General features: G+C 50.5%; 3 protein-coding genes across 23 annotated transcripts in view; all 3 read right to left on the bottom strand.

Annotated features, from left to right (window-relative positions):
• Positions 1-320: 320 nt before the first annotated feature.
• CUEDC1 (CUE domain containing 1) lies at positions 321-78405 on the bottom strand. 3 transcript variants are annotated; one of them, XM_084862593.1, is made up of 11 exons: positions 78281-78405; positions 20630-21332; positions 16090-16217; positions 11125-11251; positions 10273-10465; positions 9031-9114; positions 7588-7659; positions 6648-6741; positions 5802-5860; positions 5012-5082; positions 321-1839 (listed from the first exon to the last, which is right to left on the bottom strand). In XM_084862593.1, exons 2-10 carry the CDS (start codon positions 21008-21010, stop codon positions 5015-5017), a joined length of 1206 nt encoding a protein of 401 aa, XP_084718719.1. In that variant the 5' UTR covers positions 21011-21332; positions 78281-78405; the 3' UTR covers positions 321-1839; positions 5012-5014. The 3 variants fall into 3 exon arrangements, with proteins under 3 accessions (XP_084718719.1, XP_084718720.1, XP_084718718.1); XM_084862594.1 differs by having other exon boundaries at positions 321-1814; XM_084862592.1 differs by having other exon boundaries at positions 321-1749.
• An 8839-nt stretch (positions 78406-87244) lies between these two features.
• On the bottom strand, positions 87245-103192 carry VEZF1 (vascular endothelial zinc finger 1). 18 transcript variants are annotated; one of them, XM_084862582.1, is made up of 8 exons: positions 102615-102967; positions 100423-100582; positions 99714-99934; positions 97161-97855; positions 96352-96415; positions 95097-95298; positions 93665-93805; positions 87245-90605 (listed from the first exon to the last, which is right to left on the bottom strand). In XM_084862582.1, exons 3-8 carry the CDS (start codon positions 99717-99719, stop codon positions 90178-90180), a joined length of 1536 nt encoding a protein of 511 aa, XP_084718708.1. In that variant the 5' UTR covers positions 99720-99934; positions 100423-100582; positions 102615-102967; the 3' UTR covers positions 87245-90177. The 18 variants fall into 18 exon arrangements, with proteins under 18 accessions (XP_084718708.1, XP_084718707.1, XP_084718705.1 ...); XM_084862581.1 differs by lacking the exon at positions 102615-102967 and adding an exon at positions 101117-102553; XM_084862579.1 differs by lacking the exons at positions 100423-100582; positions 102615-102967 and adding an exon at positions 103172-103192.
• A 15433-nt stretch (positions 103193-118625) lies between these two features.
• The window catches only part of SRSF1 (serine and arginine rich splicing factor 1), a 3785-nt gene continuing 514 nt past the window's right edge, over positions 118626-121896 (bottom strand). The window contains exons 2-5 of one of the 2 annotated variants that reach the window (XR_014793043.1): positions 121459-121643; positions 120951-121123; positions 120070-120751; positions 118626-119144 (exon numbers count right to left, since the gene is read on the bottom strand). Coding sequence is in view for 1 of the 2 variants with exons in the window: in XM_084862617.1 (XP_084718743.1) it covers positions 120557-120751; positions 120951-121123; positions 121459-121643 (553 nt within the window). In the remaining variant the exon portion in view is untranslated. Of the gene's footprint in view, positions 120752-120950; positions 121124-121458; positions 121644-121896 lie in introns of both variants that reach the window. The other variant, XM_084862617.1, reaches the window with a different exon arrangement.

Raw genomic sequence — 121896 nt, 5'->3', positions numbered from 1 at the left:
GCCGGAACCTCCCGCAGCCTTTTCTCCCGCTTTCTGTTTGTCCAAGGAGGTGACAAGCTGGCGCTCTGGCCTCCCTGCCGGTTCCCTTGGCCTCGCAGCCAGCGGCCTGCTTTCCCCGGGGTAACGGGCCGCTCTGAGCAAAGCCAGCTCCATGGGCGGCGAGGAGGCACCTGGTGAGGGCGGTGCAGAGCTCTCAGCCTCCCGGCCCTACAGACGCTTATTGGGGGGCTTCCTGGGGGCCTCGGGCCAAACTCTGCGCGCCGGGGAGGGGGAGGGGAGAGAGGGCTCAGCCCACGCCGCCCGCCGGCCACATCGGAGCACCAAGAGAACACCGAGTCTTTATTACAGGAATCCCTAAGAAACAGCCCCACAAGAAAACCCACACGTAGGAAAAAAGAAAAGAAAAACCAAAACACGAATAAAGCCACACACAGATGAGGGGCCGGCGCTCCCCCGCGGCGCGCAGGGGGGCGGCCCGGAGCGCAGCCAGGAGCCCCGCCAGGGGCGCTCCTCGGCCCCTGGGGTCAAATCCGAAGGGAGCTCGGGCTTCGGGGTCATGGGGGGCCCCTGTCTGGCCGGAGGGGTTGCCCCCCCACCCCCGCACTTCCTGAGCACCCACCTCGCCCTCCTCCTCTCGGGGTGACTGGGGGCCACCTGGCCCACAAAAGCTTGGCTCGCACCCCCAGCCCCCGCGCGGCTGGGCTGCTTCCACACCCCGGGGTGGGGTGGGGTGGGGAGAGGAGGTGACGCAAACCTCGGGCTGCCCGGGATCCGTCTCCCCGGAGAGGTCAGCACGGTCTCCTCCCGACCCTGGGGCCGGACACCCTCCCTTTGGCAGTGGTTGAGCCGGTTAAGGTTCGCAGAACCCGAGTTCCCCTTCCTCCTGGGGTCATTCACCTGGATCTTGGGCTCTTGGCAAGGCAGGGACACCCAGCAAGCCCTTCTGGCCCAGGCGCTCCCACCCGGGCTGACAGCCCCTTCCCCTGGCCCCACACTACTCCTGCCGAACCAGAGTCCTCCAGCTCCGGGGCGGCCACCCTCCCCATCCCTGCTGGGGGACATGCCAGCCCCTAAGGGGGGCAGCCTGAGGGGCCCAGGCAGGGTAGTCGGCAGATGCCTCTCTTTCCTGGCCCATCACCCCTCAGAGGGGGGCCCTGTGACTGCCCAGGGCTCTCCCTCCCCGCGCTCTGTGCCAGAGAAGACTGGGAATAAAGGGTATTCAGAGGGAGCAGGGGATAGGGGAGGGGGTCAGGCAGTGTCTGTGGCCCAGCAGGGGTGATGGGAAAGGCTGGGAAGCAGGGGCTCTACCATCAGGCCCAGGAGCCTCCAGTAGGGTCATCCTGCCCTTTGTGGCACTCCAGCCTTTGCCCGTTTCTGCGTGTTTTTGTTTCGTTTTTTGTTTTGAAGAAGGGGGTTGGATCCTGCATTTCCACTCATTGCCCATAGAACAGCCAGGCTACAAAAGGGGCCCTGGTTGGCCAATCACCGCCCTCCGCCCTCCCCCCTCCCCCTCTTCCAGGTCCTTCCTCCAATCACAGCATGCAACTCCCAAGTTCTAAGTCCCATTGAAAGTGGCAGTGGCTCGGCTGGACTGTGGCTGGAGAATCGCTGGGCCTTGGTACTCAAGCACCATCTGTCCATCTGTCCATCTGTCCGGCTGCAGCGAGGCTCTCCAACTGGGGGCCGGGATTGCTCTCCGGCTGCCTCCACCAGGTCAGGTCATCTCCAGCGAGGAGGAACTGCTGTCATCTGGGAAGGAGAAGGATGGGAGAAGGCTTTTCCAGTGAAGCCCCGGGGTCCTTCACCACTGGCTCCTGGAGAGATGGTTTGGGGCAGAAGCTACCAAAGACACAAACCATCGTCTCCTTCCTCTGAGGACTGTGTCAGCCTTGGAACCCTGCCTGGACACACACACACACACACACACACAAACACACACACACACACATATACACATACACACACAAACACACACATATACATACAAACACACACACACACATACACAGAAGCACACACACACACACACACACACATGCTCCTAGAAATGTTCCAACTTGCAGAACACCAGGGACTCTGGCAGCTAAAGATGAACTGTGGGACTAGCATTCGGTGGAAGCCGCTGAATGGGAGGGCTGAGAGGAGGGGAGGTGCCCAGCCCTCTGTGACACAGTGGTAGCTCAGATGAGCCAGGCTAGAAGTCTCTGTAGCAGCAGAAAAGTAAATGGGAGTCAGAATTCAGTAGGCCCGCCGAAACCGGTTTGGCTCAGTGGATAAAGCATCTACCTGCGGACTGAAAGGTCAAGGGCATGTACCTTGGTTGCGGGCACATCCCCAGTGGGGGGTGTACAGGAGGCAGCTAATAGATGTTTCTAACTCTCTATCCCTCTCCCTTCCTCTCTGTAAAAAAAAAAAAATCAATAAAATATATATTTTAAAAAAACAAAAAAAGAATTCAGTAGGCCCCGCGCACCAGCCTGAGGAGTTCATAAACCTTTAGTGCTCAGACGAGCAAGGGTAAATGGAAGGAACGTGTTCTGGTGATGGAGTGAACAGAGTAGGGGTGGGGAAGAGACCAGTGGCTGTTAACCAGGTGATGAGAAGGAAAAGGTAAGAGAAATGACATGGGGAAGTCAGGGGGAGAGATGGGCCTTCAGCGAGTTGACATCTAGAGCCAGAGAGATAACCGGGGGCATAGCTGGGGTTATGGAACTGAGATGGAGATTCAGATTTTGGAGCCAAATGCACAACAGGATTACTGATACTGTAACAGAGGGTGGTGGCCAGGCCATGGTGAGTGAAAAGCTTTCTCTCTCTCTCTCTCTCTCTCTCTCTCTCCCTCTCTCTCTCTCTCTCTCTCTCTCTCTCTCTCTCCCATTAACCCTCACCAGAGTATATTTTTCCCATTGACTTTTAGAGAGAGTATAAAGGAGGGAGGGGGAGAGAAACATGGATATAAGAGACACAATTGGTTGCCTTCTGCTCGCATTCCAACCAGGGCCAGGAATCGAACCCACAACCCAGGTATGTGCCCTTGATGGGGAATCAAATCCAGAACCCTTTGGTGTGTGAGGTCAATGCTCTAACTACAGTGCAACACTGGCCAGGGCAGGAGTGAGAAGATTTCAAAGAGGGGTAAGGACAGAGCTACCAGGAGAGGTAGGACTGAGGGAGTAGGAGGAGGAATGAGAGACAGAAAGGGACCCTGAGAATGGGAACCAAGGGAGAGCAGTTTCAAGAAAGACAATGGGCAGAGCGTGCAGAAGAACGCACCAGAGGACACAGCACAGGAGAAGGCCTGGCCCTGGCAGGTGTCAATCTGGGGAGGGGAGGGCCTGCCAGCCTGCCGTGGGTGAAGGAGGAGGCCCCTTTTTTATAAGCTGGGTGATGTTTAAGATGGGGAAGGGGAGCCAAAACCGGTTTGGCTCGGTGGATGGAGCATCGGTCTGCAGACTGGGGGGTCCCGGGTTCTATTCCAGTCAAGGGCATGTACCTTGGTTGCGGGCACATCCCCAGTAGGGGCTGTGCAAGAGGCAGCTGATCGATGATTCTCTCTCATTGATGTTTCTAACTCTCTATCCCTCTCTCTCTTCCTCTCTGTAAAAAAATCAATAAAATATATATATTTTTTAAAAAGATGGGGAAGCCGAAACCGGTTTGGCTCAGTGGATAGAGCGTCGGCCTGCGGACTGAAAGGTCCCAGGTTCGATTCCGGTCAAGGGCATGTATCTTGGTTGCGGGCTCATCCCCAGTGGGGGGTGTGCAAGAGGCAGCTGATCGATGATCCTCTCTCATCGATGTTTCTAACTCTCTATCTCTCTCTCTTCCTCTCTGTGAAAAATTAATAAAATATATTTAAAAAATAAAAAAAAAAGATGGGGAAGAGGAGAGTGCAGACTTGAGGAAGGAGCTGGAAAGGGAAATGCTGGAAGACTCGGGAGAGAAATGATAGACAAGGCCTGTGCGGGAGTGGCTTTGGACTGTCCGTGTTTTCCCTGGGGACCCATGGGAAGGAGGCGGCAGCACTGAGGGGCGTGGGGGCCTCTCCCGGGACTTTATGGGAGCCTTCTGGAGCAGTGAGACGTGTGGGTGCAGCCACGTGGATGAGGAGAGCCTGAGGGGACAAACGGTTGGGAAGTGCCTGGTGAAGAGTCACAGAGGTGATGTGGAGGCCAGGTGCCCCGGCTGCAGGGACAGGCCCTGGGAGCTGTTCCTGGCTGTGTCCTCTGCACGCTGGTTTGCCTCAGCCGCCTCCACAACTACCCTGAGGGCAGCAGGTATTCCTGCATCATCTGAAACAGCCACACCGTCAGCTCAAGAAGAGGGGACACACACACACACACACACACACACGGACAGGACAGCAGCTGGGGGAGGGCTGGAAGAGGGGCAGGTGCTGCTGAGGCCTGGAGGAAGTGACAGTCCCCGTTTTCTCCCCCAGGGACACTCAGGGAGAGAGGAGGGACGGCAGCCTGGGGCCAGGGCTCCTGCCAGCATCAGAGCTGACCTGAGAGGGGCCATTTCCTCATCTGCTTGTGGCAAACGCTACCCACCCCACCCCTAACCCTACCCCCACCCAGCAGCCACTGGGAGAGGTGTGTGTGTGTGTGTGTGTGTGTGTGTGTGTGTGTGGGCGCGCGCGCGCGCGCTCGGCCAGGGTGGGGCCATCCCTGTCTTTTCTACCTATTCCTCTCAGGGTGCTGCGTGTGTCCTGGACTGTTTCTCACTCATTGCCTGTAATTATTTGAGACTAAAGCTGATTATTTTTTTTCCTGTCTGCAGCATCTGGCATTGGCAGGAATGGTTATCCTTCATCAACTAAATAACCAAGTAAAAGAAATGCAAAAGTCTAGTTTCCAACAGAAGCTCGTGTCCCCTGCCACCATGAGGCCAATGAGGAGGGCAGACGCTCGGGGCTGCACCATCTAGCTTCCTGATGCCTCTGGACTCCCGAAAAGACACCCAGGGTGCGGGGCAGGCAGCCCCGGGCGGCTGTGGCTCCGGGCCTTACCTCCTACTGTCCTTCCCGTAGGGCCTCCTCCACCTTGGGCACCTCCTGCCGCCGGCCCCGGAAGTCTTCGTCTGAAAAGCAGAGGGGAGCTGCCTCACCCTCCACCCGCAGGTCCCTGCTCAGGCCTGTCCCCAAGCTGAGCAAGAGCACCCACTTGTTGGCAGGGACACACGCTGACCCCTAGGGTGGGGGGTGGGGGTCAGGTGAGAAGGCAGCAGGGCTCAGTACAGATTAGGACACCTGTCTGCCGGCCTGGCTCCATCACTGAGCTCCACAGCCCCGAACAAGACTCTTCCTCCGTTTCCTCACCTATAAAGTGGGACTCTCCGGATGGCCCCCAAGGCCCCTCAAGCCCTTGTTTCTGGATGTCTCCTGGCCACCGAAGGTCCCTCTCTCAGAGGCTCAGTGGGCTCTGAGGCAGTGGCTGCTGTCCACATGGCCTCTGGGAGGGACCGGAAGAATGCTAAAGGCCTTGGGCCCACAGACTGAGCCTGCCTGGAGCTTGGTTCTCAAGTTGAAGCCTGTCTGCCCGCCATACTCCAGAGACCATTGCCTGGCAACCACCCCTGGCTCTCCGTGCTCCCGGCAGAGATCTAGGCTGGGGTGTGGCCGGAGCTCCCCTTCGGGGGTGGAAGGAAGGGAGAGGCAACATGGTCCCAGGGGGAGGACCCGTTTCTTTGGGTCACCTGCCCCCCAAAACCCTTGAGGTGTCACCCACGAAACACCCAAGAAAAGGGCCACTGACTACAGGCAACTTAAGAGATCCAACCACCCCGCCCTCATGCCTCACCATAGGCGTGGCCCTCCACGTCGTCCAGGAGGTTGGCTGTGGACGCAGCAGCCCCCAGCCTGCCCGGCCATTCAGGAAAACTGTCCCAGGGATGGGTGGGCACTGCCCTAGGACTCCAACTCCCTGCCCTCATCCTCTACCCGCCCCCCCCCCCCCCCCGCGCTCCAAGCTCAGGAAGCTCCCACCACACCAGCCTTATCCCCCAACAACCCCACCCACCCACACACACACACACACACAAGGTCTCCTCCAGACTCTGTTCCTTTCAGCTGGGCAGCCTGGCCCTGACCCGCCCCGACCTCCCATCCGGTAACAGGGCAGCGATCAGCTCCCCCCGACCCGTTCCCCTTTGGCTGCTCAGCTTCTAATACCCTGGGCCCTTTTTGACCATCAGGGATGGGAGCCTGGGGAAAGATGTGGAAATCCTCATCTTTTCTCGAGGAAGTAAAAGAGAGAAGGCCTTGAAATGAGGCGCAGAGATCTGAGGATCCGTTCAACCGGAGAAACTAGGGAAAGGTTTGCTGGTTTCGGTAAAACAATCGTGCTGTTTGCTCCAGGCAAAGAGCACAAACGCTGCAGGACAATCCTGAGCCTCCAGGAGGAAGAGAGGGAGGGGGATGCTGGCCCTCTCCCCAGGCCTGGTCATGGTGGTGGAGGTGGGCACAGAGAGAAGGGGCAGCAGGCTGGCGGCAGGGAGAGGGGTGAGGGGTGAAGGGAGGGCCGCAGAGCCCGGGCCTAGGGCTGGGGGAATGTGCAACCTCGGGGAACCCAGCCCAGGGTCTCGGTGCCCTTAGGACACACCACTTTCCCCCGGCCCCCTCCCCAGGGCCAGGCCAGAAAGGATATGACTGATGCTTCAACAAGTGTTTCCTCTTTGACTTGCGCATCTTGGTCTTCTCCGAGAAGGCCCTGGCCAGTTCAAACAGCTTCCTCCGGGTGGCTGCGGGCAGAGAGACAGACCTGTGAGCCAGCAGCGGAGCACCAGGGAGCTACCCACCAGGGCTCGGGGCGGATGCACGCAGGATGGCCAGGGAGCTGGGGGCGGGGGGATGGGGGGGACGCCCGGCTGGTGCCCCAGGGGAGCGAGGCTGCCGTCCTGGGGTGGCCTGCAGGGCAGCACGGGCTCCAGGGAGCTGGATCAGGGACAGCTGGCAGCCCAAGACCTAGGTATTCCTTCTCAGCTTCACCAACGGCAAAGCCTCTGGGCTTTCTTTCCTGCCGCCTCCTCCCCTCCCCGCGCCATTTCCAGAGCTGGTTCTGGGATTTCCGTGACTAATCCCAGATTTTCCTTGAAATGGAGCCTGAGAGGACGGCAGCCTGGTGCACGCACGGGTGTGTGCAGTGGGAGGAGCGGGGCCGGGCGGGGCAGGGGCAGGCGAGCCCTGGCTGGCAGGACTTTGTGGGAAGAGGTCACGGACCCACAGGCCTCTCGCCGGCAGGAAGTGGGCTTAGCAGAGCCCTCCCCACTCAGGCCCGGCTAAGCTCCCTCAAGCCACAGCGAATAGTAAAACTTGGGGGGGAGAGTTTATAATGCCGCACATTATTTTTCTGCAGACAGACAGCTCAAGAGGATTTAAAACTTAATTTGTCTCCAGACTCAGCTGCAGGGGGAAATGAGGCAAGAAGGCTGAGGCAGCCAGCCTGCGATTAAAATGTCACTTGGGTTCACCCAGAGTCCGCTGCATTAAAAATGCCGGTGGCTCCCCGCCACCACCACCCCCCAACCCCCGTGAGGCCACAGGGCCCATCTGAGGAGATCTGAGAGGGGGACGTGGGCTGGACTCACATTTGCCCATGTGCTTCAACTTGTCCCTGAATAAGGCATCTTCAGACACAGCGTGGTTGGCATCGTTGGTTCCTGGAAGTGGGGGAGACACCGCTGAGGGCCAGTGAGGGAGAGGAGGGACGGCCCCTGCCCTGCGCCCTGCAGCTCAGCTAATCCGAGCCACGTTGTTTGATAAGTCCCCCGTGAGTCCTTCTGATCCATCTCAGAGGCCCCGGTGTCGATAGTTAATTCGGGATCAAGGGCAGAGGCTGCTGTGGAAACCGGTGGATGCACATCTGGCGGGGCCTGAGCTCCAGCCTGTTGCTTGTGAATTGGTCCTGCAGGATTTTCTCCTGGGAGCCAGGATCGGCTGCGCTCCCCGCCCCCTGCTCCCCGCCCCCACTCCACCGCACCGTGTAAGGTCCGTGGATTCTGTCTCTGAGGCGGGCAGCCTGTGTGTGTGTGTGTGTGTGGAGGGCTCTGGTTGGCAAAGGGCCACCAGGCACATATGCAGGCAAAGCCCAGGTGTTGAGTGTGGAACAGGGATCTCTGGGTCTCTCGGTCCCATGTTCCCAGCTCGACCTCGTTTGTGCATCCCAACAGGCTACTGCCCGCCCCTGGCCCTCCTCAGCCACTGAGGGCTCCGGGAGGCATCTGGCCCGCTCTCGAGGCAATTCCTGCTTCTCACCATCTTACACATGAAGCTCAAAATCCCCTTCTCCCAGTACTACGGCAGGATCTGGCGCCTAGTGCAGTGGTCAGCAAACTCATTAGTCAACAGAGCCAAATATCAACAGGACAACGATTGAAATTTCTTTTGAGAGCCACATTTTTTAAACTTCTTCTAACGCCACTTCTTCAAAATAGACTCACCCAGGCTGTGGTATTTTGTGGAAGAGACACACTCAAGGGGCCAAAGAGGCACATGTGGCTCGCGAGCTGCAGTTTGCCGACCACGGGTCTAGTAGATATCCCCCAACTACCAGACGAACGAATGAATGAGTGAATGAGTGAGCGACCCCTTCCCAGACTGCTCCTGCCCTTTTCCTCCCGGTGCATTTGCTATAATCAATGGTGTGTCCTTAGCTTGGCTGGTAGCTCTACCCGTTTCTTAGATGTATCTCCATAAGCTTCCCCTGGGCGGAGACCGAGGCTTGGAAGTCTCTTGAGTCCTTCCTGTCCCTCCTCCCAGATGGACATTATGTGGTGTGGCTTGTCCCATTCTTGCCCTTGTTTCCAGACACCTCTGAGGAGTTCAGCCCGCGTGTTAGCCAACTCCAGCTGTGAGCTCCAGCAGCTGCTGGGTTATAAGAACCCAGGGCTGCTAAGCAGAGGGGCCATCTAGTTCCACACTGAGTGCACTGCGGGGTCAGAACCCTCCTGCCAGCCCATTTGGTCACCCTTCCCCCAACTCCAAATATGCAAAGCACAGCTGGGGCTTCTCTCCCGGGAAGGCAGGGTTACCTGGGGCAGGAGAGGGAAAGCCAAGGTCATTTCCCACAGCCACGCTGCTGGACTTGGATTTCTGGGACTCGTATTTCAATCGATCTGGAAAAGGACCACATTCAGGCCAGGGAAGTTAGCGCCTGGGCTGAGACCAAGGCCAAACCCCTAGACTCACACACAAGCACACACACACACACAATACGTGCACACACGTCTGCTGGCTATCAGGGAACCAATGCTATCATAGACACTTCTGCGCTGACAAGCACTGGCATGGTAGAATGTCAGAATCAGAGGACTCTGAAGATCGTATAGTCTAACCCAGGGGTCTTCAAACTACGGCCCGCGGGCCACATGCGGCCCGCAGAGGAGTCTGATCCGGCCCGCCAGGTTTTTTGGGCAGTGAGCGCAGCCGAGGTGTTACAGTAGGAATTAGTAGTTCCTATAGTCCGGCCCTCCAGCTCTCTGAGGGACCGTGATCTGGCCCCCACTTTAAAAAGTTTGAGGACCCCTGGTAACCCTTTTCTTTAAAAGGAAATGCCCAAAGACCCCCAGCACTTTTGCTACAGAACTGGGGCCGTCCTTCAGCCTCTGTCTCAGCCTACCCTCCCCTCTGCACACCTTGTTCCTCCCCTTTGACATGTTATCAATCACACACACACACACACACACACACACACACCACCGTGACCTGTAAGACAGACCTCTTGCTGCGCTCCATCCCAAACACACTCTCTCCCTGAAGGGAAAAGGCAGCCAGGCTGGACAGCAGGGTCCCTGGGCCAAAGACAACCCAAACACCCCCAAAACTCAGAGCCCCTGCTCTGACATCCTCCACTTGGGGAGGCTCCCACTCTGGCACCCACAGACCGGTCACTTTTCCCGGAGCTCCAGACACATCATGCCAAGGCCAGTGCCTGGCACAGAGCAGATGTGAAGGGGAAGAAGAGGGCATAAGAGGGCACATCTCTCTTCCTCTGAATATGGGGGTGGGAGAGGGGATAGCTAGTGATGCTGGTTCCCATTTGGCAGGGTTCTGGGGCTCCCCCAGGGATCATGGGGTGTGGGCAGTGTCTCAGCCCTTGGCCTCCAGCCCCCTGCCTCCCTGAGCCCCAAGGCTCCAGCGAACGTCAGCCACTTCTTCCACCACGGAGAAGGGACACAGCCCCCTCCCGCCTCCCCTGTGCTCCACCTCTCTCCAGGGCCCTCTGCCCGCCTCCCCCCTCCCCCCCCCCCCCCCCCCCCCCCCCGGTGCTCCACCTCTCTCCAGGGCCAGGAGGAAGTCTCTGTTGCGCTGCAGCTCCTTCATGAACTCCTCGTTCTGCAGGAAGAGCGCGATCCTCTCGTCCTCCAGGTACTGCTTCCAGCGGCTCTCCTGGTCCCGGGTCCCGGGCCCGGCCGCGGGGGGCAGGCCGCCCTCTCTGTTCACGGGCTTGGGGCCCCTGGGGTTGCCCTGAGGAGGGGAGCGAGCATGCTGAATGCCCAGTCACAAGGGCACACGAGCATAGACAGCCGTGCACATCTGGGTGGACACCTGTCCGCTCCCAGGACCTTCCAGCCGCACCCTGGGACCCGCACCTCCTCTCGGGACCCAGTCACAGGCCCACACCCCCTGCAGGGCCACATTCCCCTCTGCTCAGGAAGCGGCGAGGGCTCAGCAATGACGTGTCCTCCCCTGGACCGCCCCATGCCTGGCTCTACACCCTGAAAAGTGATCTGCAAACTGCTCAATAGCCTCCACACGGTCCCCAAACCAAACCTCTCCCCGCACCAGTGGCCTCAGGGTGCCACCCCCTCTGCAAGAGCCCTTGGGACATGCCAACCTCCGGGGAGAGGCGGCCTTGGCCCTTTCCCAGGGAAGGGCAGGAAGGTGCTCTGGCTCCCTGCCCCTGGCTATCCCCACGCCACCTCCCTCAAGCCTGGGGTGATGGCGGCAGCCAGTGTCCTCAGGGCTGTCACCTTCCCGGGTGGAACAGGAAATGAGGCTTTCCCTTCAGCATCCTTTCCCTGCAAACCCAGGACAAGAGCAATCGCTCCCCCCGGGCTTACATATCGGAAAGCGAATGGGCGAGCAGAGCGGCGGCCAGGCAGGCGGGCGGGGGTCCCCCGTACCTGCCCGCGGTCCAGCTGCTGCGGCAGGATGCGGAGGAAGTCATCGGGGAGGTTGCCCAGCAGCGGCGGGTTCCAGTTCCGGTAGCGCCTCTGGCCGGAAGCGGGTGCGGAGTCCAGCACGTCGATGCTGGAGGGCGAGAGGGGACCGTGAGGAGGGGGCGGTCAGGCCCGAGCACGGGCGTCCCGGCCCGTCACTCCGGGATCCTGCTCCGAAGGGCGCACGCCCGCTTCCCGCGGCCCCCGCTGCTTCCGTTCACAGCGGTGCAGCCCGAGGCCTCAGGTCTCTGAGCCTGAGAGCTCTCTGTTCGTGGCTCTTGCGCTGGACCGGGTGGATTCAGAAGGAGATGTTTATAAACATCCTCTAACGACAGCAGGGATCCTTTTGTACTTCCACCCCTCGCACCCCGCACAGCATGAGCTTGTGGCTGCTGAGTAACAGGTGTGCTCTGAACAGGCCAACAGCCCAGCCCAGCCCACCCCCCTCGCCTTTATGGGTGTCATTACACCGGGTTGGGGGGGGGGGGCATGGGACACCAGGACCCCTAGAGAGTAGAGCAAATCCCGGCTCCAGTTCTGGCACAGCCACATGCCAGCGGGGTGGTCTCGGGTGAGACCTGCTCCCCTCTGAGTCTTTCTCATCTAGAAACTGCTGCCTCCCTGCCTATGCGGTACAGCCCCTTGAACCCTTGATCGGAGCTCTGAAAGCCAGGGGGTGCTCAGGGGCTGCTCTTCCTAGGCTCAGGGCCTGGCAGCTTGGCAGGAGGTCTGTGCCGGGCAGAGGCCCGCAGCCAGGAGGGGAGGAGAGGGAGAAAGGCAGCAGGAGCCGGTGCCCTCCCCGCCCCGGGCTCCCGCCTGCCGCCCTAGGCCCCGAGGGCAGCCTGGGGCCCCGCCAGGCGCTCCCCACAGCTCCGCGGTGGCCTGCAGCGTGGCAACCACAGGACACGTGTTCGCTGAATCAGGGAGTGACACACGCCGAAGGCAGCCGGGGGCGGCGGGGGCCACTCTGGCTCCAGGGCCTGGCTTTGATTTGGTCTCCAGCTCCAGGAATCCCGCGGCCCCCTCGCTGGAGGGGAGCTTTTCCGGCCGGGCTGCCGCTGCCCTGCAGCTGCCCGTGGAAATAACTTCCTCTCCCTTTCTATTTTGGGCGGGTGGCCTGGCGGGGGCCAGGAGGAGGGGAGGGGGCGGCGGCGGGAGACGGGATAACAAGCTGCTAAGTGCGCGGTGGGAGCGGCGCAGGCGGACGGGAGCCAAAGAAGCCCCAGCCTGCCTCCTCACCCCCTCGCTGCTCGCCTGGAGGAGGGGATGGTCCGCGGAGGAGCCTGGCTGATTCCTAGGCAGTTTTGTGTCTCCATCACTCTGCCTTCTGTCACTGCTGGAGGCTTCGTGGGGTTTTTTTGTGTTTCTTTTTTTTCTCTTTTCTCTCTAAGGGCCTGAGAAGCAAGGGAGCAGGCACCCCGTTGCTCAGGGCCTTGAAGACCAGCTTCAATGAATCTCAGCACAGAGACATCCTCTCCAGGGTCAGCTCCCTTCCTGGGGCTTCAGGGTCTTTATCTGGGACATGGGTGGCCACCCAGGAAAGCTGCGGAGGGAGGGCCCTGGAGTCCCATCTGGACTCCTCTAGACATTTTACTGGAAAGCCCTGGTGGGGGGAGGCAGTGGTGAGGAGGGATAGTCTTGTCCTTAGCTGGTTCCCTCACTGCTGGGCCCCAGGTCCTGGAGGAAGGGCCGGCCCAGCCCCCTCCGGGCCCTGGCACCCGCAGAGATGAGGTCAGCCCGTAGCTGGAGAGACAGGGGGGCCCTGAGCCCAGGCAACTCCACTGCGGTGGGAAAGGAATGCCAGAAATGAGCTGGGAGGCAAATAAAAAACTTCCAAGGCTGTAATTTCAAGGGGAAACAGCAGGTGGCCTGCGCAGAGGGTCCTCTGGGTTTCAGAGCCCGTCTTTTATTCAGAAGACAGGGAAGGACGGGCTGGGGGGATAGGGGAAGGGGGAGGGAGAAGGATGGGGAGGCTCTCCTGCCCTGAGCCTGCCCCTGGACCCCAACATTAGAACGCCACTCCCAATCAGACCTCCCGGGTTACCCATAGAACAGACCCCAGAAGGCTTTCAGAGCCAAACCTTCCAGGCAGGGTTTTGGTAAAAGCAGGGACACTGAGGCCCAGTTGGGTCAGGCCCTCTTCCCAGGGCACCCAGGTCATTCAGGAAAAGCCTGGACGCAGGATCCAGGCCTTCCAGGCACACTCCCCTGGGATCCCCCTGCCTGTCTGTGCCCCAGCAGGACATGCTCCCAAACCCCTCCCCATCTGCAGGCTCACAGGCACCCCAGTTCCGGGAGGTGACAGAAAGGTGCCAGGCCATTCCTCCCCCAACTTCCTACTCAAATCCGATCTCCAGCAGCAGCCAGAGGGAGATGCTAAAGCACTAACCACACTCTCACTGCATGCACTCTCCAGTGTGAACATCCCGGCTGCAGGACAAGGCCCAGCCATGACCTGCCTGCCTCTCCAGCCATTCCACACACCCTGCAGGTCCCCCGGTGAAGTTTTTTATTTGCCTCCCAGCTCAAGGCCTCCAGGCCTTGGCACATGCCCTTTCCTTTGCCTGGAATGCCCTCCTGTCCTCTGCTTCACCAGCTTGCAGCTTGGGCATCAGCTCCTCTAGGCAGCCTTTGCTGTCCCCTGCCCCCCAGGCCTATGCCTCCCCCAGACTCTAACCTCCGTGCAGGGGGCAGGGGGATCTGTCAAGGCAGCGCTGTGTTCATCGCTGCATCACACACATGGTTCAGCACCTATATACTGCAGGTGGCTCGACCGGTGCTGGGTGGAGAGACTTGGGCTTAGCAGGGCCATCCTGGAGCAAAGGGGCACCTGTGTGGAGGCTGGCACTGCCCCCCTGACACTGGCCTCTGAGGGAAGCCTCCCCATGGCCTCAGTGTTCAGTGTTAGAGCTCAGAGGCAGGCAGGCAGCAGGGGCTGGGAGGAGCAGTGAGCCACCGATGGCAGTAGGCCTGACACACGCCTGGCCCTCTGCTGAGTGCCCTCCCCCCCAAACACACACACACACACACAGCTCTCATGCAATCCTTCCAACAATTCTGTGGCAGGGATTAGCATTTCCCAGATGAGGCAAACGAGGCTCTGAGACATTAAGTAGTGAGCCAAGGGCCACAGAGCAAAGGCACCTAAAAGATCAGAAGTTAGGCAGCTGAAGGGAGGGGGTGTGGGGGAGAGCATTCTGCTCTAGCTGATTCTACAACTCAAGTTCTCTTCTCTGTATCCACCCCCAGCCTAGCAAAGCCTTCATTTCTGGGTCAGAGACTTTTCAAAGTCACAGGGTCTGAACGGGGCCTCCTAAGCTTTGGTCTAATGCTAAGGTCACCTTGCCCCCTGCTTCCAGCCCTACCCCACCCACTGCAGCCGAACACCCAGCCAGAGCAGGGGCAGGAGGATGTGGCCCGGAAACCCACACCTGCCTGTTTTCCCTTCTGAAAAATGGGCAGAACCACTCTGCCTAACAGAAATTAAAGCATTTGCAAAAACATCTTGGGATAAATTTTTTTAAGTCAAAGGGAAATCATTTAGCCCCAATCCAGGCTGGAAGTCCTGCCAAGGCCTCACCCCAATCCACCTACTTACTCCCTGCCTCCCGCCCCTTTGCAGCCTCCTACTCCCACTTGGGATAAAAGGAGCCCAGCTTTCTCCTGTCCCTGCCTCCAAACACAGCTCCCCCCCCCCCCTCCCGTAATCTGCTCGGCCTCTCTCGGCTCCCTAAGATTCAATCACAGAGGATTTTCTCATTGGGGAGGCAACTGGACACAGCAATTAAGAGCCCTGGGTTTGGAGTCAAAAGGACCTGGATTCAAATCCTAGCTGTGTAGTCTCAGGTGAGATTATGAAACCTCTCCTGGGCTCGGTCTCCTCATCTGTAAAACGGGGGTGCCAGCTGTGCCCACCTCAGAAGTTGTCAGAGGATTTGAATGGGATGGCTCGCCAGGGCTTCGTCAATAAATGGTAGCTGTTAGTACTGTCCATGCCTGTATGATAGCAGTTCTCCACAACCACTGTCTGAGGCTCCCAAGATGCCCAGAAGAGAAGATCCACTAGAACAAGTCAAGTCTCCTGCCCCATCATTTCCGCCACCTCTAACCACCCCAGGCCTGACTCACTCTAAGGAACAGCAGCTCTAGGACGAAGAGACACCTGGACTCCAGCAAGCTCCACTCCAGAGATGAGGCCCAGAAAAGCAAGCACCTCAGCCACCCAGGGGACCCAGCGGACAGCCAGTTTCACGTTCAATTTCCAAATCACAGAGCCCCCCACCTGGAAGAAGTCCCCAAGGACCTCACCTCCAACCATTGCAACCCAGCCAGAGCAATGGCTGGAGGCAGGGACAGAGGTAGAGAAGAAGTCTACTCCCCTGCCTCCAGCTATTGAACTAGCCTAGAAAAAGAGACTTACTTGTTCCCCTTACTTTTAAGATTCCCCACAACATCCCTAGACCAGGGATGGCAAATACATGTCATCCCATCAATTACTGGTGACCGTCTGGGAGCACTGCACTGAGGAGGATCCTGAGGTTCTGTCTCCAGCGAGCGGGAACGAGCACAGTGATCTATCCGGAGGATTTGTCACCGGCGGGAGAGGGGGAATGTCAGTGCACACGTGCCACCTGTTTGTCATTCCCGCTCTGCATCTCCACTGACTACCGGCTCTCAGAAAGCAGAGGCTGAGCCGGGACTCTGTCCCGTACGGTGTTCGGCACAGCACCTAGCCCCGAGCAGGAATCCAGTGAATGTTTGCTCATGGAAGTTCTCCTTGGTATCTAGCTAAAACGGGCCTTGCTGCAGTACAAGCCTGTCTTTGCTGAGGGGGTCCAGCCAAGATTCCCAGTGTGTTTGTACTCAGTCCCAGCCCCGGGTCCCTTCCCCACCGCCCTGCGCTCCGACAGAAGCCGGGTTCTTTCTCACCGGGGAGGCGGGGTGGGCGGGGCCGGGAGGTAAGGCCTGTCGAACATGTGCATGTGGTAAGCCGGCGGGGAGTACACGGGCGGGGGCTCCTCATCGGAGCTGTCAGGTTCCAAAGTCCTTTCCAAGATCTGTATCAGAGGGAAGAAAGGAAGAAATATTAGCAGCTCTTCCTTGAACTTGAATAACACTGACACACAATCAGGTGTGGGCGAGGATGTGTAGTCAGAGAACTCTGGGTTGCTGATGGATATGCAAATCATTACAACCGGCACTTGGCAAAAACCAGTCTGGCTTTGTGTACTGAAGCTACTACACGCATGGCTGCCCCTGACCCCACAATTCCAACACACTCAACAGACAAGAAGGCGCATGTCCCCAGAAGAATGTTCAGAGCGGCATTATCCGCCCAAGTGCGGTTCAGAAACAAGCAAAGCAAATCGCCGGGAGAGAAGTCAGAGCAGTGTGACCCCCGGGAGGGTGAGGAAGGCCAGAAAGGGGCGCGAGGGGGCTTCCGGGTTCCTCGGATGTTTCCTGATCCGGCTGCTGGTGAGACTTCCCTGAGCCGCACACGTACGCTTCATGGACTCTTCCAGACGTGTGTTATGGTTGATAACCAACGTTAACATCATCCACACCCGCTCTCAAAGTACTTCCATGTGCATTATGTCCCCTCAGCCTCAAACAGCTTGGCAGGATCGATGTGGATTGCTACCCCATTTTACAGATGAGGAAACTGAGACCCAGGCTGACAAGTGACATGGCAAAAGCCACGCCAGTGTTTTTAGAACTGAACCTCAACTTGAGCATGGGTCTCCGCAGCAAAGGTCCCTCCTTCCGTCACGATGCCTGCATTCCCAGGGTGGATTCCCAGGGAGGACAGTGGCAGGGCGTGTGCCCAGATGCCTCTCCCTCTTAGACTCTTGTTTTCATGCAGGAGCCAGAAAAAAGGGTAAGGAGAGGCCAGGGGGCGAGCAAAAGCTGGGGTTCCTGCTACATGGCCTGACCTGGACCCTTCCTCACAGGCCCACAGAGGAGTCTGGGCAGGAGGCAGCTATCAGCCAGGAGAGCCCAGGTCACACCGCCCAACTGACCTGTATCTTCGCCTCCTGCTCCCGTGGCCTCTCCTCCCAGCTCTGTCCCATCTCCTCTGAGACAAAGAATGTGGGAAGGGCTCAGGGCCTGTCAGTCAGCCCCAGAGTCCCCAGGCTCCACAACTTAATCTCAAGTGAGTTTGCAGAAGTCACTGCTAAACTGACTCTGAGTATTGGCCTGTGGACTGAAGGGTCCTGGGTTTGATTCTGGTCAAGGGCACATGCCTGGGTTGCATGCTCGATCCCCAGTAGGAGGTGAGCAGGAGGCAGCCAATCAATGATTCTCTCTCATCATTGATGTTTCTATTTCCTTCTGTCTCCCTTCCTCTCTGAAATCAATTAAAAATATATATATAAAAGGAATAGGATAAACTGCCTCTGCCCTGCCTCTGCAAGCCTGGGCCGGGCCGGGCTGCAGAGTCTCACAGGGACACCTGGCAGATGGGCAGGTGGTGAGTGAGCACGCACACATGAGTACACACACACACACATACACACACACACACGCACACGCTCTGTGCATACACAGCCAGCCTGACCCAAGGAGACCTCCCGCCCTGGAATGCACTGACGTTCTTTCCTTTGAGGCGGAAAGTATTTAAACAGATGCTTTTGCAGAAAAGGAGAATGTAGCTGCGTTTCATGCTGCTACCCCAAATTTCCACAAGAAGGGAGAGAGAACACTGTGAGCTCCATTCCTGTGCATGGGCGGGCCCCCGGGACCTGGCAGGGGGCAGCGGGGGCCCCCGGGATCTGGCACATCCAGAGTGCATGCTGCCGCCGTACCCCGGCCCCCGGCACCTGTTCCCCACACCTCGCTGCTTGGAGGGACAGGGCTCCAGGCTGAGCCGCTCCTCCCTCGGTGGCCGGTCTGGTCTGTCCCCCCTGAGGCTGGTCTGAGTGAGAGAGGGATGAGGAAGGGAGAGCTCAGTGGGAATCGTTCCCTGAGGGAAGCTACTTGGGGTTTCCCATAACTGGTGTAGGAGTTGGCCCCCCAGATTCAGGGAGATCAGGCATCCACAACGGCACCAGGAGGACCCCCCCATTTCTCAGCCTCTCCCGCACCCCGGTACAGCCTCCTGGGGCTGCGAGAACCAGACATTTTATCAGAGGCTCCTGGAGCAGAACGAGGAAACGCCAAGGAGGCAGGCAGTGGGCCAGGCACGCTCCGGAAAGGCTGATCCCCCGTCTCTGGGGAGAGTAACCCCAGCCATGTTCCTACCCCTTACCCTCCTCCCCGCTCCCCCCCTCCGTCTCCCCCCCTGCCCCGCCGGCCTCCCTCCCCCAGCCTCCCCAGCCACAATGAGATTGTTCTGACTCTGAAGGTGTGGAAGCTTTCGGCTCTGCGGCCTCCTGACCGAATTCAGGGTGGGTGATGGATGCCTGCCAGGTGCTCTAAGGGTCAGGGTCTGGCCATTCATCTGACAGAAGATGTTTCTCTGCGGCAAGGGTCCCCCTCCGGCCAGCCCACCATCCATCAGCCCTCAGGGAGGGGGCTTTTTCCAGTCAGCGGTTATTGTCATTCCAGCTGCTGCTCATAAATTTTCCGAAGCGCTTTCCGCTGGCTCAGGAACGGCCCGCCCGCCGGTGCGCCTCGGCCGAGCTCCAGACGTGGGGGGTTGGGGAAACAGCCCAGGAGGGGTGCTGAGAAGGGGCCCAATCCAGAAAGCACGATTCTTAGAAAAACAGAAGCACACGCGGTGCAGGCCTCTGTAGGGGACGCTGAAGCCGTGCAGAGGCTCTCGGGGCTGTGGGTGAACAAAGGAGGAAACAGCATCCCACATGCCAGGCCGTCAGAGCAAACAAGACTACAGAGTCAGAGTTCACAGAGGACCTTCCTTCCAGCTCACACTTAAAGGATGTATCTGTAAACACATGTGCACATGCACACACACACACACACACTCATACATGCACTCACCCCTCTTTTGCACAAAGAAAATCTCTATTTTCTAATCCTCCTCTTCTTGCTAATCCAGGCAGGTCAAAGGAGGGGCCTCCAGGGGAAAAGAGACTAAAAAAAAAACTGGGTACAGACAGCAGCACCATTTTTTCACTCAACAACATTCCCTCAGTGCCTGCTCTGTGCCAGGACTATCCTGGGAGCGAGAGGAAACACCAGGATGAGCCAGATGTCATTGCCACAGCTTGTCCTCTGCCCGGGGAGAGAAAGCCCAGGCAGCAGCCGTGAGGGAGGCAGGGCTAGAGGGCTTGGCCCTGCAGGGTGACTGATGGATGGATAGCCGCTGCCTGCAGGGCTGTGTTGAGTTGGACTCTGAGGCCATATCTGGGTCTAGGTTTTCTCGCTGAAAACAAGGGCAATAATAAAGCCCCCTCACAAAGCGTGCGAAGACTAGGAGAGAAGAGACATCAAAGCACAAGGATGGTGCCTGGCACAGGCTGCGACTCAAGGAAGAGCAGTGTTAAGTCCCATCCGCTGGGTCCTTCCGCCTGTGGCTGCGTGTCCCACCTGCCCCTGCTGGCAGAGACCCTCTCTCTGAAAGACTCTGTGCCCGTTCTGCACCCAGCACTGAAGGTCTCGTGGGGACTGGGGGACCAAAGGTACACGGAGCTCTTGGAGGGGCCAGGGAGACTGGCCACGCCCAGCACGTGGGTTGGTGGCATCTCTCCCGTCCAAAGTGTGAAGAGTGAGGAGAGAAGGGTTTGGGTACCTGTCGCTCACCACTGCCTCCATCGTGTCTGATGTCACCCCTCTTCCGTGGGTCCCTGTGCTCTAGGGACACAGCCCCACTTTCTCCAGGTAAGGCCTCCTCACCTCCTGGTCTCCACACATTCAAGGATCCTGACAGATGGCCCGGCTGTCAGTTCCCCAGAGATTCATGCTCTGTTTCACCTCGGAGCTTTTGTCCCAGCTGCTCCCTCTGCCCTCATTCCTGACTCTTCTTTTGGGGCTCAGCTTCGCCATCCCCTCCTCCGGGAAACCATACCCTCCCGTCCTGCTTCTGTTTCTCCCACCACAGCTCTCATCACCCTGAGCGGCCCTTGCCTGATCCTTGCCCCTGTTTTCCCCTGGGCCGTGAACCCTATGAGGGCAGAATCTTAGACCTGATCAAGGCGGAGACCCAAAGGTTCAAGAGTAGAATTTCCTGGGGGGGAAAATACAGACTAGAGGGCTCCCGCCTTGGATTGGCATTCCCTGTGTTGGATGGGGCCTAGGTGTCTGCATTTTTAAGCTCCTTGATTCTGATGACCCCTAGTCTAGTGCCATGCTTGGCATACCACTGAGTAGGTGCTCGGAGCTTGTTGAATGACTGCAGGATTTCTGCCCATCAAACAAGGCCGCTGACCGACTTGGGCACCGTTTCCCTAGGAAAAACTAAGGCTGCTCGGCAGGGGTATAACTCAAGTCTTCTAAGGTTCGAACAGCGCTGGAGCTCCTGGTGCAGTACCAGGCCCCGCGCCCCTACCTCCGGGGGGTGCACCCCTACCTCCGGGGGAATGCTGTCCTCCGAGTCCGAGCTGTCCTCATCGCCGCCGCCGGGGCCGCCCTCCAGGTTCATCTGCAGCAGCTGGTCGATGGTGGCGTCCACGGCGCCGCTGTTGGCGCGCAGCACGCACTCGATGATGTCGTAGTCCATGTTGGGGAACATGGTCTTGAAGTCGTCCATGGCCTGGTTGAACTCCAGGCGGCGCACCTGGCGGGGGGGCCGGCTGTTGTTGAGCTCCTGGGAGGTGGGCGCGGCGCTGCCCCCGGCCCCGCGCGCCCCGGCGGAGCCGCCCCCTCCGCTGCCACCTCCGCCTGCGCCACCGCCTCCTCCGCCGCCGCCGCCGCCACCGCCGCTGCTGCTCCGGCGGAACAGGCTGGTCATCTTGCCGAGCCTTTGGGCAAAGGTGCTGCCCGCCGGCGCCAAGCCCTTCTCCCCAGGTCCCTGCGCCGTCTCGCGCGCTGGGCGGGCTCGGGGAGCTGCTCCCGCGCCTTGGCCTTGGCCTTGCCCAGCCGCTGGGCCACCAGGTGGGGGCCGGACGGGCGGGGTCCCCGTGTCAGGAAGCTAGGGCACGGAGCCACCGGTGGCCCTCGGGGAGTGGTCTTCGTGGGGCGGCGGCATCCGGGCCTGGGCCGTGGGAAGCGGCTCGACAGCTGGTCATCCACACCCCCAGAGCATCCTGGGCCGGCTCCACGGACCGTCCCACCTGGAAAGGAGGAAGGCAGAGTCAAGGGCAGAATGCAACAAACTGATGGCGAGGGGGTTAGGGCGACCCTGCCATGCCCATGGGAGAACTGCTTCCTTCTGCTTTCTCCAGCTGCAATAGTGAAGCAGCCCCAGCTCTTCACTGACACGGAGGGCTGTCCTAGTGAGCAAGGGCTTACTCTGCACCCCGCACCATCCTGTGTTCTGTGTGGCCCAACTCAAGACACCACTGAGGCAGGCGCTGGTATCCCCATTTTGGAGACGGGAAAGCTGAGGCATAGACACTGAGAAGGTAGAGGGGCTTCAATGAGAATTCAATAAGGCAATCCTCAGGCCGGTGCCTGCAGCACAGTTAGCTCTGTGACTGCTGCCGCCACTGCCCCAGAAGGCTAAGGAAGAAGCAGGATCAGTCCGCACACTGGCCACGCTGCCACCCAGAGTAGCTGGGGCGGGGGGATTCTAAGGGATCCTTCCCCACTATTTGGATGTCAACTCCTGGAATTCCCTCTAGAAGGAGATACTGGTCCTCAGAGGGCCAGGGGATGTCTGGCTGGTCTGGGCAGCTGGAGAAACGACAGGTCAAGAAGCTTCTTCATGAAACCAGTTTGGCTCAGTGGATAGATCGTCAGTCTCTGGACTGAAAGGTCCCAGGTTCGATTCCAGTCAAGGGCATGTACATTGGTTGCAGGCACATCCCCAGTATGGGTGTACAGGAGGCAGCTGGTCGATGTTTCTCTCTCATCGATGTTTCTAGCTCTCTATCCCTCTCCCTTCCTCTCTGTAAAAATCAATAAAACATATTAAAAATAAATAAATAAAAAGAAGCCTCTTCCTTTAACCCAGGTGCAAAGCCTTGAAAAAGTATTATGTGTGTGTGTGTGTGTGTGTGTGTGCCGTGCCATATAAAAGGCTGACAGGTCTAAGCCAGCCCCACACCCTGCTTTATCGCACAGATGGAGAGATGAGGTCCAAGACTAGGAGGGAGGTGCCCAAGGACACAGAGCCAGTCGTGGCAAAGCCCAGACTTTCCCATCAAAGGGTGCTCTGCGCATGAGGAGAGAGGGGCTCAGAAACGGTCCTGGGAAATGCAGGGGGAAGGAGCTGATGCACAGAAATGCCATTTTCACAGGACTCTGCAGGGACTCCCAAGCCAGGCTGCCTATCGTTAGCACCGGTCAGGCCGAAGGCCCCCGTCTCTCAGAGGACTGTCCCCCGCCCCCTCTCACTACACTCAGTGCGGCCTGAGGCCGGGCTGAGGTGTGGCTATCATGACTGGGAGCAGAGAGAAGGACGGCCCTCAGGGTCACACTCATCGATCTGTCCCAAGCTGCCTTTGCAACCAGCACGGCTGAAATGAAAAGCAATTTAAAACACATAAGAGAATTAAGGCAGATTGAGGTGTATGAGCTGTGCCAGGCACTTTCACATTTAATCTTTTTAAAGAAAAACATATTTTTATTGATTTCAAAGAGGAGAGGGGGAGAGAGAGAGATAGCAGCATCAAATGATGAGAGAGAAGACATTGATGGGCTGCCTCCTGATTACCTCACATTGGGGATTGAGCCCACAATCGGACATGTGCCCTGACCGGAAGTGAACCGTGACCTCCTGGTTGAGAGGCCGACGCTCAATCGCTGAGCCAGGCCAGCCTGGCTTCACAGTTCATCTAGATTACAACGCCAGAGACAGATGTTATCACCTCTCCTTTTGATAGCTGTGGAAACCAGTTCAGAGAGGTTCAGTGACAGGGGCAGAGTCACACAGCCAGCACACGGAGGGGCCAACAGTAGGAACCTACTGCCTAAGGACCAAAACTACCACCTCAGACTCGCAGGGCCGAGCGCCAAGGAGCCTCGGCAATGCAGCCATGTGTGCCCCGGGCTCAGGGACTGGGCACAGCCCAGCTGACATTCCAGCGGAGGAAACGTGACCCAGACGGCAATGGGGACGGGAGGGCAGGAGGGGCGTCTGCTGGCTGTGCCCCAAAGCTGGCTCTGTGACCTTGGGGAAACCACCTCACCGCCCTGAACCCCAGCTTCTGGGCACAGGCAGGGCAGCAGACAGCCCTGCCGGCCTTCTGAAGGAGGAAGCGAACCAAACCCGCTGAGCCCGTTAGACGCCTTGAAGGCTGGCCCTGAATCGTCGCTGTCGGCGACCTGGGGATCGGAAAGCAGACATCACACACCTGTCGTCCCCCAGGTCCCAGGGAGCCAGGCCTTTCACTTCCCAGTGAAGGAATCCAGGCCTGCCAGGGGGTGGCAAACGGCCAGCCTTCCCTCCAAGCCTGAGCAGACAGCCAAGCCTGAGTCACTCCCTCCTGGCCCAGAGACGCAGGCAAGCTGCCCCAGTGTTGTTCTCTTGACCTTGCCCAGCATCATCCCAGACAGTCCCCTGGAAGGCCAGGGGGGGTCCACAGAGGGGCGTGGGAGAGCCCAGGAGCCAGGGTCCGAGGGTCCCGTTCTAGGATTAATAAGATTATGTCAAAAATAGGGATAATTACCCACTGAGCCGGGGTGTTGTGATAGAACTCATAAGGGGCCTGGAGCATAGTCAGCACCCAATGGGACAGGTTGGCGTAGACTCAGTCTCAGGCCTGAGCCCTTTTCCTGGACTACACTCACACCCTGAGTGATCTTATCCAGTCCGTGGCTTTACATTCCATCCTCATGCTGGTAGATACTGGCCCCTAAATTCCCTCGCCCTGAGGTCTCCTGGAACACACCCTTCACTCCACCCTTGCCCACCCACCTACTGCCTCCATGTGGATGTCCAACAGCAGCTCCAACCTAACAGGCCTTTGTGGTTTCTCCCAACCGCAGCCTGCTGCTCCTCACCTTCTCCATCTCTGTTAATGGCAACTCCATGTGGCTCAGGCCAAATGCTTGGGAATTGTTCTTAAGTGCTCATGTTCTCTTCTACCCCACGCCAACTGCAGCAAATTCAGTGTTCCCTGTGTTCAGAATGATCCCAGCATCCACCCCACCCCACCCCCAGCACCTCCACTGCTACCATCCCTGGTTTGTCTCCCTACCTCCCCTCATGTCATTCCTCTGCCTCAAACCCAGTGGGTCCTCCTGTTCTCAGATGGGCCTTATCGTGGCCCATGGGGGTGCACATGCCTGCATCACCTCTCCAACTTCTCATTAAACCATACACACACACACACACACACACACACACAGCCTCACTTCCTCCCTTCTCCTCCCTCACTCTGGCCGCCAATATCTCCCATCCAGGAGCCTCTGCACTTTCTCTTCTCACCGTCTGCTACGTCCTTCTCACAGGTATCTACATGGCTGCGTCCCTCCCTCCCCTCTGGCCCGCACTCAAGCATCACCTTGTCAGCGAGGCAGTACTACCCCATCTGCCAGTGCTCCCTAACCCTTCATCCCCCATGAAGCAGATCCCCGGAGAGATTTTCTACTTAAGTGTCACTGACCATCTTCCCCCGTGAATGGCAAGGTCATTGCTTTATTCGCTGCGGCATCCCCAGTGATGTGCCTGGCCCTGCCCGCCCGTGGGCATTTGTTTGGTGGACAAGAAGGGAAGGAGAGACTCAGGAGCACAACAACTGGACCGTCCTCCCTTCCCTTCCTCCTGGGGCTCATGGCTATGGTGGGTGGAGGCTTTTTCACTTCCAAAGCCCTTTCCCCTGTGTGTTCTCCTTCAGTCCTCACAAGAAACCATTCACACAGGGGCCTGCCAGACTATCCATCTCCCCTCTTCCCCCTCCTCCTCCCCTCCCGGTCACAGACCAAGCCACTGAAGCCAGGCAGTCCAGTGACATGGCTAAGGTGCCATGAGCCTTCGTCGCCTGGCCTGAGGGTGGCAGCCAGGCTGGTGTCAAGCTGGGCCCTCTTCTAACCCAGCGTTGGCTCCAGGGGGCAGGAGGTCGACTCCCTTCAAGGTTTGACTTGACATTCCACTGCCCCCCCACTAAGGACCAGCACTCTGAAAGGTGGGGGCGGGGGCTATAGGGGGTGGGGCTGGAAGGCCAGGGGTCTCCATTGACAGCACTTCCCTGCCCAACCCTTTCTCTTCTGAAGGTGGGTGGGACTGCCCCAGGCCAGCTCTGTCCTACACACCCGCGGCCTCCCTCTCTGAAAACCCCCCAGGGATAGGGGCAAGGGACAGATAGGATCGGGTGATCCATCTGTGACTGCTTTGATCACAGCCTGGAGAGGGACTCGTCGGCTCTGGTCCAAGATCCGGGCCCAGCCCCGGTGCCACCACGCCTGGCCACTAGGTGGTGTCCCAGGGCTCAGACCATGGCAAGAAGAGCGGCTTCTCTCAGAACCCAAGAATCTGCCCCGCCCCCACCCTTGGACTGACTGAAAGGAAAAGGAACCACCCAACCGCCCCAGGGAGCTTAGAATCCAACATCTGAGAGCTTCATAATAATGTATTCCCCAAGGTGGGACTTACGAGGTACACACGCCACCAGTTTGTTTCCTGTGTCCCTGGCAGGCATCACTAATCCATCCAAGTGTTATTGTCCTCAGAACTGCTAATTTTTTTTTTTTTTTTTTAACAAAGCACGCTGGGCAGGCCCCTACCAAGCGATTAGAACTGGCACGCAAGACACAACCTGCTTGCCAGCAGCCCTTTCATTTCCCGGACGAGAAGAGTCGGCCGGGGCTAACTTTGGCCCATCAGGAATCCAGGCCGAAAAAGCCGGCAGGGCCGGATTGAGGTCATATGACCCCTGGGATGCTTGTGTAACCGTGGCTGAGTTCTGGGGAAACCTCAAGTGGGTAATGGCAGTGTTAATGGAGAGGCTGCTGGGCCGGGCCAGCTGCATCCCTGTCCAATTGTCACCTCAGAGGGGGTGGGGGTGGGGGTGGGGGTGGGGGTGGGGCGTGGGGCAGTCTGCCCAGCTTCTTGGCCTCTGAGCTGGAGAGGCCCCCAAAGGGGGAGACACGAAGGGAGAGTGGGACAGGAGACGGGGAGGCTCTCAGGGTGTGTGTGTGTGTGTGTGTGTGTGTTTGTGGGTACGCGTGTGAGCTTCCAGAGGGAGGAGCAGGGCGCAGCCCTGACAGAGGCGTCTTGTCCTCCTGCCCCTGCACAGGCCTGTTTTCTTCCCGAGCTATTAATGTCGCTGCAGCTTCAAAAGCCGGGTGACCTTTAAATGCCGAGCCTCCTGCTCCTGCCCGAGGCTCGGAAATGGCTTAATGGAAACTCGAACGGCCACAGCTGCTGAGGCGGCAGCAGAGCCAGCCTCCTTCCCTAGGTGCCCGGAGCTCCTGGGCGGCCACACGGTGCCCACCTCCGGGGTGGGGGGCGGGAGTCGGGGAGGGCAGACAGGACCCTTGGGCAAAGCCATTGGGGAAAGGAGGCCTGGGTGGACCTGAGAGGAGGAGGAGGAGGAAGACAGGGAGAGACAGACTCAGCTCTGCCACGCCCTGCTGTGTGATCTTGGGTGAGCCATCTACCTCTCTGGACCACTCCCCATCATCTAGTCTAATCTAAGGGCAGAGCGGGGAAAAAAAAATCTTCCCCCCCTGAGGAAGATTAAAATCTGTAGAATATTTTTTTTAAAGGGGAGGCAGGAGAGAACACACTTCTCTTAATTTTTTTCTCTCTCTCTCTTACCCCAACTCCCATGGCCAAGTCTGTAGCCATGGGGGTTGTCGGACAAGGGCGAGGACACGAGGTGTCAAATGAAGGTACCAAGGTCCTTCCCTGCGGCCTCAGTCCTCAGGACACCCTCATTCATGTCTGCTCCTGAGGCCCAACTAGGAGGCGTGGCTGCCAGAAGAGGCACAATCAAGAAGCGAAGCCTGCCTGCCTTCCCGTTCAAAAGATGCAAGACGAAGATCCTCAGGCACAACTACATGGCATCTGTCTGGCTCAATGGCAAGAACAGCAATAATGATCACAGAGCACCAGCCCTGCTTCCTGGCGCGCCAACCACTAGTCCAAGCGCGTTGTGCATGTTAACACTTTGCATCCTCTCTGCCGCCCCAGGAGGTGTGCAGTACCACTGCTGGTTCCCCTTTACAGACAGAAACAGGAGGCACAGTCAAGTCACTTGTGTAAGGCCACACAGCTAAATGGCCACGCTGGCATTTGAGCCGAGACAGTCGGATTCCAGAGTCTTAATCCCTGGGCTTGCCCTCCCGTCCGTATTCCCTGGAGCTGAGCCCAGAGCTGGGCTCACAGCAACAACTCAGCAGCTGGGACCCAAAGTCCTCCTCGCGGGGCACAGAGGCTGGGGGCACGGGGTGGCGTGTGCAGGCAAAGCCTCGCCAGGAAGGCAAGAACCCTGGCAGCTTCCTTACAAAAACCTTTTTCCCCCCACCCAAGTTATCAAGTTGCCCTGGCAACCAATTCTTTTCTATTGTACCTCTACTTGAGATGGGTGGGACTCTTGTCATAACAATCCCTCTCTCCACCAACAAACATCACCCCCTCAGCCAAGACGCTCAACCCAGGCACCTGCAAGGAGATCAGACCTCACTGCCCCACCTGGGAGCCCGAGGTCTGAGCACGCCCGCTGGGCTGGCAGAAATGTGTGCGTGGGATGCAGTGCAATGGCCCAAACTGGGAGAAGGGAGCCCCTGGCCGCTCAGGTGCATGGCGGTGAGCTCACACTGGCCCGGGTCCAGCCCCTGGGAAAGAAGAGCCAGCTGCCCCTCCCCGGGCCTCTCCTCCAGGCAGTGAGGGTGAGGGCCCCTCCACAGGTGGGCCTGCGTGGTCTGGTGCACCCCCTCCTCTTGCTGCACCTCATCCCTTGTGGCCAGAGACCCGCCACTTCCCGGTGGCCTTACCAGGGAGAGCAAGGCCCAGTGGGCAAGTGGTTGGCTGGGCCCCAGCCCCCGGCGGAGGGCCCACTGGGGCAGAGCAGGGCCGGGGCTGGCCAGGGAGCCCCTCGAGGAGGGGTTGGTTTTCCTGGGGCTGAGTCGGGGGGTAAGAGGCCACAGAGCACAGCAAGCAGTTCAGGTGGGGCCCGAGCTCAGCGTTCACCCTTACCCCCGGTCCATGGTGGAGAGGGAGCGGACTTCCAGGAGCGAGTTTCCTCCTCTGAAGAACGGAATCCCTGCCCCTCCTGGGATGGGCTCCTGCGGGGAATTCATGTGACGGGCACACGTCTTGTAGGCCCCACCTGGATGCAAGCCCTAAGGCACCTGGTTCTCAGGGGCTGAGTGGAGGAGTTAGGCCTGGGATTGTGATAAGGTGACCAGACATCCCGCTTTTGGAGGTACAGTCCCAATTTTTAACAATTTGTCCCGCGTCCCGCGGCATTTTTTAAAAAGTCCCGATTTTGCCGAAACCGGTTTGGCTCAATGGATAGAGCATCGGCTTGGAAACTGAAAGGTCCTGGGTACGATTCCGGTCAAGGGCATGTACCTTGGTTGTGGGCATATCCCCAGTAGGGGGTGTGCAAGAGGCAGCTGATCGATGACTCTCTCTCATCGATGTTTCTATCTCTCTCCCTTCCTCTCTGTACAAAATCAATAAAATATATTTTAAAAAATAAAATAAAATAAAAATAAATAAAAAGTCCCGATTTTTTTAATCACAAAATCGGGAATTTTTAAAAACGCCGCGGGACGCGGGACTCAGGACAAATTGTTGAAAATCGGGACTGTCCCGCCAAAAGCAGGACTTCTGGTCACCTTAGATTATGATCTTCCCTCCAGACCTAAAGGGGGAGCATGTGCACACAAAGGCCCTCCCTCAGGGGCCTCCAGGACCTCAGGCTGGGGGCTCTGAGGCTCCTGAGTGGAGCAGGGAGCTGGTCCCCCCCCCCCCTCCACGCCTGCCTGACTCTGCCCCCAGAGAAACTTCCTAGGGAAAGAGAAGTGGCTGGGACCCCCCAGGGGCCCTGGGTTGCCCAGGCCTCCCACGCCTGCTGGGCTGCAGGATGAGGGGTGTCATAGGTGAGAGGCCCCCTGGACGAGGCACAGGAGCCTGGCCCCAGGCAGAGTGGCCTCCTCAGGAGTGCTGCCTGTGGCCGCTGAGGAATGCAAGCCCAGGGCTGGGAGCAGAGGGGCGGCAGGCCCTGAGTTTCAAAAGTGCAGGCGGCAGCTGTGGCTGGGAGGGCCGCGGCCCCCTCGGTGGACATCATCAGAAAATTCCACCCCAGGGAGACAGCAGATGAGATTGTTTGGAGCCACTTACCGGGCCAGCTTCTCCCGCCAACCGCAGGCTGCTCCCTCCTCCTCGCCTCCGCCCCTTCTCCGCCTGTGTAGCAGTCCCCAGAGCCAGCTGCCAGACCTCCTCCCCTGCATCCCTCGGAGCCCTCCCCCGTCCCCAGGGCCTCGCCTCCACATACCTACGTGCCCACACATGCCCTCTGCAGAGGCCATGGTTAGGAAGAAAGCTCATGTTCTCACTTCCTCTGGTGCCTGTTGCCAAAGGTCAGAGAACTCAGCTGGGATCTGAACCCTGATCTCGAAACTCCCGGGCCAGTGCTCTCTCCCTGCGCTGGCACACGCACTAGCACACTCCAAGCCAGCTCATGTGTCTGGGTGTGCCCGAGCACCAGCTCACTCACACATTTCACACCCTCCCAGTGCCACGTGCTCCTCTCAGGCCCGCAGCCACAGGACACAGGCACCTGCGTTAGATTTTCCCCGAACTCTCCCACCCAGCCCACCTCTCCCCCCACCCAACCCTGACGCTGTGTTTTTAAACTTGCAGCCGGTCTCCTAAACCCTCACGAGTGGGCACTACCAGCACCCTCCTCCTCCCCACGGCACCCCCTGCCAGCCACTCCCTTCTCTCTGCTGCCTGCGGGGCCAGGATGGTTTTCACAACGTCTGGTGCAGCCAGGATGAGGTCAGGGCAACCTGACTCGCAGCAAAACTGGCCAGAACTGGGAAGTGGGACACCTTAGCCAAGGCACCGGCTTCCTGCTTGCCTGCAGGGCCAGCTCCTGGGAGGGGGTGAAGGGAAGGGAGTGAAGGGAAGCCAGCCGAGGCTGGCAGGCCTACCCCTAACACCTGACAGTCAGCGGGAGCAGGCAGGAGCCCCTCCGGGTGCCACAACCTGCCTCTTTGCCTCCGGGGGGCCTCAGTCTCCACCTCTAGAAAATGGGGAGAAATGGTCCCTACTCAGTCTGACCTTTCCCATCCCTGAAACCTCCCCGAGACGCAAGGACCTGCGTGGGGCGGGAGGATGGTCAGGGTTGGAGAAAGACACCGTTGTCCCGGACACAAACCACGAGGACGCCTCGGCAGAGGGAGGAGGCTGCACCCCAGCACCCCCGGGGCAGGAAGGCCCGGTGCCCTTTCTTCAGCTACAGAACCAAGACCCCTTTCCTGAAACAAACACCTTGGCAGAAGCCAGTTCTACCAAGACGCGAAGCAGAAGCCTGCCCTCACCCCTTCCTCCAGCCATTATGAGTAATCAGAGAGCCTGCCATTAACGCAGCGCTCCTGGGCATGATGTCAGCTAATCCTCAGGGTAACCCAGGCTGCAGATTAACGCCTTCTATCTTTATCAGAGCCGTCTTGCAGGTAGGGACACTGAGTGACGTGCGGCCCAGAGGCTGCCCAGGACCGCGCCACGTCCAAACTGACGCAGCAGCTCCTTGCAAGTGTTTAAAAAACCTGGACTGAACCCCACCTGCTCTCATCTCCCCAAGCTGCTCGGCCCCCATCCTTCCCCCCCCCCCCCCCGGCCTGTTTCCCCACTGCTCCTGGCACCAGAGCCTCGTGTCTCACAGAGTGCAGAGACGTCATCAGCGCCCCTGAGGGGTCTGCTAAAAAGCACGTATTCTCCATCCCGCTATTCAATCAGGACCTCGGGGGTGTGGCCTAGGAATATGCATGCTGACAAGCTCCTAAGGTTACTCTGACGCCCGGGAAAGTGTGAGGACCATGACCTTACAGGGCGATGGAGTTCAGAGCCCTGGATTCTGATTATTGCTCCATCACAAACCAGCCAACTTATGCAAGTCATTTTACCTGAAGGTCCAGGTTCCCATCTGAAAAATGGGCAGGGAGGACGATACGATCTCGAAGACCCCTTTCACCCCTGCCATCCCCTGGGCCCGGCCCGAGTCCCCAGACGGTCCACAGGTGTCCGAACTGAGTTCCATGGACTATTCAGTCCCCAGAGCAGCCAGGACATGCTGAAGATTCACAATAAAAGGAGTTCCTAATAGATTTAGGGAGACCAGCAAAAACACCTTGTCTCTGGCTCCGGGCCCTAAACAACTGCTGTTTGGATTATCCAGGATACTTACCCTCCCCCTCCCTTTCCCCTGGGCCCCATGAATACCCATTTTCTTCATTCCAGTCTGAGCCGGCCAGATTCTGTAAACATTGGATCCCACACCTGAGCTTAGTCAACAGCCATCAAACAAAGACACTGCCAAGTCGCCCTGCAAGCCCGCACCCGCCCAGCTCGGTCCGTCCCAGGGAAGCAGCGGCCTGGGGTGTGGGGGACCCCGTCCCTTCCTTCATCACAGAACGGGTGCGAGGAGCAGGTCCCATAGAGGGTGTGGCCCCAAGGGCTCCGGCCTGCACACGGGTCACAAGGCTGTCCAGAGGGAAGGGGCAGGAGGCGAGGGAAGGGGCAGGAGGCGTTCAGCAGCTGCTGGGATCTTCCCAACGCAGCCAGACGCCCCTCCTTTCCTTGGCCCCTGGATAGCACCGTTCACACAGGAGTCCAGCGAGCGCCCAGGCATTGCTTGCTGGTGGCAAACATACGACTCACTCGCCCCTCAAGGTCTATGAATCCTTGAGCGTGGAATGTGGGGGTTATCAGACCCACCGTCCATGGACAGGGGGTGAATTCCGACTCGTGCCACCTTGGTGGGTGGCGAACCTGTGTGCGCATGGGCGTGCACGAACGAATCGAAGGGGAAGGACAGACGGTGGGAAACATCTGTGGCCTGCACCCAGGGTCTGCCGATCCCACTCATGTAAGAATCCCGAAGTAGATCCTCCTCTCACTCTCGGCGAGTGTACTGACTGCCCCAAACGATCGTGTTGAGCAGTTACCAATGCTGGGGACGTGTCCACAGGCCCTCTCCACTCAGCCAGGCTCAAGGCTGGGCGTGTGCCCCAGAGCACGGCACTCACCCTGGTATTACGCAAGGCACGTTGCCTCCGGGGAACCCTCCCAGCACAACTTTGAGGTAAGAAGTGCTACTTTGCAGCGAGGAATGGAGGCACAGAGGCCTTAGCTCGCCTGAGGCCTGACAGCCAGGAAGTGGTGAGGTCAGGATTCTACCCCGGAGCCCACACTCCCAACCACTCACCGCACTGTCACCCCACGTAACAGCGGTGAGCCTCTGCATGGGGCAAAGAGAGAAACCGAGGCTCCCGGAGGTCAGCCTGGCAATGGTCCCGCCTCCAGGCAGCCGGGACGGGAGAGAAGGGGCCGTGTAGAGTAGGCCCCGCAGCAGGGAGATGGGAAAAGCGGGTGCACCCGGCTCAGAGCCGGGCAGGCCCGTCCCGCCACGTGCCTCCCCAGCACCACAGCCTCCCCAGGCCCCCACTCTCCCCCCAGCAGGGCCTCCCGGGGGCAGTGTGGGCTCTGGTCAAGTTGTGTTTCCATCCCAACCACAACCGCAGTGGCCCGAGTGAGTCAGGCCTGGCAGGAGGAAGTGGCCTCACTTGAAAATCATTAACACGCAGGCCTGAGCTCGGGGCCTTTGTTCTTGGGCAAGGACTGTAGCGTTTCACTTTCAGGAAGGAGCGGGGAGGGTGGGGCCGGCGCGGAATTGCACAACCAGAGGCACAGGCTCAGACACACACACGGGTCCCACGTGGAAACGGGCTTCAACAGCCCGAGGGGAAGCGCAGGCAAACCCTCGCACCCGGCGGGTCCAGGGGCAGAGAGAGGGCAGGCCACCCAGCTCCAGTGCTTTTCCCAGCAGAGAGGCCGTCCCCAGGGGGCTCTGTGGCCCGTACGCTCCCAGGCAGGGAAGCCAAGCAGCGGGAGGAAGCACAAAGGCTGCGAAGGGAGAGTGGGAACTCAGGCTCCGGTACCACAATCCTGATGGGAACTCCAGGTCCCAGAGATGAAAAACGACCCCCACATCCAGCTGGGAGGGGCAACCCCAGCTCTGGGCAGACTGCCTTCCTGCACGCCCCGCCCCCAGCTCCCACCCTCTCAAAAGATGGCTCCCCTCTTCCAAGCATGCAGGTGTTGTGTGTCCCCCACAGTCTCCCAGATGCAGGGCAAGAGCAGGGAACAACCCCCACAGGCACCCCTATCCCCAAAGCTCTATGCCCAAGGCAAGGTTCTCAGGGGGAAAACCTGTTCTTAAAAATGCAATACAGCCGAAACCGGTTTGGCTCAGTGGATAGAGCGTCGGTCTGTGGACTGAAAGGTCCCAGGTTCGATTCCGGTCAAGGGCATGTACCTTGGTTGTGGGCACATTCCTGGTAGGGGGTATGCAGGAGGCAGCTGGTTGATGGTTCTCTCTCATCGACGTTTCTAGCTCTCTCTCTCTTCCTTCCTCTCTGTGGAAAATCAATAAAATATTTTTTTTTTAAATGCAATACAAATGGTAAGAATTAAACAGGCTTTAAGGAAGCCCCCCAGGCCTTTGGGTCCCAGGGACTGGGTCCTGCTCCCCTCCCCACCTCTCAGGGGTCAGTTAGAAGCTGAGGGTTCCCTCTGCTCCCCTCCTGCACCTCATTAGAGAGTAACCTCCCGTCTCTTGAGGAGAAACTGGAAAAAACGGGACTCTTGTCCTCTGTCATTTACAAAGTAAGCAGCTCTCTGGAGGACTGGAGCGTTGCCCTCTTTTTTTTTTTTTTTTTTTGGGGGGGGGGGGGCTTCTCACACTCTCAGACCCCTCCTGCCCACCTTCCCCCCGCTCCACGGTAAGGGGCGGCCTGTTCAGGGGAGCAGCCCTCCCCTCTGCTGTGGGATCTCTGCCTGGCAGGGGCAGGCCACCCACAGGTCCCGCTCACCCCCCTCAAAGCCTCTCTGTTTGCAAAGGGCTTTCGGGGACAGGAAGCAATAAACAGAGTCAGGTGGCCAGGATGCAGGGGCTGATTATGCAGTTTATGGGTTTTCCAGGCCTCTTTGTGCTCTCCCACCAGCTGCCCCGGGCTCTGTGGAGAAGCGCTGGCGAGAGACAGGCCTGAACGGCGCGGCCTTCTGGCAGGACTGAGCGGGGTCTTTCTGAGCACATGCGAGGGGCCCGCATGCCTTGGTGCTTCCACAAGCACCTTTTCACAGCCTCAGAGAGAAAACGAGAAACCCTGAACCGGAGCCCAGCCTGCTTTAATAGCTGCCTCTTTCCCCCTCCTCTCTCTTTCTCTCGCGCTCTCTCTCTCTCTCTCCACCTCTCTCCTCTCCACTCAGCTCTAAATTACTTCCGAGGAGGCTGGCTCCCAGAGGGCAGGGCGTGCCTGGCCAGGCTGCCAGCGAGCTCAGGCCAGGTGGGTGGCCCACCTTCACAAAGAAGCTCACAGCTTGGCTGAGTTCAGCTGGGAGCACAACTTGGGAAAAGCTGAGACTGTAGGGAAGGAGGTTCCGGGCTGCATGCCCCCACCGCCCATTGCCAAGCTCAGCTCACATTCCCCAAAGAGGCTGCGAGCTGGGGAACCGGCGGCCCACGTGTGCACAGCCAGGAGTGCACAGCACTGGTGCCAGCAACACAAAGGCCCGCTCCTTCCTGTCTCTCAATGCCAGTGACCGATATATAACACTGGGTACGTCCTCTACGTGGAAAGGTGCGCAGCCAACACCTTGAAGGACACGGACCACCAAGTCGCAGAGCCACATGCACATGCTTAAGCATTCCTTGTATATTTGGATATGCACAGGAAGACGAAGATGTCTGAATGGAAGCACAACACACAACAAGGGGCAGGTAACCAAGGAGAAAGGGTTGCGTGCCGTTCACTTCACCCAAACCTTCTCCTTAGATAACTGGATAAGAGGATAAGGAGGACCCATCCATCTGGTAAAAACCTCTGCATCCTTTGAAGTTTTTACAACAGCCTGCATTATTTCTGCAGCTTAAAATTAAGAATTTTGTAAAAGGGTGTATTTCTGGTGGGAATGTAAAGTGGGACAGCTGCTGTGGAAAACAGCTGGGCGGTTCCTCAAAAAGTGAAACCTAGAATTACCCTATGACCCAGCAATTCCACTCCTAAGTATATACCCGACAGAACCGAAAGCAGAGATTCACACATATATCTGGACACCCATGACCATTGCAACATCATTCACAATAGCACACGTGTCGGTCAAAGCGTGGCCTACACAGGCAATAGAATATTATCCCACCATAAAAAGGAATGAAATTCTGGCATTACCATAGAAGGGCCTTGAAAGCATATTAAGTTATATACTGTATGATTCCACTTTTATGAAGTACCCAAAGTAGGCAAATTCCTAGAGACAGACGTTAGAATAGAAGTGACCAGGGCCTGAGGGGGCCGAGGGTGGAGAATGATTGGTTAATGGGCACAGAGTTCTGCTTGGGATGATGAAGAGGTTCTGGCAATGGAGAGTGGTGACGACATTATGAATATACAAGGCCACTGAATTGCCACTTGGTTAAAATGGTAAATTTTTTGGTTATGTCTATTTTACCACAATAAAAGTACGTAAAGAGAAATCAGGCAGGATGAGGCACCGGGTTGCAGAAGAGACTGAATCCCCGGGCAGAAGGGGGCATTGCTCGGCCTGTTCAGAGAGCCGGCAGCCGCACACAGGAAATCCTGCCTGCACAGAGGAGCTCTGTCCCATCCGCGGGCGTGGGCCCGGGACAATGACAGCCCTGTTGCTGAGGACGGTGCACATGGCCTGCAGAGTCACACACGCCACGAGGCTGGGGGAGATGGTGGTGCAGGGGCACCGTCTGGGGCCTTTGGAATAGTTGGGCTATGATACAAGAGGAAAGGTTAGCGTGCCAGAAAATGGAGCATGCATAGATTCACACCAGCTTCTTTCTTCCCAAAGGGACAAGAGATGGGGAGATGGCGTGTCTATACTTCAGGGGGATAGGATCAGAGAGGGTGATGGAGAGAGAGAGAGAGAGAGAGAGAGAGAGAGAGAGAGAGAGAGAGAGAATAAGCAGAGGTCTGTCCTAGAGGGTGCGCTGGCAGGCAGAAATCTCATTCATTGATCCATCATTCAGCACACATCACAGAGCCCTCCCAGGTGCTGGGCAATGGGAACGTGGGGGTGGGGAGGGCAGGAGGCCCCATCCATCTGGTAAATCCCTTAGTGTACTTTCAGCCCCACCTCCCACCTTGCTCTAAAAAGAAATATATCTGTGTAAAAGGGAACCAAAAGCTGCCCCTGCCTCCACTTCTCGCAGAAGGTGAAGCCCCTCTGACCAAAGGCCAAGCATTTCCATCCACAATAGGAAATAAGGTCAGCCCTGCCAGCGTGGGCTGGCCTCCCCGCTGCCTGGGCCTCTTTCACACAGGCGTGCCTGCCACCAGCCACCGGGCACCAATCGATACCAGACTCTTTCTTCCCGACGGGGAAAGGTAAAGAGAGGAGCGTGCCAGGTGGGACGCCAGGCCTGGCGGCTGAGACAGGTGAATTCACAGGTACATGGCTTCCCGAGGTCTGACCCCCCCTCCCCTCCCATTGTGCACGGACAGGAGCGCTGTGCCTGGGGCGCCTCTGTGGTCAGAGGAGCTCTGCCTCCCTCGAGATAAGGATGTGTAAACAGTGCCTCTGTTGTGAAAGGACCTTGTATCCGGGGCTGCAGGGGATGTGTGTGTGTGTGTGTGTGTGTGTGTGTGTGTGCACGCGCGCATTGGAAAAGGAGGCAGGCAGCTCCAACACATCTCGACTCGGCCACTCACGGCCTTGGCAGAGACCCACTCTTAGAACCATACTGTCCAGCCGAAGCAGGTTTGGCTCAGTGGTAGAGTGTCGGACTGCAGACTGAACGGTCCCAGGTTCGATTCCGGTCAAGGGCATTCCGGAAGGGGGTGTGCAAAAGGCAGCTGGTCGATGTTTCTCTCTCATCTATGTTTCTAGCTCTCTATCCCTCTCTCTTTCTCTCTGTAAAAAATCAATAAAATATATTAAAAAAAAGAAAAGAAAAGAAAAGAAAAAAGAACCGTACTGTCCAATAAGGTAGCCACGAGTCCCGTGTGGCAATATAAATTTACATTTTAATTCATTACAGTAAAATAAAATTTAAAATTCCGGTCCTCCGTCGCATCACCACGTTTGGAGTGCTCCACAGCTGCCGAGGCTAACGGCCATCACAGTGAACAGCAGTTTCTCGCATCGCGGGAAACACTATCCGACGGTGCTCTTCTAGAACCCACAAGGAAGCCCTCCTTCTCGGCAGTGTGAAGACGGGAGGGCTTCATTGCAGCTATTTGGGGGAGACCATGGACTGTGGACAACTGACCCCCAACAGAGGAAGCGAGGGGACGTGCAAAGACCTCCTGGGGGCAGCGAGGGAGAGCGCTGGGCCCTCTTCACCAAGATCAAAGCCTCGGCCGGGCTCTGTGACACCCGGCACCCCGGCCAGAGACGCAGAAGTCCAGCCGGGAGCCCAGGTTCTGGTTTCAACATGCCCTGATTTTCCAAGATCCTCCAATTTGCTTTGCCAGGAAAAAGGGGGGGTGCTTGGCATTGTCAGGACTCATCCACTGTCCCCATTCTTGGGTGCCCCATGATGGCCCCGGCACTGCCTCCTTGGGCTTCTCCAGAGCCATGGGAAGGGGTCAGGGGGAAAGGGCAGCTGAGGCAGGGGGGCAGGGGTATGTGTATGTTGGGGGGGGGGGGACAATGCATAAGTGGGGGGGAAGGGAAGGAGGGTCAGGGACCACACCATCCTCCTAAACAAACCCTATCCAGCTTTCAGACCTAGCCTGAGTTCCCCCTTTCCACCAGGCAGCCTCTGGAAACTCCAGCCAGTATTGATCCCTCTCTGCTCCTCCAGACCATCTCGAGCGCTTGAAGTGGTCTGGTGATCTGAGCGAGGAGAGAGAGCACTTAGTGGCCAGTGTGGCACTTCATCATTCGCTGTCTCCCTCCATCACATCAGTTCTTAAAGGCAGAGGCACACGCCCGTGACCCCACATTATCCGGGCGGTGTTCTGCGTGTCCTCGGCGGACTGGATCTCTTTCATTCACAGCTTCCCCGCGCCCCCCCCCCCCAACCCCGTGACATCACACAGACTTGTAATTAATTATTCACGCATTCATTCACTGTCAATTACAAAACACTTAGTGAGCACCGACTGTATGTCAGAATGCACACGATAAAAATCTCTTTTCTTCACAGGGACTCAGGACGAATGACAACGGAAGCAGCCAAACGCCACCCCCACGCCGGCCCCAGAGACGGCTACACACACAACCTTGGCCGAGAGGCAGGTGTGGGTGCCCGCCAGCAGGCACACACGGCTGTGGTCACACCCTCGTAGCCACGGTGAAGGCTTGGCCGCCTGTCCCAGGCTTCGTTGTTCCCCAGCGAAGCCACCCTGAACTCGGGGATTTGATTTTGGGGCAGATGTTGTTAGGAGAACAGACGTCCAGGCAAGAAGGCAGAGCAGCAGGAAAATGGTTGTGACTGTGCAGGCCTGGCCCCCCTGGAGGCAGACAAGAAGACACGGGCTCTTAATGACAAGCGAGAGAAGCAGAGCCTGCCCCATTTCCTCAGACACGTGGGGCTCTGGGCACGGAGGCCTCTGCAGGACAGTGTGACCAAGCTGAGGGGACCGTGGCTTCTCCGGGGCCTCGGGCAACTCTTACTTCTCGATGCCCCAGTTTCACTATCTAATATCTTTTTTAAAAGCCATAAAGCCAGCCCAGCCGGCGTGGCTCAGTGGTAGAGCTCTGACCTATGAACCAGGAGGTCACAGTTCGATTCCAGGTCAAGGCACACGCCTGGGGTTGCGGGCTGGATCCCCAGTGTGGAACGTGCAGGAGGCAACTGATCGATGGTTCTCCCTTATCATTGAAGTTTCTATCTCTCTCTCCCTTCCTCTCTCTGAAATCAATAAAAAATATTAAAAAATAAATAAATAAAAGTAACAAAGCCAAAGAATGAGATGACGGAGATGCCCTTTGGAAGAATAGAAGGTGACAACAAAGAACGTTAATGCCAGTAAAAAACAAACAAACAAACAAAACTAATGTCAATAAAAAACAAAGAGCAAAAATGCCACTCTGCAACAGCAAAAGGACGAAGCTGCAAGGAGCAGGGCGGGCGGGGAAGACCTGTCAATGCTGGGCGGAGGAGCCTGAAATGTACACAGGCTCCAGGAGCACGGACCTCAGCTGGAGCCCTGGCAAGTGTTTGCAAGACAAAGGAAGGGCCAGAGCCCCTACTGAACCGGTACCTGCTGGTGCACACAATCATCCTCCACGCCCAAGCAAGCCAAGGAGGTTCGAGTATTCTGGGTCCCGCCTACTTAAGAGACACTACCCCAGAGGAGGGTGGCAAATCATCAGCTAAGAGGGAAGGAGGACAAGGCAGGGGCCACAGGGGCTGAAACGTGCCCAGGATGCACAGACACCAGCTGGGGAGGAGAACACCAGCCTTGACTGCTTCAGCCCGCCCTGCTCCTCCAGACCATCTAGAGCACTAGAAGTGGTCTGGTGATCTGAGAGAGGAGAGAGAGCACTTAGTGGCCATCATGATGGCCAACGTGGCACTTCATCGTCTGCTGTCTCCCTCCATCACATCAGTTCTTAAAGGCAGAAGCACACGCCGGTGACCCCACATTATCTCCAGTGTTCTGCGTGTCACCACCACATCCAGCAGCTCCCTGCTCCTGCACACGAATACCATGGCCCCAGCAGCCCTCCCTGACCCACTGTGACTCTTTGTTTCAGGAGTCAGACTTCAGACCTCCTCCTCCTCCAGGAAGTCTTGCCAGATACCCTCCTAGGCACACCCTGAGCCTCCACCTGTTAGATTCTTACTGCTCCTGCACAACCAATATGGCAGCACTGGTCATATGATATCGTCGTTACTAATGTGCCAGCTGGTGGCCCCAAAAGACAGTGCCCACCTGGAGGGCAGGGCTTGTTTTGTTTTTGTTTGTTTGTTTGTTCTCCTTCAGTTCTCTGTCCCTAATGCCTATCTTAGAACCTACCCTAGAGCAGGCAACCGATCTGCATATGTATGCTGCTCAGGAGAAAAGGAGGAGGGGAAATTTTAAACCGAACAGCTCCACCGGGCAACTTCTCCAGAACTCCAGGGAAATTACAGCGAACGTTTCTTCAGAGCACTTCCCAGGTGCCACAGAGAAACCTGGGGCACGGGGAGTGAGTGTGCCCACCGCGGCCGAGCTGGGCAAGAGGCAGGCAGTTTGGCTGAGACCAGTTTGGCTCAGTGGATAGAGTGTCGGCTTGGGGACTGAAAGGTCCCGGGTTTGATTCCAGTCAAGGGCATGTACATTGGTTGCGGGCACATCCCCAGTAGGGGGTGTGCAGGAGGCAGCTAATCGATGATTCTCTCTCATCGATGTTTCTAACTCTCTATCCCTCTCTCTTCCTCTCTGTAAAAAATCAATAAAATATATATTAAAAAAAAAAAAAAGAAGAAGTAGGCAGTTTGGCTGCACAATCCGTGCACTCAACCACTCTGCTCTGGTATCTGGTTCAAAGGGAGAACAATTTTTCTTTTTTAAATCTGGGGGGAAAAATAGCTACCTCTGAAGTCCCCGCTCTCTGTGGCTTTGGGGGCACGGCGACTCTATACCGGACCCTTCAACAAAGCACCGACCCAGTGGCTGCCACAGGAGCAAGAGCAGTTTCTCTCCGCCGCAGGCCCCCCTCGGTGAGGGACTGCAGACATGCTGCATCCCTCCGGGAGAGCCGGGAGCCCCCGGAGGTCAGTGCAGACGCAGGGACAAGGATAACGCCATCGGGGGCCTTGGCACTTCTCCCCCGCTTCCCAGTCTCCTGGTCCGCTGGTGAGGGAGCAGCGGAGGGGTGTGGCTTGCACCTGCCCCCCAGGCCTCTCTGGGCCCAGGAACAGGCCAGAGAGGAGGATGTCCCACAGCCCAGGGGGCTTTCCTCAGAAGGAGCTGTGAACCAAAGCAGGAACCCCGAGTGGCACAAAAGTAGGCGGGAAATAAAACGTATTCCGAGACGACCGGAGTAATTGAAAACAAACCATATGCCAGGCACTTGGCAAGATACCACCCTGTAGTCTTTATTTAATTTTCACACCAGCCCAACGAAGCAGCTACACTTCTCCTCGCCTTACCAACAAACAGGAAAGGCGGGCACTGTCCTGCCGAAAGCAGGAAAGGCAAGGAGGCAACCCTCACAGACTCAGGATGGAGTTAAGGGTCTCTGAGTCACGCATTAGAGATAACTGCTCCTTGTCCTCCAGCTTTCTGAAAGACAGACAAAATAAAGTGGGATTCGGATTAGACTCCAGAAGAAACTTCTTCACTGTAAAGAGACATTCCCAGGATAGATCCTCCAAAATGGCAGGCCCATCTGGTGCCCATTCTGCAGGTAGGAGACTGGACGCCTTGACCTTGACCACCACGGGAGCACTACCTACCACGCTCAGAGGTCTCCCGGGCAGCGTGGCTCCAGCCCCAGTCTCCAAGGAGGCTTTTAAACAATGCAAAATCTGAGGCTAAACACACCCTTTGCTAAGTTTAACAAGCAGACAGGTCTAGAGAATTCGGATATTACAATGAAGTGTGGGGTTTGTGCATTTACTCAATGAGGTGAACGTGACTGTGTTAAAGTCAGCACGAGTGCTAAAAGTCTCCTGTTTCCCTGTTGGGTAACGTGGCTTGTCAAGCTAGCAGGAACGGAGATGACTACAGGAAGGGCGGCCGGCAAACAGCTCAGGCAGAAAACTGCTGCGTGGCCTCTGGAAGCTCCGTCCTGCGTGGGCTGCCCTCGCCCCCTCGCTGCTGGAACACTGTCGCCCGAGGGGACACAGGCCGGTCGGGGTGGCCCCACTGCTGCTCGGGCCAACACTCCTGCTTTGGCCTGGAACGTAGAACAGCTTGGGGGGCGGGGGGACGGGAGGTTCCTGGGGGACCAGATCATTAGCAAGACACTCAGTCTAAAGAGAGGTCCGTCTTGCTGAAACCAGTTTGGCTCAGTGAATAGAACGCTGGCCTGCGGACTGAAATGTCCCAGGTTCCATTCCAGTCAAGGGCATGTACCTTGGTTGCAGGCACATCCCAGTAGGAGGTGTGCCAGAGGCAGCTGATCAATGATTCTCTCTCATCGGTGTTTCTAAATCTCTATCCCTCTCTCTTCCTCTCTGTAAAAAAAAAAAAAAAAAATCAATAAAATATATTTTTAAAAATAAAATAATTATAAAGAGAGGTTCTTCTTTCTGAATGCTTCCTATCAAACCAGGCTGCACTGGTTTGAATCCAACACAGGACTTACTATCATTCAGCACAGAACAGTCCTGTGACAATAGATTTGCAGAGCTTACCCAGTGTGGGGTTTCTTTAAGGTAAAAGGAGTCACATTACCAATTAGTTCACTCCTGCAGGAGAGACCAAGGCCCAGAAAGGTCAAAGATCTCACCCTCCGGGTCCCACTGAGGAATCAGAGCAGGTGCACCGCCCTCCAGCCAGTGTCGCCCTGCAGGTGGCCGGCAGCTGCCCTGCGGATGTGGTGGGGCCCAGGCAGGGCTGGGAGTGTCAGTAAACCGCTGCACCCTTTGCTCCATCCGATGGCCTCATGACGCACCCGGCGTGACCACATAGGGCAGGCCAGGCCACGAGGTCCCTGGCTGGACGCGACCACAGCCCCACACCCAGGGTGTTCCAGGCCACCACAGGGCCTCCCTGCCAGTCCCTGCCCCGCCCCCACCGCCCCCTTTGATCCCCGTAAGGGGAGGGGGCTGGAGAGCAAAGAAAGGCCTTCGCTGGGCATCGATTCGCCCAAAGCAAAGGCAACACAAAGGCTGCACCTGTTTCCATGGAGACGTGATTGGCTAAGCCAAGGAACAGAGGGAGAAACACAGGCCTGTCACCACCTTCCGGGCCAGCGTGATGGATGTTGGCGGGCCAGGGCCCTGACAGGAAGACAGCGGGAAGATTAAAGGTAATCAGAAGATCTCGAAGCCCTACCGGCAGCCCTTTCAGTTAGAAGACAGGGCGCCCCCCACTCTTGAGAAAGATCCCGAACAACAACAACAACAAAAACCCCAAAGAGAAATCCAGCATGAGTGATTATTCACTTTACAAAGGGATGCTTGGCTTGACAAAGGGATTCCTTGAAACACCAAAACCCCACGGTGCCTTGGAGTGCTTGTTTTGTTTCATTATTTGCTCCTAGGAGGCTGAGGGAGGACAGCGGAGTAACTTCCAATTGCAAGTCTGTAAGAACAGATGACAAAATTCCTAAGGGGAGAGGAGGAGAGGTGTGGACAAGACATCTGTTTTTGAGACGTCTGTTGGGAGTGGCTCCCAAGAAATGGAGACGGGGCAGCTTTCAAACAGAAAGAGGAGCGAGCAGAGGGCCTGTGACCGGTCACCCAGAGGCACCGGAACCCAGGTTATGCAGGGGAGGCTGGGCAGCACCAGGTCCCTGGTGGGGAAAGGCCCCCCGAAGCCATTAAGCTAAGGCTAATGTGGGGAGCAAAAGGGGCAATCCTCATGTCCCCGGGGCATCAAGAAGGCCAGAGGCTTGACCTGCTCGCGGGAGAGAACCTGAGGAAAATGCAACCTCGGGCTCAGCAGCCACGGGACGCGGGAGCAGCAATGGGAGGCTCATCAAGCGACATGCATTCAGCGCCTCTTCACCCATGTAGTCATCCTGGGAACCACGCCACACCCCCGCCCGCACAGCACTGCCCTCGGAGAGTTTGGACCAGGCCTTCGCTCCACTCAGTCGCTTCCTGACTGTAACTCCTACAGAGGACAAAAGGCAAGCATAACAACATAATATTCACTGAGCCTGGTGTATGAGCCAGACACTAAATAGCCACTGACTCCTTTATCCTCTCAGCCAGCCCAGGAGGGCCATGCGATTCTTATCGCCATTGACCGATGGGGAAGATGGGCACAGAGAGGAAGTCATTTGCCCAAAGGCAAGCAGCTAGTACTCTAGGAAGCTAGGTCTGCCCAACGGCAAAGCCTGTGAACACGAGGCTAACCGCCTGCCGCATCAGCCCACTTAACAGATAGAGATGCTGAGGATGACAGAATGCAAGCAGCTCGCACTGAGGCTGGGCCGGATTCTAAAGCCTGCTCTCCTGGCCCACACAAGACTTTTTTTTTTTTTTTTGTCTTGTGATGCCTCCCCTGGGAAGGCTTTCTTGGTGGGATTCACGCACCGCTGTGGCCGTGAAGCCACTCTCCTGATCTGGACGCTGTTTTCCTGGGACAAGGAGGCATTATTTAGGGTGAGCCTCCCCCATCTCACTGAGAGAAGAGGAGCTGGGAAGAAACATAGGCATGCATCCAAAGTGTCACCAGGGAGCACACAAGAGGAACACAAGCTCAGTCTTAGTTCTAGCAAGAGTCCCAAAGACCCACAAGCTCTGGAGGGAGACATGAGCAAAAACTCCAGGAGGCACCTGGTTCAATGGTCTTCCCACCGGGGTACCCTGGGGACACCTGGGGACTTCTGGGGGTGTCTGACATGGCTGGCTTTTAGGAAATGAATTTCCAAAACCTCCACTTCCTTACGCTGAAATGCGGGGAATCATCTGGTCTACCAGCTCCCCTTTCACAATGGCCCTCCTAAATCCTTCCAAAGGAAAGGCCCTCCCTGGCCATCCCAACGGTCCCCTCCTGCTCTGCCCTGAGTGCAAAAGCCACCAAACAAAGAGACCACTGGAGAACGCAGCCCTCCCGGGAGGAGGGGGAGGGTGGACACAGAGAAGGGGGCCTTATCTATCTTATCTTCCCATCTGTTTATTTTAGGGTTGGCATTAGGAAGCTGACACAGAGGCACCTGTTTAACACACTTACTGGCATTAAAAGAAAAAAAAAAGAGGAATTAGTTTGACTTTTTCTGACGCAAAGTATGATTTAGTGCAGTGATTCCCAAAGTGGTCTATATCGACCCCCAGGGGTCTATGACAACCTGCAAGGGGTCTACGTCAGCGGGAAAAAAATTTGGGGGTCCATGAAATGAAAATGGGGGTCCACGATAGTGGATCTCAACATACACTGATAGTACCTATTTACTTACATCATATTATCTTATAATATAAAAACATATAAATTATTTATAAAAGTACCTATGAAGTAAAAAATTTATTATATATGTTTATAAAATTGTGTAAGTTGTAGGATAAAAACCTGCACATAATGATATACCAGTATCATCTTGTTACAAGCATATGCGCAGTAAACATTCTTGCCAATTTTTGTCTCAAAGCTTCGTGAACTTGCACCGACTTGTTCAATTCGTCAGTCTATAAATATGAATGTGAGAAAAATACGTTCATTCGTTTCCTGAATCTTGAATAGGAAAGTGCTGAGAAAATATTTAAAAAAATATAAACTGGTAGTTTATCATACAAATTATAGTGAATCAGTGTTATTTTGTTTGAGAATGCCGGAGAAAAGTAGGTACATTATTTTTTATTAAATTTTAACACTAAACTTCACTACAGTTAGAAATTTACAAAAAAATAAATATCAGGTAAGTAGGGGGTCTACCCAAAACCGAAAAACATGGCAAGGGGTCTACGGCACAAACAAGTTTGGGAACCTCTGATTTAGTGGATGGCTCTAACAACAAGGCCCCGCTCTGCCAATTAGGAATTAGGGCAGGCAGTTTCCATAACTGGATTCGCCATTCAAAGGCTGGGACTAACATATATTTTAGGCAAGACTATGACCTACAGTAAGCCTGCAAATACATCCTACTTAAAGTCACAATAAAAATGTTTATATGTGAATTTTATTTTTTTATTTTTATTTTTTAAATAATTGTCTAGTTTCTTTCTTTCTTTTTTTAAATATATTTTATTGATTTTTTACAGAGAGGAAGGGAGAGAGATAGAGAGCTAGAAACGTCAATGAGAGAGAAACATTGACCAGCTGCCTCTTGCACACCCCCTACCGGGAATGTGCCCGCAACCAATGTACATGCCCTTGACCGGAATCGAACCTGGGACCTTTCAGTCCGCAGACCAACGCTCTACCACTGAGCCAAACCGGCTTCGGCTATATGTGAATTTAAAATGCGTAATAGGATACAAGTATTCGAAGTTCTTTTGACAGGTGTGGGAGCAGAAAAAATGTTTGCAACCTATTGCACCACTTCCCTGGAGCACGCTCAGAGGCTGTGGCTTCCACGCCGCCCACAAGCCCACCAGGCCACACACACGTTCTCAGGAGAAGGCAGCCGCAGTGCCTGTGACAAGCACTAGACCTGGAGCCTGGTGTACGTTTGTGTCTGCTCCTTCTTAGCTGTGTGGGTCTGGCTAAGTCACCCAAACTCCCTGAGCCTCGGTTTCCCCACAAGTAAAAGGGAATAATACCACAGAAGGCATATTAAAAACCCTGAGGATGGGGGTATTAAATGAATAATGGAGAAGTGCCTTAGCACAGATAGCCCCCAAAGAGTAGCTAACCAGCGAGTGTTTTCTGTTGGGTCTGGACCCCTTTACGGTATCTTTTTTCTAGACTCTAGAGTAGGGGTGTCGAACTCAATCAGAGAAGGGGCCAAAATCTAAAATCCAGCCTAAATCGCGGGCCGAATGATTTACTGAACAGTCATAAACTGACAATGTCATAAACTGACAGCGGAGTGCAGTGATGACAGCGCGGTGCGGGCCACATTGCAAGGCCTGGCGGGCTGGATTTGGCCCGCGGGCCTTGTGTTTGACACATGTGCTCTAGAGCAGTGTTTTCCAACCTTCTCTCATGATGAGAATCACCTGGTGGAGTTGTTAAAACACAGATTCCTGAATCCCAACTAAGAAGTGCTAAACTAGAATTTTTGAGAACATATAGGTAAAATTGCATACCTAACTTAGTGCTCTGTATATAACATCTGTGTTAGAGCACTAGTTAAGTATACAATTTTACCTATATGTTCCCAAAAATCCTAGTTTAGCACTTCTTAGTTGGGATTCAGGAATCTGTGTTTTAACAACTCCACCAGGTGATTCTCATCATGAGAGAAGGTTGGGAAACACTGCTCTAGAGGATGCTAATCACCGATATTTATTGAGCCTTCACTACGCGCCAGGCACAGTTCTAAATGCTTCACAGACCCCAGCTCATTTGTTTTCACAACAATCCTACGGGTAAGGTGTCATTCTCATCCCCGATTTACAAGGATAGAAAATGTTCATACTTGCCCCGCTCAGTCTGCTAGCAACAAAAAGCCCAGGGGTCTGTGTGATTCCAAAGCCCAGGCTCTAAATCCTCCTACTCAGGCTGTGGCCTGCAGGCAGCATCTGCCCCAACGGCGACCTTATTAGAAAGGCAGTGTCCTAGGACCCACTGCAACCTACTGAACCAGAACCTGCATCTTAGCAGCATCCCCGCGTGGTTCCTATGCACATCCAAGCTGGAGGGTCACTGCCCTAAACCACCTGTGTGGCTAGTTTACCAACCTGGTTTCATCTTGCTGAAGGTAATATTAGAATGTTTGCTTTCTGCACCACCACACACACACACACACACACACACACACACACACTCAGCTGGCAATTAAAGCAGGCAAGATGGTTGGGGATTACAATAATCCATCAGTCACACACACGGAATGCATTTTGTTAAAAGGGCTCGGAAGATTCACACCACGCTGTCACCTGCGGTTACCTCTGAAGAGCAGAGTGGGATGGAGGGGGTTGGGTGGTCAAAGGGGCTTTCTACTTGTATTATTTGAAATCTTTAATAAATACAAATAATGTCATTGGCTGTTGGTTATATAATTAAAAAGGAAAGCATGTTTTAAAATGCCAAGTACAGGTCACTGGAAATGGATTGTACTTGATGAGCTGCATCTATCCAAGGCTATGGACAAGGTCCTGCAAGGTCTAGGGAGGGAGTTAGTAGGGAAGGGTTGATGGAACAAAGAGAGTGCTGTGCTTGGAGTCAGAAGACCCAGATTAGCCCAGTCGATGTGGCTCAATTGGTTGAATGTCGACCTATGAACCAAGAGGTCACAGTTCGATTCCTGGTCAGGGCACATGCCCACGTTGTGGGCTTGATCCCCAGGAGGGGGCATGCAGGAGGCAGCCAATCAATGATTCTCTCTCATCTTTGATGTTTCTATTTCTCTCTCTCCCTCTCGCTTCCTCTCTGAAATCAATAAAAAAATATTTTTCAAAGACTCAGATTCAAGTTCAGGCTCTACCTCTAATTTCCTGAGGGACCTCAAGGCTCTCATTTAGCAGGTGTGTGCCTGTATTTCCTCTGCTATAAAAGGGGGGTAACCCCACACTCCCCTTCAGGCCCCATAGCGGTGGTGCAGGGCCTAACCATACAGTGCGGTGCATGAGAGACCCCCGTGAACCGCAAGGTGCTGTGCTACGCAAGGGCCACGAGTTTTTCTTAAAAAGAAAAGCGATGAAGAGAAAAAAGAAAAAAAAGCAGTGAAACATTCACTCTCACTCATTCCATTCCCTAAACACAGATAGTCCATGACTTTATAAGGAAGATATACAAAGCAACCTGGATTTAGATTCTGTGAGCCTCCGGCTGATTTTCAAATCCTTATTCGAACTTAGAAGTTAGGCTTGGACATGGTTCAAAACAGGAAAAGAAAGGGCTATTTCTCCGTCTGGCCCATTTTCTCTGTGCTTGTCACCGGCTTTCTCTGCAGGCTCCCAGCTCCCAAGAGGTGGTTCCAGGGCCCCATGGACTTCCTGTCGGGGCCCAGCCGCCGCACTCCGCTGCTTTCTATGACTCTGCGGCAGCCGCCCCAGCGCTGCCTCCCAGCTGCTCTTAGCACAAAAGACGTGGCGTTCCTCATTTGGCTTGCTGCTGGCCAATGCCTTAGTTTTCCCCACTTTTATCTTACAGTTCAGATCTGCAGAACCGGAAAGAGCAATCCGAGTCACCCCTTGCTCCTCTGGGGAGTGTGGAGTTTGGGTACAGAGGAATACAGTGACTTGCTCACACTCACAGAGCTAGTTCGAAATAAGCAGAGCTGGGTCAGGTCTCTCTGACCTTCGGAAAAGTGGTAGATGTCTCTACCGTTTGTTTGCAACTTGTCTGTCACTGACCTTGCTCCTCTGTCTCTTCATTCCAAGAGACATAGGAATCGAAGGACGGAAAGCCACTGTGACCCTGGTTGGGTGACTCGGTTGGAGCATCGTCCCATATACCAAGAAGGTTGTGGGTACTATTCCTGGTCAGGGCACATTCCTATTTGGGACAGGTATGGCAGGCAACCAATCCATGTCTCCCTCACTCTGTCTCTCTCTCTCTCTCTCTCTCTCTCTCTCTCTCTCTCTCTCTCCCTTCCTCCCTCTCTAAAAATCCTTCAACATATTCTTGGGTGAGGATAAAAAGTATAATAAAAGCTGCTGTCACAGGATTTCCGTCACACTGAATGATCCTAAAGCCTTGACACTGAGCCAGAAAAGGATCCCCTGCCACATTTTCCAAAGAGAACCGGACCTATTCTAAACCACCAAAGCTTCAGTTACAGTCAAGTAAAGGCAAAAGGCGCCTCAGGCCAGACAGGCCCAGCCCCGCTGCTTACATGTAAGACAAAGAGAGCCTACCACCTTTCAGGTTTGGAGAGAAGATTCTAGATAAGAATAAAGCCCTTCAGGCAGGGCAGGAGCCCAAACAGCAACTATTTAGTATTGAGGACCATCCAGCCCAAACATAAGAGTCTAAATCCAGATGCACATTACAATCACCTAGGAAAGGTTTTTTTGTTTTGTTTTGTTTTGAATACTAATGCCTAGACCTTATCCTCAGGGATCTGATTCAGTGATCTAGGGTGGGACCTAGGGAATCATTCTTTTTTTTTAAAACAGCCGTTTTTATTGAGATATAATTCACATATCATACAATTCAGTCATTTAAAAGGTATACATCAATGGTTTCTAGTATATTCAGATATGTGTAATCATTTCCACAGTCAATTTTAGAAGAGTTTCATCCCCTCGAAAAATAAGCCCATTCTTATTAGCTACCACCCACCTTACTGTGATTTTTTAAAAATCCTATAAATTCTTAGTGTAAGATTTTTTCATCATGATATCAATGTTTTCTAGTTCTACCTCTACGACATGCTTATTGTTATTTTAACCTGTAGAGATAGAAAATTACATCGGCAAATTCTTGTACTACTGGATAAACACGGTTCGGCAATGAGGTTCTATTTTATACACAGATGAATTTGCTTTTTAAAAATAAAAGGCCTGGTCAGTGTGGCTCAGTGGTTGAGCGTTAACCCATGAACCAGGAGGTCACGGCTTGATTCTTGGTCAGGGCACATGCGGGCTTGATCCCTAGTAGGGGGCATTCAGGAGGCAGCCAATGGATGATACTATCTCATCACTATTCCTCTTTCCCTCTCTCTTCCTCTCCCTGAAATCAATTTTTCAGGCCTCAGGACCATCAGTGAACAGAAGAAAGACCCCGCTCCTGCAGCTGCATTCTGGCTGCATGTTGCTTTCCTTACACTGTCCCTGCCTGGCGGTGGCGTCAAGTACACTTTCAATAGCTCTCTAGGTGATTCTACTGTGGGCCTCTGGCTGAAAGCTGTGCTCTAAACCAGGGCTTCTCAAGCTTTAACATGCATACAGGTCTCCTAAGGATCTTGCTACAATCCCAGTTCTGACTCAGTGAGCTTGGGGTGAGGCCCAAGATGCTGCATTTCCAACGAGTTCCCAGGGGAGGCCCATGCAACTGGTCCATGACCTCAGATGGCACCCAAAACTCCAGATCTTGGGCGCAGGGCTGGAAAGTTTATAAGATTCTTATGAAGACCGTCTCAAAGGCTAGCTCTGTCTAGCCAGGTTCCTGGAAGCAGGCAGTCAACTATATGACCTCAGACTGGGGCACAAGGACCCAGAACCAACGCCTGTCCCCAGATGACTCTCTCCTTGGCTTCCCGTTGGCTTTTTACATTCTCACAAGAGCCTGCAGACAAGTATGGCCACAAAGGCTCGCGAGCAAATTAATCATGACACCACACCCTGCATTCACGTGGAGCTGCCTTCTCAATGCCGTCCGAGGGGAAAGCTAGAAGGGAAGGGCCTTCGTTACTTTCACTGGGATGAGCAGGGGGCTGTCCGAGAACAGGGCCCAACTTGGCAGGAGGTCCCAGCCAAAAGGAGCCGAAAACAATAGCAACTCTCTCGTCAGCCAGACTCCTCTGATCAGCCAAGCAGGAAGGCTTCCTGCCTGGAGCTGGCTAGGTGAGCGCACGGTTGAAGGGACTCCAGGAAACGAGCGCAGGGAGGGGGCTGGGCGGGCAAGTCCCTTCTGGCTCTGAGGTCGGCGCACTGTGTGACCCGGCATAACATCACAAAACACTGACCGGGTGCCTACTGGGTGCCAGGGAATTTACAGAAATACTCTCCCTTGTTCCTCACGTCAACGTTGCAAGTCAGGCAGTACTGATTGTTTTTATTGGCTAGATGAGATAATGGAGGCCCCATGGGTGACAATGGAACTGACAGAAGACAGAGCCAGGATTGGAACCCAAACTTGGCCCCTCCTTCCCAATTCCTGACATTGCTGCTCAAAACTCTTCAGTCTCTCAGTGCCTCAAGTTACCCTTTCAAAAGGGCCCGGAACAAAGGAAAAAAGAGTATAAATCATAAGAACTGAACGTGGCTTTGGGTCGCCAAAAACAAAGGAAAATGCTTATGATCGTTCTACTGGTTATTAATCATTATCCTCATTAGAAGGGTAATTAAGAGACACTGGGGGGAAAGACGGGTATCTCTCCTGACATGTAGGGTGGCTAAGCAAAGCACTGCAGTCCAGGTCACTGCGGTCCCCAGGCCCTCTGAGAAAGGGTGAAAAGCACCCCATGACTCACAAGTGAATACCCAGGAGCCTTTGGGGGAAGGCTCTGTCTGTGGGATAGAGCGACCCCAAAAACCCAACAGCTCAAGGAAGGAGACCAGGCTGGGTCTCAGCAGTATGTTCCTGGCAACTGGGCCACCATGCCAGGCCCAAGGCTGAAAATGAGGTTCCACCAATGCATCGATGGGCCCTGAGAGTGAACGTGAACGGGCATCCCTAAGCCACAAGAAGCTTCTTGAAGCAACCAAAGGCCATTCTGAGCGAGGGCCACACTTTCAGGACTACGGAGCTGAAGAATGAAGGTGCCCTGCTAAGAAGCCCCAGACCTATCCCATAGCCAGGCCCCTTCTTGCCAAGGCATTGACCTTGGCAGAGACCCCACTCTGGATGAATGTAATACCAAGAGAACCCAAATAAGTGGCTCCTGACTGTCATGCTCCACAAAGTCCTGAGACTTAAAGATGAGTTGGGGAGGGGTGGCCAACAATAGGGAAACACTCAGGCAAACAATGGTACACTATAGCCAACATTTCTCTGCATGAAATAATATGCAGCCATTTAAAATAAGGTTTTAGCTGAAACCGGTTTGGCTCAGTGGATAGAGCGTCAGCCTGCAGACTGAAAGGTCCCAGGTTCGATTCTGGTCAAGAGCATGTATCTTGGTTACGGGCACATCCCCAGTAGGGAGTGTACAGGAGGCAGCTGATCGGTGTTTCTCCCTCATCGATGTTTCTAGCTCTCTCTCTATCTCTATCCCTCTCCCTTCCCTTCCTCTCTATAAAAAAAAAAAATCAATAAAATATATTTAAAAAAATAAAATAAGATTTTAAAACCATATGATTTCATTAAAATGCTCATTGTGCAGCATTACAAGAAAAAAGCTATATACAAAAGGACATCATCAGTAAGGTCACAACTATTTTTTTTTTTTTTTAAATCTATGCACATAAAGTAAGAACAGAAGGAAATACAAGCAAATGTTACCAGTGGCAATTTTTAAGTGATCAGAATGTTCATTTTGTGTTGGGAAAAAAATTCATTTTTTTCTTTAACGAACATGGAAACTACATGTTCAAGATGAACACATGCTGACTGAACTCAGCATGTATGAGAAGTTGGGGTGAAGACCTGCTGTCACGGCATTCACCCCACCCCCTCCCCAGGCAGCCCACAGCCATGGGAACAGACACAGCCAGCCAGCGGGGAACCCTCCCCAAGGGGCTGGAATTCTCCGGGGAACATTAAAAACCCCAGGAGCCCTGAAAGTGCTCTAAAGGATTAGGGGGGGAAGACGACAGAGTGTGACAGCCCCGTCCGTCCGGTGCTCTGCCCCAGGCAGAGGCAGAAGACAGCTGCCACTGCGGGATCCCATGTCCCAGGGAGACCTCAAGCAGATGAGGATTCCTGCTCCCCACCCCGTCTCCCCCCAGCACAAGGACATAAAAGAGACAAGCGTGGCCATATGAGGCTCGGGGACCTCTTGGGAATGTCAGTGAGAGGGAGAATGGCAGGTCCCTAAGCCGTGTGCAAATGTGAGGAAGGAGGGGGTTTCGAGGGAAGGAGCTGCACCAGCTGTCCCTGAAAGGAAACTAATTACAGAGGCTGCTCCGCCTGCACGGGGCCTGGTGCTGCAGGCAAAGACCCTCCCAGGGGCCCAGCGTGGCCCAGCTGCCTGTGCCTGAGCGTGGCTGCCTGTGGCTGGCCCAGAGGTGTGAGGCAGGAGTCTGGTTGGGGCTACAGGCCTGGCCTCCCCGAGCTGGGCAGGGAAGCCCAGGTCCGCCAAGCCGCCTCCACACGTCCTGCTGACGGAGAAGCCTGCAGGAGGCCCGTGTCCCGTGCCAGGCGGGAGACACAGGAATGTGGAGAGGACAAGAAGTTTCCTTCTCTGGAAATTCCAAAGACCTAAGCATCTGGAATAGTTCAACACTGAAATGGGGGGTGGGGAGGAGCGATGTCCTCGGCCCTTGAAGCTGGGGGAGGGGAGGATCAAATGGAGAGACTAAAACTGCCAATTCTGCCCTAACCGGTTTGGCTCAGAGGATAGAGCGTCAGCCTGCGGACTGAAGGGTCCCAGGTTCGATTCCGGTCAAGGGCATGTGCCTTGGTTGTGGGCACATCCCCGGTAGGGGGTGTGCAGGAGGCAGCTGATTGATGTTTCTCTCTCATCAATGTTTCTGATTCTCTATCCCTCTCCCTTCCTCTTTGTAAAATATTTTTTTTAAAAAAAATAAATACATAAATAAATAAAAATGCAAGTTCTCAGGGTCCTTCACTAGGGGCTCAGGGCCCCTCTCGAACGTCCTCCTGAAAAAAAAAAAAAAAAAAGGCCCACTCCTAAAGCCCAGGAGGCGGGAAGGGCTGGGAGTCAGATGGGGTTTTGTCCCTGTTCTGTGGCTCCCGGCTTGGGGGCGGGGGCAAGGCCCTGGCTCCAGTGGCACCCATCCTCGCTGCTGCGTGAAAAACGCCTGCAGAGAAATGTATGGGAGCGGGAACGACCCGATTCTAAACAAACGGAAGGGGTGTCACTATGATGAGCGGGGTGTCACTATAAAGGGGGAGCACATGCAAATGAGAAGCAGGATCAGATGAGCACATTAATTTTTTTTTTTTTCAAACCATTCACGGGTCCCCTCTAAAATGGGACTGGCCAGAGCTGCCTCGGGGAACCCATGAAATGGGACTCCGAGGCTGCAGGGAGAGGAGCCGCTCAGGAGGGAAAGCGGGGAGGAAAAGGAGTAAACGAGCGCATGAAACCAGGGAAGCAGTAAGAAGGTTCGAATGGAGATTCCACCCTCCCTGAGAAAGAGGCCGAGATGAAAGGGAGGCGCAGCTGGGGGAAAACAGGCCTGGAGAACAGAGGGGCCATTGTTCCCGGGACAGACCAGGCCCCGCACTGAGCAGCCGCCCGCACCGCCGCTTTGTGCCCTGATGTAATTAAGGGCCCGGCGGGGGCCGGTGTTTGGAACCTTTAGCTCCTCGCTGTTCCCACACAGCAGCTGGGCCGGTGCGTGCGGCCGTGACCGGAGCGGCCCTCGGGTTTCTGGGCGGCTCAGCTACCAGGGGGCAGCGAGGGGCAGCAGGGCCGGGGCGGCCAGGGAGTGGCACTTCCTTCTGGGCACCGTCCCCAGGAGTTTCCTGAAGCCCTGCCACTGCCCTGACCCCAGTTAACACGCCCACTAATTGCTGGGCTTGCAGAGAAGCAGAAAGCCGGAGGAGCAAAAGAGCCAGAGTTAATTAAGGAGAGAGACAAAACCAGCCTGCCTCTCTGTTTTTCATTTCCCTCCTCCCCACGGGCGCTGGGTTGGGCGTCTAGTTTCAGAGAAGCTCCGGAGGCAGGAATCTCCGCGCCGCCGGGAGCCAAAACCAACAGCGGCACATGGAAATGACTGAACGGGAGCAGCGGCAACTAGGGGGCTCCTAGGAGTCTTGCTGCACAGCACCCCAATTTCCAGATTTCCCAGAGGGGTGGCCAAGGGGTCCACTCCCCATCCCCCACACACACACACCACCAAGGAAAGCCTCACATTCTCAGAGAGCAATGGGACTGTTCTGTAGGCTAAACAATAATAATGCAGCCGAAACCGGTTTGGCTCAGTGGATAGAGCATCAGCCTGTGGACTCAAGGGTCCCAGGTTCGATTCCGGTAAAGGGCATGTGCCTTGGTTGCAGGCACATCCCCAGTGGGAGGTGTGCAGGAGGCAGCTGATGGATGTTTCTAACTCTCTATCCCTCTCCCTTCCTCTCTCTGTAAAAAAATCAATAATATATATATTTTTTAAAAGCAATAATAATGCAACGTAAGCATCTGACAAATATGACTTCATCAAGGCTCACCACTACCCTTCTGGTAGGTACTGTTCTTATCCTCACTTCATAGATGGGGAGAGTGAGGCTTAGGTAAGTACGTCCCCAAGGTCAGCAAGCTAGCAAACAGCAGAGGGCTGGTGCAGACCCCTGTGCCCTGACTCCCTCCCATGCCGAGGGTCCCCCCGATATTCTGATGCACCAGAAACAGCCTGCTGGACGGAGCTTACAAGCTCACAGGAGGTCTTAGCCAAGGCTCCTTGAGGTTTTCATGAGACCCATGGGCTGCCCCTCCCCCAAGATAAAATGCACGGTTTGACGTGTTTGTATGTGCATGCACGTTTCAGGGTGCCGGGGGGGAGGGAGGGGTGTCAAAGTTCTCTTTTGATGGTCAAAGGGGTCTGGGACCCAAAAAACGAGGCTAAGAGCCATGGCCCGATAAGGTTTGCCAAGTTGACTCTAGAACGCGGACCTTCTGATTTGAGGCCTCTGTTGTTTCGCTTCACCTCCTTGCTTTGAAGGAACAGCTAAGAGGGCAGCCTGAATTTCTCCAGAAAGGGAGGGTGTGCTGGCAGTTTAGAATTTGACAGCTTGGCACTAAAAACCCACCGGGCCTGCTTGGGCGAGGGAGTGCGGGGTGAGGGGAGGGGTCCGGGGGAGGAGGGGTGTACCTGTAGATACACTGTCTGTGGGGGAGGGAGGGAAAGGGTTAACAGCTGGGCCCTACAGGATCAAAGGGATTTCCTACACAGTGTTCATTACTTAAAAAACGAGTTCCAACACTGTCCGGATTCTGATCCTGGGTTTGCTAGGAGAGATATTCTTAACCATAGCCCCCAAATGATCAGCAATTAGCACCGTGGGGAAAGTTTCTCCTCCAAACGAATTTGCTACATTTTTAAAGACCACTGTCTGTCTTAAAGATATCCTTTAACTGCGGCCACTGTCCTCATTTTCAGAGGCTCCGAGACAGCCAACAACAGCGATGGTGCTGCTGCCCGCATCGGACAGCCAGATTATCCAGCGAGAATTCTGTGGCGTGTTCTGTGCGCTGGGCTCCGGCTGTACCCACGTTTATCTCACAATCCTCCCCTCAGCTCGGAGGTAGGGGCATTATTATCCCGGACTTCCAGATGACAAAATTAAGGCTCAGAGAAGTTAAGCAGCCGCCCAAGAACACACAGCAAGTACGCGCCAGCGCCAGGATTCCAGCCCAGGTCTACCTGACCCCCCCCCCCCCAAAAGGTGGGGTTCTAGATCAGAGCCACAAAAAGCGAGTTCACAGACCATCCACACAGGGTCAGCTATGGGTCCTTCAGGTACAGAAAAAGAAAGTAAAGATTTAGAACACTGCCCTAACCGGTTTGGCTCAGTGGGTAGAGCTCAGTCAGCCTGTGGACTGAAAGGTCCCAGATTCCATTCCTGTCAAGGGCATATACCTTGGTTGTGGGCACATCCCCAGGGGGCGGGGGGCGATGCAGGAGGCAGCTGATTGGTGATTCTCTCTCATCGATGTTTCTAACTCTCTATCCCTCTCCTCCTCTCTGTAAAAAATAATAATAAAAATATATATATATATATATATATATATATATATATATATATATATATATATATATTTTAAAGATTGAGAACACTTCTAGCAAGTTGACATTGCTCTGGCATCTGAGCACTGATCACGAACTGACTTCCTCTTTGCACAGGGTATGCACAGGCCAGTTCAGTCACTGTCACGCTTGTGCAGACTGCTCATGCTCATGGGACCACATATGAAAATTCATCCCCAAATGAATAAAAATAAAAAAAAAACAACGCCCTGTCCTTCACTTCAGTTTGAAAAGCGCCGTTTTAAAGGATTCTGCAAAGACAGGGGCATCCACGACACTCAGACGAGGCCTCCAGCACGCCGTTTTCTAGCCCAGAGCTTCTCAGACTTGAATGTGCACTCAAGCCACCAGGGATTTTGTTAAAATGCAGACTGCCGCGGGCCTGAGACCCATTTCTAACCCGGCGAGGTCGGTGTGGCTGGTCTGGGATCAGACTACGAGGAGCAAGGCTCTAATTGGACAAATGCACTGGGGCAGGTGAGGCCAGAAACCCCGCCTGCCAAAGCCGGCCGGAGCCCAGCAAAGGGCCCGAGAGCATGCTCACCACGCAGGCCTGGCTGTGAGGAGGGCAGAAGGCCTGAGCCTGGGATACCCAGGGGCCCTTTTTTCCTGAGGCGAAGAAACAGAAGCCCTTTCTGTCCCAAGGGCTTGACAGAAGGCTGAGAAGAGCAGCTCAGAAGCCTTTGCAAACATTCAGAGGAGTCTGCCTATGGCCAGACGCAAGAAGCAGAGATGCTCTGTGTAGCGGCCTGGGCTGCTGGGCCCAGCCTGCAGCGGGACCCTGGACGGTGATGCCTGGGAGGATGACTACACACACGGGTTAGCACTGCACTTTTTATCCCTAATAGCGGAGTGCTAAGAAATCTAACTAAGCGCTAAAGCCTCTGAGGAAGGGGCATAATGTGGGTCCCTCCAGGAGGGCATACATGGCCCCTGGGTGGCCATTCCTGCAGCCAGAAAGGGCCCCGGGCAGCTCACCTCCAAAGAGGACAGTCCCTGCTTCCCTGGGGTAACCCTCAGTTATCTGTGCTGTCCCCTGGAAATGCCTGGCAGCAGAGACCTTCCTCCTTATTACCAATCTCAGTCTCCTCACGCAGCGGTCGGCAAACTCATTCGTCAACAGAGCCAAGTATCAACAGGACAACGACTGACATTTCTTTGGAGAGCCACACTTTTTAAACTTAAACTTCTTCTAATGCCACTCCTTCAAAACAGACTCGCCCAGGCCGTGGTATTTTGTGGAAGAGCCACGCTCAGGGGGCCGAAGAGCCGCATGTGGCTCGCGAGCCGCAGTTTGCCGACCACTGTCCTGACTTATAAAGACTGAAGGACTATGTGCTTCATAAAGAGGCAATTACCAGGAAGAGCTCCTGCTCGCTCAGCCATTCCCGGATGGAGCAGGTGCCCCCTGCCAGGCACCATCAGGACGTGGGCATCCAGCCGGGACTCATAAGCCGAGGGCCCCTTCCTCCCTCTTCTCTGTGAAGCAGGGAAAGCACGACGGAAGGGGCCATAAGGCAAAGGGCACTGCCTATCCCGGAGCCAAAGGGAAAGTGGGTTCACACGGGCACTGACGTAGGGGACGTCGGCCCCAGGGTGAGCACGGGCGTGAGAAGTGGATGGTGCTTGGCAGGGGCTCCCGCACTGGAGCCACACGAGGCAGAGACAGGCCTGTGGGCTCCTCAGGTCCACAGACAGCAAGCTCAGCCAGAGGGGCTGGATCCTTCAGGGAGCGTCGGGCTGAGACCCTCCTCCATGTCTCAGATGCCCCTCGTGAAACCACAGACCTCTTCCTCCTTTGCAAAAACCCAATCACACTCTCCCACCTCCAAACCCTGCCACGTGCTTCTTCCCTACATGATGACCCCTCTGGGCTTGCAGAGAAGCAGAAAGCCAGAGGAGCAAAAGAACAGAGTTAATGAACCAGGTCCTCCCCTCTCCCAGAACTGTGTTTAAAACAAATCTCCAGGCACTAAAACAGGGCTTCTCAACATCCAGGGCCCGACAATTCCCTGTCTTGGGGGTGTGCTGTCTATTGGAAAGTGTTTAGCATCATCCTTGGCCTCTACCAAAAAAATGCCAGTAGCACCACCATGCTCAGCGGGGACAACCAGGAATGTCTCCAGACACTGCCAATGTCTCCAGGGGGGACAAAATCACCCCCGGTTGGGAGCACTGCACTCGTGGGACGGTCTACACCCCTGGCTGCACATGAGAAACACCTGTGGAGCTTATAAAACTCCCTCTGCCTGGGCCCCACACACATTGTGATTCTGGTCTAACTGCCATAAGGACACAAAAATGTCTCACTTTAGAAGTCCTTGATGTTCCTTGAATGTGTTGGCTGGGTCATCCAGAATCTCTCCCGAAGCATAAGCTATAGCTTCTTTTTCCCCTCTCTCCACAGAGTTCCAGACAGGGCTCCGTGAGGTCCCTCCTATTTCATACTCATCAGCCCCAATTCAACAGCACGTGACAACGAAAAATTTACAAACTTCCAAACTTCCAAAGGACGCGGAGGGACCAGAATCTAACTGCCTGACTTGGATCCTGGTGTCCAAAGTTCTGAATGAGACCCCCTTCAGGCTCTCCCTTGGGTGGGAGGGAACTGTTGAGCGGCCAGGGTGCCATCTATGTATGACAGATCCTCCCTTCCCCCAACTGATGGGCGGAGAATGACGTAAACTCCACCTGCAGTCTGAACTTTCCTGAACCCCTAACCAGGCACCTTCTACGGACTGACCATTGAACCACCAATCAGCACCTGCCAAATACCCTAAGCCCCTGATTCCTAAGTCCTTAATTATGTGCCTTATGTGAAACCACCAATCAGCGTGTGCTGAGAGTCCTAAGCCCCATCCCTTCCCTTTCCTCCCCTCAAAAGGCGCCTTCACCCTGATACACACTCTCTTTCTCCTCTGAGAGGCAGCCCGGCAGGGGTCTTCTCCTCCAATAAAGCCTGTGTCCTGGATCTCCGGCCTCTGTCTCGTCTTTCAATGTACACTCCAGCTTACAGCAGGCGTGAGGCTGGGGTCAGCAGCAGCAGCAGAAACTCCAGTTCACCAGAGGGACACTGCTGGTCTCGTCGAGCTAACGTGATTTGGGAAGACATGCATCAGCTCCTTTCTGGGCCGGGAAGTCTAGGATCTTTTCCCACACCTCCCTCACAATCCCCAAGAGGGCCTGGAGAGCTGGCTGAGAAAGGCCTGGCCAACGTTACCAGCCGTAGTCAGGCCTGTGCCCTGCCTCCGCTCCTCCCCACGCCTGAGGCTGCCCCCACCGGCCACCTCTTCCGACAAAGACAAAGGGGCATGCAGTGCGGAGGGGAAAGATGTGGTTATTCATTTCCATCATCTCCCCTCAGACGTGGAAACACATTCAGCGCTCACTCACTCATTCAGTGACGTAGAGCGAGTACCTTCTGAGCGAGCTAAGTGCCTAGAGAGTGGCCACGCCATCCTTCCCGAGGTTTCTACCTGAGTGAGCTCAAAGACGAGAGGGGAATCCAGGGACCACGCTCCCCCAAAGACAGCCGAGGCGATTCACGCTCCCAAGTAGCTTTCTCACTAAAATTCACTGGCTAGCACGCAAGAATGCAAATTGCCAATGTAGTTGCATTACAGTCAGTGAATGATTTAGAGGTGTTTTTTTGTTTTTGTTTTTTTGTTTTTTTTTTCCCCCTGAGATTTTACTTGCTTGATCTTCCTTGCCAACAGGATGAGCAAGCCTTAGTGATCGGCGTCGGGTGGCCCTGGCCAGCTTGTTAAACTGTCCAGGGCACCGAGGCCTTCCATTCCGAGGTGACCGGCGGGACAGGGTTTTTTTCCGAGCTTCCTTCCCTCCCTCTGTTGCACACATACACACACACCCCGTTGCCTAGAGACGGAACACATTCCTGATGCTTACTCTTCTTTTCATGCTCCAGGAGCTGGAGCTTTGGAAACGGGGCCTCCCGGAAACGTGCAGAGGCAGGGGCGAGTAGGGGAACCCAGAGCGGCATTTCCTCACACGGGGCCCCCACCCCACCCCGCCCTGCGCTTTCTCCCCAGATCTGAAAGCCCCAGCAGGCCGGCACTGAAGGGCTTCCACAGGGAACAAGGCCCCTTTTGAAAGCTGTGTTTACCCCAACCCAGGGCCGGGTTGCCATGGCCACGGGCCACCTTGGCAGCCCAGGGCAGGCCGCAGGCCAGGAACTCGCCCTGACCTCCTTCTAGGGGACCCTACTGCCCCCCAACACCCCTTTCCTGAGCTCCCACTGCTGCTAGAAATGCTGATGATTTTCTTTTTCTTTTTTTATTATGTCCTTTTTTACTTTATTTTTAAATGCTGTTTATGGAATTTATTGGGGTGACATTGGTGAATACAATTATATAGATTTCAGGTGCACAGCTCTATCATCCATCATCTGTGGATTGTATCGCTGGAAATGTTGACTTCCATCAAGTCCTGGGCTGAAAACAGAATCCTGAAGGGAACCAAGGAGGATTTCGGCTCCTCCCGGGCAATCCAAGAGGCTCCCGGAAAAGGGCCAGCGCCTTGGCCTGCCTGCCGCCTGTGGGCTGGAGAGAGGTGGCCCAGCCCAGCTACACCCGCCTCCCGCCGCCCTGCCCCCTTGTCCTCCGACCCCTCCGGCTGCTAATGGCGATGACTTATTTATGTAATTCATTATCGCCTCATCCGGGAGCCAGGCAGGGCCAGCGAGACCTCGGTGGTGGAGGGGGAGGGCAGGCGGAGCCGTCCTGGGGCTGCAGGCAGCCACCACCCTGTGGCCCAAGGACAAAGGCAGAGAGAACTCCAACTCTCCTGGCCCGGGAGCTCCGACCCTCGCCAGCCCCACATTCCTCCATCGTCCCTTCCCCAGGAGCCGGAGAGCTCCGAGCCGCTAAATAATTCAGCCCTCAAATTGCTCTGCGGTCAGGAAGGTTCCTTCATTTATTTTTTAACTCTCCAGGCTCTGCCGTTTCACAACGGAAAGTTGAATCCCAAACCTGGACCTGGTTTTGGACCCAGAGCCTCCCTCGCTCCTAGGCCAGGACCGAAGGGAAGGAGCCACTACACTTCCAGATGTCTACAGTCATCCTGTTTCAACAAATCGCTGTCTCTCCCCCCACACCCCCCAGAGGCTAGGAAGCAGGAGGGGAGGGGAGGAGGGGGTGCGGGCACCCCAGGGGCTCTGCCTGCACCAGGTTGTACCCCTTAGTGCTGGCAGAACTGAATGGATAGAAAGACCCCAGACAGCCTGCTGGACTTGCCTCTGTCAGCCGTCTCCCCACCTCCAGCCTCCTAGCCTCTCTCAGGCCTCTTCTTGCACCACCGCCCACCCCTATCCAGCCTTCATGTTGATTCTAACTCTGATGGGGCCTGGGCACACACAGCCGTCGGGCCCTGTAATTGGCCATCTTTGCCTTTTATTAATAATCTGATGACTAATTAGTTGATATTTTATTGAGCACTCATTTCATGGAATCCTCACAATAACCGAATGAGGTAGGTACTACAAATACCGGCGTCTCACAAGTGAGGAAGCTGAGACTCAAGGAAGTTAAGAAATTTCGCAGGTCATTCACCTAGCAAGTGAAGAACAAGGTCTCAGACCCCGCTGTCTAATTGCAGCCTTAATCCCCACCTTCCACGGACATATGCACAGGCTGCACACACAGAATCTTCCAAGAGTAGAACTAACTAAGCACAGAGAGGTCAAGTGGCTTGCCCGTATTCACACAGCCAGCTGGGGCAGCCAGTTGGACAAGGCTCAAAGTGCCATAATCAGGGCTAACATCCTTTTCATATCACACAGTTTCAACTACAGAAGCATCCATATGTACCCACCTGAGAGCAGGTTTTGCAACGTAATGGTCTAATGGCCTATAAACCTAGCTTGACCACTGGCAATGCTCCATGCTGGCCCATCCCCCCCACCCACCCACCCCCCCTCTCAGGTCCCTGTTCCACAGCCTTCCAACAAACAGCTCCCCTGCCTCCACCAAGACTTAAATTCTCTCACACAGCATTATAATCTCTCCCATCCCCCTTTAGGACAGTGCAACCTCCAAGATCCATAACAAGAAACCCCATACCACCAGCCAGCTCGTATTTATGCAGCACTTCACAGTTCTCAAAGCTTTCTTGCAGATAGTATACAAGTGACTCTAAGTAATCTTGGCACCTTTTTGAGAACTGCCTGCAGCCCCATTCACAGGGAAGGCCCCCCAAACCCCGGAGGTGCTGTCCTCCAGGCTACAGCTGATTGGACCAGCGGGAAACAACTCACACAAATGGGCCAATCAGGTTCTTTCCCCAGGAATTTGAATCAAAGTTCTGAGATACACTCTGAAAAGTCTGGAATGAGGCAGGTATAGCTGGAAGCTCATCACCATGTTATCTGGTGCACGTGGACAGAAGCAGGGGCACTCTCTGGCTCTGGGCACCTAGGAGGTCAGCCATATTTCTGCCCTTAATTCTTCCCATTCCCCTGTGGTTTCAAAGAGCTTAAGTTGGTTTTTGATACTTGCAATCAGTTGAATCTGAAGTAAAAGAGGGGCTGGATCATTATCCTCCTTTTATAGGTGAGGAAAAAGGCTCACAGAGGTGAAGGGACTCTATGAATGTCATATGACCAACATGTCATAAAAGAGAGCATAAATCCCTGCTATGTGACTTCCCTTCAGTGCCATCCCATGCCTGCTTCTCCTGGCTAAAGGAAGTGTCAGGTGTTCCCTCCTATAAGTGTGAAAAGGTGGTCACTGGGGTACTCCAAAAAACTAAAGCCAGGGACAGAAATACAAAACCCCCTCCATGAAGATAGCTCTTTGCCTGCCCCTCTTCATTTCCCAGTCTTCCTTGCAGTTAGGTTGGAGCCATGTGACTAGCTCTGGCCAATGAAATGAAAGTGACAGCTGTTAGTTCCTTACCAAGACAGTCAAAAGCCAGGGTCTGCCTTCATCTCTCTCTTCCCCTCTTGTGGCCACCTTGAAGGGCCCCTATTCCTAATGGTGTGGCTACAGGTTGGAGGAGGACAGCCTAACCCACATCAGACCTTCCATGAATGCAAATTTAATCTAGATTGTGTCGAGGGATGTGAGCATTTGACGACTGACAGCATAGCCTAGCCCCTCCTGACTGAAGCGGACTGATAATTCAACCTGGGCCCTTCAGCACATTGCTCTGGTTTGCAGGATGCTACCTGTATTCATTCAACATTCATTGTTCAGCCAATATTCCTAGGGCACCAATGCCAGGTGCTGTAATGGGTACAGCCAAGAGCACAGAGTGAAAAAGGCCCCGTCCCTCCCCGTAAGAAGCTCCCTCTCTGAGGGCCCCCGGGCACCACTGCGGGACCACAAGGTTCGGCTGTACGGGTGTGAGAGCAGGACCTCCCGCCCTGCCACCGCAGAACCGAGCCTGGAGGAAAGGTAACTGAGCCAGGAGGCAGACAGTCTGTCCCCGCGGCTCCGGGAGGGTGGCAGCCAAGAGTGAGTTCATACCAGGCTTTCCCACCCGGGCTCTACCAGCTCCCCTCCTGCAGCCCCACGGCCACACGCAGAGTTTCCCTTGCTCTGGACCCAGACAGAGGAGAGAAGGCAACAAGGAGGAGTCATCCAGACAGCCAGTAGCTGTAGGAATAGAAGTAGCAAAAGATACAACTCGGCTGCCCTCATCTTCCTCGCAGCCAGAGCCTCCCCTCTGGAAATCACCCCTCCACTTAACTTATTTCAGCCTCAGGAGGCCCCGACAGCTGAGCTTCACTCCCCTGACCCCCTCCACCCCCCATGGCTAAGGACCAGCCGGGGAACTCATCAGTCTGCCATGGGCGGGTGTCTCACCACACCCTCCTGTAGGCACAAGCAGTCACCCTACACAGTGGTGGGGGCTGTTCACTGTACCAGGTGCCCATCCAAAGGGGTGAGTGGCTGGGCCCAGCCTATGCTCTGCTTACCCAGCTCTGTGCCCAGGGGAAAGGGCCCCTTTTGATTCAAACAAAGATGTCTGCTCTATGCTGTTGCCATAGAAACAATGGAGCTGGAGCTTCCCCATAAGAAATGAAGTCTGGGAATGGGTGCCTGGGAATTTACTATACTAACCTCGCTACTTTTTTAACAAATATATATTTTTTATTGGTTTTTTATAGAGAGGAAGGGAGAGAGAGATAGTTAGAAACATCGTTCAGTTGCCTTCTGCACAACCCCTACTGGGGAAGTACATACCCGCAACCAAGGTACATGCCCTTGACCAGAATTGAACCCAGGACCTTCCAGTCTGCTCTATCCACTGAGCCAAACCGGTTTCGGCAAACCGCTCTACTTTTTGTGTATGTTTGAAAATGTACACGGAATAACAGGTTAAAAAATTTTTTTTTAAATGAAATGTGACTCGGGTTAGTTATAGGTGGTCCTTTAATAATACTGTCATTTTATTCCATGTTTCGTTATAACGTTGATGAGATGCCAGAGGAGCTTAACTCTGTATCCGTTAGTCCAGTGGTCGGCAAACTCTTTCATCAGCAGAGCCAAATAGCAACAGTATGACGACTGACATTTCTTTTGAGAGCCAAATTTTTTAAACTTAGACTTCTTCTAACGCCGCTTCTTCACAATAGACTCGCCGAGGCTGTGGTATTTTGTGGAAGAGCCACACTCAAGGGGCCGAAGAGCCGCGTGTGGCTCTCGAGCCGCTGTTTGCCGACCAGGGAGTCAGCCTACAGTAAGACCTGTCTCGTTGTAGGCTGTTCTGCCGCAGCTCCGAGAACTGGTAATGACGTTAAGTGAAGACCTGCGTGCTTCAGCCCTTCGCCCTCCGCCTCAGCTGCCACGTCTCAAAAGACAATCATCCCTGGCCCCCAGGGTCGGCAGAAAGGCTCAATTCAATTAAGCGAACTGCTTGACAGACAGTAAGTTCCCTCACAAAAGGGACCTATTCACAGGAGCTGCTGCAGGAAGGAAACCGAGGCAAAAGGGGGGCCCCCCCGCCCCCCGGGGCGCTGCTGAGAAAAGCGAGCTGCCAGCAGCGAGCGCTCTGGGAAATGCATGCCAAGAAGCTGGAGAGAGTCTGAAAACACAGCCACCCTATCAACGGGCCTTCCTGCGGCTTCCAGGGGTCTGGGCGGACGGAGGGAGTTTCCTGGCAGCCTCTCCCTCGGAGGCCGCCTTTACATTCCTCTGGGGATCCCAGGCTCCGCTCAGAATGCAAAGGCAGGCCCACAGGAAGGTCACAAAGCAGGGCTCGGGAAAGGCTGTGCTCCCCAGGCTCTGGCAGGCTCAGGGCGCAGGGGAACTGGCAGGTGGGGCTCGGCGGGCAGGAGGCACGCCCTCCTAGGAGTGACCCAGAGGTTCCCCCAGATGTCCCGGGGGGTCAAGCATTGGCACAGGGAGGGCCCTGACAGCTTCTGAACAGCCATTCACATCCCCGAAGGTCAAAAGCTATTTTTGAATTGTCTAGCTGTATGTAATAAATTATGTGAATGTCTCCCAAACATGACCACTGCTGGCTGTGAATGTCCCCAGTGGCTTGTTATCAGAAGATGACACTTACACCCCTTGTTCGCGTCCCCCTCAGGGTTCATGCCCCGAGCCGCACAGGGATGGAGAGGGCTGGGGCGGCAGTGACGGGGAGCCGGGAACCACTCCCCAAGCACCCGGAGGGGCCTCACCCTTGGCTCCAGCCCCCGAGGCCCTGTGTGTCCGCTTGGCCTCTGCCCTGGGAGACCAGCACGGAGGCTCCTCCTGCTTTCAGTCAAATGTCCTCTCACTCACCCTCTCCTTTCTTTTTTTTCCTTTCCAGGATGAAAGCTAACAGGATGATTCCTTCTCTTATTAAGTCGGCTCACGAGAAAAATTTGAGAAGTCCGTGGTTGAGCATCACCCACGTTCCCCAATCCTCTCCGTGGCTCATCCCCACACCCACTTCACAGAAAGGCGGGGACGGAAAATCCACTAAAAACGCCCTCCCTCCCCTTCCCTCACGAAGGCAGAAGGCACTGTGCTGGGCCGTTTCCTAAGCTCCCAAAGCTGTCGCCGCTGAGGGCCGGGTTGGGATTTAGAGACAGGCTTTGCAAATAAGATGCAATAGGAGCGGGAAAAGACACGTGGCCCTTCGGTCCGCAGACGGCGCGATCCCTCGCAGCAGAGAGTGAAGATCCACCCAGGAACGTCCTTCTCCGTCCCTGCTGGCCCTCTCCAGCTCCGTCCCAAACTTAGAAACAGCTGTTTGCCTATAACTCCAAAAAAAGCTCTCATACGCTCCGTCTCCTCATTCTTTCCAGCACTGTGATCTGTACACTTAATCTACCTCCAGGCTCGGCTTCTGCCTCCTCCCTCGGCTTGTCCAGTAAGAAGGGGGACAGTCATAGAAGCAGCAGCTCAACACGACAACGTTAGAAAGCCCTCCCAGAGACTCCCTGGACAGGCTCCGCCGTCTGGCTCCCTGAGTTTGGACCCCGGCTCCTCAGCTCACTGGCTGTGTGGCTTTGGGCAAGCTGACTTAACTCTCTGCGTCCCGGTGTCCTCCCATGTAAAGGGGTGATGATCTATATCCACAGGGTTAAGTAAATAAATGAATCCCCTTCAAAATGCTCCAGAAAGGTTTCCGGCGTGCAGTCAGCACCTAATAAATGTTAGCTATTACTAGACCATCCCCATTCTGTGCGTGGCGAGTGATTATTACCAGCTTTATGCAACTGACGTGTCCCATCGCCACGTCTTAGTGTGAGTATAATAGCAGATTAACCTCAAGAAAAGTACAGCCCTAACCGGTTTGGCTTAGTGAGTCAGCCTGTGGACTCAAGGGTCCCAGGTTCGATTCCGGTCAAGAGCATGTACTTTGGTTGTAGGCACATCCCCAGAAGGGAGTGTTCAGGAGGCAGCTGATTGATGTTTCTCTCTCATCGGTATTTCTTACTCTCTAACCCTCTCCCTTCCTCTGTAAAAAAAAAATCATTAAAATATATTAAAAAAAAAGAAAAGTACAAATTAAGAAGTTAAGTAACCTGTTCAGAATGACACAGACCACATGAGTCTGAGCTAAGACTGAATCTCTGGTCTTGAAGTCCACCTTGCACACACACAACACACACATTTCACACTCAGGCATGGAAACTTGAGAAGTCCCATGGTTCAGCATCAAAAACAGATTTCCATTCTGTAACACACACACACACACACACACACACACACACACCAGAGAGTGGCAGTATCTCAAGAGAGTGTTGCAGGATTTGCTAACTAAAATTAATTTCCATTTGCTTTAAAATGAAACAACAACAAAAACCAGACCACGGTGGCCATACAGAAGAGAGTGCCACCCCATCCAAGGTGTTAAAAGACCCCACGAGGCTGAGGACCGCACTGGCCTCAACGAGGTTTCAGACCGAGAGGGCTCCCTCGGGAGGCTCCCGGGCTGCCAGCGATTTGCAGAAAGGTCAGTGCAAACCATGAGGGAACACATTGTGCAGGCATGGCCCGAGACATGTGGACTTCTGCCAAGCCCATATTTTTTTTAAAACATGCACTGTCTTCACCCTTGATAAATAGCAGCCAGGCACCAGAAATATTTCCATTATCCCCCAAAGCCAGCGTGCCTCCACAGCTCACTGAAGTGGCCGCTTCCCATTTGAGGAGAACTCCTCAATAAACACATCCAAGCACACCCCGCCCTCTCCCGCCGAGGGGACCAACCTGGCACTTGGGAAAGTTCTAAACATGAGTGGCTGATATTTGTGGAAACCAATGGTTTGGCGAATGTACGGCCTCATGCCCACGTTTTAATGATATCTAATAAGTGGATGAAGCCCATCTTCTTGCTCTATGATGAACAGTCCTTAGAAGATTTCAGCCCTGGCTGGATGGCTCACTGGGTTACAGCGTCGTCCTGTTATGTCAAGGTTGCCAGTTAGATCCCTGGTCAGGGCACATGCAAGAATCAACCAATGAATGCATAAATAAGTGGAACGACAAATTGATCTCTCTCTTTTCCTCTCCTTTCCTCTCTCTAAAAAGTAACCAATCAATACATTTTGTTTTTAAATAAAGAAGATTTCTACATAAACTTTCATAAATGTGCTTCTCATATTTCAAGACTGTGATGAAATCACCTCACGGCCGTGCCAGAGAGAACTAGGAACAAAAAGAGTCTAGCATTGATCAACCCAAGGACTCGTGTGCATGTATATAAGCCTAACCAGTGGTCACGGACAACCGGGGGTTGGGGGGCATGCATGGGGAGGGGTTTGGGACGAGAATGGGGGATGAGGACAAATATGTGATACCTTAATCAATAAAAGAATTTTTTTTTTTAAAGTCTAGCCTTGTAGCCCTGGCTCTACCACTCACTAGCCACAAGATTGTGTGAAATAACAACAACAGTAATAATAATAAAACAATACTAATAACAGCAGCACTACCTAATTTTTATTGAGGACTTACATCCTGCCAAACATTGTGATCAGGGCTTTATAAGTATTGGATCCTCATTAGCAACCATTAGGGACTGTTGTTACTCTCAGGCTCAGGGAAATGGAGGAACTGCCCCCAGAGCACAGCGAAGACTGGCAGAGGCGAGATTCAGACACGGGAGTCTGGCTTGATGCTCTTAGCCACATGCCATAGGTCTTTTCAAAATGCTTAACAACCGAGGTCTCAGGACCACAAATTCCGCTAGGAGACATCTGGATGTTCTTTGAAATCCTTTCCGGCTTTAAAATGCAATGATTCTCTCTTTTAGAAATAAATTGAATTTACGGCTGTGAGAAATAAAACACAGTGAAGCTCTAGCACTGCTAAGGTGGAATGAAGCACTGTGTATGCCTCACCCAGAAGCAGTCAGTGGGGAGGGGGGGAAACTGCTGATTTTCTAGGATAATGATGCCCTGTGAAACAGCCAGGCTGGCCCCAAACCATCTTGTGAAAAATGACCGCTTGAGGCTCTTAGAGGATGCACCGACTTGCAAAAAGTCTGCAAGTTCTCAATTATCATCAGCTCTCAGACCTTAACTTAACCTTTTTTTTTTTTTTCTTTAAGAAAAGTCAAATGCAAGAAAATTCTGCACAGTGGGGGTGAGTGTAGGCTCTGGGTCTCCACCTGCTTATGGAAAACCGCCTCGTCCAGGTAGTCTGTGCTTTATGGCTTCCCTGTGTCCTCCTAGCCCGAGGCTCAGTAGCCCTGTAATTGCACAGGGCTTTGTCCTATGCACACTAGCTGATACACTCTCTCCCTCACCACCCAGTCCAGGCTCCGGACACACACACACTCACTCACACGCAGTGGGCTGCCTTCCCAGACGCCATCTCTGATTTATCTTCTTGCTCTCCCTGCTCCGCACAGGAGTTCCCTGCCCACCCACCTTGCCAGGAGCTGTGCCATGAGCTGACAGAGCCAATGGTGCAACTCTCTCCCAGCTCACACCCCTCTCACCCTCCCCAGTGCACTCTCTCAGCTCCTGGTACGGCCTGAAACCGAAACCAATCTCAGATCTGAACAAAGTGACATCATTTCCTACGCCTGATCATCCTGCATAACCACAGAGAATCTTCTCCTCAAAAGAGTTCCAAATCCAGCTTGCTGGTCGCCCAAAGGAGCAGACTTCTGTAGGTGACCCCTTGAATCTAAGGCTTCCTTTTCTTAAATATATTTTGATTGATTTCAGAGAGGAAGGGAGAGGGAGAGAGAGAGACAGAAACATCAATTAGAAGAATCATCGATCGGCTGCCTCCTGCACGCCCCACACTGGGGATCGAGCCCAAAACCAGGGCATGTGCCCTGACTGGGAATCGAACCGCGATCTCCTGGGTTCCAACCACTGAGCCATGCCAGCTGGGCAAATGCTTCCTTAATGAATAGGGGATGACAGGGTAAGAGGAGGAAGCAAGAGTTCAGGCCATAGTGTTTTCTGCTGCTGCTTCTCTTCAATTTGCACAAGTGGATTTAAATTCATCGTAGGAACTGCAGTTCACCACCCGGTATTTTAAACTCATTGTCCAGCATCGGTTCAGATTTGGCTCATTCCTAATAAGATTCTCTTCTCTGACAAGCCTTGTTCTCCGTGGCGATCTCTACAGCCATCTTGCTGAGTGCAGCTTAGATTGCTATGCCACATGCTTTTCCTAAGTTTGAAAAAATGCGGCCTTTACTTCTGTGCAAGGAACAACAACAAAAAAAACAACACTAAAACACACAAATAAAGCAAGTCAATATAAATGGTCATGCCATCCGATCATAATGATCTTTCAAAGAATTGTACATTTTGGAAAAGACCTTAAGCTGCTCCCAGCACAATTCTGGGTGCCTTTCTCTGTGGCTGGGGGACATATTATATAATGATAATACTTTGAGCTTCAGCAAAACAGAATTGGAAGGGTAAATGTATTTATTGGCCCAACAAGTGGAGGATAAAAGAGCAATAGCTTTCGCATTGTCTGCTACTTATTCTTCATTCAACAAGGTCCTGGGGGCCCCATACGTATGCCTGAAGCTCTTCTGGGTGCTGGACCAGCAGGTGAGTTAGATGACCTGCTAGCTCCAGGGGGCATACCATTCCCAGGAACACCTGAATAGGAGCTGATACTTTCTCTAGTTTCAGCAGCCAGACAGCGGTCAATACTTAGAGGTTTCCTGCAGGCCTCTTCGCAAAGCGTGGTTGGGCTCCAGGGCTGCGGGGCACGCCCAGGAAGCATGTCCTCTGACCCGGTCAGTGCAGAGCAACCCCCTCCAGTTGGTAGATACGGTTTGCGTCTTGGCTCACTGATGAATGGGTGAGCTGGTCCATGTTCCTGGGCATTCTTGAGTCACGTCAACGGTAAAATGAAGAGCTAGGCCAGATATCAGCAACCTTCTAGCTCAAGAATTCCAGCTGCTTTGACTTTCCTATCCCTAAGCTGACACAGACCTCCCGGGGCCTCTAGTTCATCTTCCTGTCTCCAGATGAAACCTCTTAAACCACAAAGACCAACGGAGCTGGCTCCCACTTCTGAAGACCTTCGGGGACCCATTCCCCTCGGCCCCTGTGAGTCACCCGTCCTCACACCCTCTCTGGACCGCTGTCCTCGCACCTTCCTGGAGTCCTTCCTCCGCAGCTTGGAGTCATTTGCCTCCGGTTCTGCTTCTAAGTACGCAAACCAGAGTGAATCACCGTGTTCTGAGCAGTAACTCTTACGAGACTTTTATTTCTTCTTCAGCGAGTTCACTGCAGGCAATGCAGGCGGTGACTATTAAAAACCACAAAGACATCAAGGAAGCCAGCCACACGCCCCCGTCCCTGCCTGATCCTGGCAAAGGTGTTGCAGGATCCAGAAAATGTGACCTTCAGTTCACTCCCGAGTAGAAGAATTTCTTTGCTCCGCGGTCAGATCAAAAGCCCCAGAAATAGCAGCCGCCTTGACCCTCAGTCAGCTCGAGGGCCCCTCTTCCAGGAAGCCTCCCCTGCCCGCATTCCTCTTGAAGATGTGAATCACCCCTTTCTTCAGTGCTTTGCCTCATCGCAGCCTTTGCAATGGCAGCTGGAGTTCCAGGCTAATGTGTTTGTCTCCCCTACTAGACTGTAAGCATCCTGTAGGCAGGGACCATGGCTTAGCAAACCTCTGCACTCAGGGACAGGCTCTGGCAGAGTGTCTGACACTTGTCCAGGGATTCTCAGCAGACGGTGCTCGCCTGAACCCTGCAGGACACGTTCCAATGATGGTTCCATGACACCTGGACATTGGCAGTCCTTCAAGCAGAGCACAAAACCCCTCCAATTTCCCCCTAACCCTTCACCCCCCAGGTCAGTAGAGGATCTCTCTAAGAATTTCTCTAAAGATCTAAACTCTATAGCATGGGCCTCTTAGGTTCAAATCCTGGCTCTGCTACTTTCTAACCATGTGATCTTGGGCAAGTTATTTAACCTCTTTATGTCTCCATGTCTTCGCTGAAGAACAGAGATAGCCCAGCTGGAGTGGCTCAGTGGTCGAGCATCGATTTATAAACCAGGAGGTCCTGATTGGATTCCCCACCAGGGCACATGCCTGGGTTGCAGGCTTGATCCCCAGTGGCAGGAGGGGGATAGGAGGCAGCCAATTAATGATACGCTTTCATTGATGTTTCTATCTCTCCCTCTCCCTTCCTCTCTAAAATCAGTTAAAAAAAAAGAGAGAGAATATCTCATAGGATCATGTGAGGACTAAATAAGCTGATTCCTGAGAAGCTTCTGGGACAGGATCTGACCCACAGCAAGTGCCCAGTGAGTGTTGGAATGGTCATTTTCCAAGCTTTTTACTTCACAGAACCCCCGAACCCTACAGCTTCCACTCTTCTCTATTTATTCATACACACACACACACACACACACACACACACACTCACACAAACACTCACTCACACAACTCACACACACACACACAACTCACACATACACACACTCACACACACACACAACTCACACACACACTCACACACACACACACTCACACACACAACTCACACACACACACATACACACACACACTCACACACACACACACACTCACATACACACACACACACACACACACACACTCACACACACACACTAGACTCTCTCCTCCAGGACAAAGGTTAGCATCAACATAAAAAGTCATTCACCCTTCCTCATTGATTATCATCCTTCCCCACCCCACCTCCACCAGCTTATAAGGCAAATTCTCCAAAGAAAAGGGAGAAAAGTTGGTTCCACAGCAGGGGTACAAATGCGCTTCTGTCCCCAACTATGCTTCTCTATCCCTCACCCCTGACATTTCAGGCTCCCCAGCTCCCTACTGTGCAGTCCCTTCTGCTCATAATTTAAGGGCCTCACCCCATCCATCCCACCCCTCTAAAAGCCAGCCTCTGCCTCTATAGTTTGTACCAAAGATTTGCCTTAACAATAAAAATTACAAAATAAAAATAAAAAACTCAAAACATTAGCATCATGTGCAGAAATAATAATAATAATAATAGTGTCTACTCTAAAAATGTTTACTCTTGATCGCCAGGTGGGAGGGATTTGAGGGTCTGGGTGGAAAAGGTGAAAGGATTAAGGAGTACAGATTGGCAGTTATAAACTAGGACAGCATAGGAAATAGAGTCAATATTACTTTTGAGAACTATATATGGTGTCAGGTGGGTGCAAGACTTATTGGGGGGATCATTATACAGATGTCTAATTACTTGTTGTACCTAAAATTAATATAATATTGTATCTCAACAGTAATTGAAATATAGATACAAATTTTTTTTTTTTAAAGAATGCTTACTCTTTATCTGTATACATGTGAGATCTCCTTTAACCCTTTTTAGAGCTGAGAAACTGAGGCACTTACAGTGTCATAGAGACGATGGCGAGCTGGGCTTCTGACTGGGGATGTGTCACTTCAGACCCTATACTCTAAGCCACTAAGCTACGTGGCAATGGGCACAGAGTGGCCGGATGGCCTCCTAGGGGTGGAGGTTAGACCCATGGAGCTGGACCTTTGGATCCCATGGTAAGTGACACGTGGTGCCACCATAACGGAGGTGAAATGGTTTACAGGCATTGTTATCGAATTTGGTATTACGCCAAATACGGTATGTTTACAGGCATTGTTATCATATTTGGGATGACGCCCTGTTTTAAAGGTAACAGCGATGGCTGCATTGTGAGGAGTCCGTATACATCAGAGGAACTTACTGGGAGGCTGGAAGCAGAGGGGATCAGGGAAGCGCTGAGTCAGCCAACACAAACGCACCAACCTGTGGCAGCAGGGGCAGCAGCAGACAGAAAAGTCCTGGCCACTGAGGCATGCGAACCTTTAGTCACTGCCACAGGACCCTTCCCTCCCACCAAGACAACTTCCAAGTCGCAAGGCAGGGACTGCTGGGTCACAGCATCTGCAAGTCCCTTCATGGCTCTTCCTCCCCCTCAGTGTAAGAACCAACAAAGCAGGCAGTGCCTCCTCCAGGTCAGAGGGAATCCCTGTCTGAGAGCCAGCTTCCGGCCTCCGATGCTCTAGAATACTCCTGCCTGCGCTGCTTTGGATGGGAACAACCCACCGGGGAGAGTAAGGGCAGGGAGCTCCGAAGGAAGAAACAAGTGTGAGGGCTGCTAGGCCGATCACGGGTGCACGCTGTTTCAACAAAGAAAAGTCCCCATGAGCTACCAAGGCCTGGGGACACCGGAGCCGAAGAAGGGCTTCTCAACGCCAAGGCCAAGGAGTTGTCGAGGACAGACTCTCTCCAAGACTCTTCCAAATCCCCAGCAAGAGGAGAAGCCACTGACACCTGGGCAGCACCAGGGCACCCACCGTGAGCTTCGGCTGAGAAACCAAAGACAGGCCCGGCCTCCTCGGGGATGCGTGGGGGATGGGGACAGCCATCTTCTCCGACTCCCACCTTGTGCTGACAGTCCGGAGGGATCTCAGAACCTGCCACATGCAGGCCCTGGTCTTGGACAACTCTACCCTGGCCTCTTCAAGAGGAGCAGCATCTTTCATGTCGAAACTTCCCACCGAAGCACCTTCTCCCACCTCAGCCCCATTTTCCTGAGAATGAGCTGGGGCTCCTCGAGCACCTGGCGCCTAGACACAGTGACACACCAGCATCCCCATCCCTTTACCTCCCGTATTCGCGTCTAATCTAACAGCCCTGTGGCCCCGGCCCAGGCCCCAGAGCCTTCCTACCACACAGACAGCAAAACCAGCCCCTGGAGAAGGGCCCCCATCTGCCCCATCCTCTGGCTAGCTGTGAGGGAGCTACAATCTGGCCCAGAGTTTACAGGTTTCCATGGCTCCAAGCCCAAAGTGGCACCATAAGGTCATGAACAAAGACCACCTGCCAGGTCTACTCTTCACCACCCCGGGATTATTCACTGGCTGTTCTGCTGGCCTAGGCTAGACCACAGACTCTAGATCAGGGATCTTCATAGGGTCCCAGTTCTAACGGGCATAGCAGCCCTCTGATACTGCACACAGGATGTGTCCCTGCACATGTGCATGTTGTTGTGGGTCAGTGGTCAGTGGTCGGTCAACATCAACAGTACATCAATTGACATTTCTTTTGAGAGCCAAATTTTTTAAACTTAAACTTCTTCTAACGCCACTTCTTCACAATAGACTCGCCCTAGGCCGTGGTATTTTATGGAAGAGCCACCCTTAAGGAGCCAAAGAGCCACACGTGGCTCGAGAGCCGCAGTTTGCCAATCACGGTTGTGGGTGGAAGGGTGGGAAGGAGTTAGAAGTTTTATCTGATTCTCAAAGGGGCCCATGATCCCAACCTCTGGCCCCAAGTTCCTCCCTATCCATCATCCCAAGGCCATCCTAGCTCTCCGAGGTCTCTCTCCTAGTCAAGGAGGTGCCAGGCCTGTGGCATTACCACTCCTGCTCTCTTGTCTCCTGCTCCTTCCGGCTGCAAAAAGTAGACAGGGGGGTTCAAACACAACTCTCCTGCGCACAGCCTTCAGCTTCCTGGAGACCTGAACCAGGTTTCTCTCTCCATCCCAGAGATGCCACTCTCCATTCAAACTGAGGTCCACCAGCACAGAGAGCCCAGTTCAATCCCACAGGAGCCAAACCTCCCGGGGTGACTTTCTCCAAGAGGGAGTGCCTGGGGCCCCTCCCCTTCTTTCCGCACACCTAGCTAACTCTGCCCAGCCTATAAAGACCAGCATGCTTGGCAAAAAAAAAGAAACGAATGACCAGAGAATCTTCCTGAGTCCTTCCTCTCGGGCCAGGTGGTCCAGGGAGTGGCAGGATAACCAACAGGAAGGCTTGTTCCTGCATCCCATCACCCAGCGTCTTCGGTGATGTTCCCGCCTGGGGTCAGGTGGGGGATGCAACGGATGGCCTTCCTGTGTCCTGTATCCCCTCTACTACACCTTATTTCTAAACGTCATTCCCCTCACACTCCACTCTCACCCCCCCCTAAAAATAATAATAATAATAATAATAAAAGAGAGGAGGAAAGAAAAATCTAAAACCTCTCTCCCCCTGTAACAAACTCCGCTCCTGGCATTTCATGTCAGCATCCATTTCTTGGAGCTAAAACTTATTTTAAAGGGAAAAGAAATGGGCGAACCATTCCTAGGTGTAAGGCAACCATGCCAGGAGCACAGGGAGAGGAAAGAATGAATTGAGGCGGACACCACCCCCCAGAGCTCGGGCCCGGACCCGGAGCCCGGGGGCGGGGAGCGGGGCGGGGACAGCGCTTCCCGAACTTCGCCTGCCCGGACGCCGCCGGGAGATGCGGCTCCCCGGGGACCGGGTGGGACCAGACCTGTGACCCCGGCGGGGGCAGGAAGTGACCCTCCCCGCCCCCTCCCAGGAGCTCTGCCCCCAGCAGGCGCCCGGGCCGGTCGTCCCCAACCTGCCCGCGCCCCCCGCCCCGGGCCCCGCGGGGAGGGGCGCGCACACAAAAGGGGGAGCGGCCGTGTGCGGGGCTCCGGCGGCGCCTGCGGGGGAGGCCTCGCTGCCCGCCCCGCGCCCACCCCTGCCCCGCGCGCCCCGCTCCCGGTCCCCGATGCCCGCGCGCGCCCCGCGCGCCCGCGGCCGCGAACGAGGCGGGGGCCCGGGAGGGCAGCGAGGCTGAGACCGCCGCACGCACGCGGCGGAGCGGCGAGGCTCCGGGGAATCAAACTCGCGCCGGCCCGGCCCTCCCGGCGGTGCCTCGGCGGTCGCGATCGCGATCGCTGCCCGAGAAGGTGGGGCCGCCGGGCCGAGGCCGGGGCCGAGGCCAGGAGGGCCGCGCCCGGGGCGGGAGGGAGGTCTTACCGAGCAGCCGCCACGCGCGTCCGCGCCCCGAGGGCCGTGGGGCCGGCCTGGGGGAGGGGCGGCGATCCCGCGGCGGCGGCGGCGGGCCCGGCGCGGCTGGGCGGGAGGCGGGGAGACGGGCGAGGCCGGCTTCCCAGCGGCGGCGGCGGGAAGTGCAGCTGTCCGCGCGGGGAGGAGCGGGCCGCGGGCGGGCGGGGCGGGGGGGCGGCGGCGGAGCCCCCAGACCCTCGCCGACGCCCGGTCCCTTTGCTCCAGGCCCGCAGGAATGGGGGTGCAGCGGGGGTGCAGATCAGGAAATCCTCGCTGTGCCCTCTGCCCTCGCCCCAGCCGCGGCGCCTCCCGGGCTGTCTGTCTGTCGGGCCGGGTCGCCGAAGCCAGGAGCCTTGGGATCCCGGGCGAAGCCGGTGCGGGGTGTCCCGCCTCCCCGCCAGGCCCGGGGAGAGGCGCCGGGAAGGCGCATCCGGGAGAGGATGGGGCGGGGAGACCCGAGACCTCAGCTCCGAGGGGAACCGAAGAGCAGGGTTGCTCCCCGCAGAAGGTTCGGGATGTGGACCCACGTCTGGGGCCTGGGTCAGCTGAGGTGTGGGGGCCGGGGCGGCCCCCTGGGAGTTAGGGTTCAGGAAAGCAAACAACATAAAATGTCAAGGTCAGAGGACATGGTGGAAGGAGGTCAGAAATCAGTTATTACCCACTCACACCATCAGCTACCACCTGCCATCTCCCCAGCTCCTCCTCATCACCCCCGGCCGTTTCAGGGGTTTCTCAGACCTGCATAGATGTTCCACTGAACTTGTTCGATACGTGGGAAATCAGCTTTGGCTAGTGTTTTCCCACGTGGTTTGGTTGCAAACTCCACTGGGGGGAGGGGGGGGAATAGGGTGCGGTAGGGGGTGGTCACCAAGCACCTGGTGGGAAGGGAGCTAGGGGATCTGAGGAGGGCGAAGGCCAGAATGCAGTTCTGGCTCTGCCCTCCGACCATTTGCAAGCGGTCTGTGCCCTCCCCGACAAGCCTGGCTTAGAGACCCACTTACCAGTGTGGCCCAGGCCCCAAGGAGGACCCCCTGTCCGCTCCACCTCAGGCCTTACAGTCCCCGAGCTCCGCCGAGCTGAGAGAAATCAGAGACATCTGATGGTAAAAACCACAAACCAAAGCGCCCAGACACCGATGTGTTTCCATCATTTGCATGTCAAGGGAAACTTTCTTAAGCAAATTGGGAATCTGAAATGGTGGGGAGGGGGGGACCTCAGAACCGTAACCTCCTTATCCCTTCTCCCCAGGCTCCTTCACTCAAAACCCCGGGAGGTGGTCCCATCAACTCCAGGTTAAAGATGTTTAATCCGGAGGAACTGGCCCAGGCCTCCATGCTGACTCCTGACTGCTGTCCTGAGGTTGTGACTGGAGCCCAGGGTCTGTCCTGCCGCTGGCCGTCTAGATTACGTCATCACGTGTGTTACCTTACACTTGTCCACAGAGCAGTTCATCTGCCACTTTTCCGCTTACGTGCGTGATCTTCCCGGTCACCCTGGCATTTCTGGGGCCAGGAAAAGGCATCTGCACACATGGAGATGTATGTCCCTGTCTGTGCTCCACGCTGAGTGCTCATAAAAGCAGTTAGTATGTTATTAATACAGTTACCAAATGCAGCCAGTCACTGCAATGGACGCTCCTCCCTGAAGAACTCTACCTTTCAGCCGAAACCGGTTTGGCTCGGTGGACAGAGTGTCAGCCTGCAGACGGAAGGGTCCCAGGTTTGATTCCGGTCAAGGGCACGTACGTTGGTTGTGGGCACGTCCCCAGTCGGGGGTATGCAGGAGGCAGCTGATCGATGTTTCTCTCTCATCGATGTTTCTAACTCTCTCCCTTCCTCTCTGTAGAAAATCAATAAAATATATATATATAGATATATATTTTAAAAACCTCTTCCTTTCAGAGCTGTCTTCCTAGAAGCTTTCTTCAGACCCTTTTCCTGCTTTTCAGACCCCTGGGTAACCTCCCTAACTCCCACCCCGGCCTCGGAGCTGAAAGTTCTCCAGGGTCCCAGGCCCCGCCTCCCTCCTGCGTGCCAGCCCCTCACGCACAGCTGCCTGCAGAGGCTCTCGGCCTGCAGGCCTCAGACCCCTCACTGCCAAGAGACTCAAAGGAACTCCAACTCACAGCCCTTTCCCTCCAAGGCTGCTCCTCAGCCTCTGGCGTAGCAGCTGGGAGTCTTAGTCCTCAGGTCCCTTTCCCTTAATCCTATTGGTTACCAGTTCTATGTGTTCCTCCTTCGGCCATCGAACAACTGTTGACAGATGGTGCACAAGAGCCTGCGCCTGAAGCTTAAGAACCAACCACATTGTCCCAGCCCCCAGGTGACCTCCTCCCCTCCTCCCAGCACAAAAGGCAGTCTAACGAGGCCCCAGGTGAAAAAGAAAGTGATGTGAACCCATCCAGACAGTTAGGGTGACCCCATTCCTTTCTCCAATCTCACCAAAATGACCGAGAAACGCAGAGGGAACGTTGGAAAACATTGGTGCTATTACTTGTGGGTTTTGAAAGAAAACATGGGTGAAGGTGGAAGCAGTGACCTCCCCCTACACCCCCAAAAATGAGCAAATGACCCTCTTTGGGGACATAACTAAATGGATGCCAGTAGGATTGCCAATCTCAATCCCATGTGAGAGAAGGCTCTCTGGAACCCTCACCCTTTCCCAGAGCGCCAGCGCCAATGTCAGGCCTGGGGCATTTTCCATGGGCCTTTCTGCTCTTGCATAGCAAACTGCCTTCTCGCAGTCCCTCTGTCCATCCTGCCAGCCTGTCTGTACAGCACGTGGTCTGGTCCCTGTGTGTTCCAGGAGGCAGGAGCTGTCGTCTGCCTCAGCGCCTGAGCCTCCCAGCCCACGGGCTGGCAGGCCCACGAGGGCGTCAATATTTGCGAAAGGGCTGGCTTCCGACAGGTGGGCGAGAAGTGCCTGGCTTGTCCTCAGACACCGCGTGTCTTCCCGGCCCTGGTGATCCTCTGTGAGGCTCCAGGGGTCCCGCCCTCTGTACAGAGGCCGCCCGCGGTTCCTGAACAAGGCGGTGAGGTGGAGAGCAGGCATAGATACGTGGAATTCCATGTAACCATTAAACTTGCTTTTAAAGTATATTTAATGCCTATAAAAACGTTACGATGTTATGAGGAAGGGAGGCTACAAACCAGCACACAGGCAACAGGAGCCAATTTATTTTTATTTAGTTATAAACATAGAAGTAAATATGCCACCATGTTAACAATTGTTAGATGAGGGTTTTTATAGATAACTTCTTTTATTTTGTTATTAGTATTTTTCCAGATTCCCCCCCCCCCCGCCCCAAATTTCCTCCACTGGGCATACATTTCTTTAAATCAAGCATGTCAAACTCAAAGGCTGAAACGGGCCAAATAAACCAGGCATGCAGCTTGGAGCAGCAGAGTTTAGCTCCTCCTAAACCCCCTGCCCAGTAAGTATAGTGAAGTGGCTAAATGCCAGTCAGGCCAGCGGGCGACTACATCTCTGCTGCACCCGCTTACAAGCTGGGTGACTTTTCATGAATTGCTGAACCTGAGTTTCTGTCTCCTCCTCTCTAAAATGATAAGAACATTATCTTTCTCCTCACTAGATAAAAAATAGTAATAGAAAATGATAGCCCTGGCCAGTTTGGCTCAGTGGATAGAGTGTCAGCCTGCGGACTGAAGGGTCCTGGTTTCGATTCTGGTCAAAGGCACATGCCAGGTTTCAGGCTCGATCCCCAATGTGGGGTGTGCAAGAGGCAGCTAATCAATGATTCTCTCTCGTCATTGATGTTTCTATCTCTCTCTCCCTCTCTGAAATCAATAGAAATATATATTTTTTTAAAAAACAAAACACCCAACCCATGATTCCAACACACAATGCTTACAGTATGCTAGTTAGTATTCACATTGTTAACTTATGTATTCCTCACTGGCCCCCGTGGTCAGGATTACCAAGAGGCCTTGTCTACAGATTAGGAAACTGAGGCCCAAGTTTCTCCGAAGAGCCAGGATAGGAATTTGGGCGGTTTGGCTGCAGTGTCTGCTCCTCCTCACTCTAACACACCTAATGAAGGATGCCTGTTTCACTTACTGTCGTTTGTATCATTCCAGGGAGGACTGTCCAGAATTAATTTGGCCCAGATGTTCAGATCTGGTTCTTTTCAGGAATGAAGATCGGTGGAGGAGGTTGGGGGTGGAACAGGATGAATATTCCTGAGGGGCACTTGGGGAGCAAGGCCACAGGGGGAGAAGCCTCCGGGCTCCGGTGTACCAGGAGAGCTCCTTCCTGCTTAGAGGGAGGAGCCTTTGCGGGTCAGTGAATGACGAGGGAAGGAAGGAGAGGCAGCTAGAATGACCTCATCAGACTGGTCCCTGAATGGGGCTCAGGGCACTGCTGGAAATGGCCAAATAGCTTACTCTTTGGCAGAAGAGCATCCTGGGACTGCATCACAGCCAGCTCCAGGTGAGGGAGGTAGATAGAGGACCTGGAGGTCTTTGAGGGAACTTTCCCATACCGGATGTGTCTCTAACAGAGAACACAGAAACCTCTCCCTGAGGAGGGCTGTGCCTGGTGGGGCAAGAGGACCCTGAGGCTATGACAGGACCGGGTCCTGGGGGTCCAGACCTTCAGCCCCAGGTCTCACACTTGAGCCTGTAGGGCCTGCCTGCTCCCTTTGGGGCCGGGGGGGGGGGGCGGGAAGTGGGTCTTCTGAAAGGCAACTGTGGCCTCTCCCAGAGATGTAAAACGCAGCCCCCCACACACATTTCCCCATTCACCCATACCTACGTGATTTTGATATAGGATACAGTAAGCTGATAGATTGGGCTGTACTTCAGAGAACCAGCACTGTACTTGGGGGCACGTCATCTGTGAATGCCATAGGACTGAATTTTATCTGTTTACATAGAATATGTAAAAATATTGTGCAAAGTTTAGAAAGGAAAGCCGCATTAGAGATGGAAACTTCGGCAGGAGGATAGCGATGCTCCCCCGACCAATTAGAACACAGGAGGTATCGACCAATCACAGCTCGGCAATGCTCTAGTGGGGGCGGGGCCATCACGCCCGGACTTTTCCGTTTGCTTAGGCTCCCTCCCCGTGCAGCTCTAACTCCAGCCTGCCCTGGGGGAAAGCGCAGAGCGGAGCCAGCACCAGTAGATTAGGATAAAGGTTGGAGCTTCCCATCCCACCTAGGGAGGTGGTGGCGCTCCCTGTCCTCTGGGCAAGGCAGGAGGTCAAGCCTGTGCCAGGCTGACAGCAAGCCCTAAGAACTAACTTCCTGAAAGGACGGTGAGGTTTGCAGAGCGAAGTGGTACAGGTGCCTTCTCTAGATACAGCGCATGTGGGGGAACGAGACTGGAAGGAACAACTTGTCTGAAGCAGGATGCACCATCCCCAGATAGGCACCTTGTCCAGGTCTCCCAGCTTGGCGATTCTTCCCTGCCTCTAATCAGAACGCTTGCTGCCACATCTCTGGCCAGCTGCTTTTGAGATATGCATTGGTTTTTTTTTTGTTTTGTTTTTAAATCCTCACCCAAGGACATATTCATTGTTTTTTCAGAGGAGGAAATGAGGGGGAGAGAAAGGGAAAAGAGGGGAGAGAAGGAGAGGGGAAATATTGGTTGCCTCCCACACGTGCCTGGACCCGGCAACGCACCAGGGATCAACCTAGGTGTATGCCCTGGAATCAAACCTTTTGGTGTAGGGGAGGACACTCCTACCAACTGAGCCACACCAGCCAGGGCTGAGATGTATCTTCCATCTAACTTTCTCATTCCTGAGATGAGGATCTGGTACCCATGTTGGACACCCATCCTCAAAATCTCAGTGTGCGGTGGTGAAGCATGCAGGAAGGCATTGAGTTCCTTTGCAGGTCTTTCAGAGAATGTAGTTGGTGCCTCTGAGCCAATGGTTGCTCTTACTGAGACAGGAAATAGGAGGACCAGATGGAGGTAGGGTATATTGAATCTGCAGCTCCTTTCTCCACACTAGGCTCTGAGTTAAGCACTTCATAGACCTTAGATTCTCAAAAACCTCACTAGGTTGGAACCATTGTCATTCTTATTTTATAGCCAAGGAAACGAGCCCAGAGAGGTTATGTAGCTTGCCAACTCACACAGCTCCAAGTGACACAGCCTGGATTCACACCCAGGCCTGTCTGATTCCAAGCCTCTGCTCTCGATTCCAACCATGAATCACACAGCACCTCCCAGTTGGCTGGCCCTTCTGCCCGGTCCCACCCTCGGTTCTCTGGGGGGCCTCCCTGACCTGCTGCTGCTACATCCGGCCTTGGTGCTTGGATCCTGGTTGTGTTTCAGGCTTCCTGAAGGAAAGGCAGTAAAAACCACAGGCTGCTATGTCCCCACTCATTTGGAACCAGAGATTTATGGGATGTGGCTACACATTTGGAACTCGTAGAGTTGAACTTAGAAACTAGTTCATGGGTCCCCACCAAAGGGGTGATTCCCTTACTAATCACAGGAATCTTACCGGTTTCTTCAGCTACTGACACTGTCCTTCTGCTGGCTCAGAAGAACACATCTTTTCTCCTGCCCATTGACTGAAGCTGAAATGACTACCGCTGGCCTGTACTAGCAACCTACAGTCCTCTTCGTACCATGTCCAGCCCAGGGCGGATGCGTGGAGAGGAGGGAAGGGCGTCAGCATGGGGGTTACACCACAGGAAACACAAGGATATTTTCTCCAAAATCTCTTCCTTTCCTGAGTCTCTTCCCAACTTCCCTCTTTCCCTGCTTCCCCTGCCCCCATAAACAGAGGCGATTCCTCCCTGGCTCTTTACTCGCCATTTACAAAGCTAGGAATTTCTTCAAGCCAGATCTCTGAGTGGATTTCCAGGGGTCCTCAAACTTTTTAAAGTGGGGGCCAGATCACGGTCCCTCAGAGAGCTGGAGGGCCGGACTATATGAACTACTAATTCCTACTGTAACACCTCGGCTGCACTCACTGCCCAAAAAACCTGGCGGGCCGGATCAGACTCCTCTGCGGGCCGCATGTGGCCCGCGGGCCGTAGTTTGAAGACCCCTGATTTAGGCTGACAACAGTAGTTTGTGGCTTTGGTGGTTCCTAGTCCCCCTGAGACGGACAAATCCCATCCCAGTCTCCAAGGCTGCCTCCCCTCTCTGTGAGCGGCCTCTTGAACGGACACATCTGCTCCCAGCAGTGGACCTGAGCACTCGGTGGCAGACAGAGCTGCTGAACCATCCCCCCCTTGGTCTCCTCACCCTTTTCAGCTGCCACGACAAAAGGAATAGCTCACCTGCAGAACAGAATACAGTCCTCAAATGCCCATCGTTAGCCTAGTAGTTCTTGTTCCAGGCTCTTTATGGGTGTCTTTAGGGAAAAGTGGCATTCAGGTAACAGCGGAGGCAGCCAAATGCAGGTGACTTCACTTTGAGAAAACCCCATAAACAATGTGAATTTACCTAAATACCCCAGAGAGTTCTTCCTGCATAGTTGGAAGAATTTACTTCTTCAAGGATAGAGATTTTAAGTTCTTATTTTATGCACTCTTCAAAGAGATACTGAGGTGTTGGAAGTGAGATGTCAAGATAATCAGGGATGAAGAAATTTCTGAAATTATTTGGTACAGAATCTGAAGTGAAAATCTGTCCTCTAACCCTGATAGGGGCAGTTTTTGTAATGTGAAGTATACTTGACCCTCATGGTCCAGGGCCAAGATCTGGGTCAAATGCCTGTTTCAGGAAGAGGAAAACTAACTAGCCCACCCCTGGAGGGTTGATCCAAGGAGAGGGCTAGATTACACAGTCCAAAGCAAAGCCCTTGACCCTCCCTCCATTCCTTTCTTGGAAACTTAAATGGGCCTTAGATTGCCAAAAAGTGGGCAGTCAAGAAAAACGGGAGTCCAGACCTTAGTGAGTGCTCAGCTGAACCTGCCTGCCAGCTACTTTTATAGGACAGGGGGAGATTAGCCAGTAATCTGCCAGGGTCAGACCAGCTGTGGGGGGAGATTTATAGGCCCAAATGAGGTCAAATGCTATTCTTTCAGGCTACAACAGCCTTCAAGAAGGCTGGAAAGAGTGTAAGACTGAGGGCCAGATTTATTAGGGCAAGGAGGAGAAAGTGATTACCATCCCATAAACACACTGGGCTGCCTTCTAGTCCAGCAAACCTTGAGGATACTACAGAAAAATCTTCCACTATCCCATCTATTTCCCAAACCCAGGTCTACAGAGAAGACCAAACTACAGGGCCCCTTGAGCAGGGACACCTGGACAGTCAGGACTGGGAACTCAGTGAAATACTGTTCCCAGACAAAAGCCACACCAGGAACACTTTTCCTCCAGCTGTTTTCACTAACTCAATAAAGAGACGAAAGCCATTACCAGAGGAAGTTTGGGGAGCTTCAATTCTGTATAAAACAGATGTAGGCATCCAAAACTTTTTCACTAAATGATGTGTCAGATCAACCCAACTTGATTTGCTATCTGGTGATCCTCTCACTTGGGTACTCGTCATCTCTCCCAACAGCCTCCGTCTTCATCACCTTTACATGCCCTTCAGTACTTAATAGTTCCTGACACATTATTGGTACTCAGTAGAAAATTATGGATCTAGTAATCACAAATGGATTAAGGACCCAGCCTAAAGCCCCTTTAAGAAACTGGGTTCTGGAGCCTGATAAACGTTTTAAGCCCATCTTCTCTTTCGGGTAGGACAGGGGATGGATGCCTCAAGGCCCGGCTTCCTGGGATTTTACTCAAGCTGATTGGCACGGGTACTTCTGCAGTCAGCCTGGTGCATTTCCACCCTCCCATGGTATCCAATACCAACCAGCCTGGCAGTACCTTCCTCTCTCTCTAGACAACTCCGTCACGTGTGTACCTGGAGAAGCGGTGCTTGAAAATTTTCTCTGTCATCGTAGTGAATTGGTGAAGCTTCTGAGGTATTAAGCAATCCATCATAACATTTGTGACTGGTTAACTTTAATTTGTCAAAATAAATCTGCAGTACTTTGCATGTTAGTAATACAGTGCTGGTATTGACAGGAAAAACCATCATCTGCTTACAGAGAAACCTTCATTTAGGAGTACACCTTAGGAGGGAAATGAATACACAATAAAAGGCAAATGCAGGCCAAGCAGCGAGCCCTAGAGCATAACAGGCTGTCAGATTTGAGGATTATCTAATACAACTGTTTAGCTGCTAATCTGATAAAGGGGAAGCTCTCAACCAGGTTACAACCAGAAGGAAAAAAACAAAATCTCTTTTTCGTAGAGCGGTGGCCGTTGTGCCTTCAACACTTGGTTAAATCAGTTCATCAGCATCAAAACTCAATTCCAGTTCCAAGACACGAGAATTTCACCATACCACCTACTAGATCCTCCTCTCAGTGGCCCACGCCAACACCATCCTGCCAACTCTCTCCCTCCCAAAAGAAGACACAACGTGGTTTTATTATTGCGAACAAGCTTCTTAAGTGAATAAAGAATGCATACAAAATAGCATTTTAACTGAAGTCATACAATGAAGTCTCATTCCTGTTTATTATACAATGAATTGATAAAACAATCATTTCTAGTATATATCTTTTTTTAAATTTTTTTAAAAGAACTAATATTTTCAGGGTTCTGACAACCACACTCTAGCCTGGGGTAGGGTCCACACCTGCCCCCACCGAGTACTGCTCCTTGGGCCACTGTGGAGGAAGCCTGGGCTGTTTGAGTCATGGAGGATCGTGATTACCAGCCTCGTCAGAGAGGACAGGTCCCAGCAGGCAGCCCCAGAACCTGGGCCTGGTCCTGCATGCCAGGAAATGCGGGCTTCCTCCAGATGTGGCCACCGCCTGCCCAGTCCAAGCCTCAGTAGGGCCACGCCTGGACCTTCCCTCTGAGTCCTTCCAGTAGTCCACACATAATGCTCTACATATTAAAAACAAACCATTTTTGTACTGTGGATAGGAACAGTTATAACAAAGTCATAGCTACATATTTTCTCTACGTTTTGTTTATTGAGACAAACTAATTAAAAGGCACAAACATAGGGCATGTTTACATGGACATTATAACAAACATATACATTAAAAGTGTAGGAATGTGTTGCCTTCCTGCTAAACAGAAAGTTCCTAAGCTTTTATATATACAAAAGTTGTACAATTTAATGTCCTAAAGTACAAAAGATCATTTATAAAATTATTTTACACTAAGTACTATTTATTTTACTTTTTACTATGTAGTTCAACCCCCTCGAACTGTTTGTATAATGAATGACACACAGATACCTATCCCTGATGTAGGAAGTCGGCCTTAGATACAAGTTATTTTGATGCTTGAACTGACACAGCGGGGTATAAACGGAAGTCATCCAGTTTGATAGTCCTGAAAACATTCTGCAAGATTACCACACTAATTTTCATTTCTCTTAACTGCAAGATTAAGAAAAGGAAAAAAAAAAAAAACCAAACATATTGCAACTTAAAATAAAAATCACAGCATCTTGGTTTTAGTAACTCTTTTTAAAACACAATGCTTTAACATTAACGTGTGGCATGATGGTGTATCTGTTTCCCTTGCTTTTGGTTTCTACTTTATGTACAGAGATAAAATATCCTGCTAATAAAAAGCACATGTCTTAATGTGCACAATCATTGCTGGTTTCTACAGGGAATGCAGACAGCTAGCTGTCTCCCTGAAAACACCACAAAGCTGTTACAAGTGTTTTCGCAAAGAAAAAAAAAAGTGATGTCCATATTTACAAAGTTGAATAAATCTGCACAATAACTTGATTAAGAAATGAAAGGAGAAATGAAAAAAAAAATACACACTGCTTGTTCTGAAGGGGCATACTACCTAGTTAGTGGTTAGAATAAAAACTGTATACAATTTAATATAAGACATAAACTCTAGTGAGCAACTAACGTATCTTTCCCTGTTGTAACACCAACAGGCTCTGATTGGGAGAGAGGGGCATATCACATCCCAGTGCCTCCAGCGTCTTCCAATTTAAAGCAATAATTTTAAATGTCCCAAAGTATTCCTTGGCTCCTGAATAGGAGTCCCACTGGCCTCCATGTGTTAGGAGTCTGCCTGTCCGCACGCTTGACTTCTCCTCTGTCCATTGCGGCCTTTTCTTACCAAAACACAATTTGTATATTTTGGTTGTATTTTTTTTTGTTTTTTGTTTTTTTAATTTTTTAAAAAAGTCAACTACAGTGCTATATTCCATCAGGATTAATATGCTTAGCAATATTTACATCTCCAAATATCAGGTCACAATCCCTATTATATGTTGAAGTTAGAATGATAAATTATCATATGCTTTGCATATCAGAGCTGGTATCACCTTTCCCATAGGGAATGCTGCCTGAAATTAACATATTCCCAAAGGTAAAATGCATATTCTCTGAAATGCATTTTATTATGACAATGCAGGTTTTACTCATAAAAACAATAAACACAAACAATTCTACACTAGCTCTCAATCCGTGGATTTAGAACTTCAGGTTAAAATAAGCCATCCACATGATAGTGAGAGAAGAATTCTCCTAGTGTTTAGAATAAAATGATTTATTGGGACTAGAAACTAATGCTGTTTTTAAATTTTGAAATGAGTTTTGCTTTCTTATGATTGGTTTTAATTCTGGCATTTCATCTTTATCAACTACTATCCTGTTTAAGCAATGCTGTCAGCTAAAAGGAATTTTTGATTAAACTAAAGTGGTCCAGTGATAAGTCATACATATACCCGACTTTGAACAATCCCAGCCAAATTGGAGAAAAATGACACTACACTATTACTAACTAATGTAATAAAATCTCCCAATTTCATGGTTTACTTTTTACTTTACTAAAAGTTGCTGGTAAATATTTACTTTAAACCATATTCTGATTTTATAATACTGTTTACCAAGGTGGTGACGTAGGCAAAGCTTGGGGTAAAAAAGGCATACTCTCTACGGGCCTCATGGCTATATTGAGAGGGGCTGCTAGCGTCATGGGCGTGGGCAGGTTCATGGGAGAGGTGATGGTGACAGGGTGTGCTATGTTCACTGGAGCAGTGACAGGAGTGGGGAGGTTGACCGGGGTAGTGAGTGTTAAAGGAGAGGTCATGGATAATGGACTGGTTATGGTTACAGGGTGCCCTATGTTCATGGGGCTGGTTATGTTAACTGCACTTGAAACATTTACTGGACTTCTCATGCTCATTGCAGCTGCCACTGTGACTGGGTTTGACATAGTCCCAGACGACACAGAGGACGTTATATTGAATGGAGTAGTGAGAGTCACAGGTGTCGTAGCAGCCGTAGAGGTTTGGCACAGGTTAGCGGCTTCTAAAATAAGAAGACAAAAGGAAGGGCCTTTAGATTCTCAAAACAGTGAACAAAATACACTAACAGCGTTTGAATCAACTTCTTTTAATTAAAAAGAACAAACATTTAACAAATTGAATTATATTTCTATCAAGTAGTCAACAGGAAGGAAGGATCCTTCTGAGCACCAGACTGGGGACCAGGAATCCCAGCGTGTGCAAATCTCTTTTCTGATGCTATACCTCCCTCAGGATCTGACTTACGCCACTTGTTTAATGGTGGCAGTTGTGATTTCAAGTTTATATTTACTTACCTACCTCACAGTGATACTGGGAAGACGAGTTAATTTCTGTAAGGCACTGGGGGGAGGTGGTGCAGAGAGATCAAGGATGGCTAAAGTATTCTCATTATCACTTCATGCCCTTCCTCTGAGTTCTAAAGACTTTCTTGGGAAGAGCCAACCACCAGCAGGCCAGGCAACAAGAGCTGTTTATACAGCGCTGGGCCAGTGGTTACACAGTAACTGTTAATCAGAAAAATCTCCTCATAAGGCACATTGTACCGAGCAGAGGGAAGTGTGTCCTCAATGCTATATTTACTCTTAAGCCTTCTCAGAGGTGAGACCACATTCTGTTAAGGTTTTAAAAATCCAGAGGCAGAGATTGATAAACAGTCTTAGAAAAATCACTTTATTTAAATGATATAATCACCTACTTTATGCTAAGTCATTTAGCTATACATATTATACACACCACCAACCATACTAGGGAGGACTTAACCAGGCAAGAAGACCCTGCAGTGAGTTAGGGGGACCTGGTCCTTGTTATCCAGCAAAAGCTTAAAGAAAATTTCCTTCAAAGATGACACCCCCACACCTCAACAAAATTCAGCACCACCTGCTGGTGTGTCACAAAAGAGTAAGAAGACAGAGCAGTGGACTGGCTGTGATTTGGCTGTCAAAATGAAAAGGGGGGAAAAAAATGTATACGAGACTAAAGATGGAGGTCTGCACACATTTCTCAAGTGGGTCAAATAACCTCAGGCAGACCCTTGAGTCAATGAGCAGCCCTTTCTTGATCAGTATGATGTAGCTCTGGCATACTTCTGTACACTGTATCAGGAATTCCTAAGTCTGAGCCATGATCACAGTCATTTATGGAGCTTTATAAAAAATTATTTCCCAGGAAACCTAATAGTGAGATTTAGATGGAACCTGAGAAATCTGCAAAGATGATGACCTGTCTTCCAAGTTTGGGAACATTATTAAACCCAATATTGAAAAAGGATATGCTGATTCAAGTTTAAGTTTTCAGGTCAGGAGTCTCTCCCCCAAAATGTGACTTTACTAACATGAATACAGCAGTTTCTAACATTGGTGGTCATTTCCAGAGAGATTCATGATACAAATGGGAATACAATCACATTCTGTTTCATGGAGGTCAGAAGATGAGCTAAACAATTGAGTCTTATTGTGCAAGCAAATTGAAATACAATACCAAATAGAAGAGGGCAGAAAGAAAGAAAGAGAACGAAAGAGAAAACCAACTCACTTTTGAGGTGATGGTACCATTGCTAAGGATATTCTCCTGTTTTCACCAAAGAAGGAGTTTTTACTCTCCCATCTGCCATCTCCCCACCTCCTCCCCATGTTTTCTTTTTACCTAATAGTGTCCTTTTCTATGACTTAAAACACTTTTACCCTTCTCTAAGTAAAACAGTCTTCATAATATGCTCTCAACCTACTATGCTATTATCGTAGCATATACACACATATACATTTTTCTGTCCCTTCTCCCCCCAAACTCCCACCACAAAACATTTTATCAAAGTCATGACAAATCTTCAATTGGGAGACAGGAACAAGCAGCACCTGAGGAAGGGTGGAAAGCCTATCTGGACTGCTGCATTCTTTTCCTCCAGTGCCAGTAGATGTATGAAAACGATGCTATTCCTTTTATCTTTATCCAAGTACAGAGTGTTTAGAGGGGATCTGAGGAAGGGAACAGCCACACCACATGAAAGCAAAGGATGGAAGAAACTACACAGCAAAGGAATTACAGAGGAGCCCACATGCAGAGGATTCCTCATGAATTTAAAATAAAACGGTAAGACGTGGGAAGGGTGGGAATTTAGGAATCTGTCCTGTGGCTGATGGTACGCTGACAAAATGATTTACTTGAAATGGCTGCGCAATAGTCCAGAAGTCAAACCTACAACTGGGACGTTAAAAAGCTGTGTTAACAATGGATATTTCAAAGGATTCTTAGAGATATCTAAGAGAAAAGCAGACCATTCTCAATTACAGCAATGTCTCTAACAACTGAAGTACATACATGTTAAGCCAATGCCAGCCCCAACAGACTGAATGACGCTAAGGGTGAGACCAAGAGAAAAGACATCAGCATTATAAAGTCTGAAACATATAATAAAACAATATAGAAAGAACACTAACCAGCAGAAAATAGCATTGCTGTAAGAAAATAAATTTATATACACATAAGGATATTTCATCTACCTCTGTAAGTGGGGATATTTTAGAAAAAAGAAAAAAGAAAAAAAAGGGAGCTCCCTAATGCATGGAGGTTGACATAAAAATGAACCCAGCCAGTGTGGCTCAGTGGTTGAGCGTCGACCTATGAACCAGAAGATCTTGGTTCAATTCCCAGTCAGGGCACATGCAGGCTCAATCCCCCAGTAGGGGACATGCAGGAGGTAGCCAATCAATGATTCTCTTTCACCACTGATGTTTCTATCTCTCTCCCTCTTTGAAATCAATAAAAAATTTATTTTAAAAATAGACTTTGAGCATACACAGCCAAGGACCAAATTTGATTCTAATTTGTATCAAAAAGTAAACAAAAGAAAGAACTTAAGAAATAGTGGAAAATTTTATTTCCTAGTAAAAAACTTATCTGGAAGCTTGAAAGCTGTGTTACCAATAACTTACACTTCCTAGCATCTAATATTTCCATAAAGCTGGACTCTCTCAGCTATGACTTCTTTATTTTGATCACTTGGCATACTGGATGAAAATACTCCTCTAGCCATACTTTGAGCACTAGCCGCCTCATCTTTCTTACCTTTCTTTCTTGCTTTGACAGCTTCTTCCCACAGTCTCAGTGTCTCTACCTGTTTCCCTGGCCAGCTTGTCACATGCTGCTGCTGTTGCTGTTGCTGCTGCTGCTGCTTCTGGTTGCTGCTCTCTTCATTCATACATGCTACTCCAAAGACAAACCAGAAACACCCCATTTACCTCGAAAAAGTGTGGCTATTTTTTCAAAATCTAAAACTTAGATATACTTTGACTCTTTATGCCTCTATGATGTTTGTCATTTAACTTGTTAGTTCTTACTATAGTGCACCTTTTTTGCTGCTTATAACTATCTTGGTCAAAATAGATAATGAATAAAAACACTGGAGAGCTAGAGAAAACCAATATAAAAGAGAAAAAAATGTTTTGTTATATTAAAAAGCAAGTTTTAGAATGGAACCTGGGTAATCTTATCATGGACTAATTAATGCTCATCAAAATACCTAAAATACTTGGTTACTTGATCACAATGATATACACTTAAAGTACATTTTCATAAAAGTTAACAGAGAATGACATGCTAGATACTTACAAGTACTTACAAATAACCAAATGTACTTACAAAGAAGCAAAAATGGATGAGAATAAAACACTTTAAGTGTTCTTTACTATTCCCTTCTGTCCACCTAGAATTTGATGTTTTCTGCTGCATAGAGTACATATATAACAGAATACATAAAGTAGTAGAATATATAGCAGAATAGAATTAGGCAAATACTTTTTTTCTGATAGTTCAGAAGATCTTAAAGAAAAAGCCTGGATAAATGAAAATATTGAATTTTATCCACAAGTCTCTGGAATATTCTATCTTCAACTCTGAATTCAAGGTAAGCAAAGCATTAAAACCTTAAAATGGATTTGCTATCCCATTTCTCTACAGATTTGGGTTTGAAAAGCAAACTGATTAACACTGTTTTCATCTTTAAGGTTATTAAGGACATGTTATTAATACAATCAGGAGTTAGGAGTCACTGATGCTTGAGAATCTTCCCAACAGTAAATAAAAACAATTAAAATTGCCTCAATACGACCCAACTTCCTAGTGTGGCTTTTGCTGTCACAATTTTAATATACTAGAGCTTTTTATTCAAACACCAAAGAAGGAGGGACACATTGAAAAATAGCTGAGGGAAATTATGCTATTCTAACATAGGTGTTATTAGATAAGCACAGGATTGAAAGAAAAATCAGTGCTGCTTGTACACATGCATATGATGAATATTTCCAATACTAACATACACGCTTCATTATTGCATGTTTGCACACTTTATTAATAACAGGAAACATGTAAGGTGAACAGTAATACAGTGTTGAAAAAAAAATAATACAGTCTTGAGAGTACAGCAAAAATACCTTCGATATATTATAACAACATCTAGATTTCATCAATCTAAAAAACTACAATTTGAAGCATCACTTACTTTTAGTGATGCCTTGTTTACATGTATTACAGTTGATACTTTGGCTCTGCCCATGCGTCTTTAAGTGGCTGGTGATGTATGCTGCGCTCAGGAGCTTCCCACAGATGTTACAGGATACCTTGCCTTCGTGGCGTACCATGTGTGTCCGCAGTCTGTCTTTGGTGGCAAAGGCAGCAGTGCACGTCTGCATGAGGGAGGAAAACTTTTTTTAAATATAGACTATCCTGTTCTACTCATTTAAAAGTACGTTATATTCTAGGCATTATCCTACCCATATGAGCAAGCTGAGTTAGTTGAATTTTAATTGTATGTGTTACCCAGACTCATAATTAAACACTTTGTGAATTTTAGACCCTTACATTTTAGGGGAAGAACAAATATCAACATAGAGTAGCGAGAAGATGTGAGCATGAGAATCAGTTAAACCTGGATTTAAATCCAGCTCCCCAATTCACTAAACAGTGTAACATTTCCTATCTGAATTTCTTTATCTATAAAATGGTAATAATACCTACCTCACAAAATTACTGGTGGATTAAGAGCCTGACACAAGGTCTTGCACATAGAAGACACTCACTCAAAATTATACTAGCTTCCTTTCTCCAATTGGGTATTTCTTAGAATTCAAATAATTTATTTAATAAAATCGTCATTAACAAATTTAATGGAAAGGAACACAAAAAAACTTTCAGCAACAAATTAGAATTACTGATACCTAAGCCAGTAATTTAATTTAGCAAGATTCTTAATCTTTTCATTATCACAATTCATGCTGAATAAAATCATTAACACCAATAGATTTTCAAACAACTAGAAAATGCTCCAATTTGGCAATAGCTGACACAAATCCAATAAGTGATAACTTTTGGAGGAAAATCTTACTTTCTTCTATTACAGTTAAAATGATCCCAACCATCAGCCCAGAAATTAATTTAAAGCACTTCATTCATTTATCCATTTCAATACACAACCTCTGCAAAGACTGTAATTTTTTTCTTATAACAATAAATGCTGTTGCCCAAGGAAAGAGAAATGTAGCTTAACAAAAGCAACACATTTACATTTTCAAGTGATCTTGCCCCACAGAAATAGAAGCTGTCATTTATATTTTATAAAACTAGAATTCAAATGGATCACATTTACTCAAGTCAGTGATTTTTAAGACTATTCAAGAACGGTGAGATTTGATTGGCTCAGACCTTCTGGATAATGTGCATTAAGTGCTACACTAAGGATAAGTCATTTTAACTCTTACTTGGCATTTGAAGGGTCTTTCTGTTGAATGGACATGTTTTACGTGACAGCTTAAATGGTCAGGCCTGTGAAAGAGAGAGTTTCAACAGAAGATATAAGGGAACACACATAGAAAAATACTACTTACTGTGATGTTTACATACTTGGCAGATTTGGGTGGGAGACATTTTAAAGAAAGTTAACAGAATTAACAGCTCCCCGATGCAAGCTTCCTTACTTCTCTTACCAGAAACAAAAGTTTTACCTGTTTTCTCTCCTAGTCAACATCAAATCATATTAGATCTTGATTCTTTACAATTACAAAATACCCAAAGTTTTAGTCCTAATACTTGCCAGAAGCAGCTACTACTAAGTACACTTTATATTTTTAAAGCCTTTAAAAATGAAAGTTAGTGAAATGTTAGTAAACAGAAAAACATTCTCCTAAAAGTTTTATTGAGCATATCCAAGGTCATCCCAACTTCCAGAAAATACGTTTCTTTGATTTACGCAGACAGTGAACCTCATGTCTAGTCACCCAACTGAATTGGAATCTGGTGGTTTTTCAGTGATAAGAAGTATCAATGTGCCAAATGAAGGCCTGCGTCCATTAAGGTACTTCTTAAATGAAATAAGTTAATCACGATGTCACCACTTGTCAAACACACCCAACTGAAATTAGACCTGGAGGCGTAAAACTTTACCTATCACCAATCTCCTCTGATAGCACAGGCCTACCCACATCTATGCTCACATAAACATCTAGAGCACACAGAAACTGAAGTTCACTGAATACGGTAATGAAAAAAAAAGCAAAGCAAAATGCAGTACCTCGAGAAGCCTTTCCCACAAACACTGCAAGTATAGGGTTTGGTGATGCCTCCTTCATGAGACCTCACATGGTAAGTCATCCGGTCCTTCCTCTTGAAGCGCTGGTTACAAATGGGACACTCGAAGGGCTTTTCATCCGAGTGGGAGAGCTTGTGCCGGTTGAGGTGGTACACATCGCGGAAGGCCTTCCCACACATCTCACATGCGTGGTTTTTCTTGACAGGCTTACTGGGTTTCTTGACAGACTGGGTCACAGGCATAGCTGTGGTGCTGGCACTGCTGCTGGGGTTGGTGCCCGAGGAAGATGTAGTGACTGTTGACAAGATGCCTGCAATGGTCGAGACCAGCGAAGTTCGGCTGCTGTCCCCAGCGATGGTGGAGATGAGAGGAACCACGGTGGTGGGCGTTTTCTTTGCCCGGGACACCAACTTGATCCCCGTGTGGCAGGACTCGTGGCGCCTCAGGTGATAGCTGTCCCTGAAGGCTTTACTGCAGTAAGTGCACACAAATGAAGTTTTGGGTTTTTCCTTTTTAATTCCAATGGCATCCTTTAATGTTTCTGGTGGAGCCTGAGGTTTCTGAGTTATTGGTATTGGAAGCAATGGTTTCTGATCAGGGGGCTCCACAGCAGAGCTCAGGAGGGGCAGCAAGCTGTTTTGTGCTGCCTGCTGTTGGTGATGAGAGCCTTCATGGGTCTAAAACCAAACATTTACACTTCAGAAACTCAGCCTCTCACAATGACCTTCAAAATTCAAAATGCTCCAAACAATAGAGCCCAGAAGAAACAGTCAAAGAGCCTGTAAGCAGCTTTCTACAGCAGAGATCCAGCCATCACCTAGTTACTCCGAAGAGCTCCCAGTAGAAAGCATTAAAATCACTGTGCAGACCCAAAACTTTGGCCACTAAGTTGCTGACAGTGATCTTGCTTTCAAACAGCTGACTAAACTACACACCACCCTGGTTCATAAGGGACACAGCAGCTGATGAAATTAGTTTGCATTAGTCTGTCAGGGCTGAAACCAAGTTTAAATAACTTGTCAAAAAAAATTACGCTCCAGACATATTTAACAGTACTTTGCCATAGTAATGCACAAAACACACACATAGTTTCTCTCTCTCTTAATCATCTACTTGTCTGTTACCTAGAAAAAGGAAGGCATTACGCCTCTCTCCCTTTCAATCAGAAAACTCATAGCGATTGAGAAAGGAGGCTGTTGCTAGGTGACAAAAGGAATCTAATTCTCTGAATACATACGCTATTTAAGTTTACTTTTTAAATTTTCACCTAATTCTACTGAAAGATTTGGTTGAAATGAAACCTGCTATTAATCAACCTGGAAGGCATCTGTGAAGATAGCCCACAGCAAAACACCTGTCAGTTACTTCTCAGTTCATACAAGTCTGCATCCTTTAACAACACTAGCTTTTCAAACCCTAAGCTCTCAAAGACAGACCAAGAGAAAACAAACTATAAATAAATAATTAAAATTCCATTCATTTTCATCTTCTTCCAACAGTTGTAGTTTTGTCCAAGTATTGGGCATTCACTGTTAAAATGTGCTCCTGCACTCCAAAACTGGGGGCTGGCCATTGTCTGGAAATTTACTTTAGCTGCACTGAAACCAACATTTCATCACAGATCATGTTCTTGGTATTTATGACTAATTATTCTCTTGGTTTTGATTCTTTCAAAATTCTCCATACCTCCATCCTGATAAATATTTAGGAAATGATGGGGAAAAATTCCTGAAATAGTTCTTCCTAATATGTTGTACTTTACCAACATTATTTTTGAAACTCCTGACAGTGAGCCCAAGCCCCTATGCTGGAGTTTGGTAATCCTAAACGGATACATGCACTCAGAGGTTAATGGTTCCAAATACTTGAAGCATTCAACATCCTAGGAGGAGCCCATCCCATCATCTTAGATACTCTAAACACCTTTTTACCCTTCTCATTGTCCAACAGTTAACTTGATTAAGGAGGGAAAGAGAAAGACACACACACTCACACAGAGCTCCTCCCCTGACGGGTAAGAACGTCTATCATTGCTCCATATTTAATTACTTGGTGGCAGCACAACAGCTAAGCTCCAGGCTCCCCGCAATCATTGGGAGGCATGGTATCCAAAGGTACCAATTTCAATTTAATAATTTTGCTTGAATCTCCCTTGGAATCCTGGAACTGTTCATAGAAATTGTGTATTTACTTTTGAGTCTCTTTTTGGACTTAGCTATCATACTGAATTATAGTCCACTTTTAATTTATGGAGCTCGTGTAAATGTCAGTGTTTACCCTGATGACATTAGTAGGAACTAAAGAATCTGAACGCTAAACTTACCCCTTTTCCAACCTGGCTGTCGGATACCCAACTTTCCATACAGTATACAAATGGTTAATAGCTGAAGATAGCCCAAGATATACAATTTCAAAGGCAACAGATCAGATAATAGGGAATGCAAATCTTCTGGGCAAAGTTCAGACTTACAGTGTTTAGAGGCATTTTTCAATTCTAAACAACCATTAGTTTGATGGAGTACTAAAAGCACTTACTGCCATTTCACCAATTCGGACGTCTGTGGCAACATAAAGTATTTTTACAGCATTGCTGAGGCTCACTCTCACAGGAGGGTCACACCAGGTCCCTGGTTCTTGGTGAAATGCTGCAGAATGCCTCGACCACTACGGAAATCTCTCACTCTGAGGATTCCTAGGTCCCCACGCTTCTACATGAAGCCTTCTAAGAAGGGAAGTGGGTTTCCCCAACTTGTTCTCTGGGGGAGAGACAGTGAAATAACCACCACGGCCTGACTTTAGTAAGTGATTTAAAATATATGCATAACTTCTGGGTAGACTTTTAATTTGCTAGTATCATCATATCAAAGTTGCAAGGCTTTTTAAACCCTCCCAAGCCTTCCTTTTTCTGTGACCGGCAATAAAAACAAAACAGAATGTTATTTCATCACCCAGGTGGTAGGATATGGCACCGTGAAATCTCCAGTGCCAGAGGGTAAAAGATTTTGTACTGAAACAAATTAGCATCAGTGAGTCATATCTTGAATGTCCTGTTAGAAGAATCATCCATCAAACATTTTAATAAGTATGGCTTTCACTTTCCACCAGGTTATCTGGAAAGCAAGCATGTATTCAATTGTTTTAAACTATAAATTTCAATAGGCTGCCCCAGGAAACAAAACAAGAGTTTTAAGTCTCCATTTTCCCAGTGAAAATTACTTAAAACTGGAACTAAGTCTGTTCATACCTTTCCATAGAAAAGACTGAAATATTTTCTTTACCCATCCAACTGTCCTCAGCTCTAAATTTTAAGTTTTCCAACAATTTTCACTGCACACATTGCCAAGCCCAGGATCAAATATGAGCTTTCACACTTCTCCATCAGGTGGAAAAAATGATTTTAATAGCTGAAAAAAAATTAAATAATATAAAATCGAATTAAACAGTTTATCAATAATAAATGCTTGGCATTTGCTTTATCCAGGAAAAGAATAATGAAAATATTCCAAACAATTTTTCAACTAGCTTTCCAACAGTGAGTTATGTATGGGTTTTTCCTTTACATAAAGAACTCCTGTTATGTTTCAATCTCCATTAAGTTTATAGGCAGCACGTTTAATATGGTAAATTTAATTCATTCCTCACATTAAAATCACTTCAGTAGCCTATTAATCCCATATTTTAAGTGATCATTTGAAAGCTTTTCCTACAGAAGGCATTCGCCACCTTTACACCAACCTGGAAGGCAGCTAGAAAATAATATGCCAATTATTTTCCAATGCATTTTTAAGTTCATTTAACACAATTATCAAGCTCGGATAAAACAATGCTAGGTAAGATTAAGAAAGTGGGAGAAGTTTCTGAGTCCCATAATTTTTAGCATCTTCAATTTGAAGCCTGAATTTGTTTCAACAACTACTTAAAAAAATCAAACTACTCACATGTGAAAGACTGAACGTCTTAAAATAATCAAGCAGCCACTACACAATAGGTAATGTTTGAGTCCTCCAATGTTCTATATTAGCTCTACTAAGACGGGTCCAGTGGCTGGGAGAAGTTTCTAAAAATTTTGCATCCGTTCCTGGTTAGCTCCAAAAGGTCTCGAGAGCGTTTGGGATTTCACTAAGTTATTCAAAGTAGGAAAGAAAAAAAAAAAAAAAAGAAGAAGGAAAAAAAAAAACCTCGGAGAGGCGGGAAGAACGCACTTCAAGTGACGAGCTTCCTAACCTCCGCCGGCTCCCAAGTTGCTCCGTGAGCTCAGCACTGCTGCCCGCTAAGTGTTTCGTTTGCAAACAGACACGAAGCAAAAAAAATACAAAGTTCCAGAAAAGTCTTCCAAACAGGGGCCCCCCACCTAAAGCGGGCCGGCAAGGGGCTTGCCAACGCACGGGCTACAGCCGCTTGGAAGTTTCTTGCAAGCAGTGAAGATCAACACCCCAAAGAGTGACTCATCGGGGGCTTTGTAAGCGCACTTTGTTTGCTCGCTCCGCTTTCTGTCTCCCCCGCTTGGTTGGAGGAAACGTCCGCGATGGAGCGAGAGAGAGAAAAGCGCTCCGGGAGGAGGTCTGGCCTCCGGGCCCCGGCGCTCACCGTCGCCGCCCGGCCCGGCCCGGCCCGGCGCGGCCGGGGATTCCCCGGGCGGAGCGGGGCGGCGGCGGCGGCGCTGGACAGAGGGAGAGGGTGTCAGCTGCCTAACTCGGCAGGGGCTTGGTAAAGAAAACACGTAAAATCCAGTGAAAAAGTTTGAGGAAGGCGTCCGCACAACACGCCCCAACTAGGTACACACGAGGTGGGGCGGCGGGAAAGGGGAGTGGCGGGGAACCCCGGGATACCCGCTATTCGTGGGGATGGGGCGGGGGGGAGAGAATCGGAAAGTCACCATACACAACAAGAGGGCAGGGAGCTGAAAAAGAAAAAGAAAAAAAAGGAGAGCGAGCGGGAGATGAGTGTGAGTGTGTGTATGAGTGTGTGTGTGTGTGTGTGTGTGTGTGTGTGTGTGTGTAAACACACTTGGAGTAGGACCCGGGGACCGCCTTCCCCCCCGGGGCGGCCCGGCCCGGCGCGCAGTGGCCGAGCGGCCCGCGCGGTGCAGCGGCCGGCGCCCTCCTTTCTCTGGGCCGCGGGTGGTGACAGCGGCCGGCCTCCTCCCTTCCCCTCCCGGGCGGGAGGGAAGGGTGTGTGCGTGTGCGTGAGTGTGCCGGGTGGGGGGGCCGGGGTTCACCCCGAGGCCTGCTGGCTCCCCCGCACCCCCGAGGCCGCCTCTCTCACCTCGGCGGCCCCGCTCCGCCGGGCGGGCGGGCAGAAAAACAAAGGGGGATTAAGGCCGGGCCGGAGCGCGGCGCCGGGAGAGAGGGGAGGAGGAGCGCCCGCCCGCCCGCCCGCCAGCCCGGGGCCCGGCCCCCCTGTCCCCCCCGTCCCCCCCGGGCGGGCCCCCACTACCTGGAACAGGAACGTGGTCCAGTTGGCCTCCATGGCTGTGGCGGCCGACCCCCCTCCTCCCCACTCCCCCCCGCTCGGGGCGCCTCCTCAGCCGGAGGAGGCGACAACAAAGCGGCGGCGGCGGCGGCGGCAGCGGCAGCGGCGGCTCCTCAACATGGCAGCGCCGAGCGCGGCCACTTCCGGTAACCTCCGGGACGCACCACCGCCGCGGCGAGCGCGGGCGGGGGGGGAGCCCCGACCCGGCGGCCGCCGCCCCCAGCCGCTCCGACCCCTCCCGGGCCTCCGCGCCGCCGGCCCGCCGCCCGGGAGCTCAGCCAGTGCCTGCGGGCGGTGGGGTCAGGGCCCCCGCGGGGGGGCCGGGGTGGGGCCGGGGGCGGGGATGGGGCGCGGCGTCCCCCCCCGCGGGGGTGTGTGGTGCTGCGGTCCGCGGCTCCGGCAGCTGGAGCAGGGGGAGCTCAGGCGAGAAGATGGAGGACGCCAGGGTCTGGCGCTGGCTGGCTGGGCACCGCCGGGCCGCCGCCCGTGACTGGGACGCGGTGTCCAGCCGTGCCGCGTACCTCAGACCCTCCGCGGAAGGCTCAGCCCCCGGGGCCACCCGGCTCTCCCGTCGCTCAGGCGCAGCACGCTCCCCGCCTCCAAATCGGGGGAAGCCCCTTCCACCGAGTGCCCCCTCCGGGGTTCCGTTCTCAGCGCGCTAGATCCTCCGCGCTCCGCTGTCCGCAGCATCCAGCTCTGAGCGGCCTTCCAACTCAGGCAGGGAATCCCAATGGGGTGCAGCCTCAAACCCTCCCAGAGCTGAGGGAAACACTTCCCACGCGGAGAGATGTCATAACTGGGTTATTCTTGGGTGAAGGGCTGAGCTTCCCAACCTCCCCTTAACTCCAGATAGGATGTGAAATTCTACCCACCACCACTTCTCCCGCCAAAAATAAAAACAAAGTGAGAAACTACAGTCAAGAAATTATTTAATCCTTTAGTACAGCCAGCTTCCTCACCCCTCAAAACAAAAATCGAACTTCTGGTTGGACAGCGTCAGATGTCACTGAGGTGACCCCAGCATCTGTTTGCAGTTCCAAGTCTTCCGTGTAGGCGTCACTGCTACTGTTATAGTATGATGATGTCTGAACGTTTTTCTATACTTTCCTCACATAGAGGTAGCTACTGAGAATAGGTAAGCTATTAAGTCCAAAAAGTCTCCTGTAGCAGGAATCGAAGGGGTAGGCTGTATCAGTAATATTTCTATAAACTCTGGTTTACAAAAAACTTCTCACTATTCAGGATTTCAACATCTTTCATAACCAACTGTCTCCTATCTTCCTCTTCAGACACATTCTAATCAAGGTCACAATCTCCAACTTTTCCCATAAATACACAATTGGTTACTGCTTGAAGGCCTCAGGGAGGAATGAGTTCTGCAGTTTGGATCAGTAGCAGAAGCAGGTAAACACATCAAGGAACCAGTCAGCCTAAGCCAGGAGCGGACAGAAAATTAAGTTTCTGATACGTTCCCTCGGCTGAACTGCTCCCATGTCCCTGGTCTCCTATAAACGTCCGTTAGTCTCCTTTGGAAAGAAAAAGAAATCCGGAAGCCTAAAGTTTATGTATGCATGCAAGATAGGGAGGGAATTAAGATACCTAAGGAATTAACTAAAGACCTTTTTGCTCTGATCTTGGACATGACACGTTCTTTCATTTTCATTCAGTAAAGAAGACGGGCTTCTTTCTAGCCTCTGGAATTCGTCTTGTTTCCTCCTCCCCTCTATAGCCTCTCCTACTTGGCTGCCTTTCAAACCGTGGTGAAAGTTAGCTTCAAGATTGTGAAAATTAGTATTTAATGAAGACCATTATTCTAATGACAATATTGCTGGACTCTCTTGAAACCTTATCCTGGAATCTAGAAAGCTTTTCCATCAACATTTCTCACAGCGCGGCTGCAGAGAGGTTTCCCACTAACAGGAAGTAGAGGTCAAGTGAAAACAGTCCAGTTCTCTTTATAGAAGAACTGGGATTCAGAAGTATCACACTTTTCTTAAAATGGCTAATTTTATCTGTAGCCATAGATGAAACCAGAATTCATGATTGCTTCCCAAACCCTCCCTTAAAAAGGAAATCTAGCCACTTATTAAGATGAAGTTTTAAACATAAGAACAATTATGCAAAATCAATCAGCTCTAATTGTTTTGAGGAATATAATGAAACCAGTAAGATCAAAGAAGGGGCATTTCTGCTTATCCTTAGGACAGACAATATCCTTCACCACAAACAAAATGAGCCCCTCCACAGACCATACTGGGGTCCAATAAAAAGACTAGGGTTCGGGCGGGGGTGGGGGAGAGGAAGAGACTAGGGTTGTCTCAAGACAGTAAATTTACCTTATTGTAAACAATGTTCAGTGAGTGAATAAATAGTATTACCCTCAGATATGTGTAAAATGCTTAAGAGTATTTCCTAGAATAATATAACAGAAGCTCAGTAAATGTTTTTATTGGTGTTGAGTAGTTCCCCATTAACAGCTGCATAAGAGCCAATTAATTATTCCTTTCTTTTAAAAACCCTCACTCAAAAAGCGAGGATATTTTTTCCATTGATTTTAGAAAGTGGGAGAGGGGCGAGAGGAACCTTTATGTGACAGGCACATGAATTGGTTGCCTTCCACTCTTATGGGGAGTAGGAATCATACCTGCAACCCAGGTATGTGTCCTTGACACCCTTGCCTGAGAATCAAACCTCAGACCCTCCACTCCAATGTGCAGGCCTACACTCTAACCACTGAGCATGCTGGCCAGGGCTCTTCCTCTTCCTTTGAAAGTGACAAGTTTTTCCTCATGCTCTATCCCTTTCTCCAAAGAGCCCTAAGGTAAGTGGTTAAAAGGCTAAATGACACATGTTAACCGAGCGGGACCTATAAAAACATCAAACGTAAACAATATCGGGAACGGGTAGGACGTATGAATACATCCTTGAAATATATGTTGCGCCCGGAGAGGGACGGTATATATTTTTTGTAATCTTTTTTTTTTTTTAATATTTTATTGATTTTTTTACAGAGAGGAAGGAAAGGGGAGGGATAGAGAGTTAGAAATATTGATGAGATGAGAGAGAAACTTCAATCAGCTGCCTCTTGCACACCCCCCACTGGGGATGTGCCAGCAACCAAGATACATGCCCTTGACCGGAATCGAACCTGGGACCTTTAGGTCCGAAGGCTGACGCTCTATCCACTGAGCCAAACCGGTTTCAGCTATTTTTTGTAATCTTTATCATTGTTTGTAAAATTTATAATTTTTTAATTCGACGTGTCCATTTTTTTTTTTTTGTCGGCATTCTTTTCTATTTTTTTTTTTGTAATTTTGTATTTTCCTTTGTGCTTTATATATATATATATATATAAACGAAAATATATATATATTTCATTTATTTTCATTAAGTATAAATTAAAAAAATAATATGAAATTACGTCCTCCAGGCGTGAAGTACTGACATGTCCTAGTGAAAGAGTACGCGCCCATTACAGGTTGCGTCATTAAAAAGGGAACTCCCCGGTTAACAGGTTAAGATTAGCTTTCCTAAAGACAACTTTCAGCAAACATTAAAAAGAACAGGATATTTCCTATCTATATTTGAGGGGACTTTTAAATTCTATGAGTACATTAAGGGTTAGGATTAGATTTGGACTCCTAGAAATAGAAAGCATCTCAGCTTCATTACCTGTCTCCACATAAGACCGCTCAACAAACCAAAAACAAATCAAATTCAAACTTTCAGTAGAGAAGATCTAGTTAGAAGAAGCTTTAAACTAACAAGTTCCTGGACTATCTCATGAAAGAAAGCGATGACTGATAATCCACAAATCTAGTAAAAACCAAGACTGCAATATTTAGAGATACCAAAAAAGTGACCAGAGAGGAATGTTATCCTTCATTCCCAGCCTCAATGCAATTGAGAAAAGCACACTCTACACCAGACCAAAGGAAAACCCCTCTCCTCCAAACAAAAACAACCAAATCTTGATGAGAGGAATGCTTAAGTACTCTTCCCACCCCCTCCACTCTACCCCAAGCTCCATAAACACACTTAAGGGCATAAGCCAAATGTCTGTGGCCCGAGTGGTCAGAAGTTGGGTTTTTGACCGAAACCGGTTTGGCTCAGTGGTAGAGCCTCGGTCTGCGGACTGAAAGGTCCCAGGTTTGATTCCGGTCAAGGGCATGTACATTGGCTGCGGGCACATCCCCAGTAGGGGGTGTGCAGGAGGCAGCTGGTCGATGTTTCTCTCTCATCGATGTTTCTAGCTCTCTATCCCTCTCTCTTCCTCTCTGTAAAAAAAAAATCAATAAAATATATTATATATTAAAAAAAAAAGTTGGGTCTTTGTTTCAATTATACCACCAAAAGTGGCATCACCAGTTATTTTTGTTTTAAATGTGAAGGTGAGGAAAGGGAAACAATAAAGATCTCCCCCTTTCCCCCAATAACTATTAAGTTCCTTTAGAGCTGGGAAATAGTCACAGAGAAAAAGAGAACAAATCTACCCATTTTCTTAAATTGGTAGTTGAGGGTTCTTCAATACTCTGCTGTTTCTAAGAAGGACACATATCCAATATACCAAAAACAAGTCCAAAGCCATGGAAACACATTTATCACTTTAACACTTCCTGAATGAAGCTGCCAGAAATCAATGTTAAGCCTATCAGTTTCATCCACAAAGCATTTGTTTAGAAATACTGACATTTTACAGCTCCTAAATAGTAAGCAAAATAGTATAGGACACAAGAAGGAAAGAAACTAAGGTCAAGAATACACCAAGTAAGAAATTCAATACAACTGGAAAACACTCTCAGGCACCAACATTTCTCCTTTGGACACCTGTTCCTCCCTGCCCTCAGATGCCCCAAGCCCAGGGTAAAGGCTGAACTTGGAAAAAAGAAGTTGATACTTAAAAAGTCACTCAAACTTTGTGAATCTGAACCCAACTACAAAGCTTAGCTCAGTTTGCCCTAGCTGGTTTGGGGGATAGAGCGTTGGCCTACGACTGAAGAATCCCAGCCACGTTCAATCACCGACACACGCCCATATTGTGGGCGTGTAGGAGGCAGCTGATCAATGATTCTCTCATACCATTGACATTTCTCTCTCTCTCCCCCTCTCCCCTCCTCTGAAATTAAAAAAACAAAAACAAAAACAAAAAAAAACTCTTGCTAATTGCCAAACATAACTTAAATCTGTGTATGAAGTTATTCTGGTACAGAAGTAAAGCTTTTTTTACAGTAGTTATAGCCTCCAACTCAAATACATTCTACTGGTTAAGAGGGATGTAATGACACTAACCGGTAATGTGCTATCCATCTACATTACTAGAAAAATGCTATTCATTTGAAAAAAAAATTTTTTTAATTACTTCTAAATGCTCTTGTGCAGTGTAGGGGCAGAGCAAAACCATAGATATATCATGTGAATACTCTTTACCTAAACTCCAATAGAAACAGCTATTCAATGTCTTCTTCATACCAAATTTGGGGATAGTTCACAGTTTGAAGAGGCTTTTGTTTCTCTCGAGTCTCCAAAGAGTCAGCATATTAATACATGCAACTTCTATGGCACTTTTTCTGATATTCCTTCCTCTCCCTTTCATTGGCTTAGATTTTTTAAAAGCTGCATTGGGTAAATCTGATGTTCAACTGAGGACCCCTTCATCCCTCAGTTGAAGGGAATGAGAACTACTGAAACCTGTGTGAGGAATCTGAGTGAGGGAAGGGAGTGTGGTGACCTAAGACACTGGTGTGATATCACCAGACTACCTAGATTAAGCTTTAGGAAGTCTGCTTCATTCTGGAAAGCAATGCCAAGAGATGGGACACAGGCCAAGACAGCATAATGGCTGGCTAAAGCTCCGAGAGAGAGAATTAACTCCTGTAAAGATGCTTCTTGACCCTGAGAAGTCTCTGAGAAGCTGCCTAAACTTTTCCAGTCCTTGGATCCTCCATAAAAGCAGGTAAGCTCTATGGAGGGACAACTGTATTTAGCATTTCCTCCTCAGGCTGTCAATAAAGCACACTACTAGAAGCATTTCACCTTTGGTTGCCTGAGCAGTGACATCAAGCTCTTTGTTAGACCTGAAGAAAGAGGACCAGAATTCCTAGAGGGCAGGATAGATTTTTGACTCGATAATTTAAGATGGTACACGGAAAATGGTCAGATTCAGAACATCTGGATTTTTCCTTTGAAGTAACTTAGTCTCTTTAACAAAGCAAGGCTCTACTCAACTAGTTGACAGAATTAGCTCTCTAGCCCCAAGGCCTGACCCTGTCCCTCTGCTAACTTTGTTTCACTGATCTTATATAAGCACAGCCCCAACCCAGTTCCCCAGCTGTTTCCTCTTGTTTTTCTAGCTCCCTCCTCCCCCTCTCCCTCCCCTTTTACTTTCCCCTTTCATTCAGCAGTGAATGCTTAGAAAGCAGATGGCAAGTAGTGAATCCTAGCCAGTGAAAACGCTTCCTGCACATAAAGGTATAAACCAATCCCAGAAACAGATATCCTGGGAGTTGGGATACATATTCTGCCTTTTGCCTGAGGAAGTCCTCACAAATGTCCCATACACATAGTTTTTATGCCAAGGCAGTTACTGTGATCACCTAAGCAAAGCACATGGAAGGATCTGAGTTGGCACTAATAATCTAATTAGCCCTCTTCACCAGAGCTGAGAAAATTGAAAGTAAAGCTTGACTACGAGAGGTTAGTTTGGGTTTTATTCCATAGTGATCTTAAAACCAGAATTTTGGAATAGAAATTCTCCTGGGAAAATAGGGAGGGAGGGAGGGGGATGGCACAAGTCCAACATTCCAATTAATGTTTAATTTAATAAGTCTCTCTTGGTGAATCCAAGTGCCACCTGGTAAACACCTGGTCCTAGAGATATAGCATGGGTGTTATAGAATCAGCTCAGATGAAGCCCCCAGTTCAGGCTGCACTAATTACAACTAAGATTGACAAGATTTTGAAAGACCTGTCAGGACACCCCAGAGACTAACTTCCTAGTTCATTATTTATTCTAATCAGTTTGAAGACAAAACAAATGTGGACTCTTAATGTGGACTCTCTCCTTAAAAAATAACTCACGTGTAGAACTATTCTGTAACTATTATGGTTTTGCTATTTTAGTAAACACGTATTTATTGTGCATCTATTGAAGCCAGAAACTACTTGTCACTGGACTTTTAAGAGTCTCCTAAAAAAAATAAAAATAAAAATCTCCTCCAGTAACGAAAAGTAATATAGACAGACATTTGCTCAAAGTGCTTAAAGAGCACTAGGAAGGAAGCAACTTTTTAAACGGGGCTCTTTGTCATCTTAATATTAAATCAAAACTTCACTTTATTGGTTCTTACATAGTGTTAGCGATGACACAGAATTGTCACCTAGGGTTATAAACTATAAAACTGATGTCACCTTAGCCGGTTTTGCTCAGTGGATAGTGTTGGCCTGTGGACTGAAGGGTCCCAGGTTTGATTCCAATCAAGGGCACATGCCCAGGGTTGTGGGCTTGATCCCATTGTGGGGTGTGCAGGAGGCAGCCAATCAACGATTCTCATCATTGACACTCCCCCCCCCCTCTGACATTAGTAAAAAAAATAAAAAATTTATATTAAAAAAAACAAACAAACCCCCCCCCCCCCAAACCTGATACTTCTGAGACTGAATACTCAGGACCAAGTATAATGCAGACTTTTACTACAAACTGGAAAGTTAACCCACATCGACTTAAAACCTATCTAACCAACAGTGGTAAAGCAATATGTTGTGGATCTATTTAACCAATACAAATTTGTGTAAATGCAGTAACCAAAACAAATGCATGTTTATAGACATTTACCCAGAGTTGCTTCTACGCTACATCTCTTTGTGGGGTTGCTGCCTAGAGTGCTAGCCAGACCCTGCATGACCTGCTGTCCTTTTATTGTGCCACCCTAAGTAGGGGTCAAAAGAGGGCAAGGGCTTCTCTGATGCTGGCTGTGCACTGCACACTGGAAAGCCAGGGAGCTAAACACATCAGTCTGGCTGCTGAGCCACTGTGACTACATTAACTACTGATTTGGAACTGCCCCCAGAAACCAGGGTTAAAAAAAAATGAGTCAAAGATGGCACCATGGGACACCCTGGTGGCATCAGGTGGGTATTACAAGTATGTTCCAAAACGAATCCTAACCTCCCCACTGGATATGACTGGCTGGCTTTAAAAAAGGAATGCTGTAGGTCAGTGTTTCCCAAACTTTTGACATATGTATACCCCTTCTATAACTTTCCTAACGCTGAGTACCTCTCGTACTCACGAGAACATAGAATTAAGCGCAGCTAAGCACGGTGCAGTATGTACCCCCACCAAACTCTGTGGATAGTGTTGGCCTTTGGACTGAAGGGTCCAGGGTTCGATTCTAGTCAAGAGCACATGCTTGGGTTTTGGGCTTGATCCCCAATGTGGGGTGTGCAGGAGGCAGCCAATCAATGATTCTCTAATCATTTGTTTCTCCCTTCCACTCTGAAAAGAAAAAATTATATATATATACATATATATATATATATATATATATATATATATATATAAATTTTATTTTTAATTAAAGTACTTTCAGTAAGGTTTTTTGTGTGTTTTTTGCCCTAACCAGTGTGGCTGTGGGTTTAGAGCGGTGGTCAGCAAACTCATTAGTCAACAGAGAGCCAAATATCAACAGTACAATGATTGACATTTGAGAGCCAAATTTTTTAAACTTCTAACGCCACCTCTTCAAAACAGACTCGCTCAGGCCGTGGTCCTTTTCGAAAGAGCCACACTCAAAGGGCCAAAGAGCCACATGTGGCTCGCGAGCTGCAGTTTGCCAACCACGGGGTTAGAGCATCAGACAGGCATTGAAGGATCTCAAACATTCCCCATCCCTGGCAGGGATGAATGTGGGGGGCAACCAATCTGTTTCTCTCCCCTAACCCTCTCTCCCCCAATACCACCCCTCCCTTAAAAAAAAAAAAAAAAAAAAAAAAAAAAAAAAAACACCAACGGAAAAAATTCCTTAGGTGAGGATTAAACAAAAAAAAGGTACTTTTATCCTAAGTCTTTGCATTTTCTCCTTTAAGTTTTCCATTTAAAAAAAGGCAGCAAAGTCACTACTTTGGGAATAAACCCAATCTGATAAGAGGATCACACTACATATCAGATCTATGGGGTAGGCCTGCTTAGGATTTCATAAATCTATTTATTCTCATTTACTAAGGTGTGTATTTGTATACTAGACATCTTGAAAGGTTTACCATAGTCGAGGGAACTGCAACACATATATATTAGAACAGCAGAGTTCATTAAGTGTATGAACTACATGTCACTATGTAAACATGCCAAAGCAAGCAAAACAAATACAGTGCAATTAGTTCAAGAATTGCACTTTATTTTTATTTAAATATATTTTATTGATTTTTTACAGAGAGGACGGGAGAGGGATAGAGCTAGAAACATCGATGAGAAAGAAACATTGCCTCCTGCACATCCCCTACCAAAGATGTGCTGGCAACCAAGGTACATGCCCTTGACTGAAATCGAACCTGGGACCTTTCAGTCCACAGGCTGATGCTTTATCTACTGAGCCAAACCGGTTTTGGCAAGAATTACACTTTAACTGATCAGGAAAGGGCAGAACAACTTTTAAGGGCCAAAGAGATGGGGGTGCTTATAGGATTTTGGTGTGTTGTATGTTGAATGTTAGTTGAAGTCTCTTGGTTTTGGGAACTGCTTAAGCTAGTTCCTCAATAAGCATTAAAAACCAGGGTCCCTGGCCTAGAATAATATATCTGGTTTCTTCAGTCTATGTAAATCTTTGTATCTGAATCTCTTTATGGAATAACTCATTTAAAAAGAACCAAAATGATACAATCGCACTGCGAAATCTGCGGGAACCCTCAGTGACAGGACCGCTAAATTCAAAAGTGATCTAAAACTTTTTTCTGTAATAATTAAGCTTAAGAACGATGGTTTTAAAAAGGAGACCCAGGAGGAAACAGCAAGAAAAGGAACTATTGCCCAGCTGGTGTGGTTCAGTGGTTGTTGACTCATGAACCAGGAGGACACTGTCAATTCCATCAGGGCACATACTCGATCCCCAGTGTGGGACATGCAGGAGGCTACCGATCCGTGAATCTCTCTCATCACTAATTTCTCCCTCTCTTTCTCTGAAACCAACAAAAATAACATTTTTTAAAAAGGAACTATTCTCTTAACAATTCTTGATCTATACTCAAAGTGTGCACAACATGCAGCAAAACTTTATTTTTGACTTTGCAAGACTGATTTTTGGGGAAGCACTTTTCCAATTATACTTGGCTTAGGTTAGCATTTAAATTAATTTGCATTTCCTAAAGAGAAATTATCTAACGCAATGTTAGAATTAAAAATTTTCTTCAATAATGCATCCAGTTAACCAATAGTTTGTGAGATAGTCTTCTATACAGTGCTTTGCTTTAAGAAGTACTAAGTTCTTTTCATCTTGTTCAATCAACATTTATTAAACTGTTAGCATTGCATTTGGCTCATTGGGAAATACAAGTATTACAAAAATTCCATAGGGCATGAAAAATTAACACAAAACATTCCACAGTAATAAATTGTGAGACTAAATGCATCAGAGAAGACAGCTATTATTTGGATTTAGCAGCTTATTTTTCATAGTTGCAGAAATGAACTTTGAGGATGACCAGGATTTAAAGCTTCAGGTGACTGCTAATTGAGTGGGGGGATGGAGAGCGAAGAAGTCTGAAAACATAAGCAAGTACACAGAAGCAAAAACAAGCATAGTCAGTATTCATCAGAGGAGGGGAAGATGTGATTGAAAATAGTGATAAATTTTAAAAAGGTAGACTATAATTCATTGATTCATATTAGGTCAAGTGACATGTTTTTGGAAGATCATACTTAATGGTCAGGATAGAGACTAGAGTCAGTGAAATAAGGTAAGACATTTTAGTAATAAATTTGGTGCACAGACAAGGATGCTGATATGGCAAATGAAGATGGAGGACAAATCCCAACAGGATTTTAAAGAACTCCATTTGACAAGAAAACACATCTCTATAGTCTAGTTTAAGTTAGATACAATGGTACTGTGACCAAGAACTAATGATACAAAAAAATTTAATGTCTTCAAGAAGTATTAGAAACATTCTAGGCCACAATATGGAAAATGTTCTAAATATTTAGTTCCACTGCACAGTAATATAAGTTGTATAGCGATTTAGTCCCAACTTAAAATTGAGACCTACATTTACTGCTTCTTTGACAGGTGGGAAACAAGTTTGGCCTGAAAAATCATTTGGTCTGGCCTTGCTATGCCCGTAAGGCTAAGTTAATTAAATGTTTGCACAAATATAGGCTACTTTTTAAGTTTGTCATTTGTATGGCCCGGGAATGATGTTTTAAATGTCCCCTGGCAGAGAAAAAAAGGTTCCCCACCCAATCTAAGATACTCAGAAAAGGATTTCAATTTTCCAGGTTTCTCTTCCAAAGCAATTGAATAATTCATCTTTTGAGTGTCTATTCAGTGTAATAGCATTGTGTTACATGCCTAGGAGGAAAGGGGATTAGAGGTTATAACCTGTTAGAAGACAGGTATATGGTAACACTGAGGACCAATAGTACTTTTTTCATTTATTTATCATGTTCCACACACTGCTTTTGTTCCTTAGAAAATAAAAATTCATGAACCAAGAAAGTTGATGTAGATGGATAGACAGAGAAAGCCAGCCAGGTGACATATGCTATACTAGAGCACATACATTAAGTCTGTGCTAACATACAAGGGAGTGATTCTGTTTGATGGGTGTGCCAAAATTCTCAGAGGTAATTTCTTCAAGTACTACTTGAGGTATTGCTCTCATACTCATTTTCTTGACTAAACTAGACCAAATGGGACTAAGAAACTTGAATACAGTATTCTTAGTGACAATTTCAACAGGAGACCAAGTTGAAGTTTCCTTTAGATTTTTGCAATGTAAGATTGGGGGAGATATGAATGACAAATACTAAAGAACTATTCTCAAATAATTTTCAACTTAAAATGGCAATAAGTAAACACATCAGGAGAAATATATACTTTTTGATCACAAGATACTTCTCTGCCTACTTAAATAAGGCCCAGAAAATATAAACAGCCAACTTGACTTACAGGTTCTTAAAAGACACAGCAATGCTAAGAAATAAGATCACTCCAGAACTGTTTCATGCCATAAAAATTAAAGGCTTCTGAAAGCATATTCATCTTTTTTGATAGTAAATGACCAATTTTATGCCAAGACCCCCCCCCGCTCTCCCCCCCCCCCCGCCCCGCATTTCTGCTTCATCCAATTCTTACACTCTATGTCTTACTATTCCATACCTGAAGATATACAGGGTGGCAGAAAACAAGTAGATTCATGTCTTCAGCATTTTCTCCTAAGATCTAGAAATACTTTCCTGGTTTATATAAGCTTGGTACTCATGAAATTAAGCTCTACTCAAAACCTAAATGGATCCAGAAGCTGAAAAAGGAAATTATTTTTCCCAACAGATGGCAGGTAAAGTTATAGGAAGAAAACTTAACCGAAAAAGAACCAATCTCTAACTTTGGAGCAGACATACACTATTTAGTTGGTTTCCACCTTGCTATAATGAATCCTTTACAATAGAGATAATTTCCTGATTTTGCATCATAGCTCCCTCTAGTGGTTTTAAGTGATTTCCCCTAGCATTTCATCAAATAGCAAGTGAAACATTGTGGTTTTCTTAAATCACCTCAAGACATTTAGCATCCCTACAATTTGACATTTTGCTCACAGGCTCTCTGTTTCCACTATCTTCACATTGATAGTTCTATCAAGAGTTGATAGAGGATAATTCTAAGTTGTAGAGTAGCAGGAGTACAGTATACTTTATAACCTGGTTGTTGAGGTTAACTCCTTTGTACTTTTTAAGAGATGAAAAAACACTCAGGACCTGATGAATTTACAAGTGTTTGACAATCTGTTTCATGCCTACCTAAATAGAAACCTCCTAAGCAAAACATGAATAACCTTTCTCCCTGATAACCTATTATGAGGTTACTTCTGCCTAAATTAACTTCTGCATGAAGTCAAAAGACTAATTTACTATGTACTATAGAAGCACCAAATGATTTTTTAAGAAGCACCCCTCAAGTACTCGTTCGGAAGAACAATGCTGATTTAAGTATACTCTGACTTATTGTACCTATATCTAAAATGTCTTTGTAAAAGAAAAAAAGGTATGTCTTTGCCAGGATGACTTTGTTCTATGGACAATATGAAGATGTTTCCTTATAATTTTTTTACTTCATGCCAATTCCAGCTATTCCTATAGGACCAGAATGATCAGTGTTCCTGAAAATAAAGTACTAGAAAAAAAACAAACAAAAAAAACTGCCCTAAAAGAATGCAGTATTCCACTGTATACACTAGGAAGGCAAACTATTTCCTTCAGTGAATACAAATGTCTTGAACCCACTATAGCAACAGAATATAAAATGTTGAGTCATACCTTTTCTTTTCTTGTGGCCTAAGTTGGGGAACTTATATCTCAATAAAATATCCACAGAAACAGGTTTTTACTCACATCCAAAGTTACACAATCTTAGCCTTATATATTCTATTATAGTTCTACAATCCCCTTTCCAAACTCTTGAGGACAAATGTATCTGAAATTCAGAGCCTGTTCACAAAGATATGGCATACAGACCCTATATAGAACACAAGACCCTCAGCAAACCCGTGATAACTATATGACGCACATCAGTATTTCTGCAGGAAGACAAGTTAGTCAGTTAGGTACAAAATGAAAACACTAATTTTTGTCAGGTTTTACATTAAATTAGTCCAACAAAATTAGTTTTCAATGTTTTTTAAATAAGAAACTGTGAACCCATTTTCTGCCTTTGCATTCTCCATACAGTAATAAAGTTAAATCAAAGGATGGTTATGTTACAATAGAACCTCAATCTAATTTCTCTCCTTTTAATAACTACTCTTGATATAGTGTACAGTATACAAAGCAAAAAGGCACATGTAAATTCATCTTCATAGAAACTTAAAAAACACCAGCCCTAATGAGCAAAATGTTTCAAAAACAAAACTAAAAGTTGTAATTCTGGAATCTTAAGCACTAGTGGCTATATGCACTAGAAATGTATTAAAGTGTGAAAATTAGGAAAACATTTCAAACAAGGGAAATCTGTTTAAATTTCAAACATTAAGAAATTAAACATAACTTAATTCTTAAAATACAATTCAGATCCCAAATAGGAATCAGAAAACAGGTTTCTTACCTTTTGTTTCCAGCATGTGGCTGAACAGCAAGATGGGTTACTCAATCTGATGTTATGAAAAATAGGTGCTTCTTAGACTTAAGTTTTTCCTTGGTTAGAAAATAACAAACTAATTATAGGCTCCCTGTAATATTCTAAGAGGAGACAAATAGGGAGAAAAAGTAGAAAATTCAAGCCAACTTTTTGTTTCCAAAAGGGTGGCTTCCTGCTAATAGCTGCCGAAACGGGTGAGGATTAAGGGCCATTCTAAGACTGAAAAAAAATGGGCATCTCCCGTTTTTAGCCGCCTTGCTTTTAACTACAAATACTGTGCCCCTCATTCGCTAATACACATTGTCCTTCCTAATCTTCAAAGAGCCTATCTTGTTTTCACCCTGGGATTCAAACTACTAAAAGTTTTAGTAGCTCACATCTTTCAACTTAGCTTAAATGTACTCAACCTTGAGTGAAGGCAATTTTCATTTTAATCCTGTTATCAAAATGTTCAGTAAACAAACGAAATCAGGCTTAAATTTATCCCACATTTACCATTCCAAAATTAAATGTCACACCCTAAAAAATGCCTAATCTCATAAAGTGTCAGGCCTAGTTAATACCCGAATGAGAAACAAAACTTTTGTTTTAACCAGTCTTTCTGCTTCTTGAACCTATTTTTAATTTACATAAAACAAATCTATACCAATTGCTTTACTTATATATTTTAAGTGGGATTCTATTTTTGAATATCCCTCTTCCTCCTAACATTCCACAGGGCTCATTTATATGTATGTTAGGTGACCTTATGAAAATCTTGGGGCCCATTTCCTTCTCTTACTACTCGTTTTAAACCATGTTACCTGAATAGCTGTCTTAAGTTCAGCTTCCAAATATCACCAGCACCCAAGGGAAATGTTAATGGATGCAGAAAAAGAATGGTTGATGGCTGTGACTAGCTATCAGGAAACAAGGCTAGGAATTTTAGGTTAAAATCCTAATTCAAGCAAATTGAAAATTTAAAACAAGGGACTATTATCAAGTAAAAAGACACAAAAACTGGTAGACTACAAGATATAATCACTGCTTTGACATGTTTTTGGATATAGTATAATAACCTTATGGTTGAATGGTGTTTACAAGACAAAATTCTAAAAATGATCAGCTTTTTATCAGCAACAATTCCCTGGAATAAGCAGTTATTCTTCTGGTGTACTATTTACATTTCAAAAAAGAAATTGTGTTGAGAACTCTTAATCTGTGCTGAATTTAAACAATACTTACCAATTTTTGAGATGTTTCATTGAGAATCTCAAAAGCTACTACTGCCAAGTTAACATTTACCAGACATCACTCAAATTTTGTATAAAAGCCTATCTTATCTAGATGATCACCAAAAATAAGCAGCATCTATAAATTTTAATAACTTTTTTATTATCAAATTATCGGAAATTTATCTTTCAGAGACTAGATTACCTGCCATCACCATGTTACATACACAATTACCTTTCTCACCCTTTCTTCTCTTCCCCTGAATATTTTTACAACAATTAACAAAAATTGCTTAATACCATTAAATTACCTTTCAAGAACCTTTAATTTACTAACACATAAATGCAAGTCAGATCTTATCATTTAAAGCATTAACTGATAGTCTCCCAGGTAAACTTAGAAGAGGAAAAAGGACAACCATGCATAGTTTTTTAAAAAACGTTTATTTTTCAAAGAAAAACGGCAACAGCCAATTGGAAACCTACTTATTCTTCAACTCCAATTTTGTTTTCTTTAAATTTAGAAACGACTTACTGATTTACTATTTAAAACAAACCCCCTCCCATTTCCCCCTTTAAATGTTTACCATCTACTCGTGCTGAATCCTTCCAAGGAGATTGCTCCAGCGTTTATCTCCAGGTCCTCGCTTTGCTCCTTTTACCAAAAAATGCAAAACACAATTCCATCGTGCATCTTAAGGGCTCCAATCGTCAAAAATAGGAAAAAAAAAAATCTTTGGAATAGCCAATTAAGTTGAAAAAAAAAAAAAAATCCACACGAATGCGGTTTGGTTGGGGCAGGAATCCACTCCTATGTTCCTGGTAATCTGATCCCGCTCCATGAATCCTTGTAATTCATCCTCCCTATCCTATCCACATTATGATTTGAATCCAATGATCCAGCTCCAAGGATTGGGATCCAGTGAGCCCTCTCCAATCCAAACCTTTATAACCAGCAAAACCAAAAAAGAGGAGGCAAAATGTTAGATACTGTAATCAAAAAAGGTTTCTGGGGAATGATGAGTTATGTCTGTCATCAGTTTAACAGATGTACATCAATAACTATCAAATTCCCCAAAACAAGTTTCTGAATGGTGTTCAGATAAACTTTAGAAACTTAATCATCATAGAGACTAATTGGAAGAAGCATTTTATATTTACAGTTCAACTGATAATGCCAACACTTGTTACTGTACAGCGTTATTACAGGTTTTGTGGTTGCAAGAAGTTACGTATTTGAGAAGTTTACTCATATTGTTACCCATCTAAGTCTAAACTAAACCTAATGCTCCCATCTGCAATTTAATTTGTAAATTAAAGTGTTTCAAACATGAGTCATTTATGAATATTAGTTTAAAGGGGAAGATGTTACTTAAAAAGTATATTCCCAACTAGATTATCTACACCAATATGTCGGAATTCTATAATTTGCTTTCATTTTGTCTTAAAAAAAATGAAATAGCAACGCTATATCAGTCACACAGAGGACATGCAGATTTAGCAGTATTGATATTATACTCTATCTGGTTGGAATTAAAGACACCCTGTACCCACATGTACACCAACAGCAGGTCACACATTAACAGTTGTAACTAAGCACTGTGACAAATTAGCCAGTTCTTCCCACATTAGTCCCTATTAAAACAAAAAAGGGGGGAAGGGAGCAAAATAAACTGCTACAAATGGGCAATATAATTTTTCCACAATTGCCAAGGTTTAAAGAGCAGAGCAATTGTAGGTAAAGATAACTGCATAAGATGTTTGCAAGTGTTTTAAGGTAGATGCATATATATCATTTTTAACGCTTGCCTTTTAGTATAAGGTCAATACTGCCAATTTCATCTGTGACAATAGCACTTGGAGTCATACCATTGCCTCCATTATTGATCTGATCCTCCTCAATCCTCCTTTTGACAATCCTAAAATGATTGAAATGTGCTCCACAATCCTTAATCCAAAGCATTCTTAATCCATCTCTTCAGATATGTCTACAGAAAGACACACGAAAAGCAAGATAAACATAAGAACTTCCCCAGGTAAGATAACCACAAACATCCCCAACATCCCCTTTCACACAAACCAGAGCAGAATAGACATTTGCACAATATCACAGTCTGAAGAGAATGGAGAATAAACTAAATTCAAACAATCCTGTCTATGACATCACTTAAAATACAATTTACCAGACATGAGGGGAATGTAGATGTTAGGAGCAAGGGGATATTACACAAGAATGCAATTCAACACTTTAGCCCATTCTGAACAAAACAGTTTGAATTAAAAAAATGAAAAGATTGTACTGAGTAAAGGAAAACTGTATACAACATGGGTTCTACAAAAAGTGTCACCAATTATCTTATGTACGAGAGCGAGATCTGCTATGACGGGGAGAATAGCGTGGTGATCCTCTGCTTCTCCTTGGGGAGTAACTGCGACTCCTGCTGTTGCTTCTGCTACGGCTTCTGCTACGACTACGGCTTCGAGATCGAGATCTTCCATAACTTGGACTTCTGGGCCCATCAACTTTAACCCGGATGTAGGCAGTTTCTCCCTATTGAATAGACAGAACTTTCGATTGAAAGATCTAAGCTTTTACCTGTGTTCAGGCATGCTGCATGAGTACAATGTAGCTAAAACCAGAAATCTGGCACTTTACTTGGGCACCCTTGCCTGAATCTTACCTGCAAAATCCACTGTTAAGACCACTGTATCCAATTCTGGCCAAAGAAAAAAATAAGTGTATAACCTACCTCATGAGATCTAAACTTAGTGTTATCCAGTTTTCGAACTGCATAGGTCATATCTTCTTTCCGTACAAACTCCACGACACCAGTGCCATCTCGGTAAACATCAGCATAACATACATCACCTGCTTCACGCATGTGATCCTTTAAATCCTGCCAGCTTCCACTTGGAGGCAGTCCTGAAAAAAGCAATCACCCTGAATTTAAAATCTACATTAGAACCATGTAACTAATGAATACATTTAAGGTCATGGGTAAAGAGCTAAGATTCTGGAGACTGGAGTCCAAAGTTATTTGTAAAGTAAAGGATCTTCATAGTCCAGGTAACGAAACCTAACCCGATAAACCTCCATTACAATAATCCTTGTTTATTTTCCTAAACAAGAAACTAATGTAATTTAAGACCTAGCCTAAGGAACTTGCATTTGTTAAACTAGCCATGCGGGGGGGAGGGGATTTAAAGTAGCTTTTCCGTTCCTTCTTCTCATCAATCCATATTAGCAGGTAAACTCACCAGAGACAACCACTCTGTTTTCAGATCGCCTGGATGGGGGGCCGTAGCGGCCTCTGGGTGCTCCGCCACCTCCGCCCCCGCCGCCGCCTCGGCCCGTACCGCGGCCGCTTCGAGGAAACTCGACCCGCAGACGGTATCCATCGTAATCGTAGCCGTCGCGACCGTACACCGCATCTTCCGCGTCCCTGCGTGATCATAGAGCGCGAGAAGGCTAAGACACGGGGACCCGCGGGGGCGGCTGACTCTGCCGGGACCTGGCGGGGCCCCGCACATGCGCGCCGGGGGTGGAGGCGCTCACATGCGCTGCATAATGGGAAGGGCCCCTCCCCCACCCAGAAACACGCCGAGCTCCCGACCACTACACCACACCAGCCCTCAACGCCTCAGTTTCCCGCCCCGAGCCGGAGCCGGCTCCGGGAACCTCCACGGGGGGCCCAG

Source organism: Pipistrellus hanaki (assembly GCF_964339955.1).
Source record: "Pipistrellus hanaki genome assembly, chromosome: 16".
Taxonomy (NCBI): domain Eukaryota; kingdom Metazoa; phylum Chordata; class Mammalia; order Chiroptera; family Vespertilionidae; genus Pipistrellus; species Pipistrellus hanaki.
Note: the sequence above shows the minus strand (reverse complement) of the source record. Positions and strands in the feature narration are given on the sequence as shown.

What these genes read in the sequence shown, in the direction of transcription:
- CUEDC1 (XM_084862593.1), bottom strand. Translation starts at nt 21,010, where the DNA reads ATGACCAGCCTGTTCCGCCGGAGCAGCAGCGGCGGTGGCGGCGGCGGC. An exon ending in AGGACAGCATTCCCCCGGAG is followed by an intron (nt 16,218 to 20,629) that starts GTAGGGGTGCAC and finishes CCTCTGATACAG; the next exon opens with ATCTTGGAAAGGACTTTGGA. An exon ending in CACTTGTTGAAGCATCAGTC is followed by an intron (nt 5,861 to 6,647) that starts ATATCCTTTCTG and finishes ATGGCCGGGCAG; the next exon opens with GCTGGGGGCTGCTGCGTCCA.
- VEZF1 (XM_084862565.1), bottom strand. Translation starts at nt 102,647, where the DNA reads ATGGAGGCCAACTGGACCACGTTCCTGTTCCAG. An exon ending in TGTGGGAAAGGCTTCTCGAG is followed by an intron (nt 96,416 to 97,160) that starts GTACTGCATTTT and finishes TCTCTTTCACAG; the next exon opens with GCCTGACCATTTAAGCTGTC. An exon ending in AAAGACCCTTCAAATGCCAA is followed by an intron (nt 95,299 to 96,351) that starts GTAAGAGTTAAA and finishes ATTTAAAAAAAG; the next exon opens with TTTTCCTCCCTCATGCAGAC.